This window comes from Musa acuminata, chromosome BXJ2-9 (assembly GCF_036884655.1).
Source record: "Musa acuminata AAA Group cultivar baxijiao chromosome BXJ2-9, Cavendish_Baxijiao_AAA, whole genome shotgun sequence".
Taxonomy (NCBI): domain Eukaryota; kingdom Viridiplantae; phylum Streptophyta; class Magnoliopsida; order Zingiberales; family Musaceae; genus Musa; species Musa acuminata.
This window is the reverse complement of record NC_088346.1, coordinates 5,665,083-5,774,845: the sequence shown is the minus strand read 5'-3', so window position 1 is coordinate 5,774,845 and position 109,763 is coordinate 5,665,083. Positions and strand designations below refer to the sequence as shown.

At 40.5% G+C, this 109,763-nt stretch overlaps 16 protein-coding genes across 23 annotated transcripts in view; 4 read left to right on the top strand and 12 right to left on the bottom strand.

Annotated features, from left to right (window-relative positions):
* The window catches only part of LOC135622797 (ubiquitin carboxyl-terminal hydrolase 27-like), a 10,523-nt gene extending 9,250 nt beyond the window's left edge, over positions 1-1,273 (bottom strand). For 2 of the 4 annotated variants that reach the window (XM_065124981.1, XM_065124983.1), the window contains exon 1: positions 1,091-1,268. The gene's annotated coding sequence lies outside the window, so the exon portion shown is untranslated. Of the gene's footprint in view, positions 1-1,090 lie in introns of all 4 variants that reach the window. The other 2 variants (XM_065124984.1, XM_065124982.1) reach the window with 2 other exon arrangements.
* Positions 1,274-3,183: 1,910 nt separating this feature from the next.
* LOC135624002 (ethylene-responsive transcription factor ERF110-like) lies at positions 3,184-3,936 on the top strand. Its single transcript, XM_065127470.1, has one exon. The coding sequence runs from the start codon at positions 3,184-3,186 to the stop codon at positions 3,934-3,936; it is 753 nt and encodes a 250-aa protein (XP_064983542.1).
* A 1,454-nt stretch (positions 3,937-5,390) lies between these two features.
* Positions 5,391-6,893, top strand: LOC135624001 (transcription factor bHLH95-like). The gene is made up of 3 exons (XM_065127469.1): positions 5,391-5,756; positions 6,130-6,573; positions 6,795-6,893. The coding sequence occupies exons 1-3, from the start codon at positions 5,391-5,393 to the stop codon at positions 6,891-6,893; spliced, it is 909 nt and encodes a 302-aa protein (XP_064983541.1).
* Positions 6,894-7,367: 474 nt separating this feature from the next.
* Positions 7,368-11,914, bottom strand: LOC135623923 (cellulose synthase-like protein H1). Its single transcript, XM_065127387.1, has 9 exons — positions 11,609-11,914; positions 11,212-11,536; positions 11,020-11,145; positions 10,824-10,940; positions 10,526-10,738; positions 10,301-10,418; positions 8,586-8,767; positions 8,126-8,476; positions 7,368-8,050 (listed from the first exon to the last, which is right to left on the bottom strand). Exons 1-9 carry the CDS (start codon positions 11,848-11,850, stop codon positions 7,502-7,504), a joined length of 2,223 nt encoding a protein of 740 aa, XP_064983459.1. The 5' UTR covers positions 11,851-11,914; the 3' UTR covers positions 7,368-7,501.
* Positions 11,915-28,273: 16,359 nt separating this feature from the next.
* Positions 28,274-29,988, bottom strand: LOC135622796 (U-box domain-containing protein 26-like). Its single transcript, XM_065124980.1, has one exon. It carries the CDS (start codon positions 29,865-29,867, stop codon positions 28,605-28,607), a length of 1,263 nt encoding a protein of 420 aa, XP_064981052.1. The 5' UTR covers positions 29,868-29,988; the 3' UTR covers positions 28,274-28,604.
* A 1,091-nt stretch (positions 29,989-31,079) lies between these two features.
* LOC135624000 (PI-PLC X domain-containing protein At5g67130-like) lies at positions 31,080-32,819 on the bottom strand. Its single transcript, XM_065127468.1, has 7 exons — positions 32,726-32,819; positions 32,510-32,632; positions 32,288-32,425; positions 31,954-32,052; positions 31,549-31,852; positions 31,230-31,453; positions 31,080-31,145 (listed from the first exon to the last, which is right to left on the bottom strand). Exons 4-7 carry the CDS (start codon positions 32,032-32,034, stop codon positions 31,080-31,082), a joined length of 675 nt encoding a protein of 224 aa, XP_064983540.1. The 5' UTR covers positions 32,035-32,052; positions 32,288-32,425; positions 32,510-32,632; positions 32,726-32,819.
* Positions 32,820-34,651: 1,832 nt separating this feature from the next.
* LOC103997424 (uncharacterized) lies at positions 34,652-40,073 on the bottom strand. The gene is made up of 4 exons (XM_009418632.3): positions 39,775-40,073; positions 39,612-39,672; positions 39,380-39,524; positions 34,652-35,126 (listed from the first exon to the last, which is right to left on the bottom strand). The coding sequence occupies exons 1-4, from the start codon at positions 39,986-39,988 to the stop codon at positions 34,869-34,871; spliced, it is 678 nt and encodes a 225-aa protein (XP_009416907.2). The 5' UTR covers positions 39,989-40,073; the 3' UTR covers positions 34,652-34,868.
* A 797-nt stretch (positions 40,074-40,870) lies between these two features.
* On the bottom strand, positions 40,871-47,553 carry LOC135622794 (filament-like plant protein 3). 3 transcript variants are annotated; one of them, XM_065124976.1, is made up of 5 exons: positions 46,916-47,553; positions 46,148-46,429; positions 43,912-44,110; positions 41,726-43,479; positions 40,871-41,421 (listed from the first exon to the last, which is right to left on the bottom strand). In XM_065124976.1, exons 2-5 carry the CDS (start codon positions 46,256-46,258, stop codon positions 41,104-41,106), a joined length of 2,382 nt encoding a protein of 793 aa, XP_064981048.1. In that variant the 5' UTR covers positions 46,259-46,429; positions 46,916-47,553; the 3' UTR covers positions 40,871-41,103. The 3 variants fall into 3 exon arrangements, with proteins under 3 accessions (XP_064981048.1, XP_064981047.1, XP_064981049.1); XM_065124975.1 differs by having other exon boundaries at positions 46,148-46,360; XM_065124977.1 differs by lacking the exons at positions 46,148-46,429; positions 46,916-47,553 and having other exon boundaries at positions 41,726-43,468; positions 43,912-44,043.
* A 2,235-nt stretch (positions 47,554-49,788) lies between these two features.
* LOC135622795 (CBS domain-containing protein CBSCBSPB3-like) lies at positions 49,789-58,153 on the bottom strand. The gene is made up of 14 exons (XM_065124979.1): positions 57,840-58,153; positions 57,592-57,751; positions 57,355-57,487; positions 56,613-56,783; positions 56,189-56,267; positions 55,969-56,082; positions 55,771-55,837; positions 53,981-54,086; positions 53,852-53,910; positions 53,037-53,146; positions 52,829-52,956; positions 52,641-52,723; positions 52,353-52,442; positions 49,789-50,297 (listed from the first exon to the last, which is right to left on the bottom strand). The coding sequence occupies exons 1-14, from the start codon at positions 58,013-58,015 to the stop codon at positions 50,124-50,126; spliced, it is 1,650 nt and encodes a 549-aa protein (XP_064981051.1). The 5' UTR covers positions 58,016-58,153; the 3' UTR covers positions 49,789-50,123.
* An 857-nt stretch (positions 58,154-59,010) lies between these two features.
* Positions 59,011-61,105, top strand: LOC135622793 (uncharacterized). Its single transcript, XM_065124974.1, has one exon. It carries the CDS (start codon positions 59,578-59,580, stop codon positions 61,036-61,038), a length of 1,461 nt encoding a protein of 486 aa, XP_064981046.1. The 5' UTR covers positions 59,011-59,577; the 3' UTR covers positions 61,039-61,105.
* Positions 61,106-61,959: 854 nt separating this feature from the next.
* Positions 61,960-68,139, bottom strand: LOC135622792 (calcium-dependent protein kinase 24-like). The gene is made up of 7 exons (XM_065124973.1): positions 67,211-68,139; positions 64,847-64,990; positions 64,580-64,732; positions 64,372-64,487; positions 62,830-62,997; positions 62,506-62,730; positions 61,960-62,306 (listed from the first exon to the last, which is right to left on the bottom strand). The coding sequence occupies exons 1-7, from the start codon at positions 67,761-67,763 to the stop codon at positions 62,178-62,180; spliced, it is 1,488 nt and encodes a 495-aa protein (XP_064981045.1). The 5' UTR covers positions 67,764-68,139; the 3' UTR covers positions 61,960-62,177.
* A 1,402-nt stretch (positions 68,140-69,541) lies between these two features.
* LOC135622790 (uncharacterized) lies at positions 69,542-74,742 on the bottom strand. The gene is made up of 2 exons (XM_065124972.1): positions 73,619-74,742; positions 69,542-69,991 (listed from the first exon to the last, which is right to left on the bottom strand). Exon 1 carries the CDS (start codon positions 74,703-74,705, stop codon positions 73,626-73,628), a length of 1,080 nt encoding a protein of 359 aa, XP_064981044.1. The 5' UTR covers positions 74,706-74,742; the 3' UTR covers positions 69,542-69,991; positions 73,619-73,625.
* A 259-nt stretch (positions 74,743-75,001) lies between these two features.
* Positions 75,002-79,429, bottom strand: LOC135622789 (probable alkaline/neutral invertase D). Of its 3 annotated transcripts, none has more exons than XM_065124970.1 (5): positions 79,027-79,429; positions 78,432-78,858; positions 77,659-78,090; positions 76,225-76,783; positions 75,002-75,570 (listed from the first exon to the last, which is right to left on the bottom strand). In XM_065124970.1, exons 2-5 carry the CDS (start codon positions 78,834-78,836, stop codon positions 75,275-75,277), a joined length of 1,692 nt encoding a protein of 563 aa, XP_064981042.1. In that variant the 5' UTR covers positions 78,837-78,858; positions 79,027-79,429; the 3' UTR covers positions 75,002-75,274. The 3 variants fall into 3 exon arrangements, with proteins under 3 accessions (XP_064981042.1, XP_064981041.1, XP_064981040.1); XM_065124969.1 differs by having other exon boundaries at positions 78,432-78,982; positions 79,137-79,429; XM_065124968.1 differs by having other exon boundaries at positions 79,137-79,428.
* Positions 79,430-82,284: 2,855 nt separating this feature from the next.
* LOC135622788 (uncharacterized) lies at positions 82,285-85,570 on the bottom strand. Its single transcript, XM_065124967.1, has 2 exons — positions 85,363-85,570; positions 82,285-82,712 (listed from the first exon to the last, which is right to left on the bottom strand). The coding sequence occupies exons 1-2, from the start codon at positions 85,433-85,435 to the stop codon at positions 82,498-82,500; spliced, it is 288 nt and encodes a 95-aa protein (XP_064981039.1). The 5' UTR covers positions 85,436-85,570; the 3' UTR covers positions 82,285-82,497.
* A 358-nt stretch (positions 85,571-85,928) lies between these two features.
* LOC135622787 (protein EI24 homolog) lies at positions 85,929-94,490 on the top strand. Its single transcript, XM_065124966.1, has 11 exons — positions 85,929-86,088; positions 86,211-86,276; positions 86,714-86,864; positions 87,759-87,811; positions 90,113-90,247; positions 90,359-90,422; positions 90,595-90,680; positions 90,879-90,961; positions 91,652-91,728; positions 93,006-93,121; positions 94,254-94,490. Exons 1-11 carry the CDS (start codon positions 85,985-85,987, stop codon positions 94,297-94,299), a joined length of 981 nt encoding a protein of 326 aa, XP_064981038.1. The 5' UTR covers positions 85,929-85,984; the 3' UTR covers positions 94,300-94,490.
* A 5,096-nt stretch (positions 94,491-99,586) lies between these two features.
* LOC135623051 (ABC transporter G family member 25-like) lies at positions 99,587-103,011 on the bottom strand. The gene is made up of 3 exons (XM_065125550.1): positions 102,547-103,011; positions 101,606-102,434; positions 99,587-100,882 (listed from the first exon to the last, which is right to left on the bottom strand). Exons 1-3 carry the CDS (start codon positions 102,664-102,666, stop codon positions 99,903-99,905), a joined length of 1,929 nt encoding a protein of 642 aa, XP_064981622.1. The 5' UTR covers positions 102,667-103,011; the 3' UTR covers positions 99,587-99,902.
* Positions 103,012-109,763: the final 6,752 nt, after the last annotated feature.

The window sequence follows — 109,763 nt, the reverse complement described above, 5'->3', positions numbered from 1 at the left end:
TTCTCAAAAAATTAACAAATAAAAGTAGACTGTTAACATTTGCAAGGGATACTTATTAGCCATTTAAAAGAAAATCTCATGGCATATGATGTTTGCTAATGATGACATTCGATTGATGAAACAACAGCAAAGGCACATTCAAAATGAAAGTTACAATCAAACATTTTAAGATCTAAAATTTCAAATTACACCCAAAAAAAAAAAAAGTAGGAAGCTATTAGGAAACGAGATGAAGAGATTGCACACAGTAAAATGAAATAGTTGTAACTGAAAGGAACATCTTAAATTTTGTATGAGCCATTGACTCCTTAGGATAAATAAATTTGTAACAATGAAGTAAAAATGATTATGTTACTAAGATGGACAACTCAGAAGGGAAAATGATCATATCCATAAGCAACTAGAAACAACTAGAAACTCAACGGAGAGAGCACAATGAGAAAGGTGCATATATGGTGATTATGACATGTTGAAAAAACAATCCACAAATGCACCGAAACAGTGAAATGGATAGTTCAGAAGGGAAGGTTCTTATCTCTGGTCACAGGGCTATGGGCATAATAGTCTTCAGATTGCTGCTCCTGATATGAGTACTGCCACTAAATGATAAACCATTTTATATTGTCTTACTAATCAGGATAATTTTAATGCAAAGTAGTTGAACCGGAAGACAGATGCAGCCCTAAGAGGTGCTACTTAGAAACAGCAGCAAGACCTTATTAGACTTTGTGTGCAACATATTTGACATCTCGTGTTGTTCATAACCTGTTCTTACCAGTTAAAAGTGCAACCTAGTTCTGTTCCTACCAAGTTCCCGTCGATTACACTTTCTAACTCCTTCAGTTAGTTCACAACATATGAAGACTAAGGCCTAAAAGACCTCCATACCCTAAAATAGGAAGCCTTCGATGGACAACATCACGAATGATCTTGCCGCTATCGTATCAATAAAATCAATATTCCTACTCTGTGCGTTTTTAGGTACTGATGCTCAAGTTAGCCACAAATCTTTCAAGAACCAGCATAGCCCACGTTCAGGAAGAAACACAATGAAATGCGCCAAGAAAAACAGCTGAAAGAGATCGATTACCTCAAACAAGAACACTCCCGTAATGGAGCGGCAAGACCAACTTGTATCGATACTTATTCCACAGGGGAGTAGGAGGAGGAGGAGGAGAAGGGCTCTTGAGCTCCCGCCCCTTTTTCCGGCGTCCGGCCTCGGCTCTTCTTTCGCTTCTCCTCCAGTTAAATAGGCCGTGATTGTACCTGATCGACCCGTCACAGCCCAAGCCGAGCCGAACCCTGATTTCATCAGGCCATCAACCATCTGCACGACAATTAAAACACAAAAATGCGGATCTAAAGGAACTTGGGCGCTGATTTGGTGAGCCGACCGCGGGTTCAATCACCGTCGGAAGCCTTTTTTCCGGTCCGCAACGGTTTATTGGCCGGTCCTTTGAGTCGACTCGAAGCAAGAAGGAGCCGAAACAGAAAGGTCGAGAGAGAGTGGAGGAAGAGTGGTGCAAGTTTGTCTTTTGCGTGTGTGTGTGTATTGGCCCCTAAATCAAGTAAATGTTTTTTTAGTTCTCGAATATATCCATGATAATAAAATCTTAATATTCCAATTATTTAAGTAAGCTATGTTAATTTTGTAGCTATTGAACTCTGATAAGAGCAATATCCTTAGTTAATACAACATTTAAATCTTTATTTAAGGATTATAGTAAAATATTCTTAACCCTCCCACATTCTTTCATCACATTACTATTGGTTGTTTTTATTCTTCCAGCAACAATATTTATATATTTTCTTTAATTATTCTCATACAATTTTAGATAATTCTGTTCATGAGTAATTACATACTGATAAGAATATTTTTTTAGTATTTTTTTCTAATAACTCCATATATTCATCGTAGTATTCTTATCGATACAAAATTTTATTTTACGAGTTATCCATAAAGTTAGCATAATAACTATCTTATAAAATTTATATATCCAATAAATATATAAGACTTCTACACTTTTTGTAATCATAATCATCTATTTTTTTTATATTTTATGAATAATATCTTGATCAAGCTTTCTGATATTTTATACTTAAAATAATATTTTTATCAAGTTGTTCATCATTTTCAATAATAAAATTCAAGTAAATATTTTATTAGTGTTTTGTATACATGATTGCACTTGAGAGATAAATGATACAAACTTAATAAAATCTTGTTATAATTGTTACCCAACTAAATATCTTATTGCCCATCCAATTATTGTCGTAACACCCCTGATTAGTCCCACATCGAAAGTGGACAGGATTAAGGGTCTGATGAGTGTATTACTATTAACTTCAGCTTAAGCATTTTGGTCCGTGGTTTAGATCAAACGAAGTTGATAGGCCAGTTAACCCATCAGGCTCGGGTCATTATATTTGGTATCAGAGCCGACCTAGCATTTGGGCATAGTGAGAGGACTCGAGTAGGAAATGGCTACCTGTAGACGGAGTCAGAGGACTCGTCATGACGTGGAGCTACCACTGGGCTACGCCTCACATGCACTATGCTAGGGTTTGATCTGGGTTATGCTCCTTTTGGAGCCATTGTTGTATCCATCTTGTCCACCTCAAATTTGCCTTGCAATCACAAAGTGTTATGCTAATCAATTTCTATGATTTCAAGGTTTGGTCACTGATGTAATCCTTGCACTCTTTTAAGGTGTAAACATCTCCTAAAGAATGTTGGGTCAATTCATGTAGCTGTTAAAAATGCAGTGGCTTTGTCCCACATGTCACCATGGTTAAAGAATTGTGTGATCAGCAGTTGATGCATGGAATAGCTCCATTTATTTGACCACCTCTTATATTGTTTAATGGCGGTCAAAGAATTATGTTTGTGTTCAGCATGTAGAAGATAATACATGATTTGACCTTGTCACTGAATTGGCCAAGTGCATTGAGGCCATACTTCTTAATCATGGTTATATTGAAGGCCAAGCCTGTTCAAGGATTAGATCGGACCGAGTCAAATCCATACCACGAACTTTTGCAGCCCAATGCATGGCGACGACTACGACGACAACTTTGAATCGCTAGTGTCTGATGTCCTTTGTGTGAATTTATAGCTGTTCGTGTCGCTTGCCTTCGTCTACGTCGACTTCAGATGGTTGAACTAAACTTCTTGGGATCTGCATGAACCGGTTCAAGCTGGCGAACGTTCCACGGGACTCGGACGATGAACTCGGCGAGTTCGTTACGCCGCCAGCCGCGGTGACGAGGAGGGTGGTGATGGGCTCGGAGGTAGCACCGGTGAGGTTGTGCTCCGAGGACGGACGAGCGTGGGAGACGTCGGTGACGGTGGCGGCTCTGATGCGAGTTGTTGCAGGAGAGAGTGCCGATGCAACAGAAGTGATGGAGAGGTCATTAAGCGCTACTCCGTCCTTCTCGGTCTCGTGGGGTGGTCAGGGTGGCATCGGTGGGCAGAAGAGGGTGGCGGATGAGTCGATGAGAGGCCCGGTGTTGAAGCAGTACCGAACAGAAGAAACTAGTGCGATTCCAGCTCCGGCGACAGACGAGGCCAACCCTTCCGCCACAGGACTGAGAGAGCAAGTAGCGGGAAGAAAGTACAGAGGAGTTCGACAGCGGCCGTGGGGCAAGTGGGTGGCGGAGATAAGAGACCCACACAGAGCGGCCCGCGTCTGGCTCGGCACCTTCGAGACTCCCGAGGCCGCCGCCCGGGCGTTCGACGAAGCCGCCCTCCGGTTCAGGGGCAGCAAAGCCAAGCTTAACTTTCCCGAGGACGCTCGTCTCGGTCCGCTGCCACCTGTCATGGCGGCGGAATCGCATTCCACATCTTCCATGACCTCAAACAGTGCAAGTTCTTACTATGTTTCTTCCTCTTTAGCTTCGTCGCTTCCATCGCCTTTTTCTCCGCTTTCTCCATAGCAACAGTCGCATCATCTTCTACAGTCAACTTCGACAGAGTCCAAGCAATATACACCATCTTCGTCCTCAGCATAGTGTTGCCTTTTCCAACCTCAGAGCTACCTCTCCCCTTTCTTCTCTCTAATTCTTAGGATTCATCCTGTTCTCTTCAGATCTTGCACCATGCTAATGGTTTCATAACGAAGAAACTTTGGCTTGTCATTGCAGCTCCAGTCACTTTGTCTCAGTTGGAGATCGAATTGGCTTGTTCTCTGATGTGGACTACACATGCTTTGCTCGGTTCTGGGAAGTCATTCAACATCAGGACAACTTGGACCTGAGATGCCTAAAGGAAGCGGTGGAGACGGGCCGACCGCATTGGGCTCGATGACGCTAATCTAAAAGCCATTGATCAGGCTCTAATCTGACCTGATCTGATATTGACCCACCCAGCAAGTGGACCGTGCCCTGTGTTGACCAGTCAACCCGACCATTGATCAGGCTCTATTCCAATTCAGTACATTAATCCTTCACAAACGTCTATGGTACACCGGATTCGTCACTTACGTTATGTCACCAAAACAGTAGGCAACAAGGTTTTCTTAATGAGGCGGAAACAGTGATTCGCTCGACCTACGTGCAACGTTGATTTGAGATGTGACAACATCCATGTGGCACCCATAAGTGGGGCCAACGATAGGCAGGTACCCGAGCGTGTACGCCCGAGACGCGTATATTCAAGTGGTACAAGTACGAGAAAACCAGCGGCGGTTGCAGTGCCAGATTTGTTTGATGGGGCACAGAGAAATAACGGCTAAATCATTGCTTGTGTGGTTGCATTTTGCGCGGGAGCGTGACGCGTTATACTCCCTTTCTTCCCTCACTAAACCCTTCTTAGCCCTCCATAATTACTTCTTAGCCACCCTCCTATCATTGTATTCCTCCATTTTGCCCCCCAAATTAACCCTTCTTAGCCCTCCATAATTACTTCTTAGCCACCCTCCTATCATTGTATTCCTCCATTTTGCCCCCCAAATTAACCAATGAAACGCTAATTACATATAAAATTATTTATCATTCCTCGTAGACTTAAATATCAAAGGGAGAACATTATGGAAGGATATATGCGTAATTTTGTATGGTAGCAGCCACGTAAAAGAAAAGGGGATTGAAGTGTCCGTTCGGTAAATACGTGGGAGAAGGTGATGGCAAATGAGGGAGGAGAGTTGAGCGGGCCCACTGGGTTTGGGCAAATCTTTCAAGTGCGCGTTTGTTTCCGTTTTTTGTCGGACGCCAAATAACGGCACCGTCTTATGATTGTATTTTGGGCGCTTCCGACCACCCAACAACGCAGGTTCTGCTTTATCTTTCTTCTCACCCACTGCAACCTTCCAATCCCGCCACCTTTTTAAGCACCCTTCTCCTCTCCCTCCTCTTCTTCTGTCCCACTCTCTCACTTTCTTGCATTCCACTCCATGTCTAGAAGAGCAGCGGCAGGAGGAGAAGGTGACGGTGGGGGAGGGGCAGATAGAGTGGGGTTCGGGCGCGATGACCAACACTGGATATTCTCCAACACGGAGAATTCCGACAGCGGGTGCAATGTAAAGGTGGCTGCAACTCGAGCACCGGATCGTTCGTGCTCGAACAGTCCCCCCGGTCCTGTGCCATTGATGGGTGAGAAGCGGGCTCACAATGGGGCATCGAAGGGCTCCTCCGAGGGGAAAGGCGGTGTCGGGGAATCGGACCACGAGATGCATATCTGGACTGAGAGAGAAAGGAGGAAGAAGATGAGGAACATGTTCTCTAGTCTTCATGCCCTTCTTCCGCAGTTACCACCAAAGGTACCTACTAAGCTTTTGTTATGCTTCTTTTGGATCTGATTGTATGAGTTGTTTGTTTCCAGTGATTCCAAGAAGTGATGGTTTTGCATTTTTGTCTGGTTAGCATCTCTGTTCTTGTTAGTAGTCATAGCAAGAAGAGAAGTGGAGATCGGTTGGTATACGTTTCATAGCGAGCCGCAGTCTCTGACAGAGAAGTGTAGGCTGCATCGGTGTACTGATGCGAACAATGAGTGAGCGAGCGAATGAGAAAGATAGAGAATTGACGCGTTTGCTTGAGGTTCTGCAATAAATGCAGAGCAGTGCCAATAACCTTACATGCACGTCAAACGTATAGCTTCTCCAAGTTGATCCCCTTTGATTTGTTTGTGGGTAGGCCGACAAATCAACGATCGTCGACGAAGCAGTGAACTACATCAAGACCCTCCAGCAAAACCTTCAGAAGCTCCAGAAGAAGAAACAAGAACGAACGGGAGGCGTCGTCTACGACGAGCCTTCTTCGGCAGCGGCGCTGCAATCGCAAGGGTCAGACACCAACAGGGAAGCGTTCTTGGCTGATCATGGCAAGTTCTGGCCGGCGGCGATGAACTCTCCGACGGCTGTGTCGGTCACCCGGTTCCCTCAATCCTTCCAGACCTGGTCTTCGCCCAATGTGGTGCTGAGCGTGACCGGAGAGGACGCACACATCAGCATCTGCACTTCCAGGAAACCGGGGCTCTTCTCCACCATCCTCTGTGTGATGGAGAAGCACAAGCTGGAGGTGGTTTCTGCCACTATATCCTCCGACTGCTTCAGAAGCATGTTCATGATCCATGCCCGTGTAAGTATGACAAGCAGTATACAGTGTCTTCTCTCTCCTCTTTTGCCCAAAAAAAATGATAAATATGGTGCATTTTCAATCCAAACATAGAATATCTATGAGTCGACAATGTCTTTTTCAACTAATATAACCATTATAAATAATTAACAATTAACTAGATTCAGGGATATTCTAAATATATTTGAACTTGAAGTGGCATTCTATTTCTACTGTTTTAACAGGCTACTGGTGCTTCTGATCAGTTCCCTGAGACATTGATGATTGAAGAGATCTACAAGTTGGCTGTTGGTGAGATGATACTTTGGCTTTCTTCATGCTAGGACCAAAGCATCTTCACCAAGTTTATTCCCTAGAACATGGTCTTCACTTCAATGCAAGGGAAGCATTTGCAGTATAGCTTTTGTTTGAGTGGTCACAGTGCTCGTGTGATGTTGTTGTTGCAGGAAATGGATCTTGTGAAGAACAAATTACTATCTGGTCATATGTTCTTAATAATATAAATAATTCTTTTTTGATATCTGATTGGTCCTTCAAAGATAGAGATTTTTTGTACAGTTGCATCCGATAGCTGTTTTATTTTATACGTAATTCATTTTGTGATTCTGTCCAATTCTTCATTGGTTTGATTCATTAGCTTCCGTATAGAACATTCTCTCCAATAGTTACTTTGGAGATGCACAAGAGGCAAGAAAAAGAGCATTAAACCTTGGACAAACATGAATATGGAGAGAAACTGCTAATCTAAATGATTTGTAGCTTCTCAAACGGAACTAAAGCTATTAGGACAAGGGTGGTGACATCAAACATCACTGTATATCCATGATACAAAAATCAAGTCTATACATAAATAAAGACAGCAATATTTCATGCATGAGATGTTATTTTGGCGAGCAATTCAAACCACCATTGACTTGGAAGTAGCAATGCATCATGCATTTCTACACATCTGCCAGAAGAAGCAAACCGGCACCGCAGCCTTGCAGATGACAGACCAAGGAATGCCGTAGCTCCCCCTCCCCACAAGCCCCCTCACGAAGGGCCAGAAGCTGAGCAGAACCCACGCGCTGCAAACGAACTCCCCGATCCCCGGCCCGAGTTCTCCGGTCTCGGCCTGCCAGAGAACTCGCATCGAGCCGACGACGAGCGCGGTCAGGTTGATGAGCATGACGGCCGTACCGGACACGAACACCGGCGAGGAGTCGAAGGTGAACCGTCCGGGGTCGTCGGCGCCGGTGACGTCGGTGGGCTTTGGCTGGTCCTTTCGGGTGACCTCGAAGATGGTCTCTGAGAAGCCCATGATTTTGAGGAGCGCGCTGAAGAAGCCGAGCAACCATGAAGTCTGGGCGTAGATCCTCTGCATCCGCTGGTTGTTCCACCATGCTCGGATCGACAGGCCATATTGGAAGTATTCTGTCAGCGTGTACACGTTGTAGATGAGGAAGAGGGCCATGGGTACGAGAAAACCGAGCTCTGATGCCTGCAAGAACGTCACCGCAATTCATGCCATACGTGCTTGAAGCTACGTCGAGCCTACAGAAGCTGACCTGATTACCTTGGGCAAGAAAGCAGAGTCAGCAAGGTGGCAGTAAGCAGGGAGCAGAGCGTAACAGAGTTCGAAGACGGAACGCAGAGGCAAGACAAGGATGAGCAGATAGGCCAAGCACTGCCGCAACATGAGCTTTTCTTCCATGACCGCGAGGATTGGGCTTCTCCTGCTGAGTAGGATCTCGAGGAGGCCGGTCGCCCACCTCTTGAACTGTGTCAAGCACGCCGGGCCTCCCGTCGGGGCACAGCCGAGGAATGCAGGTGGCTCCGGCGTCATAGATATCGACCTCCAGCCCATGGAATGGATCCTCAGCCCAGTGAGGATATCCGCTGTGATCGAACCATAGACCCAACCAATCTGCGAGACATCAGACCAAAAGTCTTAGCCATACGAAACTGCTCATCTCTGTCTCCATATTCAATGATTTCTCGAGTCATCTGCGGGAAGAATGCATCAAGTTAATTACCTCTCTGCCCCAGGACGTGTTGAACTCGTAAGCACAATCTGCAACCTTCTTCGCCGCTTCGACGCGACTCGAAAGTTTGCCGGGCAATCCCTTACCGCAACCCGAGGTAATCTGGAAAGCCGACTCCACAAATTCCAAGGAGTCGCCGTAGATCATTTCAAGCTCTTCACAAGATAAATTACCTGCCCAATCATAGGTTTTTATTGCTGGAACAAAAAGCTAACGAAATCAGAAGGACAAAAGGAACAATAAGTGTTGATCGATTGATGAGCCGTGGCTGATGAGTCAGCACGGCCCGGTCCACGAGCAATGAGAGTTTTTTTGTCTATTGAGCTGGCTTTCGAGATCGATCGACCACCGCTTCGTGCGTCGGTAGCGGGAGTTTGATCAGCTCCTTCTAGCCGGTGGACTACAGCTTTCCCGCCAAAAAAAAAAAAAAAAGATCTTCATCGAGAGTCTTCCGACTTTGGTCCCTCTGATGATTAAGTCAGTAGCGAGTTGGATTTCCTTTTTTTCTCTCTCTCTCCGCCGGGGTCGGATATCGGCCCGGGACTTTTATACCATTGTATGAGGGTTGGTCGTACGCGGGCGTAGTGGCCGATCCTCGGGAGGTGAGGCGGTACTTTTGTGGGGCCGTTGTCCCGAGACGCATGGAACGACGCCATGCGGCGTTGTCCCGAGCTTTTCGGGATGGGACATACCAGGCGACGCCTTGGTACGGTCTCGGGCCTATCGTGTGGGATTGTTCCTTTTGCTTGTTTGGCTACAGCACCATGTGCCATTGATTGCGACGTGGCTTAGGCCCAAAATATCCCTTATCACTTCTCCGCCCTCCGCGCAGTTGTATAATATGGGGGATGAGTGGGACGAGAGTTTGCATCATCCCCGCCATTGCTTGTACTTGCTTGGTCAGGTTGAGGAACGCCTCAGGTGACACTGTCAAGGGTCCTGTGGTAAGCCCGGGGGGCAACAACCCCAGGTCGTTGAACAAGCGCTAGTATTGATCTAGCGTTGAAGTTGGGATTCCCCCATCTCCGAGAGATGGGAGGGATCGATCTCCGGGGTGACCGATTGATGGTTCTCCTTTGGGGAGGACTCTTGTGAGATGCTCCCACGACATGGCCCTCCTAGCACCAAAAATGTTGATGGATTGATGAGCCGTGGCTGATGAGTCAGCATGGCCTGGTCCACGGGCAATGTCGGGAGTCTCTAGTTTGTTGAGCTGGCTTTCGAGATCGATCGACCACTGCTTCGTGTGTCGGTAGTGGGAGTTTGAATAGCGCCTTCTAGCCGGTGGACGACAGCTTTCTTGCAAAAAAAAGACCTTCGTCGGGTGTCTTCCGACTTTGGTCCCTCTGATGATTAAGTCAGTAGCGGGTTGGATCTCATTTTTCTCTCTCTCTCTCTTTGCTGGGGCCGGATACCGGCCCGGGGCTTTTATACCATTGTATGAGGGTGAGTCGTACGTGGGTGTAGCGACCGATCCATGGGAGGTGAGGCGGTACCTTTGTGGGGCAGCCTCCTCGGGATGCACAGAACGGGACATACCGGGCGATGCCTTGGTACGGTTGGTACGATCTCGGGGCCGTCGCGTGGGAGCGTTCTTTTTGCTTGTTTGGCTACAGTGTCACGTGCCATCGATTGCGACGTGGCTTGGGCCCAAAATATCCCTTATCAATAAGAAGAACTGATCTTGAGATCAATGGTTAGGATACCTCGGTTTTTAATGCTTGGATGACGAGGTGGCGAATCATATATGACTTTTCTTCGATGAAAGCATCCTGTACCGGCATTGAACGGACCTTGAAGTCCTTGCAACTCAGGCAGAATTTTCTGAAACAGACGAAGACACTGTCACCTTCGACATCGACAACGAAACGGGGAAGACGATTCTTATAACCATTTGATGGTCAGAGAAAGAGAGAACTTGGGTTGCAGACCTTCGACAACACCACCAACTGGTTTCCGAAGGGATCATCCTTGAGAGCTCCATAGAACTGCTGCGGCGCCTGGACGAACCCACTGAACACCTCGTCATCGACTCCGAGGAGGAGGCACATCCCGTGGAGTACGACCTCCGGGTTGTTGGCGAACATGTCGCAGTCCACGTTGAGCATGAACGGCGCATTTGTCATCACGCCTGACACCCTAGTCTGTCAAAGCATGGCAGGCACGTAACATTAGTATCATTTAGGGCAAAGCAAAGTAAATAGAGTTCCTTGAATGGATATAGATTACCAGAACATTCATGGCGCCAGCTTTGTACTGATGTGAATGCTTTGGCCTCTTCTCTCTAGCCACATAAACTAGGTGTGGAAAGCCATCTTCGGATCCTTCTTTGTTCTCCCATATAACCTTGCCAAATAGGAAACTCTCGCAGTAGCTCTTAAGACAACACTGGTTGGCATGATTCTTAAGGCAACACACTAATTACCTCGACCATGCTTGGGTGGTCTCTGCGCTCAGTCTTCAGGAAGTCTTTGGACCCATCAGCCACGCGAGGTAGGATTTGGCCTTCGTTTGCGGTCTCAATTCTTCGAATCAGTTCCTCGTACTCATCCTACAAATCAGGACGTTAACTCGAATATTTTGTAGCATTTCATCGAACTTAAAGTAATCGACCGACCTTGATACGTCTCCATTCTCTCATGTAGTCCGAGGAGGGACTGTGTGAGGGTTGTGGTTCAGTGGAGAAGTACACAAAAGGTGCTCTCACTCTCACGTTATGTTTCTTGCAGAAGGGAACCCAAAGCTTCGCGAACTTGGCGGACTCGACGAGAGAGTAGAAGGTGATGGGCGACGCTGCGTCGTCGGAGACGTAGCATGACAGCTTGTGAAAGGGGTACTCCACGGCCAGCAAGGAGAGCACGGTGTTGGCGGTGATGATAGGAGGCTCGAGCGTCGGGTCTGCGGTGGTGACGAACACGTCCACGGCTGGGAGATCGTGGTAACTGTGCAAACAACAGGAAACGAAAGGTAAACAACAGCTACGATCGAAAGCGTCGTCAAACGTTGAATCGTACATCTCTGACAAGTGTTGGGGAAAGGTTTTGTAGGTCACACGGATCCATGTAGCGTTCATGTAGAGGAGCCAGACGAAGGTGAACCACGACTCGCAGGTGAAGGCTATGAGCCAAATATGGGCATGGCGATGGAGTGAGATGAGACGGTAAGCGAGGAGGGCGAGGAGGAGAGAGAGAACAAGCACATCCGAGAGTTTTTGTAGAGAGTTCTTGAGGGGAACTCTTTCTTGGAGAGGGAGCATTGTAGCGGAGAGGCTTGCAGAGAAGCTACAAACTCCAGAGGTGTCTCTCTTATTCTCCTTGTATAGATAAAAGATAAAATAGGAGGAACACAAAATTTGTTCTTGTATGGTGGAAAAGGAGACAAGCAAAAGAAAAGAGGAATTTGGAGCACCGGTGACAATAATTAAGAGGATGATTTCAATAACCACCTCAATCATGATCTAGTAGTTATAAGGTGGTTTCAATAATTACCTCAATAGTTATAGGGGGTTTCAATAACTACCTCAATCTAATAGTTATAGGGTGATTGTCACTAGATCCTATAAATAGGATCATAGTTCATGAAGTAAGGATATAGAGAGTGTGCATTTAAAAAAATCTTGTAAATGTTCCTATAAATCCTTACATTTTTAAATACTATATCAATTTGATAATAAAAGAATAATTAAAGCTCAAGAAAATGAAGCCTCTCACCTTACCAGGCCTTCAGATGTGGACGATAAAATTGATATAAAGTTCTTGTTGGTCTTAGTTGCTAAATCTTCCCAACTTTCTCAACAAAATTGATCTATCTGAAAGGCTGGATTAACATGGATGTGCAATAATTTAGATCACAGTTTATTGTCATTCTGCATGAAGTGACGTGACAAAGGCCATACTTATGACTGATTAGGAGATTTGTTGCTTTCTGCACGTAGTTACCATAGCTCGTAGAATGAATTATTGGGGTTGGGCAAGGGGGGGGACGTCATTGCCTCCGTCGCCTTTAATGATTGAGCTAAAATGAGATTAGACGCACATTCCCAGTCCTCTTCTTCCGCCATGAACCAACGTGTGATGGCGAGTCATCTTCTTCGATCAGACGTCTTCCCGAATGGGGTGGAGAGAGATTTAGCGTGATGTTCGGGAAGAAAACTTTGATGGCAGGGATTGAATCTGTCAACATATGAACAATTTTTATATGCGTAATAGTTTGGGTCCGTCAGGGCCGCAGTTAAATCTTCATTGGAAAAGATTTCTTATTTCAAGATTATTGAGTCTCGAAACTTTGTCTTCCACATTCTGGCAAAGTTCCGAACTAGCTTGAGTGCCGATTACGCTTCTAATACTAGCCTTTACATGTGTCTTTTGTTACAAAATAAATCTATAAAGAGAAAATATTAATGTCTAATATATTTTAGATTTAAAAAATATGTACATTTATTCAATATACTAGAATCGTATACCGCAATGCTGCTAGTCTCGTATCCCTACAATGAGGGAGCCCTCACAATAGATCATGCCTATATATATATAGATGAGAGGAGGGAGGGTCTAGAAAAGAAATTTTAGATATTATCTTTGATCAAGATCAATATTTAAGATTTGGATGTATATAAATATCGATATTCATGTTTTTATTAAAATCTAATCATAATCTTTAATATACCTTATTAATTAGATTACGAATTGTATATAATTAATATTCTTCCACTTAACTCATAAACCAAAAGAGATACAAGACAAACATTCAAAATTATAATAATAAAACAAAATTTTATTTTTAAAATAATTTTCTTGATTAGATTCTAAACTTTCAGAAAAAGTTTCATAGCCTCACTTCATATAGAGTAGGTATAAATAAAAAACTTATCATACTTCTAATTATATTCATAAGGGTATGATGTGCCTTTTAATAACACTATTATATTGTGACACTTCCAATGATAAATATTGTGTACAAATACCTCATTCTTCTAAGAATTTAGCAAATGGGCCAAGATTCTCACTTAATTCATTATATTTACTATAGAATTCTCCACTTTATATGATCCCATGATTTTAATATTTTTTTTATCTAATTATCTCTCGACTTAATATGTATACCTCAACTATGTTAGCAGGTTCAGACTTTTTATTTATATCTAAAAAAACTCATCAAAGAAGATGATGAAATATCTTTCTTTACTAAAACATGAAATATGGAGTGGTATGCAAATATCAATATATATATATATATATATATATATATATATATATATATATATATATATATATATATATATATATATAAAGGAATTCTTTACTTCTTATAGTGTTTTTCTTGATATGTTTGGTTTGTTTTTCTTTAATATAATTTATGCACATCAAAATTAACAAAGTCTAGATTTTTTAAATTTCTATCCTTTATTAATCTCTTAATTCATTTTTTTTAGATATACCCCATATTGTTGAATCTCGGATTTTGATGATGAAGTCAATTGTCATTTGTTGTCTAATCTATGTGTTGAGATAAGTGTGCAGGATTAACTACGATAAAAGTTAGACAAGCAGCAGGAGTTGCGCCGGAGTCAAGATCATGATCACGATGGGAGTTCAAGAGTTCGACGGAAGTTCGGACGGTCGTCGGAGGTTCTGCAAGAACAGATCCGAGAAGTCCGGAAGCTTGCCAAGCGAAGCTCGTCGGAACTCGCCAAGTGGATCGTCGCAAAATCCAGGAGTTTGCCGGAAGTCCGCAGAAGCATCACCGAGGGTTCATCGGATGATCGACGGAAGTTCGTCGGAAACTCGCCGGAAGAAGCGATTGACGTTCCGAAGCAAAGCTGTAGAAATTGTCTTAGATTTAATCGTAGTTAGCACGTTGATTAAGTTAGAAATGGGAGGTGATCCCATTAGCTTAATCCTGGGGCAATTGGGCCCCTGAAGAACTCAAATTGGGTCAAATGGTTCAACCCATTCGGACCCAAGTTGCTGTGGGAGGTGCAACCGCCCAGGCAGGGAGGTAGCACCGCCTAGGCTAAGTCTCCCAGCGAGACTGGGCGGTGCAACCGCCCCAGCCAAGAGGTGCAACCGCCCAGGGCTCAGTCTCCAAGCGAGACTGGGCGGTGCAACCTCCTCTATCAAGAGGTAGCACCGCCAGAGCTCAAGTTTCGAGCTCTGCCAGGCGGAGTAACCACCGAGCTCAGACTTCGAGCTCTGCCAGGCGGTGCAACCACCGAGCTCAGTCTTCGAGCTCTGCCAGGCGGTGCAACCACCGAGCTCAGTCTTCGAGCTCTAGCAGAGAGGTGCATCAGCCTGAGCTCAGTTTCGAGCTCTGCCAGGTGATGCAACCACCGAGCTCAAACTTCGAGCTCTGCCAGGCGATGCAACCACCGAGCTCAGTCTTCGAGCTCTGCCAGGCGGTGCAACCATCGAGCTCAGTCTTCGAGCTCTGGCAGAGAGGTGCAATCGCCTGAGCTCAGTCTTCGAGCTCTGCCAGGCGGTGCCACCTCTCCAGTCAAGAGGTGCAACCGCCTGATCCCGGAATTCCGGGATTTGATCGTTTTGAGCTCCAAAATTGAACTGGGTTGGGGCCTATAAATACCCCACCCATTCAGCACAAAAAGAAAAAGATCCACAACGAATTCTTGATCTTTTCTGTGATTCTAAGAGCTCAAATTTGTGTAAAGTCCAAAAGTTCTCCTCTTTCTGTTCTTCAAGTCTTGAGTTGTAAAGAGAGGAGAGAAAGGATCTGTAAGGGTTGTCTCCTGAGCCCGTCAAAAGGAGTGAAACTGTAAAAGGGCAGTTGGCCTTCGCCCATTGAAGGAAGGCAGCTAGTTGACGTCGGTGACCTCGTCGGAGGAGGAAGCCAAGTGGAGTAGGTCAAGACTGACCGAACCACTCTAAATCTCTGGTTTGCGTTTATTTCGAGTACCTTATCATTACTGCAAACCTCCTACATAACTACTGCTCTCTGCGCCTTTACGAACAAGTTCTAAGTGCTGACCTTTTCGAATTTGCATTCAGACGTAAATCTGTGTTTTTCGTACGATCAGCTTACGTTTGCGTTTTGATTCTGCAAAACTGTTTTCTGCGCTTTTACGAACTAGTCTCTGAGTTTAGATCCCTTTAAAACTGTTTTAGACGCAAACTACGTTTAGACAAAAAACTGCGTTTAGACGTAAAACTGCATTTAAACGTAAACTGCGCAAACTGTGTTTAAACATAAAACTGTGTTTTAGACGTAAACTTCTTTTAAACGTAAAACTACGTTTAGACGTAAAACTGCGTTTAGACGCAAACTGCGTTTAGACGTAAAACTGCGTTTAGACGTAAACTGAGTTTAGACGCAAAACTGCGTTTAGACGCAAAACTGCGTTTAGACGCAAACTGTATTTAGACGCAAATTGTGTTTAGACGTAAACTGTGCTTGGACGTTAACTGCGCTTAATCTTAAGTAATCTTAGAATCGGCCTTTACATCGAAATCGTTTTTATCGGACGAACGCAGCTTTCGTTTTTTTTTTTAAATCGCTGAAAGATTTCCGCTGCACTAATTCACCCCCCCCTCTTAGTGCTCTCGATCCTAACAATTGGTATCAAAGCAAGGTTGACTCTCTAACGGATTAAAACCCAAGAGAGATGGCATACGTCGGAAACCAAGAGGGGCATTCTATTACACGTCCACCCATGTTCAGTGGGACGGACTACACCTACTGGAAGACCCGTATGAGGATCTTTCTTATTTCTATGGATTTTGAACTGTGGAACCTTGTTGAAAACGGATTTTCAAAATCTTCTCTTCCAATGATCGATTGGAATGAATTGGAGAAGAAGGCTTTCGCTCTTAATGCAAAGGCTATGAATGCCTTATTTTGCGCACTTGATAAAAACGAGTTTAATCGTGTTTCAACTTGCGAAACTGCATTTGATATTTGGCACACACTCGAAGTGACCCACGAGGGCACAAGTAGAGTGAAAGAGTCAAAAATCAATCTGTTGTTGCATTCTTTTGAACTTTTCCGAATGAAACCGAGTGAAACCATTGACGACATGTTTACCCGTTTCACGGATGTCGTCAACGGTCTAAAAGGACTCGGAAGAAGTTTTTCGGATTTTGAACTCGTAAATAAGATACTAAGATCCCTTCCTAAGAGTTGGGATCCTAAAGTCACTGCTATTCAAGAGGCAAAAGATCCGCGCAACTTCTCTCTTGAAGAACTAATCGGGTCATTAATGACCTACGAAATGACTTGTAAAGCTCATGAAGAGCAAGAAGACATCCTTCCAAAGAATAGGAAGGATATGGCACTCAAAACTTCTGAATGCCACTTGAGAGAAAACTCAAGTGATGAGGACTGTGATGATGACTTGGCACTTCTAACAAGAAAGTTTAAAAAGTTCTTTAAAAGAAACAAGTTTAAGAATAAACTTGAACCCAAGAAGGACCAAGTAATCTGCTATGAATGCAAAAAACCGGGACATTACAAGAGTGATTGTCCCCAAGTCAAAAGGAGAACGTCAAAGAAAAAGGCGCTTCAAGCAACTTGGGATGACTCAAGCGCATCCGAAGAAGAGGAGTCCAACACCGAGCAAGTTGCTCATTACGCCTTAATGGCCATCGAAGATGAGGTAACAAATTCAATAGATGCAGATTTATCATTCGATGAATTATTAAATGCTTTCCATGAATTGTTTGATGAGTGTAAGATTATCAGTAGTAAATACAAACTGCTAAAAAAGGAGCATGATAGTCTTATTTGTAATTTCGATAAGTTAAATGCTGAACATCATGATAGTTTAAGCCCATGCATAAAATGCCATGATCTAGAAACTCTCAAAAAAGAAAACTTGCTACTTAAGGACACCTTGAAGAAATTCGAGGTTGGTAGCAAGTCATTGAACATGATCCTTACAAACAAGGGTCACGTTCCCAAAAGAAGTGGTATTGGATTCGTGAGAAGTCCTCACCAAAATCCAACCACCTTCATAAAAGGCCCCATCTTACATATTCGACATCAAGACAAATGTAACTTCTGTTGTAAATTCGGACACAAGACACATTGTTGTCCATTCAAGAAAATAAGTCTAAACAAATTGATTTGGGTTCCTAAAGGAACCATAATAAACTCCATGCAACATGATAAACAATGTAGATCTATTTGTGAGGCACCCAAAAGCAAATGGGTACCTAAAAATCATCCTTTCTTGTAGAAACCCACACCATCGCAAGCTAGGAGCAAGAGATGGTATCTTGATAGTGGATGCTCAAGGCATATGACCGGAGATCCATCTCATTTCTCTAAGCTCACTAGCATAGACGAAGGCTATGTCACCTTCGGAGACAACAACAAGGGTAAAATCATTGGCAAAGGAACCATAGGTAACAAATCCAACCTTTTTGTTGAAGATGTTCTGTTAGTTGATGGTTTAAAACATAACCTCTTGAGTATTAGTCAATTATGTGATAAAGGATATACTGTCAAATTCGAATCTAATGCTTGCATCATTGAAAAACCACATAAAAATATGTCTATGATTGCATTAAAACAAAACAACGTATACACTATTGACATCAATGACTTATGTGATGAAATATGTTTTGCGGTTATGAATGAGGATGCTTGGCTATGGCATAGAAGATTAGGTCATGCTAGCATGAAACTAATCACTCAAGTATCATCTAGAGAACTTGTAAGAGGAATTCCTCATATCAAGTTCATCAAAGACAATGTATGTGATGCTTGCCAATTAGGTAAACAAATTAAGGGTAGTTTCAAAGTTAAGAATCAAATAAGCACCTCTAGGCCCTTACAATTGATCCATATGGACTTGTTCGGACCAATCTCTACATCGAGTCTAGGAGGTAGCAAATACGCCTTTGTCATTGTTGATGACTACAACAGATATACATGGACCTACTTCTTAAAACAGAAAAATGAATGCTTTAGATATTTTACCAAGTTTTGTAAACTTGTTCAAAATGAGAAGGAATCTATGATTTCGTCAATTAGAAGTGATCATGGTGGAGAATTTCAAAACCATGATTTCAAAGAATTCTGTGAACTCAATGGATACAACCATAATTTCTCTACTCCAAGAAATCCTCAACAAAATGGGGTAGTAGAAAGAAAAAATCGAAATTTACAAGAAATGGCAAGAACCATGTTGAATGAACATGGCCTACCCAAATATTTTTGGGCCGAAGCTGTAAACACTGCTTGCTATATTTTGAATAGAGTTCTAGTAAGACCCTTACTCTCCAAAACTCCTTATGAGTTATGGAATAACAAAAAACCCAATGTCTCATATTTTAAAGTCTTTGGGTGTAAGTGTTTTATCTTGAATGAAAAGGATAACTTAGGAAAATTCGATGCTAAATCTGATGAAGGAATCTTTCTTGGTTATTCTTCGGTTTCTAAAGCTTTTCGTATTTTCAATAAAAGAACATTAATTATTGAAGAATCCATCCATGTTGTTTTCAATGAGATTTCCGAAATTAAGAAGAATGATCATGATGATGATGTTAACTTTGATTCTTTGAATTTAAACGAAACCCCGTCTCCAACTAGCAACTTGGATGCATCCACTTCCTTACCCAAGGATTGGAAGTATGTAGATGCTCATCCTAAGGAGCTAATCTTAGGAGACACATCAAAGGGGGTTCAAACACGATCCTCTTTTAAGAATTTTTGTGGCAACGCCACCTTTCTCTTGCAAATTGAACCCAAATGTGTTGACGAAGCCATGAAAGATGATTCATGGATTATCGCAATGCAAGATGAATTGAATCAATTTGAGAGAAATGAGGTGTGGACGCTTGTTCCTAGGCCGAATGACCATTTAGTTATTGGTACTAAATGGGTCTTTAGAAACAAGCAAGATGAAAATGGTATTGTGGTTAGAAACAAGGCTAGACTAGTGGCCAAAAGTTTCAACCAAGAAGAAGGTATCGATTACGAAGAAACCTTCGCACCTGTGGCTCGATTGGAAGCCATAAGGATGCTCATTGCCTACGCTAGTTACAATAATTTTAAGTTATTTCAAATGGATGTTAAAAGCGCTTTTCTAAATGGCTTTATTTCCGAAGAAGTTTACGTTGAACAACCACCTGGATTTGAAAATAATAGCCTCCCTAATCATGTGTTTAGATTAACTAAAGCTCTCTATGGCTTAAAACAAGCCCCAAGGGCGTGGTATGAGAGACTTAGTTCCTTTCTTATTGAAAATAATTTCATAAAAGGCAAGGTTGATACTACATTATTCATCAAAGACTTTGAAAATAATTTTCTCATTGTTCAAATTTATGTTGATGATATTATCTTTGGTTCTACGAATGAATCTCTTTGTGAATCCTTTGCTAAAACTATGAGTCGTGAATTCGAAATGAGTCTAATGGGAGAATTAACATTCTTCTTAGGTCTACAAATCAAACAACTAAGCAATGACATCTTTATTAGCCAAAGTAAATATGCTATGAGTTTACTAAAAAGTTTAATATGAATAACTCAAAAGCTATTTACACTCCTATGAGCACCTCCACTAAGTTAGAAATTGATGAAAGTGGAGAAAGCTTCGATCAAAAAACCTATAGGGGTATGATAGGAAGTTTACTTTACCTCACTGCAACTAGACCAGACATAATGTTTAGTATAGGACTTTGTGCTAGATTTCAATCAAACCCTAAGATATCTCATCTCAAAGCAGTTAAAAGAATACTCAGGTATCTTAATGGTACCACAAATCTAGGATTATGGTACCCAAAATCAGAGAAGTTTGAGTTAACTGCTTATGCTGATGCAGACTTCGCTGGTTGTAGATTAGATAGAAAAAGCACATCAGGAACATGTCAATTCTTAGGACATGCCCTTGTTTCCTGGACATCTAAGAAACAAAACTTGGTTGCACTATCAACAACCGAAGCTGAATATATTGCAGCAAGTGCATGCCGTGCACAAGTTGTTTGGATGAAAAATACCTTAGAAGATTATAAAGTTCATCTCAAAAACATTCCCATTAAATGTGATAACACAAGTGCAATATGCCTAACAAAAAACCATATACAACACTCGAGAACAAAACATATTGATATCAGACATCACTTTATACGAGATCATGTTACGAATCATGATGTAATCATAGAATTCATTGATACGAAACATCAACTAGCTGACATCTTTACAAAACCACTAAGTGAAGAACAATTTGATTTCATTAAAAGAGAATTAGGAATGTTGATGTGTCCGAATAGATGAATTTGTTAAAATTATTTTTCGGACTATATTGAATGATCAGATCACTTGATTGCCATATTTATATCTGTAACAAAATCTTGTTCAAATGAATCTTATTTATTCGAATGATATAAAACAGATTTATTCGTACACTTTCATGAAAAATAAGTTTCTGAAATAAATCTGATAAAGTGATTCCTGTGTATGTATTTCATCCTGTAATATCTTTGCGGGTAAAATGGATTATAACAAAAAAGGGGGAAGAAGTTTTCAAAGTAATCTATGTAAAATTCCTCTATAAGCTTGCTAATATTGTTTTCCTCATATCACAATTACCATGTTTTTTGTTGATGACAAAGGGGGAGAAACATATGAATTGATAAACACTGCCATGATCATGTCTATGTCATAGTTACAAATACTTGAGTGATGCTATAAACAATGTTATGGTTATACCATCCTTGCATCATCAAGAGATATATGAAGGTTATACCATCCTTGCATCATCAAGAGATATATGAACGTGTGCTATAGTTTGCATTATGTCTTAAGTTGATATCCTATCTTGTGAAGTAAATGCAAACTTGCTAGAATGATAATATGTGTGCATCATGTAATAGTCCTTCGCAGCTTTAAATGATAATGTTCAATTACATGATGAATAGTTACAAACACAATCATACAAACTTGATGATGCATGTCAAGCTTTGACATCATTCCTGAAGAGATACATCATGATGGGAGTATTGATAAGTTTAACTGATCTAACTTATCAATACGTCACTTGAATTCTTAGGTCTTGAATTCAAGGTTGACTTATCTCAACTAAAGCATATAGATAGGGGGAGTTAAGGATAACTCCATTATCAATTGATTGTCATCATCAAAAAGGGGGAGATTGTTGAATCTCGGATTTTGATGATTAAGTCAATTGTCATTTGTTGTCTAATCTATGTGTTGAGATAAATGCGCAGGATTAACTACGATAAAAGTTAGACAAGCAGCAGGAGTTGCGCCGGAGTCAAGATCATGATCACGATGGGAGTTCAAGAGTTCGACGAAAGTTCGGACGGTCGTCGGAGGTTCTGCAAGAACAGATCCGAGAAGTCCGGAAGCTTGCCAAGCGAAGCTCGTCGGAACTCGCCAAGTGGATCGTCGCAAAATCCAGGAGTTTGCCGGAAGTCTGCAGAAGCATCACCGAGGGTTCATCGGATGATCGACGGAAGTTCGCCGGAAACTCGCCGGAAGAAGCGATTGACGTTCCGAAGCAAAGCTGCAGAAATTGTCTTAGATTTAATCGTAGTTAGCACGTTGATTAAGTTAGAAATGGGAGGTGATCCCATTAGCTTAATCCTGGGGCAATTGGGCCCCTGAAGAACTCAAATTGGGTCGAATGGTTCAACCCATTCGGACCCAAGTTGCTGTGGGAGGTGCAACCGCCCAGGCAGGGAGGTAGCACCGCCCAGGCTAAGTCTCCCAGCGAGACTGGGCAGTGCAACCGCCCCAGCCAAGAGGTGCAACCGTCCAGAGCTCAGTCTCCAAGCGAGACTGGGCGGTGCAACCTCCTCTGTCAAGAGGTAGCACCGCCAGAGCTCAAGTTTCGAGCTCTGCTAGGCGGAGCAACCACCGAGCTCAGACTTCGAGCTCTGCCAGGCGGTGCAACCACTGAGCTCAGTCTTCGAGCTCTGCCAGGCGGTGCAACCACCGAGCTCAGTCTTCGAGCTCTGGCAGAGAGGTGCATCAGCCTGAGCTCAGTTTCGAGCTCTGCCAGGTGATGCAACCACCGAGCTCAGACTTCGAGCTCTGCCAGGCGGTGCAACCACCGAGCTCAGTCTTCGAGCTCTGCCAGGCGGTGCAACCATCGAGCTCAGTCTTCGAGCTCTGGCAGAGAGGTGCAATCGCCTGAGCTCAGTCTTCGAACTCTGCCAGGCGGTGCCACCTCTCCAGTCAAGAGGTGCAACCGCCTGATCCCGGAATTCCGGGATTTGATCGTTTTGAGCTCCAAAATTGAACTGGATTGGGGCCTATAAATACCCCACCCATTCAGCACAGAAAGAAAAAGATCCACAATGAATTCTTGATCTTTTCTGTGATTCTAAGAGCTCAAATTTGTGTAAAGTCCAAAAGTTCTCCTCTTTCTGTTCTTCAAGTCTTGAGTTGTAAAGAGAGGAGAGAAAGGATCTGTAAGGGTTGTCTCCTGAGCCCGTCAAAAGGAGTGAAACTGTAAAAGGGCAGTTGGCCTTCGCCCATTGAAGGAAGGCAGCTAGTTGATGTCGGTGACCTTGTCGGAGGAGGAAGCCAAGTGGAGTAGGTCAAGACTGACCGAACCACTCTAAATCTCTGGTTTGCGTTTATTTCGAGTACCTTATCATTACTGCAAACCTCCTACATAACTACTGCTCTCTGCGCCTTTACGAACAAGTTCTAAGTGCTGACCTTTTCGAATTTGCATTCAGACGTAAATCTGTGTTTTTCGTACGATCAGCTTACGTTTGCGTTTTGATTCTGCAAAACTGTTTTCTGCGCTTTTACGAACTAGTCTCTGAGTTTAGATCCCTTTAAAACTGTTTTAGACGCAAACTACGTTTAGACGAAAAACTGCGTTTAGACGTAAAACTACGTTTAGACGCAAACTGCGTTTAGACGTAAAACTGCGTTTAAACGTAAACTGCGCAAACTGTGTTTAAACATAAAACTGCGTTTTAGACGTAAACTTCTTTTAAACGTAAAACTACGTTTAGACGTAAAATTGCGTTTAGACGCAAAACTGCGTTTAGACGCAAACTGTATTTAGACGCAAATTGCGTTTAGACGTAAACTGTGCTTGGACGTAAACTGCGCTTAATCTTAAGTAATCTTAGAATCGGCCTTTACATCGAAATCGTTTTTATCGGACGAACGCAGCTTTCGTTTTTTTTTTAAAATCGCTGAAAGATTTCCGCTGCACTAATTCACCCCCCCCCTCTTAGTGCTCTCGATCCTAACACAAATATCTAAACCACAAAGAAATTTTTATTAATAAAACTATGCTTTATTTCAACATTCAATTGTAAGGTTGTTAAAGTTTTCTTAAATTTAGGATTCAAATTAATTCTATATAAACCATCACTTAAAATTTTAGAACTAACTTTTATTGAATCATAAAATATATTAAGTTTTTCAAAATCAAAAGAAAAAATATATCTTAATTCATCTAATTTAAAAATAAAATCTAAAATTTTAGAAATTAAAGAAACATAAAAAAATATCTTCAAGATCCATCAAGCAAGTTGTCATTGCTATCACCTTCATTTTGAGATGATTCCCTATAACATTGAAATTTTTATTTTTTATTGACTTCCGAGTTAAAAGGAATCATTGCATGTTATTAGTAATATGTGTTGAAGCACCCAAATCTATCTACTAAGTATTAGAAAGAAATTCAATAATGTTTGATTCAAAACATACAAATTAAACGTTCTACCTTATATTTTGAACAAAGCTTTGCATCTTGGGCAATCCTTCTTCATGACCTAAATTATAAAGAAAGTGAATTAAAAATTAATTGCATGAGGAATAATTCATTAACATTGATGCCCAAGGTGTTGAGCATTGCAACTTTATGGACCATATAGAATATGATCTCTAATTCATCTAGTGTCATCATATTGAGTTAAAATTATCTCTTTCATCAATGTGTTAGCTAATAACTTATTAATAGTCTTGAAACGCTATTCAATAACCTTTAACTATCCTACTTTTACTCTCATGACACTCAAGCCATTGCTAATAGCAGCACCCCCCATAATAGGGTCGTTGCACATTAACAAGACCAACAACCATAGTAGGTTGTCACTCATCGTAGTATCATCGCATGCAACAACGCTATGGCCTAAAGCAGTCGTTCCCCATGGTCGAGTTGGCGACCATATTAGGTTTTCAATTGACTTTGTTGCATCCGACAACAACGATGACCCCACCACACACAACAAGTTATCACACCCCAACAAGTTTAATGACTGGTGACCAATCATTGCACCTTCGATGACAACATGTTACTAACGATAGTTCACGATTTAAACAAGTATGTTTTCTAATGTCATTTCACTCATGTTACATAGTTCGTAAGTATGCAAGGAGCACGAAGGGATAGACTTATACATCAAATATTGGATTAATTTAAAAATAATGTTAATACAAGATTAAAACAATGATTCAAAATATTAACAGATCTAATTACACATGTTGATTTAATATTCTTTTATGATTTAAGATAATTAGATATCATTAACCTATTGCTTTGATACCAATTATAAATAAATCAATAATGCATAAATATTAATGCTAAAGATTATAATTTAATCTATTTTAGATATAACAAAAAAAGGCACATACCTTTATTCAATTTGCTTATGCCGAATCATATACCTCGATACTGCTGTATCTCCGATCCCCGCAAAGAGTTATCCCTCTTCGCTTCTCTCTCATACTTCTCATGAGGCCATCGAAACTGATGGAGTTATCTTCTCATAACATATGTAAAATACTACAGCTTTGCGATGAGAGGAGGGAGGATTAAAAATAAAATCTTAAATATTTATTTTTATCAAAATCAATATCCAAAGATTTGAATATGTATAAATATCAATATTTAAATATTTAATTAGTACCCAATCATTATCTTTAATACATCTTATCTTATCTTATCAAGTTATAAGTCCAGCATCCAAATCCAGCATATGAATTGAAGTCGCGCATGTATCATTCAAACTTTTATTTCAATCTTTATGCTAGACTTTGAATTGACACGAGTATGGAAGTGGTCTTGTCGAGTTCCTACGGAGAAAGATTTGATTGCCCACCATTTCTTTATCAAAGCAAACAAGCTAGATATATTGTAGTATTTGATATCATCATCTCAGCTTAGGACCACAAACAAGGAAAATGATCCATGGACCCAAGTGACTCAACTTTGTGAGTCATTGGGATCATCCTTGGAGTGCTTCTGTTGATCTATTATTCAAGTCAAACTATGAACACATAAAATTTGTAATGATTTTGACAGACTTCTGTGGCATATAGATTTTGTTTGCTAAATCATTTATGCCCATCTGAAGAAAACAATAATCTACCTTGTAATTTAGTTACAAGATGCAGATATTGTTTTACAAGGAAAATGTTGTGGATTATATGTATGACAAACAAAGTGAAATAAATGTGGAGTAGAGAAAAACAATAAATATTATTAATATAAAGAAAATCATATCAAACAATAATTCTCCTGTGTATGAATGCATGGATGGATTTGTCATTTTAAGCAATTATTTAGATACAGAGGGCAAGTCAATTAAATTGCTCCAAACTTTTTTTTGCATGCAAGAACAATAATGAATAGTAACATATCAACAACATTTGTTTTTCGGTTCATAAGATTTTTAATAGCGAATTTTGAATATAAACATCACTGTGATTTCTATGTAGCTATTTTGACTCTATTTACAAAAAAAAAAGAATATAGCATGTGTGAATACAATACAAAAAAAAAAAGAAGGTGATGAATATGTGATCATATTTGCTTCACACACACACACACACACAGATGCTTAATGTCCATGAAGAGAACTACAAATGTCTAAAGCTATTACTTGCTAAATGGAAAATTGTGAATATAAGAAAACTTAGTCCTCAGTTTTGTATAACCTTAAGAATTGATCACAGAAGGTATGATTACGGATCGATAATTATGTCAATAGCAAAATTGTTAATCAGGCTACTAAAACAAACTGTGTCCCCCTCATTCAAATAAACTAAAACATGAGTGCATCTTCTGCTATTGTTGAGAGCTCCTGGGCAAAACTAATCTCACAGACAAAATAACCTGCAATCCCAAAGTTGCAAGACACAAAACAAGAGTGTAAGAACAAGAAATGGAGAAACACAGAACTTCACATTGGGTATTATATATATATTGCATTTTATTGCACTGCAATAGGGTTAACAACACACAATGAATCCATGATCAAACTTTAAGAACTTTCTCTACCATGACATGCATCCTATAAGCTAAAGGAATCCTACTTGAAGTTGTAACCAAGCTAAATTACCACACTTTGTATGGCTCAAGGACAAGTACCAAAAGAAACCTGATACCAACATGTGAATAGTGCCATGCAATTAAACAAAATGACCACCTTGTTTCACAAGCAAGAAGTCTCTTCTCCAATTTCACCTAAAAGCTCTCTCTCAGTAACACAAGCACCTTTCTGCTCTTCATTACACATTTTGAGGACAAGAGAGATAGGAAGCGATACTTGAACATAATTATTATAAAGCCACTTAGGGAAAACATATCTCTAAGAGGTCAAGTTTTGTTCCAATAACTTCTATGTGTCAGAGAAAGAACAAATTAGATACAGTAATATTTCCCAACTTTCATCCTAGAACAATGTAGATTTTGATATGTCCATCCTTGACTTTGCTTCAATGGTTCCATCATACCTTTAGGACCACAGACAAAAGGATCCAGGGACCCAAATGGCTTCCCTTTGTGAATCACTGGGACCATCTCTGAAATGCATATTTTGACCTGCACAAGCTTCATGTCCTAGAAAAAGGATAGGAAGGGACAAAGGCTCCTCCATTTCATGTGACAGCCACTTGGGTTGGACTCATTAGAGGATTCCAACCATGTGACCCCAGTGGAGCAACCTATCCTTTTTCATGTGATGACCACCACAACAAAGCTGTGGATCAGACGATTACAGCATGCCACTCCTTCTCTTTGGTCTCTTGAGCCCCTTCCCTTCCTTTTCCTCCTTTTGCCATCTTCAGTGGTCTTTGGCTTCATGCCTCAGACAATTTTGCATTCAAGGATGGTGGAAGAAGACAATGGAAGGAAGCATCAAGCACCAACATAATTCTATTCCATGATCCCATTCCTTTCAAAACTTTTGCTCTAATCAAGTTCTCTAATTAATATCTTAAAGTACTCTGGTGTTTTTGAAGTTGAACCTACTCACTCTGGGTCCAAAACCCCCAAGAATCTGTTGTAGCCTACTCTACTTTTTCTGCTCTTTTCTGATACTGATTGTAATTCCTACAACCACCATGAAAAAGCAGAATGATCATGCAAATATTTTATACAAGAGCTACCCAAAATCCAGCATAGTGCATCATCTTTATCCAAGCGTAAAGGGCATACCTTCAAGGGTTAACCCGATATCACCAAGACCCAACTTGCTCTGCAGTCAGTAAAAAAGATGAGACACTCAATGATAAGCACACTTGTCACTCTTCATATCTTGGGCTTCATATGACATTCCATTCTGTATCAGCCAGGCAAAGTAGAGCAGCTTTTGTTCTTCCTCCACTGTCTTCATTGTCTCTGATTGCACTTAAAACTTCCAAAAGCAATAATAAGAAATAAGTGAGAAATTAGAGACCATGAAGAACATCAGCAGAGAAATTATTTTGCGATAGCAAAAGAAATGCAATTATAGTCAAGTCATATGTCCATCCATTTCAACCCAAAATCCATATTTACATAGGAAAAACCACCCTCCCCAATCCAAAGGACAAACCACAAACCAAGCACACACCAAAATTTATCTCCACAGTGGACATCCCAGCGCGCCATCTCACACCATTCACCCTCTGATTAAGAGAGAATCCAACATAAAGATGGATATTGTCTTTTGACAGAAGAAAAGAAAAGAAAAAGGAGGAAATCAATTAGATTTTTCTTTTTGGTAATTGCTAATGAAAGAGAAGAAGTTTGCAGGTCAGAATAGAGAAGAGGAGCTGCTTTCCTAAAGATGGGAGCTTTTAGAATGCCTGGATGAAGTCGTCGGAGTTGGCAATGAAGTCGCGATAGGGCCAGGCTGGGCGGAGGAGCTTAAGGAGGAGCTGCGCCTTCCTCTTGGCCCGGTCGGAGCACCCGCCTTGCACCATCAGCAGCAGATGAGCCACCACACCGGCAGCCACCGCCTCCCTCTGCAGTGCCTCCGAACCCCCCAGAACCGCCACCAGCGCCCCCGCTGCGTGCTCCGCAGCCCTTCCCGATGCCTTCCACGCCATCAACCTCACTAGCGCCGCCACCGCGGCCGCCCCGCCCCCCCACCCCGCTACCACCGCCTCCCTTCCCCCTTCCCCACGGCACAGCAGTTCCACCGTTGCCAGCGCTCGCTCCAAATCGCTCGACGACAGCTCGCCCATCCTCCTCACCACCGCCGTGGCCGCACCGGCCGCTACAGCCCGGGCTCGGTTCTCCTTCGCTAGGCACATCGCAAGGAGCCCTCGAATCCCCACCCGTACCGCCCGCGGGTTACCCGGTTGTTCCACCAATGCCACCAGCCCCCCCATCAGCCCGTCCATACCCCCGATCGTGGCCCTGGTCTCCGCTGACCGCGTCCCCGTCGCGACCGACTCGATCACCGCCGCGGCGTTGATCCGCGCCTCCGACGACGGGTGTCCCTTCACAATCTCCCCCAGTCGGTGAAGCCTCTCCGGCCGAGTCGCCACCACCGCGCTCTCAGCCTCCGACAAAGGCAGCATGGACAGCACCGCCATGGCCTCCAGGGCTGGCTGGTCCGCGTCCGAGCACCCTGGTTGTTCCCCTCCCTCGAACGCAATCTCGAGGAGGGCCGAGCGGGTCTCGTGGGTGGATATCACAGCGCGATTCTTTTCGGACTCCCGCGCGAGGGCGCAGAGCCGGCGGAGCGCGGCGAGCCGCGAAGCGACGCTACCGACAGCGGCGGAGGCAAGGAGCGAGCGGACGAGGGGAGCGTCCGCCGGCTGCTTGGGGGTGGGGATGCGCTCGACGCCGAGGGAGCGGTGGGAGACGCACCAGTCCTGGATGAGGCGGCGGAGGGTGTGGTTGGGGATGAGGGTGAAGTCGGTGAGCCGGGTGCGCGTGACGGGGCAGGTGGTGTTCCCCGTCGCCACCCACGACTCGATGCTCGCCCGGTCGTACGTCTGCCCGGTGCACACCGTCACCGGATCCCGCATCAGCTCCAGCGAGATGGGGCACCGGAAGTGGTGCGGTATCGTCACTCCCGCTAGATCCAACGGCGCCACGCTCCCCGGCATCGCCAATCTCAATCCCCTCCTTCCTTCCAAGCTTTCCTGTCACGTCCCCTCGACGAATCGAGCGGAGCTCGCAAACTTTTGCTCGCTTTACGCAGGCGTCCTTCACGGTGAGAGGAGGCGTGCGGGTCGAACTGCTCTTATGCTTCGCCTCCGCACGTGCGTCTCCTAATTACGTGTCGCATCAAACGGTGGGATGGGGTCACACTGACGTGAAATGTCGGCAGTTTCCGTTCATCACAATCGTTCATCAACGAAGGACGGGAATCGCACTCGTAGTGATGGACGGCTCTGATGGGGGAGTCAAAGGAACTGGGGGTGGGGAAACGAGGGGCGGTCAAACATCTGGGCAGCCGACAGGTGAGCAGAGCCTGTGGCCAGTGTGAACCGTGAGGACGACGCCGTAGAGGAATTGACTCGGCCGATTAAACGGGGGACGGACTCGTCCCCCGACGCCTTATCCGACCCCGTTACAGGACACAGCCGCTTCAGCCAATCGTAACATCGTTGCGCGGCTTGCGCGAGCGTGTCAGGAGGGGAGGCGCGCACGCACGAATAAACACGGGTGACGTGTCGCGTAATCGTCGGGCGGCAGCAGGCGTGCGCGTGCGAAGGCGAAGGGAGGACCACCAGAATGCGTTGGGCCCGGGGCATGTCCGCGGTCAAACCGGCAGGAATGCATCGGTAACCGTGTTCGCGCTCCCTCCGCACGTGTTGACAGCTGGTGGGCCGACTGCGGTCAATTTGACCGGCCAAGGTTCGGAAGGCCACTGCATTGGATCTGATCAAATGTCGGCCGATCCAACGGCAGGGGGTGCGCTTGACGAAACACGAGTCAAGCGGACGGTGATGATCCCTTCATCGGCATTTGCGTGCGCTGTAGATAATAAAACGCCCATATATTTCTCTACATTAAGTTTTGCCAAATTTAGAAATCTTCAAGAGCATGAGGTTTTTTTTCTTTATTAGATAGAAGTAATTATATTAGGTGAAAGTGGTCTTAAAAGCATCATGTACCTTCTAATGACATTTCAATCCTCCTTTAGGAGACTCTATATTTCCATAAAATAATATCATTTATTTAGAAATCTATTACACATTGATAGGAACATCAAATGGATCATCACCCTTCCTTCCAAGGACACCATTAAAGCTGTGGGAACCTAATGCATCACCTTCAACATAGCTTCTCCTCTCATATAACTCACTCATACTTCAACTGGAGAGCATGCGATCATTCGCCAGGTCTGTAACTTGGGCGGCTCCACCTCCATCGCTTCTCTGGAAAGAGGAACAGAATCATCGCCTCGAGATAGCTACTACTAAAAGATGATCCCAGAGTCATATATGGCAGGCTGCACTTACCCTGTAGTAGTCCACAGCAATGAAGTTAGCCCAGCGATTGGCGGACGCACTGTAGCAAGTATTCAGCATGCTCTCAAGCGGCCCAGAATTGTGCTTGCATGCAGTGAAAAAGTACGGAATGGAGGGGAAGTAGTTCATCAGAACGAGCGATCTTGACGTCGTGTCCATTGGCAGGGACTCGGCTCGGTTCGGGCATGAGCCGTCCTCCATTCCTCCATCTCCATCTGCAACATCATAAGCACAACTCTTCAGGGATGCAGTCGAGAGAAGAAGGTCTGAGAAGTTGAAGCTTGAGCATGCAGTGCTTCCGCTTTCTCACATTGGTTCTCTACCACGTATCTCCACTGGTATGCGATGCCCTCGGAGGCTTCCTTGGTTTTTTCGGAGGTGAATACCACCAGGCGCTGGTTTGGGGTGATCATCTCGCTGACCAGAGGCCAGTCCTCTCCGTTCTTGGGCATGCTTGAGACCGGGAACCAGTACTTGAGCAGCCCAGAAGCATTGAAAACCTTTGTAAGACCCATGGGGGACGAGACATAATCTTCGATGAAGATCGTTATGATCTCCGAAGGGTTCGCTTCAAGAAAGTCTCGGATTTCGCCGAGCACATTGACGGCAGGTTGCTGCGCATGCACATGCAAGCGGTGTGTCTCAAGATGAGCGAAAAGGAGGCGAAGGAAATGAAGGAAGACATATATAGAGTACTGTGGCATTAGGAACTCACGAAGGCCAAGGCGTCGAAGCACTTGCCCTCATAGGAATGGCACAACCAGATGTCGGAGTCATAGTCATACATATCCAGCATCAATCCCCGAACACCGTGCTGAAATCACGTCACAGCCAAACAGGGTGAGATCAGCATAGAGCACTGAGACTCCTTCACCAGTTCATAGCTTTCTTGAGCTCATAATAGTTTGTCTTGGAATATATATACATATAATGTCGTCTCATTGAGCAGAAGCATATAAAGTTTGGGCACCTCAAAGAAGTGTCTACATTTCGATGTTTGAAGCGAATTCAAGGAGCAGTAGAAAAGGGAAAGTGGCAACGGCGTTTACCTCGAGCTGCTCGGTGACGGAGTCCTGCTGGTTCTTCTCGGCGACATTTTGCTTTCCGGTTAACGGTGGCGCGCCGAGTAGGGCGAACGAGTTGTGAGTCGTCAGCCAAGCGTACTTATTAAACGGCAGCCCGACGCCCTGTCACATCACAAGGTGAAGAACTCACATCTCCGTGGGCGAAGGAGGAGCATACATGGAAGAGATGAGGAGGGAGTTAAGGACCTCCGCTATGGGACTCTTGGGCTTGACCCGCGTACACCTGAGCCGGAAGTTGCCGTTGGCCAAGCATGTCTCGCAATGTAGACCGGGGTCGCAGTCCGAGTTGAACAAGCAGGTCTCACCAAGCTTCGTGTTGCGGAGACACCGAAAAGAAATACGTATAAGGTCAGGAGGAGAGACTGGGAGAAGGAGAAGAAGAGCAGAGGGATCGCTACGAACCTCAGCGGCCGAGGAAAACGAAGAGAGGAGACATAGTAGCAGCAGCAGCAGCAGCAGCGGAAGCGACGTTACCAGATGCCGCAGAGCTCTCAAGCTTCCCTGTAGACACCAAGACTTGAGTAAGGGACAAAGACAGAGGGGAGGCGTAGGCTAAATTACAGGAACACATACCATCATCATCAGCAGCATCTATCTCTCTCTCTCTCTCGTTCGGAGATGGAAGAATGGGATACTTCGATAGTTGAGAACTTTGGGTTATATAGATGTTGTTCTTTAGCAAAATTATATATATATATATATATATATATATATATATATATATATATATGTATATATATATATATGTATATATATATATATGTATATATATATATATGTATATATATATATATGTATATATATATATATATATATATATGTATATATATATATATATACATATATATATATATACATATATATATATATATACACATATATATATATATATATATATATATATACACATATATATATATATATATATATATATATACACATATATATATATATATATATATATATATATATATATATACACATATATATATATATATATATATATATATATATATATATATATATACACATATATATATATATATATATATATATATATATATATATATACACATATATATATATATATATATATATATACACATATATATATATATATATATATATATATATATATATATATATATATATATATATATATATATATATATATATATATATATAACCCAAAACTATATATACCTGATAAAACTTTAGTTTTTTTTAAATAATACTTTTATTTTAAATTTTACATTCTAAGGGATAAAAATAAATAAATATATATTTTGTATATTATGAAGGTAGTACACATTGCATCTATTATAGTATGGCAACCATCCTATGAAATATCAAACGTTTAAAATAGAAATGCCAACATAATTACTATAATAAAACCTGATCATACGAACAATTATTTCCATATAATGTGACAGCTTAATATTTATTTCATTGCCTTTTCATGCCCTTGTCAATTGATGGGTGGAAGGACCATTATTTTGGGAAAAAAAAATTGATGCCGAAATTAAGTTGATTTTTAACTCGAATAAAGGGAGCACTTTATTATGTATTATTTATATTATATCAATTTGGAATTTCACCAATCAAGGCAGGTGCGGAGACACTTCGATGAGGAGACCGGTGAGTTCATCTTCCGATCAAAAAGGGAAATTAAATGGATAACTCATTCCTAATCATGGAAATAATTAATTAGCTATATAGAAAATGATAGCCTGTTATTTGATGGTCTGTGCTAGTTTTATAGTTATGATCCTATTTATTGTGTTTAACTTTCCTATTATATAGACATCATGGGAAAAGATATTGATAAGTTATTGCTTGGATTGGACAATGCAAAGAGAAATGACTATGACAGAAACATATAAAACATTTATAGCAGGAAACAATTATCCCTATAGAATATTTGATATTATATATTCTGGGGATTAATGAAAATTTACATATACATTAAGAATGAACCCATTATGATCATTGTTGCGGACAAACGACAAAATATTTACTCTTAAGATGCACTTGCAACCTCGAAAAGATAATTGTTGGTGGTGCGGTTGTTCTACTTCATAGTAGATCATAGCATGGTCTGGGCTGCATGCAAGAGATGAAGACGGAGAAGGGAAGAGAGAGCAAAAGGAGAGACATCAACAACGGAGGAGCAAGCAAGGGTTGATGCAAATACAATGACCTAGAAAATATGAAGTTATTAGCCTCAAAATTTCTAGTTGGCATGACTTGCATCTTCTTGTTATTGTCATGGAATTTGTGATCTGAGATCCAACACTCATATATTGGAAGTGTAATTTCATACTGTGATTGAGACAAATACAATAATAATTAACAAGCTTAAGATTCTGCCAAAATGTTCACATATGGTAAACATCAAGTTTAAGATCATGCCGTAATGTACTCTTCCCTCGCAAACCAAATTATTCAGAACACTAGCATGAGTTCCCAGTAACATTTGATTTTGACACCCCAGTGAAACAATCTATAGCTCCTTGGGAAGAGATGTGCTGGCCTTGGGAGACCATCACTCGCTTGCAGATCCTGTAGCCATCAAAAACTCACCTTCACATACCAGGTTCCCGCCCACATATGCTTTTCCTTCCATCTTTGCTATTCCAAAACGTTTTTGCAATTTAGTCAGTGTCATTCTCATGATTAAGGTGTCCCCTGCAATCACGGGCTTCCGGAATCTCACTTTGTCGATTCCTGCAAAGAAGAAGTTTTCCCGAGAGCCACCAACTTCCGGTTGCAGCATAACTAGGCCTCCGACCTGGGCCATTGCCTACATGATAGCATCACTGCTTATCGTTAATCACCAACATGGACATAGATATTGCAGATATTGTCTAGGAAAAAAAACACAATTATTGCTATGTTCTCATTGAACATTTTTGAGTCTCTTTAATCCACCGAGATTAGGTGACGGTTTATCAAAAAACTCAAAGGTGCATGTGTTTCCCTTTTTTTTTTGCTGTGCTAAAAACTAAGCAAGCTGAGTTGCAGTATGAAGACTCTCCCCGGACTCTACACAAGAAAAAGCTAGAGCAATGGGTCTTTTTTTTTTTCTATTACAAACTTTGAAGTTAAAAAAGAAGTATGACAGCAAAAAATTGAGAAATTGAATTACATATCATAAGATTTTAGACTAATGTTATTAAAAGCAAGTAAAATAGGTTATGCAACCGACAACTCAAACTGAAATCATTAAGCACACAGCAACAAGAAACTAGAAAGATAATTTAGTTCATGGAAAACAAAATTTGAACAATCCGGTTTATAGCATATTTACAAATAACCACATTATGCTGACATTATTATTAAAAAAGTTACCGCTACATGAAAGCTATTATGCAATAAAGAGATCTCATGTCTGGATATCTTGTGGTATTATGATTTGGGTGTGTTTCCCTAACTAGTCAGGGTTTGGGCCATGCTGATAAAAAAACCCAAACTTTGTTTTGACTAGGGTAAGAATTGGTTGAAATAGATGTGACCCTATTTAAATCCACCTCGGTCCCATCCCACTTAAAAATCCAGATTGATCTTCACTAATACCCTCTCTTAAAAAACCTGCTATTTCTCCCTATCTCAAATCTTGATCTAATATATCTCCTCCATGCTCTCTCTCTTTCCCCTTTCTCCTAGTCTCCCTCCCTCCCTTACAACATGGTGGATTTGTCCCATAGAGAAAAAGGAAGGCTGTGAAGGGTGATAAACTTATATTTTCGTGGACATATCCAACAGACCTTCATCAACCAGGAATGGATTAGAAATCTAACCCTCTTATTGCTCCTTTCACTTCAATGTTTGTGGCTCATCCAAGAGTGACTGCAACGCAAGGTTGGCACTCCTGTGAATATCTGTATGATGGTCTACTATACATCACCACAAGGGCATAAAGAGCATTGCCAAGCTCCTCCATCTCTATTCCTCTCCCTCTCTGAACAGCTATGATAATCTACAAGTGCACCGCCAAGATCATCCCCCTTTGTCCCTCTAACCTTGTCTGGCGGAGAATAGCAGGGATTTCCTGTCACGACCCGGGTCTGATGAGCTAACTGGCCGATATCTCCATTTTGGTTCTCAACAGCGGACCAAAATGCTTAAGCGGGAGGTAACGTAGTACACTCATCAGGCCCCTATAAGCTAATCGCACATATTCCCCACTTCCGATGTGGGACTAATGGGATATTACATTATCCCCAACCCAATTAGCTTGACGTCCTCGTCAAGGTCAGACATATCCCAGATCGAACCCTAGCATAGTGCATGTGAGGTTTAACTCAGTGGTGGCTCCACGCCGTGATGAGTTCTCTGACTCCATCCACGGGTAGCCCTTTCCTACTGCAGCCCTCTCACCCTGCCCTAATGCTAGGTCGACTTTGATACCAAATGTCACGACCCGGGTCTGATGAGCTAACTGGCCGATATCTCCATTTTGGTCCTCAACGGCGGACCAAAATGCTTAAGCGGGAGGTAACGTAGTACACTCATCAGGCCCCTATAAGCTAATCGCACATATTCCCCACTTCCGATGTGGGACTAATGGGATATTACATTATCCCCAACCCAATTAGCTTGACGTCCTCGTCAAGGTCAGACATATCCCAGATCGAACCCTAGCATAGTGCATGTGAGGTTTAACTCAGTGGTGGCTCCACGCCGTGATGAGTTCTCTGACTCCATCCACGGGTAGCCCTTTCCTACTGTAGCCCTCTCACCCTGCCCTAATGCTAGGTCGGCTCTGATACCAAATGTCACGACCCGGGTCTGATGAGCCAACTGGCCGATAGTGCATGTGAGGTTTAACTCAGTGGTGGCTCCACGCCGTGATGAGTTCTCTGACTCCATCCACGGGTAGCCCTTTCCTACTGCAGCCCTCTCACCCTGCCCTAATGCTAGGTCGACTTTGATACCAAATGTCACGACCCGGGTCTGATGAGCTAACTGGCCGATATCTCCATTTTGGTCCTCAACGGCGGACCAAAATGCTTAAGCGGGAGGTAACGTAGTACACTCATCAGGCCCCTATAAGCTAATCGCACATATTCCCCACTTCCGATGTGGGACTAATGGGATATTACATTATCCCCAACCCAATTAGCTTGACGTCCTCGTCAAGGTCAGACATATCCCAGATCGAACCCTAGCATAGTGCATGTGAGGTTTAACTCAGTGGTGGCTCCACGCCGTGATGAGTTCTCTGACTCCATCCACGGGTAGCCCTTTCCTACTGTAGCCCTCTCACCCTGCCCTAATGCTAGGTCGGCTCTGATACCAAATGTCACGACCCGGGTCTGATGAGCCAACTGGCCGATATCTCCATTTTGGTCCTCAACGACGGACCAAAATGCTTAAGCGGGAGGTAACGTAGTACACTCATCAGGCCCCTATAAGCTAATCGCACATATTCCCCACTTCCGATGTGGGACTAATGGGATATTACATTTCCCATACCCAATTAGCTCAAGGATGGAAAAATTGAGTTTGGGGGTTGATCTGAGGACTAGGAGAGAAGGTGAAACCCAACCCTAAATATAACATTGCCCTATGGGGAATTTGATTGTTTGTTACTCCAACTTGAGCTACTTACAACTATTGATTGTAAACTTAAAACAACTAAAAAACTCTACAAATGGTCCAAATATTAATCTAAACAGCTGATAACATTATGATGAAGATCTTCATAAAGGTACCAAGAAGTTTTAAGAAAATATATACCAAACAGGAGACTTTAGTATTACCTAGGTTTAAGCTGAAAACATATAAGCTAGCATAGGCCCTAGATTCATGGCCCCTAGTGCAATTTGTTTGGTGCTTTCCATGTATTAGGTCTCCTATGAATATTAGGCTATTGCTAGAGTTGCTGCAACAAACAAGAGTAATGTTACTGCAAACTATTCTCAAACTATCAAAGATAATACAGGAATAGAAAAGAAGAGATCTGGTAAAAAGGTACGTATGACTTGAGAAAAATTCACTCTTTTCAGACTTAAATGGACGTGGCTATTCCAATTCCAATTTTAGAACACATGCCCAAACATGTAAGAGATACGGCCATTCCAATTCTTATTCTAACAGATTTCTAATTTTGAAACCATTTCTGATGCTAATGGCAAACAAAATGGCACCTATGCACAATTCATTGAGTATTATATATTATGGCTTACTCTGCTTCATTTGCCTCAACAAGTGGATGACAAGCACATATCCATTCCTTGTGTCATCTACCCATAAAATTTGGGCCCAGATTTTTTTGACACTGATGTCGAGAGTATGGATTCAAAAAAAATCTGAGATCATCCTATATACTTTGCAAAGTTGCAAGTGTGACGACTTGTTTGGCTTCTACTGTAAGATTCATCTGCAAGAATCTCCAAAATCAAGAATGCTCACAAAATCTTTTGAACATGTAGCTGAGATTTCAAATTTTATAGGAACAACCATAATCTGTTTGAGTAGATTGAAATTAGAAATAAAATTTTCATCTTAATCATGAACAGATGTAGCTTTCAGTTACTTTAGCATGGCGCTACTATTATAGTTAAAATGCACTAGAGTCTCAAGAAAATGCTCTCTTTTTCCTGTAATATATGGATGAAAGAATGTTATACAGAAAGCTCCAAAAACGATTATCATGACCTGACATGATAGACACACTCAGTTCTTGGATAAAGAGAGAAATAATGCTTAATTGAGTAGTAGTCTCATATTGTCTTATCAAATTGCAATATGGAAGCAACAAAATATCAACTCATCAATGAAAAACACACAATATGCATCATCAGAGAGAAATGATTTCCTCCAATGGAGGATCATGCTTTCACGGCTTCACCATCTTTACCATCGAAAAATCTCCAGTTAAGTGCTATTCAGCTGATCTTTTCAGTCCCCTAGGTTTTACTGTAAGAAAATGTGACATGAGAATATCTATCAAATCCTTCGATAAAAAAAAAATTCCCTGCATCTTGTTCGCAGTAATTATAAACTAGAAGGGGAAAATGGGAAAATGCATTGTTGAGATTAAGTAGATACCTCAACCATGAGAACCCCTGGCATTATCGGACGCTCAGGGAAATGTCCAGGGAAGAAGTTATCATTAATGGTAACGTTCTTGATACCAACAGCTGTAACTCCAGGCGTGTATTCGATCACTCTATCGACCAATAAGAACGGAAACCTAAAATCCCCACAGTTAGTTCAATCCCCAGAAAACCTACGTAGATCAATAATACAAACCAGAACCCGAGAGGCAGAATATTCTCACCGATGTGGCAGAATGTTGCGGATCTGGTTGATGTCCATGACAGTCGGAAACGGCGGAAAGCCTTCAAAATAACCAATAAAAATCAGATCTTTAAGCAACGAAAAAAGGAAAAAAGAACCGTAAATCACTGATCTCGAAGCAAAATAACAAGAAAGGAACCAACTTTTCTCGACGGGAACCTCCGCTTCCACCTTGACCGCGCCGTCCACGGAGCAGCGTGTCACGAAGCGGTTCTTTATATCCAATCCCAGTGCCAAGGTGGAAGGTCTGGGGTTTGAGATTGATAAAGGGGGAGCGCTCCTCGCGCTAAGCGCCGGGGAGGACGAGAATAGGGGCTGCGAGTGCAAGGGGAATCTCGCCATAACCGAAGCTTCCATCGGAGAGCAAGTGAGCGAGCCAGTGGAGTCGAGCTGAAAAGAGAAGCGGGGAGGGACGGAGGAAACAAGGTGAGAAGGGTCCCGCGGTTGGAATTGGCGGATTAAATGGGCGATGCGAAGGGCATGCCACCCTGTCGGGGACGACTCCCTTGAAGTTTGAACGGTTCAGATCACTCATTTCAGGTGGGCCCAGAAATGTACGTGATCCTGACGGTTCAAAAGTACTGGAGGCAAGTAAGGGTCAGAGGCGGAGGTGACGAGGTTCTCTGTGATTGATCTGCTGTAATGGCGTGAAGAAGGAGGCCATATCGATGTTGGATGCGACAGTGAATTGGGCTCAGGCCAGATTGGAGACTCTCAAATTGGGCCATAGATTCAGTTCAAGTTCTTACACAACATGATTACTTAATCATGTTGGTAGGGTTACTTAGCATATTCTCCTACACGAGGATTATGGTTGAAAAGATTTCCCAACTCGATCCTTTCAACGCTCAAATTAATTACTCGAGTTAAGTGAGCATAATTATGAATAATAAAAAGTGATCCTGGTACTTAATTTTTAAGATTCACTTAACCATTTGTAGACGTAGGTGACAATATTGGAGATAATCTCTAACAACTTATTTTGAACCATATCCACGTGGGCACAGACTGATGAGAGAGTAGTATTTGTCTTTTTCTTTTAAGCTTGGATAGTATGTGAAGAACACAAATTGGATAATGAATGGTTGTCGATATTCTCCGTATCAATAATCAAATAACAAATGAGCAACAAGGATTTGTATTTGTGCGAAGGATTAAACTGATCATAAATTAGCTCCAAAACAATGTTTTGATGAACCACTGGAAAAGAGAGATCACTCATCAATTCTCCAAATACAATGACAGTAACAAATCTGAAGTAATACACAAATATAATGTCTTAACATAAATTCTCCAAATACAATGTCTGCTGGTAAACCTGTGTTCAAGTAAAAGAAAGAACCCATTAATTGCTGATTGAATCAGAAGAAAAAAAAAAATCCAGTAACCACGAGCCCCAAAAAACAATCATTCATTTGATGTATCAAACAACAAAATTATCTAAAGTTCCAAGATACTATTTTCTAGGAGTTCTAGCGAGTGATGCTCCTACTACGAGATAATGTTCTCATGAACCCAGAGAAATTTGAGGACGAAGAAGAGAAAAAAGAGAGTGCCGAAGACTGACGGGAACTCCTTTCTCTGCCATTGGAGACAGTACAGCTGCCTATGATCTCTAAATCTTTGGCTTCGTCACCACTAGGATGTTGCAAGAATATGTTATGTTCTGGCCTCTCGTCTCCAATCATGAAGTCATCCAAAGTTGTCAATGATTTCAACTGTCGGCTCAGGGAAGCGATCGTCTTCTGGCATTCTTCCAATTTCCCAGCAGCCATGGCAAGTTCTTTCTCCTGCTTCACATACAACATATTAAAGTCAACTAGGTATGAGGTCAAACTTTAACTATCGACAACAAGTGACATTTGCTTTAAAACAATAAGTGGAACAGTGATATGAAGCAGTATTTAACTACTAAATTATCATAGCAGATGTTAGTTGGCTCAAGAAATCGATGATCTCTGCTATGCTATTAAAAGTGGATCGTAGATTCAGGTTGAGCCACCATAGTATCAAGAGAGTCGAAGCACCAAATGAATCGTCAGGTTGATAAGGAGTACCGGGAAAAGGAAAACCAAAAAATATGATAAGGTTCACCTGCTTTATTTTAATTTCCCGGTTGGACTTTGCAACTCTCCATAAATCAGCTTCTCGTTTCATCCTCAACAAATCACCCTCCAATTTATGACACCTGGCTGCAAATTCTGCAGATGATGCTCTTTCCTCTTCAATTTTTCCTTTCAACGAGACCACATTGCCACTCAGCTTCACGACGTCCATATGTGCTGATGCAAGTTGGATTTCCAGTGTTTTTTTTGCTGCGTCTGCAGCATCCACTTTGGTGGCAAACTCATGTGCTGACTTGAGATCAACCTCCAGTTTCTTTCTTGCTGCCTCGGCAGCTTCTACTTGAATGGCAAATTCAGCAGCTAATTTTGTCTTCTCCTCAGCTTTCAGTTCCCAGAAGTCAACCTTCTCCTGTAGTCTCCAAACTTCTGAATTTGCATGCTCAAGCTGAGATGCCATTGCCTTTCCTTTTGCCTCCAAAGCCTCTTTTTTGGCTGTCAATGCTGAAGCCAATGCTCTACCCTCCATGACCTGGCATTCTATTAGTCCAACTGTCTCTTTTAGATTACTGATTTCTAGCTGAGCTGACTTGAGCTGAGAGTCCAGTGCCTGTCTAGCAGCCTCAGCAATCTCTATCCTAGCTTTAAATTCAGCAGACGATACTCTCTCAGCCTCAAAACTTTCTTGAAAGAAGGATACCTTCTCGCAGAGCTTTCCATTTTCTGAGTGTGCTGACTCTAACTCAGTCTCCAGTTCCTTCCGCTTTCCCTCCAAATCCATGACTTCACTTGTTGACAAATCTATCTTTGTTTGCAGTTCAACTATTTTATTTTCAGCTGCTGCCAGCAGATTGCAAGATCTCTCAGTATGTGATTGGGACAAAGCTATCTCCAATTCTCCTTTCTCATGTTCCAGCCACTCAACTTTTTCTTCTAATTCAACTATTTTTTTATTCATAATTTCATTTTTGATTTTTAGGGGGCTGACTCTTCTAACAACTTGGTCATACTGAGTTTCTGGCTTAAAGGCAACATTTTCATGATCGATCTCGGGCAAAGCAACGAGTCTCTCCATCTCAAGGAAATCATCCATAAGCTCAATCTCTACAGATGTGTTGAGGTTTCTTGATCTTGCTTTCTCACTCTTGAACTGATCAAGTTCTGCAATTAAAGAAGATGCCCATGAATCTGCGCAGCTCGTTTCACTATCTATACCAAACAAACGTTCTCCACTATCTGCTTGACTGTCAGGGGAAGATCCCACACAAACTGAGCTCGCAACCGGCTTGTGATCGCTTACTGATGACAACCTACGGTTTATACTCTGCAATCGATGACATTCAGCTTCAAGTTTAGTGACTTTCTTTATGCTCTCTAAGTGTTGCTTGCTAGCTGTTTCTGCTGCTTTGTTGCTTAGCTCCCTCTCTAGCAATAAAACCTGGAGATCTTCAGATTGAGAGCGGAGCTCAATCTTCAGAGCTGTATTTTCTTTCTCAACAGCTTCAACTCTAGTCTGAAGTCCACGATCAAGTATTACATGATCAGTCTTTCCAGCTTGAAGCTGTGCTTTGAGTTCCACGAGTTGTTTTTCAAGCTCACGCTTCTCAGATTCCCACTCACATATCTTCTCCTCTCCATCCTCCTTCAATTGATGGAGCTGTTTGACACATTCCTTGAGGGCCTCGTCAAGTTGGCTATTTTTTTCTTCAAGGGCAGAGTTATTCTGGAGTGCAATTTCAAGATGATGCTTTACGACTGCAACCTCAGATTCTGCCTGTTCCCAGCCTATCAAATTTCAGAGTAAAAACTACAAATGAATGTGAAAAATAAGAAGTAAACAAGCTGTATTTTAATTGGAAAATTGCAAGCTATTAACTTTTATCATCTGTGAGATGGCTAAAAGAATTCCGCTAGCGAACAGGTTAATTAGATGTTCTCCCCATGTTACTCAAATCCCTAAAAGTACTGTCTGTAGTATAACTTGCATAAGATGTGTATATTCAGTAAAATTCTAAAAAAAGAAAAATAATAAAAATTGGTCCATTGTACCATAAGAGGCAGTTTGATCCATCAGTATTAACTGCACCACGTGGTATTCATTTAAGGAAGCATAATACATATATGTTCAAAACGTCATTTCTCTTAACCTTATGGTAGCTGTAACACTAGCTCTTAGAATTACGCTAACAAGGGATTACTACATATGAGACCAATTACCCGAAACAGCATCTTCTGCAACTTTAGCATGCTGATTGACAAGATCCTCTTTAGCACTGATGTTCAGAAGAGCAGCTGATAATTTCTCAGTCAATCTCTTAACAGTTTGATTAACTTCACCATCATAAGTACTGGATGAAACTTCTGACGATTGAGCATGGTCAACTGAAGCATCATTCGGAGAAGACCTCAGTGCTTCCTGATTTAAAAACCAATAGGGCTAATTATTGCTTTGAAGCTTATACATCTTATAACAGAGTACAGTAAATCATAATTATACATCAGTCATCAGTTTCTTTGAGAAGCACTTGTGCACATGTTAATAAATCTGGTCAGTGGAAAATGTACATATATTTACATAGGTAATGAAGAAAAAACTCACCTTTTCGACCTAATTTGACCAACATACGCAGCTCTATGATGGTGTGCCATTGGAAACCTAGGACTATCACAATAGGCAGTGGCCTAGGAACCTCCAACATGCCCTATTATGGTCTACATCTTTGAGGGAAAACAGATAAAGGCAAGCAGCACTGAACACCAGAAAATAAAACAACCTCATGCATGATGAATATTATCACAAGATGCTAAACACAATGCCACCCCTCAGTTCCCATATGTAAATGGACAGATTATGGAGAGATCAAGAATAGGAAAAGAAGTGCTCTAGTTATCTCAAATCAATCACCTAACCCTCTATATAGAAGGCGGATAAGTTCCAAGATAATAGGTGTTCTTGTCTGATAAGGCAAGATTTCCTATTAAGATAAAATTTCATCCCATATTAGAGTGTATCCAACATCACCCACCTACCCCAATAGGAATAAATCACATTTCTTTCATAACAATATAACTTGCATGCTGTGAGGTAAGACATCGATATCTACATATTCTTCTTACTAAAGGTAAAATCCATGTCAAATCTCCATTTGATCAGCGTGGCACTTTCCTCTCCACTAGTTAGCAGTAGAACCGAACATACAATTGCTAATGCACATGCACATGTCTTCTTGTCACTTGAAAATGTTCTTTTACAAAATATTCACTTTATTTTATTCTTTATTTAAATGTTTTGAAACATTTGGCAACATAACATTAAGCAATGAAATATCTCAAAAAAAAAAGAAGAAAAAGGACAAGACAAATTGGTGGCTCAAGTACATATGGAAAGTAATTAGTGGTTCAACACTTCATTTACTAATGTCCTGCAAGTATCAATTTTGTTCCAGCTGAATCCCAACATGACAATGGGTATAGCAAAATTGACTCTCTGCCCAAAAACAATGGTGGCGAATGACTGCTCAAGGGTCTCCTAGGCTCCTATGGACCAACCACATCTCATATTTGTAATTTAAGGTATGCCCAAGTCTGTTCTTCAGGATGCTACATGTCCACTCAAGTTGAATCATGTTGATTTTCAAAAATCTCATCCTCCATCTCCTCTGATGCATATAGGAACATCATCCCACACCAAGGAGACTAGGACTCCCAGGGTCATGCCTCCTAGAGAGAACAAGGAGGTCACATAAGTGTACATAGATGATAGAATCATCTTCTTCCCAATTGGCATTTGAGGGTAGTATGTCATATAATAGGAATTTCTTGGCTTGTCTGGATAGCTCACATATCTAAGATACCCCATGACAACATAACAGTCCGCAATAAGACAAATGCCAAGAATGCAATACATCACCAAGTATGTGCATATAAAACATGCAACCTTGTTATGAAAAGATCATGATAATGCAAAATAAAATTCAAGACAATGTAGTCTCGCACCCTGACATAGTTCAAATCTATAATTTGATTAATCAGGGGATCAGCTATCTATTCACTGGTCAAGAAACATAATCTAACCTTTGTTTTGTGGATCAAGTCATGAAGGAAGAAGCATTAAATATTTTCATGAATTGTTTTTGGTGTGGTACATTTACAAGAAATTTATGCTCAAACACTTAGCAATCATCAATATTTCAATAATCTCCTTCTCAAGCTCCGACTGAACTGTAAAAGAAGTATTTGTTTTTTAAATATCAAAAGCTAAATAATTTTGTTAGCAGTAAACATTTTCAATGACAAGCAGTCTTCTTCTTCTTCTTCTTCTTCTTCTTCATAAAATGCTCTATTTCTTCCTGTTGGAAAAGCAGATTTGAAACCACGAGCACCTTTGATCATCTACAGAGTTCAAAACTGAAGAATTATCTTGGAATAAATGGAAAGAGGGCAACATGCTAACCTGGTCATCAGAGTAATTTTCAGAATGAGAGGAAGCTGATCCTGGACTCTCAGTCTCGTCCGGGCTCTTCTCTGATGATTTGCGTCTCAAAAGCCAACCCCGATGGTCCATTCCACAATGTCAACCGTCAAATGAATCACAACACTTTGCTATCGCATCTGATCACTACTTCCCCCGTTCAGCAGTAGCTCAAAACCCCGAAAATTTACTTCACTGATTAGAATCATAGAATCGCTTATCAAAATAAAAAAGCCTTTATTCCTCCACTGATTAGAATCAAACCTAAATCAGATGGAAAACGCAATAAATAGCAAATGCAGCCAAGAAGAACCAAATGTTAACCCATCCTTCAACCAAAACACCGACAAAACTGCAAGTTTCTTCGTAACGATGACAAAAAGGCTCGACAAGAAACGTCAAAACTATTCAAGATTGCATCTTCCCTAGAAGGAACAGAATCACAATAAAAGCAAAAGCAACTAAAGACCAAATCGACAAAGAACAAGAGAGGTAGTAATCAAGCCTGAAGAACCTGTCTAGCATCACAAAATTTCATCTTCTCAACCAATATACTCTCATCAATCATAATCGAGAGGGAACATATCCAAGTACTCCTCGGAGACATAAAGACGCTCGCGAAGTCGTCATTCGTACCGGACGAAAGGAATGTCAGAGGACACGAAACCGGCGCTCCGATTATTCCTTAAATTTCCGATCATTTACACATGCAAACTCTTCGCCGCTATTAGATTAAGCTCCTAAACTCACCCTTCTCTGAGGCAAGGCATGTGAGAGGGAGCACAAAAGTCGCCTCCTGGGGGACACTATGCAGCTTTATTTTTTCTTGTTCCACTGGGACTCTCGGCCTCATCCGGAACTCAGCCGCAGGAGTTGCACACTGCCTCTTGTTCCTCTCCGAGCGCTTTCTCCTTCTGCCGTTCTAAGTATCGGCTTCACATGAGAGAGAGGTTTTCCATCTAAAACACTTGCTTTTCATGGTTTCCTTCTCTCTTGATCTCTTCATCTGTCTTTATATTGGTTGATTTAGTGCTGAAGGAGAGGCCGACTCTCCTGCCATGCTCTACTTTTCTTAACAGGGATTGTTTGACTATGCTTGATCATGTAGTATACTTTTGTACTGCTATTAATTGTGGATAGAGTGAAGGGGAGTACATGTCAGATGGTTATTGTGGTTAACAAAGCCTCAGCTTATGGATCACATAATGTTTTGTTTCTTTTGGAGCTAATTTTTCATGTTGAGAATGAAGACAATGACATTTTAGGATCAAACTCATCAACATTTGAGTATCACTTGAGGAACATATTATATATAGCCTTAAGTTCAAACATCTATGTGCTAATCTATTCAAGGACTCTTTTTTAATATGCATTAATAATATATGAATTACTTTGAAAGATTAAGATTTCTTTAAGTCCTAAATCCTAAATCCTAAACACTATCTCATCCTTACCCTCCTCTAATTGTAAGATCACATTTACTAGTGCAAGTTATATAGGCAAGATATTTAAGGGAGGAGGTAGGAAGGACAGTATGAATGAACCCTACCTTGATATCATCATCCCTTGTGTAATTCACCTAAGATAATTTTTTAATATCTATTGGTTAATTTATTTTGTTAATGCATATATCAATAACATTGCATTTAAATTCACTTTGTGTATTGATGGAGGACAGTACTTTATCAATGCTTATCATAGGATTTAATTCCAGAACTTAACAAGACAAAGACAAAGAGAAGAACCATAACATTGATGTTTTATCTTTTGGAATCTGATGTATATGATTAATAATAAATCACTGTGAATTGAGGGGAGGGAATAAGATCTAGGATATCTAAAATAAAAATCATGAAACATGAAAAAATAACTGAAATTATTATCTACATAGATATGTTTTGGATGCAATTTTGATGCCAGCTTGATGACTACTACAATGGCAGACAAAGAGAAGTGTTCTTTGCCAAGATTGCCTGTGCTTGTATGATAAATCTCAAGGGTCTTAAGTCTCTTCAGATCATTCTAAGACAGCAAAGTTGGAAGTCTGTAAGCTGTTTCTTGATTTACCAACTCCACCTTCCAAGTTCCTCAACTCACCTCTTTCACTGGGTGAGATATGTTATTCCACCCAACTCATCTTGTTGGCAGCACAAAGCTTCAAGACCAATGGATGTGTTCTTTGCTTGGAATGCATCTAATCTAGTTGGTGGTTCAGGCATCCCTTTCCCTTTTGCACCCACCACTCACTTCACAAGGGTAAGCCTTAAGCTTAGAATGCACATCTTCCTCGTGGAATCATCAATCTCCCTGCAGCTTTGTGAGCATGATTGCAATGTAGGTGTGTGCTAAAAGGCCCTGAGAGAACTTAAACATATGCATGACATATTTCAAAGTGCAGCTATAAATGAGGTGGAGAGGAGCAAAGTTTGGTTAAGGAAACAAAGATGTTACAAGACTCTGGAAATTTAACTATTCCAAGCTTAGATAAAATTGCTGAACAATGATCTATAGACATCTATCAAACATTTAACTACTTTGCTGCCTATATATACTGTATGTCCAAGCAAAAGTGAAGGAAGATGAGAATTGCAAGACAATTTAACTCATGGTTGAGAGAGATCAATGTAAGGACGGCAAATTTTATACACAACAAAGTAGGTGCCAGAGGACCACCAGGCCAATAGATAGCCCCCAGCAGAGGACTTGGACACTGATCTTTCACCAGTTCAGACTTCCCTGTCTCTGTAGTTTCCATGGCATTAGGGGTCACCCACAAGGGAAGGACACATAGCTTTATGTCCTTGCACTAGACATGTTAGCCACTGAGCTTACAATGAGGACCTTGATTGATGTGGAGAAAAAGTATGACACCTTTTACAGTTCATAGATTCATGTGATGCAATTATTGGCTTCAAATCAACATAATGAGAGAGAGACAGACACACAAACATTATTGCATGGCCTAAGGTTGGAGTTCTTTAACTACTGCACAACTAATTGAAATCAAAAGTCAAAATGCATAGTTCTTGAAAGCAAAACAACTTTGTTTCGTAACTAGCTTACGTTATAACAAGTTCCTAAACTCAAGCAATCAAGTTTCATACCTCCATTTATTCATTGAATTCAGTTTCATATACCTTTTCCCACTTCATGAGCATCTCCGTGAGCATCTATCAATACTCCTGCTAGAAAGATGCATAAAATGAAATTCATAATTTCGATGCTGCTTAAATTCCTGCAAATCCAACAGAGTGCCAATGAAGTATGAAAATATAAGTCCACTTTGTTTGGTCATGAATACTTGAAGTAGTTATCAATAAACAGGCAGGAAGTCACCAATATAGGCCATGAATTGGGGGCAGGAACTGTTCTGCAACATTAGCAAAGAACTGTCAAATGCTAAAAAAAATACTGACAAAGAACTGCATCAGATGCGGCAAGACAAAGGAAACAAAACAAGCCATTGAACAGTGAGATAATAGCACTTACAATTTCCACATTGTCCATACACAACTGGTGTCGATTGTAAAGTGGCATATGATTTTAATGCTTCTGGAGTTGTCTATTATACATAGAGACACTATTCGGAGTACTAAAAAATATTAAAGCGGAGACCGAAACTCTGATGTAGAAGATAAAATAGATACATGAAGCATTTACAACATGCTTGATTTTGGCATCCAAAAAAGAAATAAATAATAAAGTTGCAGGAAACTGCAAATATTTCTAGTAGGAAGCATGTTCTTATTTCATGCATTTGATCCATAGCATCCCCATGGATTCTAGTATTGGCCCATGGCAGATGACTGAGTGTATACAATGTGGCATCAAACTATGATGGAACCATCTTTTTAGGTTGATGCATCATGCATCTCTATGATCTATGGCCTTACAAGTGTCCTGTCATGTTCTGTCATTGCTAGACTTAAGAAGGAGCTTCTTTTAAACTTCAGTTGAGTCACATCCTGGATCTTTTCAAGTAAACCATAATTCCAATGCCTGCCAGTGCCACTGTTGCTCCCAAAATTCCCACCTGAAGAGATGTCACTCTGCTCCTAGAGACTTCTGTGAGATCTGATGATCTTGGATCTTCCTTTTTGGTTTCTGAGTCATCAATATGCAGCCTTAGAACCTGAAAGAAGAAAACAATAAGTTGAGGGCTAACGAGAGATTCAACAAAAATATCCTGTCCAAGTGAAGGAAACCATACTGCCAAGTCTCACACTACTTGTGTACAAAAACAAAAATGTACAATCTGGACCAATCTCAAAAGTTTCACACCTTTTGGCAGGGATAAAATGATGAATATTTCCTGCTTGTATTTAAATAATTTATTGCACAATTTTATGGTATCATGGCCTCATGTACAAAGGGTCATCCGTCCCTACTACTAAAGCAAAGTAATATTTTAACAGTGCAACCAAGGTTTTAAGATAAATGCAAGTATGTCCATATAATAAATATACTATATCCACAAAATATTTGAGCAAAACAGCATCACTGCAAATCCAGAAGTCTGTGAATTCATATGGAGATCATGAATGAAACTAGATCACTCTTCAACGCCCAGTTCATTCTTATTTGATGTATTCTAGAGCATGATGCATTAAAGATCTGGAAACTACACTAATAATGGAAAAATCTGGAAACTGCACTAGTCCATTCTAGACTTAGCTTTTGTTCTAATGATAAAATGTTCTAGAACCTTATGAATCAATAGCCAAATGTCCAACTACAATATACTGACAATTAAGAAGGCCACATTTCAATAACCTCGATCATGAAATTCATCAATACAAAAAAAATAACGAAGATGCTCTTGGGAGGTTACAGGTATGATTCAACTCTAAAAATGTACTTTCTTGTAAATGACTTTCTAGTGACAACCACCTTCCTCTAAAGTCATCATAGTTCGATGGTGGTTAATTGAACCATAATCTGATTGTTTAATTTTTTAAGGTAGGAAATTAATATACATTATTGTAATACAAAACACAAAAGTTGCATTCACATATAAGCATACATAAAAAAACTGTCGTCACATGGCAGATAAGTAAAGTCCACAATTGATGCATCAAATTAGAAACACATCCAAGTAAAAGAAAAGTAAGCTCAGCACAAGAGTATAATAGCTGTAGTAGATGGTTTTAGTTGTAATTCACAACAATTGTATTGCTGACATAAAAAGGAACTCTTCATATGAAAAGAAATGAAACTCCAAATCCAGAAAAGAAGCTACAGATGCAAAAAATTGAAATCTCTTCAACAAAAGTACAAACGTGTGATTGAACTAATGAAAAATCCTAATAACAAGAGACATTAGCGACAACGACAACAAAAGTCACAAGGTCCCAACTATTTAGGGTTGGAAACACAAATATTATGGATTTTTTCCTGGCATTTGGCTCTGTCAGTGCAATATCACTAGTCAAACTTAAAGCTAACATATCTCTTTGTCTCAGACCAATATTGTCAATAACAGATCACAAGCAAAGTACAAATACATAGTAGTATTAGCTAACTCTAGTCTTCAAATAATACTTGCAAATTTCCTTGTTGCTTCACACAGAAACCGCAATAAGATATCAACCAACAACCCATATGCATAGCAATATCAAACAATGTCATTCCTGATTGCAACACAAGGAACCAACATAATAGCTAACAATACAAACTAAATGCATTTGATACTCAGGCCCTTCTAAAAGATGTCCGCTCAGAGGACTTGCCCACACTATTTATAAATGACACTATGCCAATATTAATTTGTGGCTTGTGACTCTTAACAGATGCATGTTCAGTTTTGTCGTAATATTGCAGCATGATAGCTGTTTCAATCAACAGATAAATAGGTCTACTCAGAAATATCAGACAAAAGAATATCCCTATAGCCTATGTCAAAATCTCAAAAATATTTTGCTTGTCAATGAATGAGAACGATCTGCATTGCAAGGTGCCAACTCCGTCCATTTCCATGTGGAACAACTTTAATTGTCAAATAGAAGAATTAAGCTGGATCACCTAGGAACTCTATAACCAAGTCCAAATAGACATTTCTGTATGTGGTGGATATTGCAGCTGAAACCTCAATGGGCATAATTGACTCAAAAAAATCAAAACCTTCTCTGATTTATATAAAATGTAGACAACCAAATACTTGAACTAAAGCAGTTAAAAGAAAATTCACCTTCCATCCCGCAAATCTGGCATGATATACAGCTCCAACAAGATCACTATCTGTAGTTAATAGAACCTTGTCATCTTCGTCATCTTCATACTGCACAAAGCATGACAGACTCATTTTGAAATTAGGAATCACACAACATTACAAATGTCACACACAAACACATATGCACGTACCCAGTGGTACATGCATACATATATTACATACGTAGAATACATATATACATGTGATGTATACATGCATGCATCGTCCATGGATCTGTACTCACATATACAAAAAACATGAACTCACCAAAAGCCTTAGTTTGTTAGTGTCAGCATCAAGCCCTATCCTTTGCATTACAGCAGATAGAAGCTCATCTAAATTCTCAGTACCTGCAACAAGAAGGCCACATAAAAGCTTCCGACTTTTACACACTAGACCATATATCAAATCAACATAAGTGCTGACATAAAGAATGATTCTTATGTTATACTAACCACAATTAAATCTATGTATATGTCCTTTTCCATCCTCAATTTTGAAAGCAAATGAGTTTCCACTATGAGGGGGATACATATACTTGACAGTTTCAGCATATTCGGATGTCATCAGTGCTGACAATTCACTGCAAATAACATACTTAAAGCTAAGAGAGATGAAGTTTGGCAGTTAACAAACATAACTAGAAAAGAAACAGTAAAACACCTGTGTGTATCATATTCCTCATCTGCCGGCTCGAAAGAACAGGCAGAATACCACAACTTCTGCATCATTGTGTTTGCCATGTCATTTACAGCTCCAGAATCTCCTTCAACCTTCAAGAAACAATAGTTCATTAAGGGAAGATGAAGTCAAATCCAGCACATAAATTCTGCATATTTTAGGAACATGTCTTATATCATATTCTGTTAATATATATAACCAGTAAAAAAATTAATGGGAAATAGACTGAAAGAAGTATCTGGATCATGTTCAAATATTACGATAATGTGAGAACATACCAATAGAGGTTCAAGTTAAAGGTAACAAATATTATACTGATAATCACTTTTTCCTGCCAGTGAGCTGATGAGAACGTAATTAAAGATGTAGGATGCTTCCAAAAAGCTATATGGTTAAATTTTGCAAATCTCAAATAGACAGTCAACATGAATAATATAATCAGCAACACACAGTAATGACATAAACAGAAATGAATTGAGACAACACACTGAAGTTCTTAATCAACACCATCAAAACTCATTCATTGAACTAGTGCGTGTGCATAATGCAAAGAAACTCTCATGAGTTTGATAGAATAGAAAAAACTACATCAGTAATCACAAGATACACTTTGATAAAAAATACCCAAACAAATATCCAGTGACATTTCTAAATGAAGGTTGTGTGTGATTGCTTGCGCAATAAAATACAAAGATCAATCAAAAGCCGTTTTATATTGCTGAACACGTATTGAAATATTTCAACAGAATCATACGGAAACAAACAAATTGCTAAAAGAAAAAACATATTATTCTCACCATGGAAATTGCAGCATGTGCTAGTTGCAGAACATCCAAACAGGCAACAATGTGTTCATCTGTTTCTGACATGTTTCAGATAACAGAAACAAAAAGGTTTAACATCCAAGACAACAAATGGCTTATTACCTCTGCCGAGCACTGGAAGATGCAAGAATTTCCCATCGTGCATGATGTGCAACGCTTCAAGAATTGCTGTGTCTAGAGTAACACATTTAGGATTTGCAGTCATTACCTTCAAAATGAACATCCAGATCACAACTCATTACAAAAACTTATGAAAAAGGCATGTCTAAAACCATGCAAAGTTCAGCAGCATCTGAAGTCAGTAAGAACTTGAAATATCATACAAGAACAAATAAAATATAGAAATGTGTCAGTCCTCATGAGAAGAAATTGCTTCAGTAGCATTGATGATTACTATCATAAGATTGAAACACATAGGATTTTTGGCCTGTAGTATATGGGGGCTTGGCTACACTGATGCTTTGTTCACATTACCTCTGCCAAAAGTTTGCAGATTCTGACCAAAACTTCTGTTATCTTCAGCTATATAAAAATTTTGATCTGAGTTATTTCAAATTTCTTTGCGATGCATTTAATGATATTCTATGGATATATAAAAACAACTTTAGATAATTATTCATCTTAGCCACAATAATACTACTTCAAACATATCATGAATATAATCATTTCTTATATAACTTCTTATATAAGATTAGTCATCCACCTTTGCATACTTCGCTACCCTAGACTTCTTTTTTTACTAAGTTATGTGGTATGATCCATAATAAATTGACTGGCCTTAACAATCTTGAATAACGTTCCTTCAATCTAAGAATTCCACATGGCTACAGAATACTCTGCATATATCTCTCCTTAAGCACTGATGCACTTACTCTGAGCTATACACTCTCATTTTCCCAATATTGCCAAATGATGGAATCAACATAAGAACCTCATCATGCTTTTTTAAGCCAATAAAGACTGTGCAACTATCTCTTTTCTCCAACTTTACCATGTCAGATCTTTCTAGTTTTTAAGTCAAGATATCTCAAAACCTCACAATAGTCTTATCCTTAGCATCTCTTGGTAACTGCTGCTTTTTGTTGTTGATGGTGGTGGTAGTGTGTGCCGGAAACCCTAGTACTTCATTCCAAGAATTACAATTCAATTACACCATACATCATAAGCAAAACTAGCTGACCAATACTTAGAAAAACCCCTTGAACAAATTGCTGCATGGACTCCAACTGTAAGATGAACATTACCCTATCAATATCACCTGCCAAACCAGTACAACTTTATAAGGTGAAGCAATAAACAAACTATGTAAGTTCCAATAGAAGGAAACGAGGCTATATGGCAACTTGCAAAGGGCAGGATCATTGAAGAGATTTCTATGATGCATGGGGCTGAAGTGAAAGCAACCACCTTAAACTATCATGATAACACATCATTAACAGGGAAGAAAGATCAACAAGGCCAATGAAAACATCCTTGTTGTAAATGAAGTCATAGAGTTTGTTAATCAAGGCTGTCTGGCAACCTGCAAAAGGCTTATCAGGTTTGTTTCACATGCACAGAGTATTGAATGCAAAAGATAGTGCAACTCCATGTTTCTCCATGCAGTAAATCTATTTCATAACTTTGTCTCTAGAGAAGAAAATACATGAACCAGCTGTACAATGCGTAAAGCCATGATAAAGATATGACCATGATGAACCATGGTTAGATCCTGCATGTGAAGAATAAAACAATATACAACAGCTCAGAAGAAAAAGAGACAAGATAGCTTATGAATGCCTGATATAACCAGTCATTTAAAAGAAAATGTTATCTATATACTTTTATGATCCTGATAATAAGCATACTTTACAAGCATAGAAGTTTTTCAGAATGAGTTAGAGGATAGACACCTTCTCCACAGGAGTCAATTCTGGTAAAAGATTTTGGGCAACTACTCGCAAGAGCACATCCTTTGATCTGCAACATATTGCATTTAGCAGATGTTATAACTACTATCAAGTAATAACAATTCAAAGAAAAGGAATTAAAAATAGAAATCATTTAAATAAGCATTAAAAATCGTAAACAAACCCAAATGGAAATTATACGTTAAAATGCCATGTATCTTGCTTCCTGTCGCAATGATGACCGAGTTAACCTGAAACTCACGCATCTTTTTCGTAGCAACATAGACAGGATCTGAAGGAGATACCACCACAACTCTGCAGGTTGAGATAGTTAGAAAGTTTGTATAATAACTGCATCCTTGGGGGAAAAAAATAGAAGATACTTGAGGCAAGCTAAATTTCCATAACAAATCCAGCATACTTAGCATTCTCCATCACTATAGTTGACAAAGTTGGCTTAAACATCCGTTCTCGAAGTGTTTCAACAAAAGCATTAGGGGCTGCACACAAGAACAGGCATATCACATATATAATGTAGAAAGAAAATAGGACCATTTAAATAAGCAAAAATTATGTAAATCAAACAGTGTTTTTTTCCTTTCCTTTGCCTTTTGCTGTTTAACAGTGGAATGCAATATGAATCCAAATTGATGTCTTGAGGACACTATTAAGTCTTTGCTTTTTCATCCATTATTTTTTTTGTCCAATAATCTTGCCCATGTATTAAATGCCATGCATTGTGGGGTTGTTAAACCTATGCACATGCACGATGCACAGAACAACATTTTACAAGGGGTCTAATCGATAGAGAAATAATACATTACAAATCCAACAAGTAATGCAACCTGACAAGTTGCTTCCCCATTGGCGTTCGACCCCCTCAACTGCAGCTGCAATTGCACTGCCTTGCTCTGCAGCCTTTTCCATTCTTGATATGGCATCATACAGGCACTTTGTGATATCCAACATCGCAATAACTTCACCATTCTCTACAACAGGAAGGTGCCTAAATTTTCCTGTAAAAATTAAATAAAAAAACCCAAAATGGGTAAGTAATTTGTAATAAAAAGACAAATGTGATATTTAAGAAAAAGAATTGGAGAATCACCAAGTATGTCTTCAAAAAAGGATATAGATTCAGAGGAACTAGACATATTGATGGTCACACGAAGAAAACGTACCTTCCTGTGGCTCAAACATATCTTACCTAACAAGACTCAAAAGGACAGTGGACACCTAAGCATTTTACTGTTAACTGTGGAAAAAGACCTGTGACTTATGTTAATGAGGAAGAAATTTAGTAGCATATTTGTTGGCAATATGTTGCTCAATTCACCCCGCCTACTTCATATTGTTTATGCTCAGTTGTTCCTTCTATTCATATTTCCTAAATAATGCTCAAAGTGCATCAGATTCCGAGCAAATAAGACAACGGTTAAGAAATTTTGCATTTTCACTTGCTCAGAAGCCAATAGAAAAAGAAGAAGAAAATTATCAGTAAAACAACTCACGAAACCAGCACTATGAGCAACCAGAACAAGGGACTAAGTAGGTGCAAATAGATATAAAACTCGAGAACAAGCTAACCTTGGACCATCTTCTGCAGCGCCTCCATCACAGGAGTATCTGCCATGATAAACACCGGGTTCCTAGTCATGATCTTCGACACAATCGTCTGCTCCAGCTTTAACCCCTCCGAGATAACCCTCGTCGCTATATCCTAGCAATCCAAACACAATGAAAGCCAAACACTAACATTTTACCATCGCACTCAGAAAACAAAAGCCAATGAAAATAATAAAAAATCCGCCTTTAGATAATAACCTTATTTGTAACAATCCCAGAAAGAAGCCCATTCGCATCCGTTAACAGAACAGCGTCCACCTTGCGCGCGGCCATCCTCCTGCACGCATCGGAAACAGTCGTGCCCTCCGGGATAATCAAAGCTTTCGATGGCCTCAGCTTCTTCACCGTCCTCTCCCCACTATTCCAATTCCAAATATCGCAATCACAACATGGAGCCTAAAAAGTTTCGAAACTTTGAAGCGAGGAAAGGAATCGGAAATTCTCACGAAGCTTGCTTAGGGGAAGTCGGCTTGGTCGGCCGCCCGTTGGGAGCGGCGACCGATAAGGAGGAATCAGTGGCAACGCCGCCGTTCTCCGACGGGACCGACTTCTTGACCGCCGGCTGGCCGCGGCGAGAAGGCAGATTGTTCCTTTTGGGGGGATGGACGGCATGGGTGCTCATCGTTTCTGTCGATCAACCGGACTAGGGTTTGAACCACCGGATGGGAACGGGCCAGAAAAGCTAGATGTTGGTCGTTGCTTGTGAGGTGAGTGATCGAAGAGAGGAGGCGGAGAAAGGCGACGTTTTGACTCACCCGTTCGACCCCCTCATCTCTAGATTTAAACTGTTTGCGACTTTTGCAGAATAATCCCTTGATTCTTCATATTTACTATACAAGTTTTCTTTGTTTCAAAGTCTCTTTAAATCAAGTAAAATTTAAGGACTAATTTGCAGATATAGTTAGTTTATGGACTTGTCCTTAATGTCCCCAAAAAAATGTTAATGATCACGTTCATATTATTATTATTTTTTGGTGACGACGATGTGGAGGAGTTCAAAATAAAGTTGGGTCGCGTAAATTAAACGGGAAGAACGTCGGGAGGAAATGATAAAAATTACCAGCGGAGCCATCGGTGCAGTGGGTCCACCTTTAAATATTGGCGGGGCCCGGCCATCGCTGACCGTTGTAGTATGGGGACGAGAGAGACAACGGACATTTGCAGGCTCGCGAAACTTCTGAATGGTAATACATATCCGGCCCCGTCTGCGCGCCCGTCCTCGGAGCTACCTGTCCTGCCATTCGAGGGGAGTTCGTGGGACCCTCCGGGACCCACCTGCCGCGGTAAAGACAAAAATCTGATTTAATTATGTCTGCTAATAAATAATAAACGAAAACTTATAATGGGATAAGTCAATATATCATGACATTTGGCGCAGTCCAAATCGATTTAATCATAGATTTTGAGTCCGATGTGGTAAACATAATAATTTTAATTATTTAAGCATGAAGCTACTTTGAGTATTAAGAAAACAATAATATATAAGTGAATTAATTCCATCCAAATCCGAAAAAGAAGGAATAGAAAAATTCATTCGCCGTGACTAAAGTTGGACTACGAGGCACAATTGCACAGCATATAAGACGCGACAAAAGCAACGACGGACGCTGTGGACGAATGTGTTCGCAGCAGCTGACTGAGACACGATTTAAGTAACGTCCGCCGGTTCCGGAGATGGGCCGCGTTATCTTGTCGTAACTTACATCGTTACGATATGGAGCGCCCTGGTACGTGCCCTAAGCGTCCCTGCCTCCCTCCCTCCCTCCCTCCTGCGATTCGCTCTCTCACGACTCGCTCTGCCCTTGCGCACGGTCGACGCGACGACGGCGCGCGCGCCAACGGCGTGAATTCGATGTTGGCGAGGCGAGTGGCGGCAGAACCCACCGGTGGGACCGTCGCTGCGTCGTGGCCGGCGCCGTCGAGGTTCTGAGGCGTCGTATTTCTCCGCCAGGCGCAAGCCGAGGAGGAAATCCTTCGCCTTCTCTGTTTTCTGCAACCGTGGCTATACGAACTCTAACGACAACCTTAAACCCTCCTTCTCGATCCCCTAAAACCCTATTTGAAATCCCTAATCTTTCTCCACGCCGTTCCTCCTTCTCTAATTCGATCAAAAGATCGTATTTTGAACGTAAAATCGCGTCTTCATCAGCTCTTTTTTCCCGCATTTTAGGCTATGAATTCCACATGAACTCCGGAAAGTTGCTTCGAATCGCCGCCCACGAAGCGAACAACTCGACGGAAGCCTCTCTCGGAGAAGCATTTCTCCTCATCCAGAACCAACTGAAACCCCCATTTCCCCTGACGATCCCTTCTCCCTCGGAATACTCCCAATTGAATCGCGCAATCGCTTTCGGCGTGCTGACTGAACCCCACCTCACTAAAACCCACCTCACCCACCTCCACGCTATCGTCGTCGACGGCTATGAGCTCTTCACCTCCATCCTCGTCAAGCTCTGCAATGAATCCTTCCCCAAGCTTCTCGATTCCCCAAAATCTCAGCTTCTCCACGTCTGCTCCGCGCTTGTCAATGTGTCGGCCCTAAAGATCGAATCTTTGCTGATATCTCTCTTGAGGCAGATCAATGGCGGCGATTTCACCGAGTCGAATTTGTGGCTGAGCTCGGAGCTTCTCAAGATGCTGTCCGACAATTGGAATTGGTTGTTGGAGGAGTCGTTGGTTCTTACGAGCGCCTTGTTCGTCTACCTCCGGTTGCTGTCAGATCATTACAGATTAGCGGGCAGCGTGAAGTTGGAGGAGCTGAAGAGGATGGAGATCGACTTTTGTGTCAAGGTACTGAGACAGTGTTTCCATTTGTGTCTGCAGATCGGAAGAGACCTCGTTCGCCTTCTCCAGGACTTGGTCTACATCTCTGAGTTCAAGGATCTGTGGAAGGATCTGTTGTCTGATCCTAAAAAACTGGGAGTTGCAGAATTTTCTGATCTTTCCGACATCTATCGGATAAGAACACCAACACACTATTTCCTGCTGAGGATTCCTCCTGAAATGGAGAGCCAATTGAGGTTTCTGCTCACCTATGTGAGGTGGGGGAACCAGAGAAGGTACCAAGCATGGTTCGCCAAGAAGCATCTATGTTGGCCTGGCAGCGAGACCGTGATAAGCGACATAGTTCGATTCATCTGCTGTGCCCACCACCCTTCCAACGAGATCATCCAGTCCAATGTCATCTCGCGGTGGGCAGTGATCGGTTGGCTTCTGAAGTGTTGCAGGAGGAACCACTTCGAGGCGAACGTGAAGCTCGCATTGTTCTACGACTGGCTGTTCTTCGACGACAGGGTTGACAGCATCATGAACATCGAACCTGCGATGCTTCTGATGGTGAATTCGGTGCCCAAGTATGTTGATATTGCTCATATGCTGCTGGAGTTCTTGTTCTTGTTGGTGGACAACTATGATGTTGACCGAAGAGTGCTGCTTGCTCGGGGTGTGACGGCGTCGTGTCGTCTGCTGCTGAGGAAAGGAGTGGTTCATTCGATGGAGCCACTGACTTCTTGTGATCTGCTATCTCCATTGCTGAGGGAAAAGCTCAGATCCTTCCTTCCGGGATCAGAGCTGAGTGACAAGAACAAGATTCAAGAAGGAGAAGTATCTGTTGCCTCGGAAGGGAAAAGGTTGGTACAATGCTGAAACATATGTATGATGTTGTGATCTTAAACATTGCAAGAAAGATGAAGTTGATTCTTTGTTGGTTTTATCCATAAGTTTCTGAAGCTATTGTTGTATCTTTAATTTTGAGGGGTAATGTTTTCAGGATTTGCCAATTTAAATTTGTTTGGAAGCATATAGTTGAAACATATATACAAAGGATTTGAGGGGCAATGGCTTGATGTGTTTCAAAATCTTAGAAGCATAATTATCATAAAAGGACTGATCATATTATACTAAATTATAAGATGTATTAGATAATATTATAATTTTTTTTATGTAGTGAAAGATATGATCGGATTGCTAAAACCTATAAAAATATTGGATTCTTTTCCAACAATTTAAATTTTTGGGATCATTGATGGTATATGGTCGATCATGAATTTAAATTTTGTATTTGTTCATCTTTCTTAGGTTTTGTGTCGTATGGTTGGACGGCCAAAACCGACTTGCTAAAACCTATAAATATATTAGATTGTTTTCTAACAATTTAAATGTTTGCGATTATTGATGGTATAAGGTGGATCATGAATTTAAATTTTATATTTGTCCATCTTTCCTAGCTTTTGCGTCGTATAGTTGGACTTCTAAAATCGAGAGAGGATGTTAACACCTATAAACATGTTGGTTCGTTTCACTTAAAGCTTTTGAGATTTATGATCACTGATTCAAAATATTTAGAAGAACTATTTCAATATATTGTCAAATTACTACAACAATTTGGAAAATTACTGTCTAATGATCAACAATGTATACTAATAATGATTATGCAGAGGATGTACAAATATATCCATCATAACATATTATTTTAGGAAAAAAAACATCAAGAATGTCTCTAGACTCAGATGCATTCAAAATAAGTTTGTGATCACCTGAGGTTCTTGTTTGACAAAAGACGATCCATGAAGCAAAAACAACAATCCTTCCCTCAAAGATTTTACCAGCAGAATGTTCATAATTGATCCTCCAAAGGAGTTACGAAATCAACGATAACATGGATATAATTCTCTTCCAAAAGTTACACGAGGAAGATCATCAGTAAATGACGGCATCACTGCTCCAGACTCGTTCACCAGTTGCTCTCAGGATATACCACCTAGTTAGCGTTTCGCATGCATGTGTTAGCGTTCCTCTGTCTTGCGGGCGTCAGCTGGATTAAAAATGAAGCTGTTTCGCATCGTCCTTCTTCCAATTCCTCCATTGCCTTTTCTCATCATTGCCGCAAATTCACTGTAATCTATCTGCCCGTCCTGCAAGTATTGGACAACCCCAAATTGGTCAGCTTATACCAACAAAAGGAAGAATCAATGGAAAACCTAAGCAAGAAACCAAGAAACATCTCGTCCTGGTACATTGGAAAAGCCATCACAGGAACTGAATATACCAAAAATCTAATTCTAACGAAAGATGAAATAAATTCAGAAATAATAGAGAGGGAAAAAGACTCACATTGTCTTGATCAATTTCTTTTATCATCTCATCAAGGTGAACATCATCAAGGCCAAATTCTCTACAAGCTTGTGATAGTTCATCAATAGTTATGTAACCACTTCCATCTTTATCAAAATACGAGAACGCTGATATCAGATTCTCTTCTCTCTCCAACTTATTGATGTGTACTGTCGCTGCAAGAAATTCACCATAGTCTATCGTGCCACTTTTATCGATATCAGCCTGGAGCAGTTAAAGTAACCTAAGTTAAAAATCCACATTTAACAATGAAGAAAAACCAGTAGATGGCATCAAAATTAGTCAATCATGATTTTTGCATACAGCATCCATAAGTGCCTGAATTTCAGATTCCATCATTTCAGACCCCACTCTTTTCAAGCCATCTTTCAGTTCATCAAATGTGATGGTTCCACTTTTGTCTGTATCGATCATGTTGAACAACTCCTTCAGACCACCAATTTCTTCTTCAGAGAGGCTTTCAGCAATGACCTGAAAAATAAAGTGTGTTGTTGAGAAACATATAATTTCCAAGGGAACACATGAGGTAAGTGGCATTTACAAATATGACAATGAAGAGAGCAACACAAAAACTAAAATTGCTTCCACCTATACAAGGTGAGTACATAGTTTGAAAAGAAATGAAGGTGAAATGATAATTTATACCTCTTCACTGTGTATGTTCCCATGAGTTGAACTGGTTTAGCAAACGAGAATTTATTTCGCACAAAATAAGAGATAAGGAAAGAGATATCTACAATTTCCTATTTATATTAGAGAAAAAGCACTTTTACTATTTATCTATTTGCTAGAAGCATTTGCCTCGGTTTCTGTGCGTCGACCAAGAAAATTAATGTTTACTTGGCATATAGAGAACCTTTGTCTAAAGGTGGTTAGACATAATTAGTATTTATTTATATTTTATATAATAAAATCAATATAAGAATCAGTGAGAAATTAGTATCAATTGCCACTCAAAGATTTTCTACTTTCTCAAAACTTATTCCATGTCCTTAGAAGAATTGATTTGCACACAGTAGACCTCAATTATCTTTTTTCCATGTTCCTGCCAATCAGTGGACTCTGTAAAGGACAAACCTGACATCTTCAACCTCAAGGCAGTGTCAATCTTGCTTGAGGCACTTCTAAGACACTATCCATTATGGCTAGAAACTTCAACTATCTCCTACTCAAAGTAATTAGGAACCCTCTACTCCTGTGAAGCCTTAATTCAAGAATCTCATCCCAGCTCATGATTCTTTTACATCCGAAAACATTGTGTTGCATACCATAGTTGGAATCCAATTTTGAACATCATATATGTCAATCAATTTAATAGATATAAACCAACTACAGACAAATAAAGACATTCCCACTCTAAATCCTTCAAAAAGCTGAAAACAATAAAAGTACTCAATCAATAGTAAAAGAAAAAGTCGATGAATCATAGCTTTAGGTCCTCTACTACCACCTAATCAACCCAATTGTGTGTACAATAAATTACATACTGCAACTGACCTAAGCAAATGATTCAACAAAAGATGAACTAATTCTATCCCCAAAGATACACAAACCAAGTTAATTGGCAACCCATCCTTGCACCTGTAGCAAGACCTAGAATCCTTCCATTCTAAGCAACATAACATATAGCTTATATTTCCGGAAAAACCTTCTACTTAGTTGAGGAATTTAATACATTGAAAAAATTGCAACTCTATGACATTGATTAAAATAATTGGATTGGTCATTTAGATAACAAGTATGGTGAAGGTATGAAAATGTGACTTAGACTTAGATATTGAGTACATTTAAATGTCAAGACCAAAAATGTCCTATCTCCTACAGAATATTACAAAATAAGATTACCCGTAGAGCCATCTTCTTAAGCTTGTTCATCGCAGAGAACTGCTTAAGCCGTGATAGCACTGCAGAATCCAGGGGCCTATCAGGTGCAACTTTATCATCAACGATCCATGGATGACCTGGCAGAAAAAACTTCATGTCACTAAAAATCTGATATTTTCTTTTTGGAGAATTGATTCCTAAAAGACAATGCCTTGACCAAAATACTTACAAAGAACCTGATGTGCTGTAAATCTCTTCCTCGGATCTCTATTAAGCATATTTCGTATCAGATCCTTAGCGCTATCAGAAATGCCAGGCCATGGTTCAGATTCAAAATCTAGATGACCCTTTAGAATCTGTCTGAATATCCCTGCTTCAGTTTCTGAGCGCGACAAAGAAGTATATCAGTAAATGAGGTACAACAAATTATAAAAAGAGCAGAATCAATGAACCAGTATTAGCATGTAGAAACCAAAATTGAACATCAGTAACATACCTGCCCAGAAAGGTGGCACTCCACTTAACAAAATATATAAAATGACTCCGGCACTCCATACATCTGCTTCTGGTCCATAAAGTTTATGCAGTACCTCAGGAGCAACATAATATGGGCTTCCAACCACGTCGGAAAATATATCACCTATGAAATTCATACAGAATCAGCTTAAGAATATCTCTTATTTGACTTATTTGTCTGAGTGCTGTTTAGATTTATAGAAAAAATGATCTAGAGATGTCAACTCCCATAGTACGATAATGTTGCTTGAGAAAATTGTGAATTTACTCTCAAGATTGTCCAAAAAGTTTTGTTCTGACAGAAGATCAATGAATATGCAACACCATGAAAGTTTGATTATGTATAGACAGATGTTCCAAATAAAGCACAACAAGTACTTTGTATATCTAACCATTTAAGAACAATGCAAACTGATATGATTTGGTATAAGTACACTTTCATAATCCCTATATCTTAACTGATCCTCGATACATTGGTATGAAACCTCAAATTTTTCAATCAAACACTTTTTCTATATATCATACATAGATTGATATTAAGTACTAATCAAGAGCGGACATACAAGAAGTATTTGCCAAGTGTCATATTAGTACTTTATATTTGGATATCAGATATTGGTATCAGACATGAACCTCGAGGACATAATATTTGGTTTTTGATATTCAGCTATGAGGCTGATCACTTATGGTTGTTTTTGAATTTACAAAAGTGATACCAAAGTTTTCTTTATACTCTAAGTTGGACTACTTCTGTGGCTCATCAAGTTTAACGCCTCCACAAAATATCACCTGTACAAACTGCCAAACCAAAACAAAGACATGAATGTTAAAGAAATCATATCCACAAGACTAGTCTCATTGAATTTTCATATGCATTCTATTGAGCAGAAAATTCATTCCAACCATGGACAACGAAATAAGTGGCATTATAAAGATTCTTCATAACTGCAAAATTTTCCTTAGTGTAAGTAAAAAATGAGTGTTAAAGCAGTACGACATATATCTTATCTTGTTTCTCACTTTTGATGAGACCAATGGGTTATCAAGCTTTCTGATATATGAATGAAATTAGTACAAACCAACAAAGAGATATCTTGTCAAGCTAAACAAGATAAGGACAACTCTCAAGAAGCATTAACAAAACAGTGATAGTTTATCAATATCATAAAAGGTCAGTAAAGATTGTGAGTTTCCTCAAACATTCATGGTAGTTAGGAAATCATACAATTCAAAAATAAATAAATAAACTCCTCCAATGAAGTTTTACCACTCGAAAGATTTTACTTAAGCATCTAGCGGGCTTTGATCATCAATTCAGTAGTAGCAACTTAATTCTTTGTGGAACTAGTGGTAGGAAGACAGCAGTTGGCTTGGAATCTCTTTAAAACATAGGACAACAAAATATTCCTTTGATCAAATCTTTTCAAAGCAAATTTTTTTCAAACAGTAATTATTACAGAATAGACAGATATCTCTCTTGCGAGATATGAAGAGAAGTCCGGTCAAACTATGTGAATCTCGCAAATGATAATTCTTGAATTACTGACCGGCAAAGCATGAAAACGATTGAAGCCTATGATATCAATAACCAGAACATGGATGTTAAATGACAATGAACATACAAGTCCTACGAATTATTTTTCAAACAATAATTATAATAGAATAGACAGATATATCTCTTGCTAGATATGAAGAAAAGTCCGGTCAAACTATGTGAATCTCGCAAATGATAAATCTTGAATTACTGACCGGCAAAGCACGAAAACAATTGAAGCCTATGATATCAATAACCAGAACATGGATGTTAAATGACAATGAACATACAAGTCCTACGAATTATTTTTCAAACAATAATTATAATAGAATAGACAGATATATCTATCTCTTGCGAGATATGAAGAGAAGTCCAGTCAAACTATGTGAATCTTGCAAATGATAATTCTCGAATTACCTGCCAGCAAAGCATGAAAGAACTGAAGCCTATGATAACAATAACCAGAACATGGATGTTAAATGACAATGAAGATACAAGTCCTACCATTTGGAACTTACAAAGAACTTTGAATAGAAAATTTGAAGAAAAAAATAAGGTAAGTAGCAGAAGCTTTTTGGAATTGGTCGCCGAATGTCAATGACCCTGTCCTGTTCAAGAAAGAGGCAAACCCCGTCTAATCAACAAGGTTCTACCTACTGAATGAACAAGATGATCACCACATGATGTCAACATAATAAAAGAACAAAGATACACAAGATGTCATAAACAAGAATAAGCCCGGAAGAACTTCAGATGAATAAAGTCAAAGCCTTCCTCTTTCAAGAACAAGGCGGAGTACCAAGAACTAACCTGGCTTATAGAACATGGAGAGTCCAAAATCCGTAGCTTTGAGCGCCGCATCCTCACCGGCGCTGGCGAACAAGAAATTCTCCGGCTTGAGATCACGATGCATCACCCCGAGCGAGTGACACGCTTCCACGACTCCGACGATAGTCTTGATCAGCTGCGCCGCCTTCCTCTCGCTGTAGTGCCCCTTCTGGATGATCCTGTCGAAGAGCTCGCCGCCCGCGCACAGCTCCATGACCAGGTGCACGAAGAGCGCGTCCTCGTAGGTGCCCTTGATCCTGACCACATTGGGGTGCTCCGAGAGGTGGTGCATGATCTGGATCTCGCGCCACACGTCCTCATAGTCCTCGCGGCAGAGGAGTTTGCGCTTGGGGATGGACTTGCAGGCGTAGTCCTTGCCGTCGCTCTTGTCGACGCAGAGGTACGTCGTGCCGAACTGCCCCTGCCCGAGCTTCTTGCCGATGCGGTAATGGTCCCGTAACGCTGGGGTCTTGTAAGGGAGGACCGAGGAGGGCTTGGAGGGCCGATTGGGAGGGGGATTGGACGCCTGGCTCATGGGTGGTAATGGGTGCAAAGACGAGACTTTTGGCCCCAAACCGATATGAATTCCTGAGAGAGAAAGAAAGGACTTTTTTCCGGGCGGCGGATCAAAAAGATTGTACCTTTCTCTTCTTCTCGATGGGTTCTTGCGATTGTGCGCTACTCCAGCAGGAATCTGTGCAGGGATTTGTGGAAGAAAGATTTGGGTGTTTAAAACAGAGGAAGGCTTGTTGGCAGAAGAGAGACGGATGGGTAAAGATGGAGTTTGGGCTTGGGGTCTTAAAAGGACGAAGGGGGAAGGAAGGAGACAGGAAGGGGAATCAAGGAAAGAACAGAGATGAGGTCATCTCAGCTCCCCGTTGGTGACACGGAAATTTCTTCTGCACAACCTTTAATGGCGCCTCGTTTCCACTTCAGTTTCATCATTCACCATGTCATCAAAACACTCAAGGAAAAGGAGGAAAGAAGGGAAATTTTTACTGCTCAAAGTCTTGAGGCGCTGACTTGGTCCTTAGATTGACGTTTGTGATGTGGGCTTGGGTAAACATGATAGATTTGGAGGGTGGGGATGATGGTTGCCATCACCATGACAAGTTGTCTCTTCTGGGGTCAAACCATCACAAAGAGGTTGATGCCGGGAACTAAAGAAAACGAATCCAATCAAGAAGTTGCTCTCTTCCAAGATATTTAGTAACTGCTATCGATTCAATTGGAGAACTGCAGCACTGGAAAGATTGATGCTAGACTTGAATCATGGGAGTTACCAGAGTTATCCTATGAATTAAATAGGCATCTAAATCTTCTTTGAAAGCCTCAGTTGACTTTCAAGTTCTTGGAGAACTAATTCCGAAGGAATCATGTGAGATGAGAATGGAAGAGCTGCAGATAAAAATCTACATTAAAGGAAAATACTGCACAATAAGAATCATATTTCAGATCCTATCGAACGCCAAACATACACAAAGGATAGACAGAACCCAAGGCATGGATTGCGGGGATGCAGTCTTTGCTGCATCAGACAATGCCACGTATGCAGCCCAAACTGCTTCGACATGCATGCATGAATGTGAGGATGGTTTTAGCAATTCTCTGACACCTTCAAAGGACCCACCACTGCTACGTGGAACCAAATACCAAGAAGATTTCTTGGTTAACGTGGGGACGGAGTTGGGAATATCTTGGAATAAGGAAGACCAAGAAAAGTCAACGACAAGGCAGGCTTAGCCATCCTGTCGCAACTTAACAGCTCATTTGAACCTTGGTTGCCAAAGTTGACTTCCATGGCACAACGTGAGGAGAAATCTTAAATAGTTTAATCATTTTCCTTCTTTTTCTCGACATATAACCTTTTTTTTTTTAAGAGTAAGTGGTGAAAACGATTTTTTTATCAAAAGATGAGTAAAATCTTAACCAAATAAGCTAATTAACATATTTCTAATCATCGAATGAGATTTGAAAATTCAACCTCTAAGTACTAAGTAAGATAGGATTATAGAGCTTAATTAACATATTTAAGCATGGCAACTGTTATCTTGAATCATAGAATTTGAGTTATGAGCTCAACTTGGATTTCAATATAATCTTTCTGCAACAAATCCAAAGCTTCTATTCAGGCTTCACCAACTCGGAAGACTGGACATTTTTCATAGCATCACAAATTATATTTGGTCTGATCTTTAAGTGCCTTCTTGCAAACAACTAAATCCAAATATATTATTTTGCATATCGAATACAGACATTGCTCTCCTTATCAAAGCGTAAAACAAGGCCTCACAAAGTAGAACACAAGGCAAGTAAACGTAAAAATCAAGGTCACAGCATTGAGTTCACACAAATACATGAGACCTGTATTCCTGTTCTTGTTTCAAAGCATGAAACTAATAGTAATGAGAAAGAGCATAAATTGCTTGAACCTTTTTAAGTATGACAAGAACAATGAAACAATAAGTAGAAGAGAAATCGAACTTTGGGTTTTTTGTCACCATCAAAATGTTGGGACATCTTATGCACCGTCTTGAGGTGTTCTGGTACATACGGGATCCTGTTGCTTGTAGTCATTTTGAACTTGTCCATAACTGTTAAACACACAAGTATGAGTGGAAATCCAACCAGCTAATGATACAACTGGCATTATAATCTTCAATGGCGACTAGAAACCAGAGGAACATCAACGAAAACACATCTCCAGTCAACTGCATGCTAGTTGAACTTGATTTCAACCAATCTAACTGATGTATCAGCAACCTGTGAAAAGAAAAGTTGCAGTTCACAGAAATGAAGAGTTTTAGTTGGTCAGAAAGAAAGAGCAGGAGAAAACCAAATAAAGAGAACGAAAATGCAAACAGGCACTGAATTCATTAACTGCAGACTGCCGAGATCTCAGCACCAGCCCCTTCCATGTTAAAACAATGATATTGTAGACTAGTACAAATATAAAACTGTGTCAGGTGCAAATTTTCCAAAGTTTTGTATCAAATTGACTCGAGCTACAGGTCCAGCCATCTAATCATAGAATACAGAGAAGTCCATTACAAAAGTGAAAAAATTGCTACAAGCACAACTATTTTTCCTGTGAATGCTAAAAGCAACTTCTCAAGTAGTTTAGAATTCACACCAATTTCTAGAAATAATTAAAATATTCATAAAGCTAGATCCATAAGATAGTGCCATCCATCTGTGTTTTTTTATCAATTATATGGATGGTAATAATATGATGCATCTAAATGTTTTATTTTGTCAAACCTTAGCATATCCATTAATGAATCATGAGAGGGCAGACCGAGTATAATAGTAAGGTTGCTCCTAAACAACCCAAGTGACCAGGATTCGATTCACAAAAGCCGCCTCTGTATTTACAAAGGTAAAGCTGCATATACTAGCCATCGCTAGACCCCGTATTGATGGGAACATCCTGCAATGTGAATCATGGAGAGTCACACTTTGGTGTCCAACTCAACACAAAAAAGGAGCTGCTCCAAATTGCACCAATAGGGAACCAACATTAGGCATTAGGTGATGGAACGTGCAAGAGCCATGCATACATACATACATATGGGGTCTTCCTCCTATTTTGATCTATCTAGAGAAAAATGTCAGAGCAATCAAATCAATAAAGGTTTCTTTATTCTTTCTTTATCTCTCCTCACACCATTAATCACAATTGATTCACGACATCTAACTGGTGAACTTGAGTATCTTTAGACATGTCTATACCCAATGGAAGATGCTCTCCATAATAGATAAGATTTCATGAAATGATCACAAGATTCTAAGGCATCAAATAAGGATAAAAGTACTACTAACTGGAACTAATCCCTAGGCAACATAAGAATCAACAATAACATAAAAGTGACCACCTTGGCTATGTTCTTGGTGGTAGGCTGTAGCAGGCTTGTATGATTAACATATGTGGCTTTCCAGCATGTAGGATGAGCTCAACTAATGTGGCTGGTCTAGGCATGTGAAGATAAAGACAATGAAACTTCAAAGTTATGTTGTATATGGATCTTGGGTGTAAAATAATCATCTGGCATAAATCCTGCTGAAAGAACTTTTTATCAAATTGGCAATAACTCAGGGCAGAATTGGGGCTTAGGAGAATAATGCAAGAGGCAGCAAATGAGGTTCTATTCTCTATTCCTCTCTGATTCCCTCTATTTCATCTCAATTCCTATGGCTCCCTCTTCTACATGGTTCCACTGACTTGCAACTCGATCCACCTCCCTTGTTCTCGTGACTCCACTTTTCTCTTACACAAATAACTGTTGGCCTACTTCTTCTATTTCTTCTCCTTCACATCTGTGCTCGTTTTTATATCATAGAAGCAACGTGTCTGCATTACTCTTCAACATATGACTACTGGTATAATTTTTCACCAGCATAAATTGCTTTGACATTGTACTGCCCCTTGGTATTGTTTTCACAGCTTTCAAGCTCATAATAGTTCTTAGCATAGGTGATTGCAGGCTATTGGCATTTACAACACTAAACTGATGTGACCGAAAGATTTACAATTTGAAATGGTGATAGCATATATTACTGTTATCAAGGTGTTCTCCAATTTGAGAAGAAAATGCCTCTTAAGATCAAGAAAGTAGAAAGAGAATAAAGACTTAAATTAATCTAATTTTATACATAAAGAAATTAATCAAGTTTTCATGCATGCCCCTATGTCTTTATATATGTATGTATTAATATGAATATATATATATATATATATGTAATGTGTATGTATATATATATATATATGTGTGTGCATAAGAAACTGATGTCATGGAAGCCACAGTCTTACTGCATTATACTAATTTCGGTCTTGAACTTCCTCGAAAGCATGGTCAGTGATCTCTGCAATAAATTCTATTAGACTAGCCACTAACATAGCAAGCTTGTTACCAAGCCTCTTGATAAAAAATGTGGTTGATGCATGGTTCACCATGACAATTGTAACTGATTGTCTTGCTGAGATACCATTGATAGTCTATGACCCTCCTATGAGGGTTTCAAGAAGATAACACCTCATGGTACATATCAAGAGCAAAGATACTAGTACACAAGGCTTCTGCCAACTAAAGATCAAATATACTAGTACACAATACTAATCATCTAGATTATAAAAGAGCAATCTTACTATGACACCAAAGCCCACACTCTATCAATAGAGAAGAAACTAATTTCATAAAACTTTTTTCTTGCATAAAGAAAATTATCAAGCAACAAACAATCATCAAGGGCTTACAATCATCTCTAAATGTAGCCTACTAAGAAATTCAGTGAAAGAGAACTTTTTTTCTTTGGTAATAAAAAGAGACCTCCACAACTTCACAAATAGAGCTCCTATTAGCTGAACAATTTGTCTAACCTATCATTTGAAAAGAAAATTTTCTACATTTGTATTACATTAAGAATATGAGCACTAGATGTTAATAACAAAAGATTTATTTATTGCTCACACATCATTTTAACCACTAGGGTGCCTCCTCAAAGACTACCTAGCCTATACTTACAATGGAATTAGGACTCCTAGGTACCAAAGAAGCACAAAATTGGAATCCAAGGACTCCATAACATGAACTAAGAATGATGTAAAAAATACACCCAAAAATAACAAAAAATTGAAAAAGTATGAATGTATTACCATTACAGCTCAGTTAGAAAGCTTAAACTAGACTTAAACTTTACTTCATTACAAGTGGATTAAAAAGGCTTCAGTCACTCCATCACCCATGGGTCTGAAAAGGCTCTAAGGACCTTGGCCTAGGTTGCTTCACCAAGCCTTCATTATTCTAGCCACTATGAAGTGGACTACAGCCAAAGATCATCACATCATCATAGCCAACCAGGTTTAGCATGCTGGGCACTTGTGAAGGACACCACAAGCCCATTGTGCAGCCACATTATTATAAGAGAAGGCTTACATAAGTTCAAAAGTTTTGGTAAAATGCTTGCTTATTAAGGAGAGATGACAAACACCAAAGAGATCATGCAACTAAAGCTTCTGCAGTTCTCCTCAATGTTTATTTGGAACGACTTGCTTATGGAGGCATCCAGCAAGACAAATAACTATCCAAGATTTCAACTTTAGACCAATAAGTAACCAGGATTTCAACTTAAGACAACTAAGTATGAAGGACTCAACATAATTTATATTGAAGAATCAGCAACATAATGTATGTTCAACAACTCTTTGAAGAAGAATTTGCAAGTCCTCACAGTGTAATATCACCATTGTAATTAGGTGAAAGTAATGAATTCCATGCAATATCAAATGTTGCATCACTTGACAATTGCCTAATAGCATCTCAAAACACTAAGAGAAATGAAGGAACCACAGCAAATGAAACAAGCAATGTCATATTGACAAGATCAGAATACCTTAATGTCAGATGCGGGTACAAGAAGGGTCAAAGTCATCAGGCGCGACCTGAGCAATCCAATTGCTGAGACTCTTCTTGACGTCCCCATGGTTGACATATGCTAGCTCATACATGCTGCAGAGATTCATGACCAGAGTCTCATTCAAGGCCCCGGTAGGCACCCTCTCCAGTGCCCCCTCAAGCACCTTGATCGAATCGGAGAGGTCCCTCGAGTACAATAAGCACAGGGCTTTATTGTTCAGTGCTACAACGTCAGCAGGATCCCTCTCAATGCACTCCTCGTACTCCCTCACCGCGGCAGTGTAATCCTTGGCCACAATGAACTCCAGCGCCCTATTTCTCCCCACAAGATTCTCCAACTCCACCGTCCGCTCCCCTTCCGGGTGAAGGCTCTCCACCCTCGCAAAGGATGCCTTAGCGCCGGTCAGATCACCGATCTGGAGCTGCACGTACCCTAACCGGGAGAGGAGCAGCGGATCGGACGGATCCCGCTCGAGGAGCTGCCGGATCAGCGCGAGGACCACCTCGAACTCGCGGTGGGCAAAGTGATTGCAGCAGAGGGTGGCCATCACGAAGGCCTCCCTGCGGCGCCACCGATCGGCGGCGGGGGCGGCAACGGTCTCCTCCTGGATCTTGTATTGGACGAGGTCGAGGAGGGCGTAGAGGCGATCAAGGGTGACGGATCGACTGCCGAGGCGCTGGGGAAGGTCGGCGTGGAGGAAGCGGAGGGCGAAAGGGATCATGGAGCCGGAGCGGCCAGGGTAGGCGGCGGGGTAGGTCTCGAAGCGGAAGCGAGGGGAATCGAACGAGGCATCGAGAGCATCGATCTCGGCCGCGGCATCGGAGAAGCGGCGGAGCTTGGAGAGGGCAAGGGACGAGAGGGCAAGGCAGGCGAGGTGATGGTGCGGGAGAAGGTGGGAGTCGCGGCGGGCGTCGGCGACAGCGTCGAGGAGGGCGCGCCACTGGCCCCGGCGAGACAGAGAAAGGAGAGAGGACACGTCGAAGGGGAAGCCTAAAGAAGAGGTCGGAGGGGAGAGGAGGGGGTCGGAGACCGCGGCAGTTTGGGTCTCGCCTTCGCCAGCCATCTCCGCGAGAAAGAAAGCAGTCGGAAACCGATACGACGTTTGGCCGAGCTTTGTAACTTCAATATTTCGAAATAACGAACGCTATAATCACCGTAACACCATTCTAACACATTTCGGATGTCACCGGCATTTGACACGATACGAAACCTGTTACAGTGCCTGTTTACAAAGCCAATCAAAGTTCTGCTTTAAGAATGCAGAATCCCAATCATGTTGTGCAACAACTTCACCATGGATCTAATGACAGATAAGAATCGATCTTAGTGTCTCACAGAGAGTTGGATTTGAGACTCAAGTTAGGCTGAATCCAGCAAAAACCAACTTGATTAGACTTCGATAACTTGAATCACAGTCCATTACATTGGAGACAAGGTTAATAGGGAAGGCGAAAGATATGCTATATGATGTTTTTATACATATAGGACTTCCAGACAATAAAGAAAGCTGGCTGATTAGCAAACCTTTTTGAGTTGGGACAAAAAAATGGACATAAGAAGGGTCAATTTCCAACAAAGAATGGTGTGAGACCAAGCCTTTTTTTTTTGCATCTGGTGCCTCCTGGTTGTCTTTCAGGCAGTCCATGAAGCCGATCGCCTTATCGGAGGTTTTTTCACCTTGTCCTCTTCGAGAGAGATCATTCCGAGATGCGAAGGGTCCTCGAGCATCATCTTGGACACCAGATAGCCGGCGATGGACCATGTCTGAAACTTCCTTGCTTGCTTGCCAATGTACCTTCCGAGTTTTCCATCATAATACTCGGGCCAGCCGTCCTTCCACAGCCTGCTCTCAGCAAGCTCGATTGCTCTTCTCGCAATCTGCGGCCTGCCTGTCTTGATGCAGGCTGCAGTGAGCAGCCATAGAAGTACTGCAATAAACAGTGAAGTTTAAAGAGAAACGCAAAAATTATACAATGTTGAACAATCAAATTAAGAGAAGCTGCAGAGTGTTTCTGGTTATAATGCATATAGAGAAAAAGACTCAAAACTAAAGTCGATGCAGTGGTTATGCTCATTCTTTAACAATTCGTGTTGTTTCATTCCAAGTTTCGTCCTACTCTCATAAACACATATTAGTATTAGCATATGAAATTGATAAACTTTATACATTCAAAGATTTGACAAATAATGAGCAAACAGAAGAAAAATTAAAGACAAAGTTCCAGTTAAAGATAAACTTTATACATTCTATTAAGCACATATCTTAATAGAATAAATTTTAAGACAAAGTTGCATTTAGTATATGATTTCCTGTATCATCAATTTAGTGCAGACAGACGAAAAATTAAAGCTCCTAATTCATAGCAACACCTGACCATATTATGGACTTGCTGCTTTGTAATGAAAAACATATTCATTTAGACTTTTCCAAGAAATAGATAATCTATTTAATCAACAAGGTATCTCTTCAGTAGCTTTCTTGAATAAAATAATTACAGTTGCAGCAAAATATGAGTTTCTCCATAATAATTCTCTAAGGAATCATATCATGCAACGAAACGATGAAAAGAACCTCAACTAACCTGGCCAAGATCCTCCATTGTGGTAACTCCATCTGGTGTTCTTGGGATCACAGCCTGTCACGATGCTCCATTCATGGCCTTCTAAAGCAGGATATGATATCTTTAGGGGCATTACACCAACCAGCTCCTCCCACCTCTCTTCGATTAGATCCATTATCGCAACTGATTGCTCTGGGGTAGCAAGTGAAGATAGTATCGCAATGCAATTTCCGAGGGCAAACCATCGGAAGTCCATCTTTGCAGGACTGACATTTCCAACAAAGTAACCACCACGGGAAGGCATGAAATCAAAAATCCAATCCGGGATTGAATCAGGAATGACATTGAACTTATTAACTGCTGTATGAGAGTATTCTTCGGTCTTGTAGCGATATATGTCATTTAACTGCTGGAAGTCAAGCCAAAAGTAACTTCGCATGTGATAACCTAAGGCGTTCAGTCGTGTCAATATTCTCTCCATGAACTCCTTGCCTTCTACATCAGGTTTAAGCATTGCTAATGCACATCTCAAAGCCATAAAGAATAGGGCTTGGATTTCAATTGGATATCCATAAACACCCTACAAATTTTGTTTGCACCGGAGAAAGCATATTACTATGATTAAAAAAAGGTCGATAGACATGCTTAGCCAATAAGGTGATCATTTGCAAATATATGCATCAAAGATCTGAATAGACTAGAGTGCAATAAGTACAACTGAGGATGAGCTTTATACATATCTAATAGTTTGTCTTGCAAAGATTGACCTTAAAAATAAAGCATATTTATCTACTCTAGTAGAACTACATGACAGTTACTTAAACCTGTGGTCTGTATGATATCCTTACAAAACACACTTTTAAGTTGATTATCTAGTTATTGCCTTCAACATACTTGGTCATCAAACTACTAGTTCAGCAAATGTAGCTCACTATCAAGGCACGAATACAGCACAGTAAACGCTTTGACTATGTGCTTCATTTAACTCAAAAAGAACATGATTTTGTTAGATCTTATGTTGCATCGACAAGGCTCCAAAACTGCCGAAAAATGCATAATCTACTGTGCCTGTCAATCCATCTAGAATACCCATCCAATGGATAAAGCAACAGGCTAAAAACTACTTAAATGTTAAGGAAATCGGAACTCGGGAGTACCATGCTTCTCTTCTGAAAGTAATATGCCATCAAATTTTTGGCTATATAGTTTTATTCAATCAAGATAATCTGGTTCACTCAGCATCATCTTGAGAAGAAAACCATCCATCAAGCCATTGCACTTTATATGATTTTCTTCTCAACATCATTTAAATTCACTTCACTCAAGTGAAACAAAGACTGAAATACAAACTTATTCGAGGAAACAAAACTGTAAATTAGATAATTCAAAAGGCAAACATAACCATAGAGAAAAACACAAGCAGCTGTCACTGAAGCAAGAAATTAATGAACTTACCATTCGACGATCAATCATTGAGCATCCATCTGCACATAGCAAGGTTGGAAATGTGTCAAAACCCTCTGAAAGACATAAAGATAAAATAAGCCTTATCCCCTTCTGGCATTCAGGTGTTTCTGCTAGAGATAAATCTCCAGTAGATTTTGTATAGGCCCGAAGAAGAATAATCCACCAAAAACCGGAATCAACAGGCGCAACCCTCCCAATCGCGCTCTCACCAAAATCTGCCATTAGAGTATCAGTTTTCCTAACAGGATCATGGTTCACCTTGAAGCTGGCTGGCATCACCCCTTCCCCGAGTTTGAAGCGATCTATCCTCTTCTCCCAACTCTGAAGGTGGAGTGTTTTCAACAGGAAGTTTTTCACTATATCAGGTTCACCATTCATGAGAAAAGCCATAGCACTTGGAACAAAATCACGGACAAACACCTACATGCGAGACAGAAAGAACATCTATCACCACTATAGTGAAGGATTACGGGTAAAGTTTCTAAGATGAACTGCAAAATTCTTCATTGAACATATAACAAGTGAATCAGTAGATAGAACCTTCTGACTGAACAACAATAGAAACCTAACAACTTTTCAAGAAGGCAAGATGAAGTCTATTAATTATCTTGTCGACAAAAGGCTTGTCTTGTAGACAATAAATTAATTATCTTGAACCTGCTGGTAAGGAAGACTTGGATCAAATAAGCAAGATACAGGTGTATCCAAAAGAACAAGTCCAAGATGTCACCTTTACGGGATCTAATGGGTATCTGTTCTACCTGGTCATAGTTAAGAACCTCCTCTGATGCATGATCAATGGCGGCAATCGTCCCCACCGGTTGACCCCTGAAGAACACGATGGACCTACGGAGGGCATCCCACGCCTCCCCGACCATCGGATGTGGCTCGAACGAGTTCCGAGCCAACGAGACCGGCGTGTCCAAGACCGACCTCCCCGCACCGGGGGAGCACAAGCTGTCGTAGCTGTCGACCGGCCTGAGATTCCCTGTGACGGAGAGTTCGCTAAGCGACCGCTCGTCGAACGACAGCTTCCGCTCGATCTTAACCCTTGGCCGATCGAGTAGCCGCGACAGGCGCTCGAAGTCGTCGGCCTCCGCAATCGAGCACTGCGGCTCCACCTTCCAGAGAACCATCTCGTGCGCCACATCCATTCCGTCAACCATTCTCGAGGCAAACCCTTATCAACTGCATCAAAGATTCATATTTAAACTCCAAAAGCATCGCCAAATCCCCATTAAGCAGAGTACAAGTAGGATATCCAGAAAAGGAGCTGCATTTAATGGACGGAACACAATATGACCGCTACAACCTATCAAAAAACAACAAAATGACCGATGTTAAGCACTAGAGTACCTTTACAATGAAGCGAAGAACGACAGAAACCGAATGAACCAAAAAAATAAAAATGGGGGGAAATAAGGGACAAGTGAAGAATTCGATCGAGAATGAGATGAGGCACGAACCGTCGAGGGCCGAAGGAGATGGAAGAGAGAGGAGGGCCCGGGCGGCGGACGTAAGGGGACGAAGGAGAAGCAGAGGAGAAGGGAAAAAGAGAGCATAGGAGGCAGAAGGTGTTATTTGTAGGCCGCGGGCGAAGAAAAGAAGTGCGAAATGGCCGGCATGTATTTGGGCTCCCTCTGCCCCGTGCTGGAGAGGCGACCGGCTGCGGCCGGTGTCCGGTGACTGCACGTGGTCTGCGGCTGGTCTTTTCCGCGGGCTCACGGTGGTGGGTTGTTGGCTGTTCCCGGTCGCCTCGTATACCGCGCTGCACGGTGATAAGACTAGTGGATAATTGACTGTCCGACCAGCCTACTCGGCGCCCGGACGGGTCCCACACGAGACCCGTGCTTTACTCTTCGACCACCAGAAAGGTAAGCGGATGGGTTCAACGAAGACGGGCGCGGAGGGATAAGATGAGGGGTAGGTGTGGTGCTCTTCATTCGTGATTCGATCTCGGTCTTTTAACCGGTGCCTGTCTTGTTTACTTCGAAGTCATACCCACCTTCTCACACGTTTCCACCCACCACATTTAGAATTAAAAGAAACCAAAATTATGAATTCTGGTTGAATTTACTACTCAATGGGCTGCATAACATCTAATATTATTGTCGAATCGAGATGGACCGACATGCAGATTCCAAAAGGTTGGGAAAGAATTAGCCACCTAATTTCAGGGACCCACTTCTTAGCGTGGAAGGAACCAATGACAGCCAGCGGAGGCATCGGGCCCACGCGGCACCTTCCTCCGCCAGATCTGTTAGACTCCGGCTCGTCCCACGAAGTGGCACGATCACCACAATGACGCATCGATCTGATCGGACGGCCAGCATCAGCTCCCGTCGGCGCTGCACGAAACACGAGGCGGTCCACGTCAGGGCCACCGAACCCGTCCAGATGCACGTGGCTGGTGCTGCCGTCCAGTAAATGTGCACGTGGGAATACATCCGCCGGGAGGGTGGACTCTCGGTGCCCAGTGAACCGATGTCCAGGATTGGCCGGGCCGGGTGGGTTTATATGGGCCGGAGTCCCGGTCGGGTTCGTCGCTGTTAACGGAGTGTGACGGGTGCATCGCCCCGTGACACCGATGCGCTTTTACACGTCAGACTAATTAAGACTAACGGTGGAAGCACGTAACGAAAGCTTGCCATCATTATGATCGACGTCAATGGTTCATGATGAAATTAAATCTGATGGGAATGAACGGACGATCGAGATCGAAAGTGGTGAATGGATGGACGGTCGGAGGGGACCCGCGCAGGATTTGCATGGCTGCCCTATCTGGAAGGGCAGAACACTACGGCATCCACGATGCCGCATCCAAGTCACCTACCACCGAGCCATGGCAGGGCAAGCTATTGCTGCTCTGCCCTTCCCGGAAGGGTGCTGCCGCCGGCCATTTAAAATTCTATTGAGAATGACCTGATGATGATGATCTCTTTGAGGTTGAGGGTGGAAGCAATCTATTCCTTTTGATCAAGGTTAAAGCAAACTTTCTCCAAAGGTAATTATAAATATATATATATATATATAACATAAATACTACATATCATGTTGCGTGCATGACAATTTATTCGATGATGGGGAGAACCCATGCAATGAATGAGGAACACATGGGTATATGATCAGAATCAAAGCCATTGACTTGAGGTGGGAATGAAATGAAAACAACGTGATGAGTTTAGTGGATGGAAGTAGGTGGAGAACTACTTTCCTTCCATCTTCTCCCACCTAAACTCATTCAATGTTTTAATGGGGGAAAACTCCAAACTTCGCTTCTCCATCATCCTAGATATCAAGGCATTGAATAGTAATGGAGGTGTTGCAAGTACATTATTTGACATTGTTATACCAAGAAAATTAAGATAGATTGCTTCTTCTTGGCACTAGATTTGAAGGTATGTAGTTTGGTGGCATATGATTAGAAGACTTTTTGCTTCTCCTCTTTAAAGTTTAGGATTAGTGCTATTGATGGTTGAATGTATTGTAACAAAAATGATGCCCATGCTAAGACTAGTCCTAATGTATTGTTAAACACAATGCTTGGCTTGACTTTTTCGAGTTCATGCTATCCAAGATTGAAATCTCTATTACGCTCGATCTAATATCAATATTGATTGACGACGACTTAATCGATTAAAAAGAAATGATTAAATCAAGATTGTTCTTAATATTTATAAGGCTCTCTATTTCTTTTTGATCAAATTTGTGTTCTATTAAAGATATTAAATCCAAGTCAGGTGTTTATTTAGTATAGTCGGAACTAAAAAAAAAAGAAAAAAAAAAGAAGAGAGAAGATGTAACTAATTGTTTTAAGTGAAAGTTTCCTTATTCATAGAAGCACAATACTTTTTGAATGTTTGATGAAGCTATAAACTACCTAAATTTTTATTTATTTATTTATTTTTCATAATATAAATAGTAACTAAAAATAATAAAAAAAAAGTGTATATGCAAGGTTCGATGTAATGGTGGATATTATTTTCTCTCTGAACCCAATTAATAGGTCTCCACCCTCTAAGATTAAGTGTTTATAAACTTGAACTTATAGTTATGGTATGTAGTACCGAATGGTATCATCCGGTACGAGCGATACGTACCGATCCGACGACATATCGATACACGGACCGTCCGGTACCGCTATAGTGCTACAGTATTACACTGTAACAGTGCTACAGTAATGAAGAAAATATATAAAATTATTCAGTACACCAGGATGTACCACTCGGTACGCCCTGATATACGCTCGATACGCTGATACCGTACCGTACCGACTCAATCTCAAAACACCGATACGATACGATATTGCATACCTTGCTTATAGTATTCCTATAAACCATCACAACTAACTTCTGATGTAAGACTAATTAAGTTATAATATGCTATGTGCCAAAGTGATCCATCATCTAACAAGTCCACAGATCAGAATGACCAGTGAGCTTCATAAATCGGAGAAGTTGTGGCTCATGCACCAGGATTTAAGAAATTTATCATCAACAACAAAACAGGTGAAAAATAAGCACAAGTGTCTCATCCGATGAATTAAATGCATCAGTGGGAAAGACAATTGTAACATAGTACCAACTAGCAAGGATATAACCCTTCTGCAGCACATAAAACCATAAGCATCAAACCTCTGTATAAACAACCAAGTCTGGCTTAGGTTTGAAGATTTAAACCAAGAAACAAGTTAACAAGAAACCACCAGGTAGAAACAAGCCACCGGTTTTCGGTTTCGGTAGGCCGACTGCAAGGCTCAAAGACCAACAACAGGTGACAAGATGATCAAACAAAGATCTTATTTCTAAGTGCACATTATCTGATATCTCAAGCAGAAGCAGCCTTTTTCTGCTGGAACATGACAGCATAAACTGGAACAGCCATGCCAATACCAAAGGCGGACCAAACTGAAAGAGCCACCTTTAGTTTCTGATGCTTCATTTGGTCCAGGTTGTACATGTGCTTGGCATGGAGATAATAGGGCTCATCATGGCCATGTCCTCCCATTCTCTTCATCCCAGTGGCATGGAACTCACGGGTCACTAGAACATGTATTTTAAATCAACTAACTAAGCAGCACAAAACTTTTAATCCTCTAACAAGCTAATTCAACTTAAATGCAAGATCAATGCTATCAGCTTTGAATAACTCAACATTGAAGTATTTGACAAAACCACATCTTTCAATGTCCAGGAACAGACAGATCAATCTCTGATGTGAATCCTTCAAGTCACTTACTGGATAAGCAAAGTAAAATAATCAGGGATGCACTTATGTTGGCTAAGATGATTACTACGAAACTCATTTACAGCCAAGAATGGTTAATGCGTTACTTTATATTTTTTCCAGACTGTGTGATAGGTTAACAAGAAAAATATGTAAATAAAAATACTCAAACAAGTTATCAACAAGTTAAAATTGCCAAAAGCCATGGTAACACAAAACATATGCATTGACTTGCCAACATTCCAATTCAAAAAAATCTTTGATTTCTGTGGCAAAATTATATTGGCTAGTTAATTACTTCTGCTGCATGAAAGCCCTCATTAGTCCAACATGCAAATGAATCAAAATTTGTTATTAATTCTTAAGCTATAATAAGATTCACAGTTTAAAACTATAGTTAGGTATGATGTTATAGAGCTTGATCATTTATATCATTAATTCTTAGAAGACAAAAGAAATACCATAAGATTTATGGGGTAGGTTCATAAGTTCACATTTGTAGCATCCAAACAGAAAATTCAGAAACTTTGATCTAATCATTTCACCCTCCTTTGTAGGTGATTCCATTCCCCAAATCGTTACAAAACTAAAAAAATGTAGAACAACATAAGTACTTGATAAACCCCACACCCTGCATATATGATTGATAAGGCAATGTATTGTTTGATGGAGTTCTTGCAACATGTTTAATTGACAGAGTTAAATAAAAATTCTCAAAAATATAGAATACAGAATGGTGCATACATTTCAACTGTTATGGGTAATGTAGTTTTCAGTTCACAGATTACTGAAAAATGACTCAAACAATGGATTGCAGGTTTAGGTAGACCTTCCTGTAGTATTCCCACTTGCCTGTAGTTTTCTGCTTGCGCAACTAAAACACTTTTTTCTATCATGCACTAGGTTTCTTAATGAGAACCAGTCCATAAAATAGGACATCAAAGTAGTTAAGGCATTTGAAATCATGGCGTACATATATTGATCAAATATGTGGCACATATATAGTTGAATGTACTTTATAAATTGCATAAAATACAGCATATTTTTTTTTTTTTCCAAACACTTCTTTTGAAACACATTAACACATAAAAATGAGGGCACAACATGTGTACATGCATGTTTGTCATATAAATGCATAAAAGTACGAATAGTATGTTGGTGCATATAGAACTGTTAGTTCTTTAAAATTTACCTTCATATATAGATGTGTGCAACCAGTTTATATATATACAGAAAAATTCTGTTGCAAACTAGAAATTCATGCATATATGCTTATAACGATATATACATGTTGAATTTCCTAATCTGAATTTTTTATAGAAAGTTGCATGATATCCAAAGTTAGGGCTTAGGGTTTATGATTGGATATAAATTAACGTCCACATTTTCACAGCCAATTCTTTATCCATAATTTTAACACATAACCTGAATCACACACAAAAACATGGAAGATCAAAATTTTATCATATGATGAAAATATATGAGAAATGTACTTCATCACCTCCCTTATCATATATATCAGCATAGCCTCCTACTAAATGCTAGACTAACCCATAGATACGTATTTCATTGCCCTTATTGCACCACGAAGTCAGACAAAACAAGTTGAGGAAATGTGATAAACTTGACAGCAAGAAGATACAAGCTTCAAAACTGAAAATATCTCTAGCCAAAGGAAACAGAATCATTAGCATCAATACAATGCAGAAACAACACTGCCCAATATTATCAATATCCAAAGGACTTGCAAGAAAGAGTTCCATTAAGAGTCTTACTATAATAGTTTCAAGCTTGATCTCTAAGTTGTACATGTTTATGCCCATCCCTATTCCATTAAAAGAAGATGCATGCATTTGCCACAACAACCACTTGGCTGTTAAAACTTGACTAGACTGTTAGAAAAGGAACTTTTGTTTTTCTGTTTATCCACCCAAGCATATGGATTTCAGCACTCAGATACTCCCACAGTCCAATTTTTTTGAAATGACATGAATATAATTCTGATCCTGGTCAAGAAAATGGACATAAAAGAAGTTTACTTATGACTCAACAACCAACATTGAAGACTAAAAGCAACCATATATCACAGGTTTCAAAAAAAATTATTCATAAGATTATGACACAAAAGCTCTATCTCTTGTAAAATTAGAACTTTTTTCTCCCTATACTCCATTATAATGAAACCAAAGAGGATTCGTACTAATTCTGCATCCATACACGGTGTTCTCCTACACAGAGCACCTATTTCTCTTCTAGACCATCCATGGACAAGCATCACATATAGTATTCTCTCTTTCGTCACACTACCACCCATTCTACTGGTGACCCAACAAATGGACAACCAAACTATCCTAAACTTCACAACCAGATGCCCAAGCCAATAAAAAAACCGAATCTTCAAGCGGAATACCCAAAAGCAGCACAGCGAAAACGATTGGAATTGGCGAAGGAAAGAAACAGACTCGCCTGATCTGAAAAGGGCAGCCTCCGAAGAGGTCAGGAGCTTGATGCCGGATCCGATTCCACGAATCATCGCCATTGATACCGCTCGGCGACCGCCTTCTTCCTCGATCGATAGTCTCGTTCTAGTTCTTTCCCTTTCCCCTTCTTATGAAACCTCAGCTCGGCAATCGAGACGATGGGCGTGATGACGTGCGGCTGGCGACAGCTGCTTCTCGCAACGACCTGAGGAACGACTTAACTCCAGGTAGTCTGACGTGGCCCACATAAAGGGGGCTGGGTCGGGACACCGGTACTCACCAAAATCGTGTAAACAGTTAACTACCCTAATCATCCTTGCGTCCGAGACGTCCCCAACAACAGCCCGGGTGAATCACCCGTGGAAAATTTCCATGGTGAGTCCACCTCTGAAAGACCGTATGGTCAGTCTCGTGGGTCCCACGCATCATCAGTGACACTCGCCCCCCCGAAAATATTTCCTGGGTGATTCAGTCGGAATTGCGATCTTTACACGAGAAGAAAGATTAGGACTCGGACCGGACTCGAATAACCGGTGGACGGCTTACCGCCTACTGTACGTATTTCCCCCATCTTTCTCCGCTCTCTGATTGCTTGCGGGTTCTTCTCGATGGCGTCGTCCTTGGCGATGCACGCGAAGGAAGCCGGGATCCTTTGGCTCGCGGGATTCAAGGAAGCCTGCTCCCTCCACAGAGTCGTAATCCTCTGCATTAGGTTTTTCTTCGATTCCTCCTCCTCCTCCTCAATCGTTTTGATTTCACTCGCTCGATTACGATTCGTGATCCTCAAGTTGCCGGAGGGTACTTTCCCGATCGTAACTTGTGCTCTTGGTTCAGATCGAGGCCGCTGTTGATCAGAACCGGTCAGTGCTTCCTCCTGAACGGGCTCATCTTCTTGGGAAGGTATCGTTGTCACCCTAAACTTTTCGACGTTGTAATTTGTTGAGTTGGCTTGTTTTTTATGTGGGTTATGGTGATTCTTTTTCTCCTGTTGGAAGTTAACCTATTTCTGCAATCCCTCTCATTTCCTTATTGTCATCTTTGTAAGTACGACAAATTCGTTTATTCAGAGGGATAATTAGTCCCTGCTTGCAACTTTTCCCTGTTCAGTTATGAAGAATTTGCAACTTGCTGCCCTAATAAGTTTCGGCTAGATGCTACTATTTAAAATTGTTGTATATAAATTGTTGATTTAAAGCTAACGAAAAAATATTCTATCTTGTTCTTAATGTAAAAGACTTGATGGCACCTGTTGTCGGTGTTGGAGTAATTTCTGTTATACTTACCTTGTCAAACTTCTTTATGTTGACTATCTTATATCATGTGTTTCTCGGTTGCAGTTTATTTATTCTGAAGTCTGTGGTCATCCCAATTCTGCTGTGGATTCTACCTGATCAAACTGAACAGTTTGCTGCAGAACATCTTTCTTGCCACAAAGCTGCTTTAGCACTATATTCCTTCTTACGCTTCATTCTCATTGAGCTTTTTTACGTAAGTCTTGCCATGATGCACTTTATAAAATTTATTATTAGCTATCTTATTAGTTCTTTGTTTAGTTCTGTTATAATTCATGTTTTATACTTGTTGATGTTAAATTAACTTTATGTCATTCATTTGAGTTGGTAAAATTTTAACAGGTATCAACCAACATTTTCACCACAGCACAATGTTTTAGTTACATGTGTTGAGAAGTTTCGGGTAAATTTATACTGCCTGAATGACCTTGGAGGCATCCATGATGAAACAACTATATTATTCAAGGTTTATATATGCATTTACGCACACATTTACGCACACAACATGAGCATGTGGAATGTCTCGAAACTTCGAAGTTTATTACACCTTGGTTGAAGATCTTAGCTCTAAAGGGAGCTTGGAAGAAATTCTGAAAATGTTGTTTTATTATGTGAAGATAAGAGGGAGGAGAGCATATTTTCTTGTTCAACATCCATTAGAGTTGTCATAAACTTGAGGTCACTAGCGTAATTGTTATCTTACTGTAGAACTTCTAGAATCAGTTAGGCCTTCTGGTTTTATTTTTTATTTATTCAGAGATGTTCTAGTTTTACATTTTTAGAACAGTTTCTGCTCGCTCATGTGCAATAAGATTATAAACGTTATATTTTTTCTACCAGTATTTGGAAAAAAGTTGAAGAAACATTCTTTATGATACAAATTGTAGGTTCATTCATTTGTACAGTTAAAAGTGATGAATCATTAACTTGATTAAACTGTTAAAGCAAACTATAACAATGCAATATATAAATGCATTTGTCTGCATTTTCTTTCTTTTTTACATGTTTGTATTACAATAACAAACATAGACATCAATTTTTTGTCTGCTCATGTTTAGTTGATATTTTTCTTGGTTGCATTTTTCTTCAGATTTTCTGGTTCTACCCTCTTTACATTTTCAGCTTTGTACTGAGTACACTCTGGTAAGTCTTATTCTTATCTTGTGGTTTTCAGATTTCATGTAAATCATAAAGTTCTTGAACCTGCTACTCTTGTATTTGCTATATCAATTTTAATTATCACTGTTGTAGTAGTCTTTTGGGATTCACTGGGTATGATATTTGCTGGTAAATGGTCCAAAATATGAAGTTATGACCATATATCAAATGGTAAAGAACAATACCTTGAATATGTGATCAGAGTGACCATATATCACATTGAGCTTAAAGGTTTTCTGGAAGAAACATAGCGAAGTGTTATAATGGTAAATTTTTTTTAGGATGTGTATTAGGAGCTTTTCATTTAGTCCATTTTTTGCAAACTCTGTTTATTGGTAAGAATAAATCTTGAAGTGACAGTAAAAGGATGACATCTTTATCATAATCATGTGGTACCGATCATTTGGATTAATCATTTCTGTTAGCAGCAAAATTATATGGTTGTATAACTATTTGGTGTCGGTATTAAGAAGTGGCACCTGTATTTAAACTGTTAAACTAGTAGGACAAATATCAACTTTTGAAATTCACTCTAATTATGTCTTGATTCTGTATATAATAAAAGTTATTCTTACCTTGGTGTGGTTTTCATTATAATTAAACCCATGGATTGTGCCAGTTGGATTGTATGGTGTTGACATGGTATCAACACAGGACCTTTGTAGCATGCCAATAGAGACAATGGGGAAGTGACAATGGCATGATGGAACAATTCCTGTGCCATGGCACATTCATGATGCGTACATCCCTACTATCAAACAGTCATGTGTTTCTGCTGCAACAAGGCAATCCTTGGTTTATTGAAGCAACTGAGATTGCCTGGAAAGTCCTTCCTGTGTATCATGGTTTACATGAACATGAGAATCAAGATTCCTTAAAAAAAATAGTTAGGGGCTTGAGTTTTCCTTGATACAACACCCAGTCCTCATCTACAAGACTTAAGAGTTTGATAGTTTGGCATTGTTCCCTAATTCTATTACAGTTGAGGTATTACTTAATATTCCAACTCAAGATTTTAACAAATTAGGTCAGACAATAGGCCCTTGATGTGGAATCTGAATTCCACTTAATAACACTTAAATAATTGTTAATGACATTGGACTTGGGATAAATCTAAATGAGTCAATTTTTTGCAATAAAGGTTTGAGAATCAATGCAGCAATGACAAAAAATTGCAGTGTGGCTTTAGTTATATGATCAAGAACTGAAGGAATGTTTGAAGTAGATGATCAAGAATTACCAAAATTGAAATCTCTCAATCCTTTGGACATATTTTTTAACCAAAAGGTAAATAAAGAATTTATTAAAAAACAGGTGAGATCATAGAAGATATAGCTGTTACAGTGGAGACCTATAAGACACAGCTAAGGAAGCGGACTGCTTGACCCTCCTGCTTTGGTTCAGATGAGTCAACAACTCTCATGTTGGAGTATCCTCCATTCAGAAACAGAGATTAAGAATCCCCCTGATTTGGTGATATCACTCGACTAAGTTTCAATGAAACTAATGATGACCATGTAATTGAGTAGCCCTGTCCCAGTCCTGCATGATTCCTCATATCTGTCACCAGTTTTACCCTGAGAGTCTACAAGCACAAAAAGTCTAATCTTTCTCAATGGAAAAGGAGAAACATACTAATGTTTTGGTGCACAATATTATCTTAATTAGCTATTGGTTGTTGCTATTAGGATTTAGGCAATAGTGGCTTAATAAATAACACTTGTAAGCCTCTTTAAACTGCCTTTTGTCTTCTTTGCTATTTTTTCTAGAAATTTTTTTTTTTATTTCCCTTTAGCTTAGATCTATGGGAGGACTTTATCCTTCTCAAATTTGAGAAACTCTAGTTAGGGGGTTAATTCTAACAATTGCTTATACAACAAAACAATATTGTCAAAATAGAGACCTGGCGTATCATTATATATGGCTATCAAATACCTCTAATGGAGAGAATCTTAAAAATTGAATATAAGATCAAATTTGCTCTTTTGATGCAAATCTTAGGCAGTTCGAAAGAAACATATTGAAAATATTAATGTAACTGAAATTAAGATGTTGAGTTGGATAATATCAGTCAAGGATAAATACAAGTGCTATGGTGGTCAATTATATTTAAAGGTAGTCTTTAAGTTCTTTATAAAGATATGCATTGCATTGAAGTTATTCCAGGAGATTGTCCTTGATTTTGCATTGGGTCATATAATCTTAGAATTGATCCACCACTGTTGCACTCTTACATAAGTTTGTAGGTCCTGATTATAGGCTTCTATATGGCTGCTGATAAACCAGGTACAATGATATTGCCAAGCATGCTTATGAAGTACTGACAGGTAAAAGACCTTCCACAGCACAATCATCTAGAGAAAATGATTTGACAGGCTTGCAGACCACTAGTAATTCATTCACGCCAGGTGGCTTTGATAGGTATTTCTCTATAACACTCTAGATTCTGAGCTTCCATGTGAATTTGAATAACTCATCACCAGAGTGCACATGACATTTGTGGTGTGCTAATAGTTCGTGATCATTGAACAGTGTCTGTATTGGAATTGGTGAACAGGTTTATTCCATCCTTCTGCTGACCATCTTCTTCATAGAGGTGCAGTGGTGCGCTTTTTTCTACTTAGTGTTTATTCAGTCTTTTGATAATGCCTTTGTATTTACTAATCTATATATTGTTTCATGTCACTGTAATTTAGTTTGCCTTATGTATTGTGTTCTGTGTTCTTATTGTCATGTTTACAGCGACATGTTTGTATTATGTATTGCAGGTTTTTGCAACTGGTTTCATTCCTTATTTTGGAAAGGCAATAAATTTTCTGCTTCTTTCCTGGATGTATGCTTACTACTGTTTCGAGTACGTGTCAGATGTTTGAATAACTTAGTTATCATTATTGCTTTTGTGAATATACATTTCATTTCTAGTCTTATTTCAGTATCACCGAGCCTTTTCTAATCATTTTTGGGCTAAGGGTGCATGGAAATATAAATTAAAAAGGATTTGTATGAAAATATTTAGAGACTGGTAATTTTTTGGTCTTCCTTCATATGCAAGGTACAAGTGGAACCATTCTAAAGTGAGCTTGAACAGAAGGCTTGACTTTTTTGAATCCAACTGGCCATTTTTTGCAGGATTTGGTACGTTTCTCCCCCTATTATTCGACTTGGTTAGTTCTTAAATATTAATTCTTATTCATGCCACTTCACAATATATGTATGTCTTAAAATTATTTTAGTGCTGATGCTACACATCATTTTTGGCTTTGAACTTAGTTCAATTTGAAAAATTGAACTAAAAAGGTCATTAAATTTGTTTAAAGCTGCATGTGCTGAATGAAATTAGCTTATAACCAATATCCATAGCATATATGTAAAAATATAAACACTAAACCCAACAGTTTCATATAGTTCAACATCAGCATTGTATACTAGGAATTTTGTTGCATGTAGGTTTGTGTAATCATAATTGTTAATACTAGAACTCTTAGTTTCATCATTTACATTTCTAGAATCCTATGATCGTAACACTTTAATTCATACAAATTTTGAAGTTCTTGGGACAGTCTAACTCTAGCCTATTCAATTTTTAACAATTTACAGGTACTTTTTTTTCATAAAACCTATAGTTACAGTGACTTATTGTTTAACTTTGTTATATATTTAAAAAATGTATCTAATCAACAGAACCTAGAGATAAAATTAATTCAATAGTGATTTTGTGTATTGTTTTGATAATTTCAGCTCTTGATCGATTTCTTACTTGAACTCATCACTTCTGATATTCCACATTTTGTGGATTCTAACATGTTGATGTGATAATTATTCCAGGTAGTCCATGTGTCCTTGCAATTTTCTTTTTCTCTCCCCTTGTCAGCTATGGTGTTATGGCTATACTTTATCCCCTGGTATGACCAGAAGTATTTATTTCAACACTAATATTCTTTTCTGTCTATATGTTGCTACTTTCTTCTTCGTGACCCCTTCCATGTTATCTACTTGACATTTCTTGTATGACAATTTGCATGTCAGTAGAGTATAAACTGACGAACAATTCTCTTATCAAGTTTAAATCGCAAGTTTGGACATCAAGTAAATTGACCAGTTAGTATTTAGTTTATTGATTAGTGGTAGTATTTCACAAAAATGCAAGACAAGTGAGATATCTTACAATTCACTGCTTCTATATCAGGTGTTTATCCTTATTTGACGTTTTTATGATCTTTTCACAAGATAGCCATGTGTTTGGTTATCATTGAGCTAAATTACTATAACATAGGTTCCATTCGCCCATTTAAAGTTTTAAAGTTCTTGCAATCAAGGTTTAAAAACTCGGTTTGGTGCCAATAACAAACAGTGGTTGGATCAGTATGGTCACAGTATAGACAGACAACAACCATACAGGTTAGTGCTGCCTGGACTGGACTACAGAGGAAGCGGGAGAGAAGAGGGGATGTGGAGAAGGAAAAGGAGGAGGAGACAAAGGCGGCGGCGGAGGAGAGGAGCAGCAGGAGGAAAAATGAAGAGAGGAGGAGGTAGTAATGACGAATTAAAGAGGAGGAAACAGCTTTGATGGAGGCAGTGATGACAGGAGGAGGTGGATGTCGAGGGTGGAGGAGGTGGATGCCAAGTTGGCGGAGGTGGAGACATGGCAGAGAGAGGGAGAGGAATTAAACAGATAGTTTGACAACTGTTTACAACTGTCAACTGCTGTTTACAGCCAAAAAGTTGTTTATGACAGCAAATGGTTGTTGACTGATTGACCCTTTAAAAAAATTTTAAAAATTAGAAAACCAAGAGTATGTAATTGCCTCCTATATTTCGATCTTTACACATGAAGCAAGTGCACCATCCAGTACACACCATTTCGAAACGGACTGAACAAAATCGTCTGATTGCCATGCTAGTCCCCTAATGAACAGATAATACCTGGCCGTACCATGAGGTACATCTAGTATTAAAACTCTGCTTTCAGTTTAAAGATTGTGGATGCATAATTGTGGTTTATTATTAGCAAGATGTTTTGTGTTTGTTTTCTGATCCAAGCAAACAAGTAACTGATTTCCTTAAACTTTGTCAGTATAATTCAAGAGTGATCAAATGATGCAAAATAAATGCAGCATTTTCTCTTTTGTATATTCCTTGTTTATGTCTCAGATGGTCATTCGAGCAAATGGTTTTGCAGTTCGTTTTGACAGCAGCAGGCACCCACTTAGAACAAGTTGTTACTTCGGTAAGAAGATCATTTAGAGGAGGGGGACCAAAAAAGCTTCAAGTATTCTATGCTGCAAACAAAATTGCGTAAGCTACCACTACACTGAGCCCCTTTTATGGTTTCTTTATATATTTTGGAGGATTTGAATTATGTCAATACCTCTAGGCATCATATACATGATGTTTCATAGTCAAGATTTGAGTTGCTTGTCTTTATTCTCTGAGTATCACTTGAAGATCGATTGCAAATATTGTTGATATTTTATTCTCTCTTTTTCTTGCTTATTATCAATTGGTTAATTTCCCAAATTATCAATATGGTACATGTTGATGTATGATAGTCAAGATGTCAATTTGAATCATTATGAAATGGCTTGCTAGTGGCTGCAGGAAATTCCATAGATATAGCAAGTTCAATTTCTTACGTTGTAATTTAATATTTTCATCTGAAAAAGTTCACCATAGGTATCCCATGAACAATTTTGACTAGTAAAAACCTTTACATAATTCTTGCAATCGACTAGTATTGCACTCGATAATCCACCTCAAGTTCTCATAGCAAGCGATTGAAATTGATTGTATTGATCTTTCGTTGTACTCTAAAAAATTTTAAACATTAATTTTCTATGATTATCATCAATCAATCAGCATATGTATGTGTTCAACTTTGCTCTTTACTACTGGTCTCTGCTTTGTCAGGGCAAATTACTCCTGGCAAGTCCATAGAGTACCCCTGGATGTTATCTTTTTAAAGAGGGCCCATTTATTCCATAGAGGCAATTGAAAGTAGAAACAAAGGGCATTTATGTTAGAAATAGCTTTCTCTTCTAATAAAAAGCTCAATGATGGAAAATAACAATATAACACTTTTACCGCCATATTTCTAATAGATGAGGCTACACTAATACTCGTTCCAAATTCATCAACCTCATTTTAAGAAACTCGTCGGGCCATACTGAGTACAGCTCGAGTTTTGACTCCAAGTTGTAGCTAGCTGAGTCGAGCACGACCCTCAAGATGCTGCTGACTTGGGTTAACTTGATGGAGTTTCAGATTAACTCGATTTTTTTTTAAATTATGCACTGAAGTGTTTTAATATCATAGCTTTATCTACTGCGTTGTTACCTAGAGAACCTCTATTCTGAATGAAACTTTCACTCCATGTCATGGATCATTTTAAATGTTTTCAATAATATTTATTCTGGCTACTGTAAAACAGGATGATAATCGTTCAATTACTACCGGAGGCAAGCAAAACAAGTTGACCATTTGATATGGGACAAGTTATGTCTTTGTGCAAGTGCTTCCAAGTCTGCTGTCACTATTGAAGAAAACAAGCTATATTGCAGCTGTATATAGATGAATACTAATTGTTGGATATTGTTTACACTTAGACTCACTTTATGTAGAAATATCATTAGGAGCAGATTCAGTAAATATATTCAACTTATGTACACTCGTTGCTCAGATCAGATCTCTTGTTGCATACCGCATCGCATGACCTTCCTCATTGATCACGAGTCTTCAGAGGTGCTTGTTCGCTTCACCCGAACAGTATGATGGTCAAGATGAACGTGCACTCAGACCATATTCTCACACATTTTTTATGTTGGTTTTCCGGGAACTCGGAACGACACCGTCAAAAATGTTAGGACAGAAGCAATTGTTTGTTGCCTGACTTTTATTCTCATTGTAGTATCAAACTGAAAACTGACTATGCTGCTTCTTGTGATACGATTGCTACTGTCTTCAACTATTGATTACTGTTCGCCGGTAACTCGGAGATTGATGTAAATAGGGACTGAACTCATTCTTAACAATCTTTGCTTCCAGTCATGAACATTAAGCACACGCCTCCAGTTGGGCAATGGTGGTTGGTCAACTGCTCTCAGATTCATAAAGGATTCAAATGCTTGATCATACCGCTGGCAGAACTGGGAGAAGTATTGTATGTTTCATCAGTACTGTTGGAATCACCAGTCTCCAAAGGCACTGCTCGTTGCTTCATGTGTATCACTGCTTGAATTGTTGGAAGAATCTCTATCCACTGACAACAAGAAGCATTTTTACGCTGCATTGAGTTACTCTGATCTCACCATTTTGATCAATCTGTTTTGTTGGAGATTGTTTGGTTGACTACCTCACAAAATTTTAGACAACCAACGTCGAAAGAGTTCTTTTAGTGGCGATTTAGGGATTTTTTTTTTGCATCAAAATTGCTCTAATCATAGAAAAATTAATATGCAAAAGCAAGTATTTTCGAGAACCAATTTGGTTCAATACTCAGAAGATGAATATCCTTTCTAAGATAATTAATAAAGCGTATAGAGAGAGAAAAAAGATTTACATATGATTTTAATAAACTCAAAAAAAAAAACTTTTTTGTCTTTTACCCACCAACGACGTTTTTGTTTCTTTCATTTTCTTGCATGCTCGCACTGTTTTCTACATTTCTCTGTTCCTTTTACTGCAACATAACACAAACAAACAAGCTTCACTCCGTTCCTTTTCGCTCCAATTTTCTCTGTAAAAGAAGTGCTTTTTTGGGAGGGTGGTTATTTAGGCGCCCTTAATCTCCACCGCCGCCGCCGTCGCAGTCCAGGTCCAGGAGCAATCCGGCTCCGACGAGGCCCAACTGGTCCTCTAGGTATCGGTGCAGCAGCCGCCCCTCCGCCGCCTCCTCGTCGTCCTCGCACCGGCCTAAGATCCCAGAACCCTCCCAGCCCCGCGGCTTCCGCCTCCGCCGCCCGACCCGGAGGCAGAGCCCGGCGATGAAGAGCAGAGGGAAGGAAAGGCAGGCGAGGGGGATAAGGACCGGGGAGCAGCAGACCAGGGCCAGTATCAGGCAGGCCCTCCTCCGCGCCGGCGGCCACCATCGCCGCCCCATCTCCGCTCTCTGGTGGCGATGCGTTCCCTCCTCAGACCACCACGACGACAAAAGGTCTCACTTGCCCTCCTCCCCTCCCCATCTCTCATTTTTGTTCTCTCCAAAGTCTTTTGCTTGTTCAGACTTCAGACGTGTCGGCTAATCAACGTTCTAACACCAATATGCTGCATTAACTGTAGTGATGATGTTGGATTAAGAAAAGAAGGTTTCCTGCTTCCATATTTAATTAGACGTGGTTAATTATCTCACAATCGGTCTTAACTGCGACCCCTTCCTTCCTTATGACATGAACGATGCAATGGGCGAGCGGCATGTGTGCCCCACATGCGTGGCGAAGGATCGTGTCCCTGGCGCGTTAATTCAGCGAACACGGAACCCACCTGTCTCCGGCAATGTGAGTCACGTTGTAGAAATAATATTTTCTTTTTTTCAATTACTTTTGGGTGAATATATTTTTTTATTTATTTTTCGTAGATGATAAAGTCATGAGGATGGCACTCATCCTTCAATCTTGCTATCAAATAAATAGTCGAGGGCCCCATCTACGAAATGTGAGTCTCACTGTCAAAATAAGATTATTCTTCAATTGCCGTGGGGTGGATTTTTTTTTTTTTCATAAGTTATAAGGATGAAATTCAATCTTGTTAATCTAGTATTTTATTGTCCGAAATAGAATCAATTTTGTAGCCAATCGATATTGTTAGTAAATAGATGCATTGTGGCTTGTGAGTCAACACGGCTCGGTCCACGGATCGATGTTGGGAGTCTTCCGTTGGGTGAGTTAGATGCCGAGGTAGGTCGGGCTCTCATAACGGGGTGGTGATCAACGTTTCTTGAATCGGGCATCGTCTGCGTTGAGCAGTGTCTCTCCGTTCTCGGGCTGGTTAGGTACTAGCACTCGTTCACTGGATGGTGATTCCCAGGTCGAGACACTCCTAGCTCGGGGGTGGTCGATTGCTTGCAAAAATGACTTTCGTCAGGTGATTCCTGACTTTGGCTCCTCTAACGAGCAAGTCAGTAGTTATTTTTTTCTTTTCTCTTTTGTGGCCTCTCTCTTGGTCGGATGTTGGCCATGGGCTTTTATATTATTGTGCGAGGGTCGATCGCACGTGAGTTCGACGTGACAACTGATCCTCGAGGGATGAGATGGTATTATGTGGCCGCTGGCTTGGGACCCGTGGGACGACGTCAGACGGCACCGCCCCAAGCTTCCGGGATGGGACATGCCAATGTCTCAGTACGGATTCTAACTTAGCGCGTAGGGGTGCTCCCCTTGCTGACTCGGCTGTAGCGCGGTGTGGCATCGATTATGATTGTGGCTTTGACCCAAAATATACCTTATCAGGTATCAGTCTCAAAGTGAACTATGGACCTAAAAGCATTGAACCCGTAAAATCAAGACAGGAGTATTTTCAATAATGATCGATTAATAAAACAATGAATATGTCGATCATGTGTCATAAACATGGAGTCGTATTGTCAATCGTGAGATGTCAACCACCTCAGACGATTGATGTGTGTGACATTGATTTATCGGTTAGATCATTGGTCACCTATCAAATCCTTTAAACTTTACTATCAAAGTCTATTTTTTTTACTTTCAAGAGAAATAAGGATCTATAAAAATCGATAATTATTAATCGATCCAACGTGTACTTCTTCTTAACCTCGATGAGGTTAATTTTGTATGTCTAATCAAGACGAAATATGTCGTGTCGTAGAAGAAATAAACGTCAAAGTGGATCTGATTGGGATGGATTGAATTGAGGCTCTAAGGTCACTATCAAAAAAAATAATACTCAATTGGAGGTAATTTCTCTAGAATAAAACGTGTATAATTTGATAAAATAAGACAAAAAATCATTAGTTCCTAATATGATTAATTTTGATTGCCAATCCGACCTGATAAAATTAATCTAATGTAACATAATTTTGAATTATTATATTTGAAAAAGGTTCTTTTGGATATATTTATATCACGTATTACTTATCTTATCCGTATTTAAATGCATCTAATAAAGTCATTTTTATGATCAAATCAATCAAATATTTTTTTAAAACTTAACTAATTATAGATTTACCTATGTAGTTACACTTCCTTAGTATCTTTATTTTCAAACTTAAAAAAATTTATATTGGAATACTTATAGTTATGAAAGTAAAACATTTATGTCCATTTACTTTAATATCGCTGATTTATCGATGAAAACATGTAATAATAAATAAAAAGATAATTTTAATATTCTAATTGGTGGTGACGGATGACATTAATGGTAGTAGACGAGAGCACCGCTAGATAGATGGCTGCTATGAATGAGGAGAACGACAATGAAAGATGAGGACCGCTCTATATCTACGTCGGTGTTGAAGCACTTGTCGAGTGGTAAAAGGGTTGCTCGATATTTGCATAAGTGCTTATACAGATTTAGAGTGACATTGCCTTGTATATACATCAATATCGATACAAATGCCAAGTAGCCCTTTTGTCATTTTGCACCTTTATCGATGTTGATGCAATTGTCGAGCGATGAAAGGGTCGTCGATGTAGATGTCGAGCAATGCTGCTCTACATCTGTGTTGATATTGACAAAATTATCGAGCGACATCGCTCTATATTTATATCAGCACTGACACAAATGCTAAGCAACCTTTTTATCGCTCGATAATTACATCGACGCTAATGCAAATATAGAGCAACGAAAGACCCACTTGGCAATTGTATCAGCGTCAATATAGATACAGAGTAGCCCTAATAACTTGTCGTCACTCTCCTCATTCACAGCAACCAACGGTGGCCCCAAACGATGCCATCGTTCGCCACCATTGATGTCGTCCGTCATCATCAACTGAAATTATCTTTTTATCTATTGTTTTCATCGATAAAACTGATGACGTTAGGGTAAATGAATCTATATGTTTCATTTTCATAACTATAGATATTTCAATATAATTTTTTTTTATTTAAATATTAAGATGCTAAGGAGATCTAACTATAAAGGTAATCTATAATTAGCCATCTAAATTTCATCGAACGAGTTTAAATAAAGAAATGTCTAAATAAACTATTTCAAAAGAAAAATATTTTCTTTTAAGTGCTATGCTATATAGTAAACCCTTTCTCTTTCCCGAAAATTGATATGACAGTGTCTATTAAATATTAACCGAACTCCATTATTTTATTAATAATATATATTAATTTCTTTTACTCTGTTAGGATACCCTACTCATAATAGAGAAGTCAAAATGACTGTACGTCTAAAGCATCATAGAATTTGTTAGGTGACTTTGACCCGACGTTTCTAGTTCTCTTTGGTCAACCTTTTGGGACATATCTCATCTCTCACGTCAACCATCATATGGTATCCAATGATAAAAATTTGATAATTGAAATAGACTTCCATGTTTGATGGGATCTATGATGATCTAATTTATCCATTAATTTGATGGATCTCAGATCACTTGACCCAAAATTCTAAGAGTTATCGGATTTCTCGAAGTTCATGTTGACATTTATTTGACATGTTCTCATTATTTTTATCATATTATTTATTATATATATGAGGAAAAAATAATAGTCAGAGCTCAGTCGGTAAAGATATTAATATATGTCATGAGACTAAAAAGAAACGCCAACCAAACACTACCAACAATTAGCATGCAGAGTGTTTAGGAATCATCATTACTCTTAATTTGGCACAACCAAACACTATTAACGATTAACCGCTGCTCTGTCACTGAGAGATTAAGAGAGCGATGACTGTGAAGTGACACAACAGAGAAGCACCCTTCTTCTTCCTTGCAATGTACAGCCGCCAAGCACTCTAATCGATTTGTCTCTTGATTCCTAACCATGTTTGGGTTTTCACATCCAATGTACACTTGCTCACTTCACGAGCTTCCTCGTGTCTCCTTCTTCTTCTTCTTCTTCTTTTTTATTGTAGTAGATAAGCCACGGACACCACCATCAGAGTGTCGGGCATGTCAAGCACTGGTGCGCCTGAGAGCAATGTAGGCCAAGACCCTGTACCCTACGAGCATGGCGATCAGAGCTACGATGCACACCGATGGGTCCACCTGCGCCACCAGATCGCCTTCTTCCTCCCTCCCCTTCCTGTGAATATAGTAATCCATCTCGTTGCCCCTGTACTGGATGCTGATGAGAAGCCTGTAGCCGTAGAAGGTGAAGGAGACGTACTTCATCCACGCCAAGCAGCCCGGTATGTTCTGCACGTAGAATCCGCCGGTGAGCAGGAACGCCAGCATCGTCACCGTGGCGATGGTGGACGCCTGCTTTGCGTCCATGATCGCCGCACCGAAAGCGAGCCCGAGGCCCTGCGCCACCAGCACGTATCCGAGCAGCACTGCAACCGTGAGGAGGAAGGCCGCCGGCTCGGCCCTGAGCCCGGCCATCCAGTAGAGTATGAGGGTGAACACGGTGGGGAGGATGAGCTCCATCGGCAGGTCGCCGGCCATTCTCGCCATGAAGTAGGAGGAGAGACTGTACATTCCCGAGGAGCGCTCCTTGATGAAGATCGCTCGCTCCTGCGCGAAGGTGAACACGGCGTTGAAGGAGGGGAAGACGCCCCAGAAGATGGTGATGAAGAAGAGGAGGCCGAGCCGGTCTTGCACGTCGCGGGCGCTGGAGTGCCACCACATCGACCCCGAGAGGACCGCCGCCGCCATGACTTGGAACACTCTGAGCGAGTTGAACGACTCGTGCCGCCGCTCCTTGAGGCTTCTCTGGAGGAGGATGGAGAACTGGCTGATCCAGCTGATGCTGCCACGGCCTTTCCTCCCTCTCTCCCTCGACACATCTTTACCTGACAGGGTTGCATCTCCGGGGACAACAGCGGTCAACGCTGCCTTCACCTTTGGTGCCAACACTCTGTTGTAAGCTGAGATCAGAGACTGCTTCACGGTTGACTTCTCTGCATCACCCTGGTGATCCATCTGAGTAACCCCTGCAACAGAAGACCTTACTTAAGATCTAAGAGCCGTTCATGAACAGGAGCTCAAAGCTTCTCCCGTTGACCGACTCCTCATGAGGTCAAATGTTTTACTAAGAACGGCCATCGAAACTACGAAGTCTAGTCAAACCAAAAGAACAGAAACTAAATGGGAAAAGGATTGAAGCACTGAGCAGCCATGGAAAAATCTGAAAGCACATCTCATCTCCGGTAATGAGATGGCGAAGGATAGGCCAAAGTTGAGTCAATTCCCCGCAAAAGCGCACCGAAAAGTGATAAAACAGACTTCCTCCAACCCTTTACTTCCACCAGACACGTATAGTAGTCGTTGATATCACCATTATTCTCCCACTATCCCCACCACGTGTCCTCTGAGTGCTCATCGAGCAAAGCCATCCCGACTCAGAGCATACAAAGATTACAGCTCTAATAAGGATACTTGGTAGCAGGAAGAAGACCGTGTGGAAGAGGAGGAGGAGGTTCTACAGATCCAATGCTGTTCTGTAGTTTATTGGGTGTTCAAAGTGATGCAGTGAAGGACAACATTCACTTCGTCAAGGGCTGCTTTGATTCCAAACAATCCGATAAGAGATCTGATGAGAGGTGATATTGCGACAGAGTTTAAAGAGACAGAGGAATAAGAACAGCAATATCTTTCACAACAGTAGATGCCAAGCACAGAGCATGAGCAGCGGGAATTGATTTGGATATACTAACCATTAGCCAAGTCGAGCATGAAGTCAGCGGGGTTGACATGAAACTTTGGAGCGAAGCCAAGGGAGCCGAAGTAGTCCATGGCGTCCTTGGCCTTGCCAAAGTACAAGCAGCTACCCTCCGAGAGCAGAAGCACGGAGTCGAACATCTGGTACACCCGGCTCGCCGGCTGGTGCACCGACGTGACCACCGTCCTCCCCTTCCTCGCCAGCCCGCCCAGCGTCGCCACCAGCCGGCTCGCCGCAGTGGAGTCCAGCCCCGACGTCGGCTCGTCGAGCACCAGCAGGCTCGGGTTCACCAGCATCTCGTGCCCGATGCTGACCCGCTTCCGCTCCCCGCCGGAGATCCCCCGGACGAACGGGCCGCCCACTGCGGTGTCAGCGCATTTGGTCAGCGCCAGCTCCGCCATCACCGCCTCCGCCGCCGCCACCTTCTCCGCCTTCGCCACCGTCCCCGGCAGCCGGAGCATGGCGCAGAAGACCAGGGTCTCCCGCACCGTCAAATGCGGGTAGAGCACGTCGTCCTGCGTGACGAAGCCGGTGCGTCGCAGGACCGCCTTCGTGAGCTTGCGGCCGTTGGCGAGCACCGCGCCGGCGTGCTTCCCCTGGAGCCGCCCGGCGAGGACGCTCAGCAGAGTGGACTTCCCACTGCCGGAGGGGCCAAGTACAGCCAGCATCTCACCGGGAGACACCACGCCGCTGATGCCACTGAGGATAACTCTCTCTTCAGTAGCTGCAGTGGACTTTCCCGCGGAGTTAAACATGCACTTAATCCCTCTACCGGTGGAACCCGACATCGGGGCGAGCTTGACAGAGTACGAGACATCGATGAACTACACACACCAGCCACACAGACGATTAGGCACGATCAACTTCTTCGCTTGCAGATCACGTATGTTAGAATCAACAGAGGTAAAGAAAGATGGATGGCGTTCGAGGTAGTACTTGCAGAGTGAGGGGAAAGCAAGAAGCAGTCGAGAAGATGGAGTCCATGCTTCGGGTGGCAACGACTCCTCCATCACTGTCACCATTACTCCGAATATCTTGCTCACAATCGGAAGGCATCTTCTTGTTTCTGATGTTGTCTTGCACTAGTACGAGAGAGAAGAGAGAGAGGCAGAGGAAAGTAGTACCGGAGGAGGAGGAGGAGGAGCAGCAGCTGCGAGCAGAGCGTGATTGTGGGCGGAGTGCGCGGCGATGTGGGTCGGGGAAGACGGGGAGGTATATATGTAGGGAAGTGGGGAGTGGTGGAGGCCACGTCAAAATGGCACGGCCACATGTGAGAGGGTACGTGGCGAGCTCTGAAAGGAACACGAGAGCCAGCTGGCCCCATTGACGGCAGGGAAAGAAAAAGACCGCAATTTTCTAAAGAAGCCCCTATCTTTCATTGTTTTACTGTTCACATAATTCCTGTACGACCGGAAACTCACCGAACCGGTCCTCAAAAGCCTAAACCGGTTCTCTCAATCAGACGGTTCATGCTGGTCCAAATTAAATGCATGATCTTAAAGCCACATGAAATCAATAATATTAATCTGATATAGGTACATAAATTATGCAATTTAGGCATATTTTCGGCTCAAATTTTCCGTCTTTGGATCAGAATTGACTCGAACCGGATTAGTGGATTTTGCAGGTAGTTTTTGCCAATAACAATCGTTGAGGGGCTTAAATGTAATATAAAAAAGGAAAGATCAAGAGTTCCTTTGTGACCTTTCCCAAAAGGAGAAGATGCTCGTCAGGAGAAGGCTGGAAGAAGCAAAACAGTCGTCTCTAAACTTCAAGCATTTTTAGCATTACTCCGCTCTTCTTTTTCTTCTTCCCTCAGCATCGATCTGGTTCATGGATTTGGAAGCAGGTGTCATTGGTTTGGTCATGAGGTTGGTGTTGGCTCAAGTGGTTGTCGCTTGTCTTCTTCTCCTTGATGTTTGCTTGCAGGAGATGAACAGCGCTGATACTGATCTGTGCCCATGTTAAGGAGGCCAGAGAAAAGATAAAAAGTACCTGAGGAAAAGTTAGATTTGCTTAAAAGGCACAGCTAGCTGCTTAAAAGGAGAGGAGGGTTAGGTGGTGAATGAGTTGTAGCTGCACATTTGCCAGTTCCATGGCTGAGAGGTGGATCTATGCCATGGAGGAGGTGGGGAGTATTCCTTCACGGCATCAATACTTGCTCTCTCTCTCTCTCTCTCTCTCTCTCTCTCTCTCTCTCTCTCTCTCTCTCTTAGGGCACAAGGTGTTGTTTCCTTTTGGCTGAACAACTGTGTGAAGAATAATCCTTCAGATATATATCTGCACATCAAAGATGCCATTACCGACGCTATTAAACTGGTGTTTCTTTGGACTCCAAAATATCTTTTCTGAGCATCGACCAGTTCACTGTAGCTGCAAAGTGTTGGACATCATCAACCCTAACCTTGTCCACCCTCAGTACATTCACGAGAAGGACCGCAACACACGCGGGATCTCGAGGAGAGCAGAAAAAGAAGGGAAAGAGACCGGAAGGGGAGGTCCACGGCAGCTTCTCGTTAAGCCACGTACCCACCCACCCACCCACTTAGTTGCATGAGGAAGGACAAGCGTGAGGCCAAAGGATCAACATTGCTGCTACAATAAACTTTGGCCTTTTGCTTCTAAAAGCAGCAAGGAATATACGAGCGGAGATCTCCACGGAATTGGCATGACAGCCTACTGCAGCCCTCTGTTGTCTTCTCCTCCCTTTGCTGGTCTGCACTAACCTCATACAAACATCAATGTGTTTGTGTGTGTGTGTGTGTGTGAGAGAGAGAGAGAGAGAGTTTGAATTTCTCGACTCAGGGATATGACCATAATTCTTGCTATCTTCTTCCTTGTAGGCAATGGCAGTACCACCATGGACATGATGGAAACGTCTTTTGTGCCCGTTTAGCACACGACAAGTTGGAGCAAACTGTGTGCAGATTCTTTCTTTGGAAGAGAGCAATTGGTTCAACGTACTTGTGGTTCTGTGATTCTGTGAAGGTCAAAGATGTGTGGCGCACACTTTGGTCACTCTTTGGCATATTAGAAATCAAATAATGATCAGTCAGATTCAGTCACAGTTAAATATACATCGGATTCGACATCAATTCAATCTAAACACTTAAACTAATCAGTTTCTAAACTAAACTCATTATATATAATTTAATTCTTTTGATTCTTTCCAACCTCAGTCTATTCTTTTAGGTTATCTTACTTCATCTCTTATACGCATGAATGTTTCTATCGATACACTGATGGTATTTACGAAGATCAAAGAAAAGAAGAAATGAACACCCATAACATCCAATTATTTTGGATCTCTCAAAGTTTGTCACTCTATTTTCTATCTCTAGAAATATGTGTTTGTTGACTAAGAGTTAAGATGTTCTTGATGACTTTTCGAATTACGTGACATATTGCTTAGCTCACATGAGGTATATATCGATGATGATGATCCCATTGCGATACAAAATTAGCATTATGCACCGAGTTATGTTTTTGATGGGATCCATGATTCGTTTCCAAGCATCATTATTTTTTGGATTGTGAGGTGACATATGTTTGACTAATCCAAGTCTACATGATGTACGTGAGAAAAGGGAGTAGCTAAAGATATGTAGAGGGATACTTGTCATTTCGAATCCTTCTTCTTTAGATAAAGATGGATCGTCCCATCCGAGCCAATCAATCATACTTGCATTAGCGATGCTCCAACCTAGTGACAAGCATAATGTCAAATCCTCTCGAGAATTCTTGCTGTCGAATTATCTTTCATGAGGAAAATGTCAATGTTGACTTTCGCTTCCTCTTGAATCCAACGTTGCTTTCTCATTCATTTTCATGTTTTCTTCATCATTCGATTTCATGAAAGATGATGGTGTATTATGGCTTAAGCATTTGATCGTGTAGTCATTTCATTATTATTCTCTTTCTTTTTCAACAAGGACATGAACCCTAATATAAACTTGCACGACTCAATTTGACATTTTGTTTATGTATAGTGCATGAGATTTATTTTCATACAAGTCGAATTTACGACACGATGAATTTGTATCCATCAAAGATAATAATAGATTTATGGAGCGATAAGTTCTTCTTGGCTAGCATTAGACTTGGAACAATCTAAATCCAGTTATATATTTGCTTGGACGTATGGAACATTTCAAAGGACTAAATTGTGCTCATGTGGGGAACAAATAATACGAAGATGCTTTGATGGTGACAAGGACGCGATGACATGCAAAGAACATGGTATTCGACTATCATCGTCATGTCGTAGTCATACTGTCGTCATGTCAAGTTTATGCCAATTGTCAGGAATAGTTTATTGATTGTCAATACCAATAATTCGGTAGGATGTCCGATCAATTTTGGTACAGTCATTTGACCCTTTTTTTGAATAATAATTTAAAAAAAATCTCTCTTTTTCTACTTTCCTCGAAAAATATTTTCAGAAAGAAACAAAAATTAATAATAGTAGGATTATAAATAATAAAATAATATTTTATTATTTTTAAGAGATTATCAATAATAGAAAGGGACAGAGAATATTAATTTTTTTTCAAAATTCTCAGAATAAAATTTTTTATCTAATACTTAAAATAGTCTAACTTGACACCCCAATCGTCTCTCGATTTTTCTTTCTTTTCCTATAGAGCGATCTACAAAATGAATTGATCCCGTTATAATGTTTTTACACTATATCGTAGTATTTTTAATGATATTGGAAAAACACTATAACGTACTAAAAAACATTAGAATACGATGTTTTTATACAAACCTTCTAAAAACATGTGTTCGTCGAATTTTACACAACGTCAAGGAAATGACTGTAACGTAGTTAAAAAATAATATTTTTATGTCTATGATTATTTTCTTACTTATGATAAGTATCGAAAACTATCATTTCAAGATATAAGTATGACAATTATTGAGGATCAATCAAGACTTATTACACAAATTCTTTATACGTGTCATATCAAAATAATATCTAAAAATTTATTTTTATTAATATATTTAATATTTTTCAATCGATAATCATTACGAAATGAATACTATAGAGAAAGACTTCTCTAACTACATTCTTATTTTGTATTCTTAGAACTCATGAACTCTAATGTTGATCTAAGTAGTCTTATAATCGAGTTAAGGAAAACATTCAAATAGAGATTGGATAATGAAACTCTTTTCAAATATAAGATAATTTTACCAACATACAAGTTATATCATAGGCTTGGCCAAATCTTCTTATACCTCCAAATCTCACTTTGCTCCAAATCCAATATATCCCTAATTTTGATTATGATAGTATTTAAAGATAATAATATAATATTAACTTATAACCAAAATTGACACTTAACAACAATATCATATTTTAACAACCAATGGATGCTGTAATTTAGCAAAACAAAGCTCATTAATCTACTTTCCTTTTCCTCCTTTCTCTGCTCTCTTACTCCCCCCACACATCTATGGATGGAAACTTCCTCCTACCTATCCTATTCTTTCCCATCAATATTGTTTCTGTCAACCCGTGACCAAATGGATAAGATGGAATTCTCTCTCTCTCTGTCTCTCTCACATCACTACGTTGAGGTTCTGTATTCCTAGGTTTAGGTTTCCTCACTCAAAGTGGATTGAGATGTTGGGATGACGATGGATGAGACATATACTGATTTCACTTGAGCATGAATAGTTATGTTAGAACATAGGATGAATTTGCACCTCGATAAATAAGTAGTCACTCTATTCTTCTCTCTCTTTTCAAGCATATTAGATAAAGTGAAGAGGAGCTCAAGAACTTATATCTATAAAACTTTAGGAATCAATCTTGGAAAGATATGCCTAATTGCTTGTTGGTTGCTTGCAAACTCATGCAAGCATGCATTGGTTTAGTAGATCTTAATTTGTCAATCTAAAAGTTATCTAAGATAATTTGCTCGTCGTAATGCATAAAAAGAAATCGAGATCGAAAATATTAGATTTGTCGTGTTTGACTTCCTAACTAAAATAGAGAAATTAAGTCCTTTATTATTGATTTTTATATTTCTTTTCGTCGAGGTTTTTGGATAGAAGTAGACATTAAATTTTGATTAGTGCACTCATTAAATTTAGGAAATTACCAATGTTTGCAATATAGTCTCACTTTGATTAAATTATTCTCTCTCTCTCTCTCTCTCTCTCTCTCTCTCTCTCTCTCTCTCTCTCTCTCTCTCATTAGAATTACTTTTATCTCACCACTAACCCAAAATACATGTCCATATAATTACATGATTTTCTTCCTATATTTGGATTTTTTTCATATATACACAATCCATGTATATGATAAACTCAAATTAAACGCCCTAAAAGAATTTTGAGAGATTTGAAGAAGCACTATCTTTTTGAAAGGTTCAATACATTTATCATTAGCCAACGTTGCGTTTCTTTAGAGAACATATAGTGTGAATCAAATTCGCATTTGAATCGAAATTGAGATACCGATGAAAATTCTTTCCTTCTAATCAGATAAGAACTCTGAAAGAAATGACACTACTAAACTGTTTCAAAGATAAGAAGGAAAACAATGTCAGCAAAATAAGGGGATGACAATGTTAGATGTCCCACTCTGATATGGCCTCATGACACAGAAAACTGCGAGCGATGGCAGACTAGCCCGTATGTTGAGTTATCCAAACTGACCCTTGGGTCCTTGACAAGGTAGAGAGAGAGAGAGAGAGAGAGAGAGAGAGAGAGAGAGAGAGAGAGAGAGAGAGAGAGAGAGAGAGAGATGATATGTACAAACACTACATATACCCTAACATAAAGTGCTAAAATGCTACATGATTTGATGGTCGTGATGGTCCAATATTGGCCGAAAAATAAGCTCGAGGTGGCTCCTTTTCAACAAAGCCACAGTTGACTAAAGCATGAAAATATATGAGGAGGAGAGGCAGCTGATGAGCTGCAACCAGTCAACCGGCATCAGTATTCTCGCAAAAGGAAAACAGAAGCGTACAGAGCGAAAGAAAGCCATGAAGAGCTGCTGCATTCTAACTTTTTAAGGTTACATGATGGAATGGAACATGCATCACTGTAGGTGATCGGTAGCATCGACACACACTCAACAGATTCTCACTGTGACCCTCCATTAGTGAACATGTATCTTGACAGTGCCACTGCACTTTCCACGGCCAAGACTTCCCCCGGCCATCGTCAAGTCCATGCCTGAAATGATCATTTACTTCCATCAATTCATTAGATAGGAGATGAAACACAAAGTTGACTTGTGTGTGTGTGTGTGTATGAAGAGCTTTTGTTTCTTCTTTTGTAACCCTAGAAAGTGAGTCTGAGAAGATGTCCTCAGCTCATGCCTGCTTTTGTTGGATCCAAATATATATCACGGTCTCCTTTTGCTAGTGCACAAGGGCCGTCGGCCACTACACGATTCGACTCTCCTTTTGAGCCATCATCAAGCCTCCTGGACGTACTGTGTAGCGACAAGGAAAGAACACTGTGTCCTTTTGCTAGTAGTGGATGAAGAGAGGGAGGCCAATTGACCTCCGTGGAAGAGCATGGTGGCTTCACTCCCCATGCAATACATCCCCTCTTGGTGGGCAACGACGACCGACGTGCTTCATCAAAAAAGAAGCCACAGCGGCGGTGTCGAGGAAGACGAAGGAACGTGTCAAAGAATGGTCTCACACTGCCCCCACTCATCGGTGCGGTGGGCAACAAATACTATAAGCTGCTCAAAGAGCTCTCCAAATGACTTCATCAGATTGGACCCGAGGAACCTCAATTGTCATTGAGTTGAGTTGGAACCAACTCACTCATCATCATCATCGATCCCCACTAGCTTACTCATTCTGTCATGCCTCGTGACGATGAGGAGGATTAGTCACATCTCACCCAACACCTTCCTTGTTCTCCACATGCCTTTTGAGAATGCCATACATATATATACATCTTGCCATCGTTTGATCAGGTAGGAGTGGTTGTGACAAAGAACAACACACTTGTCATCCAAGTCCACCGACATGTTTGCTTGGGCAGTACAAAGTAAACTAGCTAGTGGAGTTGCAGCGTATTGGTTGAAGTCACTTGAGCATGGAAGTAGGGCTTAGCATGTCTCGACACCTTTCCCATGTTTGTGTTGCTGTTCATATTAAATTCCCTACGACCAA

Excerpts from the sequence above, each read along its gene's own strand:
- LOC135624002 (XM_065127470.1), top strand. The coding sequence starts at position 3,184 with ATGAACCGGTTCAAGCTGGCGAACGTTCCACGGGACTCGGACGATGAA.
- LOC135624001 (XM_065127469.1), top strand. The coding sequence starts at position 5,391 with ATGTCTAGAAGAGCAGCGGCAGGAGGAGAAGGTGACGGTGGGGGAGGG. Across the intron at positions 5,757-6,129 it reads TTCCGCAGTTACCACCAAAG|GCCGACAAATCAACGATCGT; the intron begins GTACCTACTAAG and ends GTTTGTGGGTAG. Across the intron at positions 6,574-6,794 it reads TGTTCATGATCCATGCCCGT|GCTACTGGTGCTTCTGATCA; the intron begins GTAAGTATGACA and ends CTGTTTTAACAG.
- LOC135623923 (XM_065127387.1), bottom strand. The coding sequence starts at position 11,850 with ATGCTCCCTCTCCAAGAAAGAGTTCCCCTCAAGAACTCTCTACAAAAA. Across the intron at positions 8,768-10,300 it reads TCCAAGCATTAAAAACCGAG|GTAATTTATCTTGTGAAGAG; the intron begins GTATCCTAACCA and ends ATGATTGGGCAG. Across the intron at positions 8,051-8,125 it reads ACTCTGCTTTCTTGCCCAAG|GCATCAGAGCTCGGTTTTCT; the intron begins GTAATCAGGTCA and ends ACGTTCTTGCAG.
- LOC135622796 (XM_065124980.1), bottom strand. The coding sequence starts at position 29,867 with ATGCCGGGGAGCGTGGCGCCGTTGGATCTAGCGGGAGTGACGATACCG.
- LOC135624000 (XM_065127468.1), bottom strand. The coding sequence starts at position 32,034 with ATGCTGGATATGTATGACTATGACTCCGACATCTGGTTGTGCCATTCC. Across the intron at positions 31,454-31,548 it reads ATACGTGGTAGAGAACCAAT|ATGGAGATGGAGGAATGGAG; the intron begins GTGAGAAAGCGG and ends ATGATGTTGCAG. Across the intron at positions 31,146-31,229 it reads TTGCTGTGGACTACTACAGG|AGAAGCGATGGAGGTGGAGC; the intron begins GTAAGTGCAGCC and ends TCCTCTTTCCAG.
- LOC103997424 (XM_009418632.3), bottom strand. The coding sequence starts at position 39,988 with ATGGAAGCTTCGGTTATGGCGAGATTCCCCTTGCACTCGCAGCCCCTA. Across the intron at positions 39,525-39,611 it reads CGCAACATTCTGCCACATCG|GTTTCCGTTCTTATTGGTCG; the intron begins GTGAGAATATTC and ends TGGGGATTTTAG. Across the intron at positions 35,127-39,379 it reads CAGGGGTTCTCATGGTTGAG|GCAATGGCCCAGGTCGGAGG; the intron begins GTATCTACTTAA and ends GCTATCATGTAG.
- LOC135622794 (XM_065124976.1), bottom strand. The coding sequence starts at position 46,258 with ATGGACCATCGGGGTTGGCTTTTGAGACGCAAATCATCAGAGAAGAGC. Across the intron at positions 43,480-43,911 it reads TGCAGAAGATGCTGTTTCGG|GCTGGGAACAGGCAGAATCT; the intron begins GTAATTGGTCTC and ends GAAATTTGATAG. Across the intron at positions 41,422-41,725 it reads GGGAAATTAAAATAAAGCAG|GAGAAAGAACTTGCCATGGC; the intron begins GTGAACCTTATC and ends TATGTGAAGCAG.
- LOC135622795 (XM_065124979.1), bottom strand. The coding sequence starts at position 58,015 with ATGAGCACCCATGCCGTCCATCCCCCCAAAAGGAACAATCTGCCTTCT. Across the intron at positions 57,752-57,839 it reads ACTTCCCCTAAGCAAGCTTC|TGGGGAGAGGACGGTGAAGA; the intron begins GTGAGAATTTCC and ends GAATTGGAATAG. Across the intron at positions 52,724-52,828 it reads TATACATAGATTTAATTGTG|GTACTGAGAATTTAGATGAG; the intron begins GTTAGTATAACA and ends TTCTTGTTGCAG.
- LOC135622793 (XM_065124974.1), top strand. The coding sequence starts at position 59,578 with ATGAACTCCGGAAAGTTGCTTCGAATCGCCGCCCACGAAGCGAACAAC.
- LOC135622792 (XM_065124973.1), bottom strand. The coding sequence starts at position 67,763 with ATGAGCCAGGCGTCCAATCCCCCTCCCAATCGGCCCTCCAAGCCCTCC. Across the intron at positions 64,991-67,210 it reads CTCCATGTTCTATAAGCCAG|GTGATATATTTTCCGACGTG; the intron begins GTTAGTTCTTGG and ends TGAATTTCATAG. Across the intron at positions 62,731-62,829 it reads TTCAGGCACTTATGGATGCT|GCTGATATCGATAAAAGTGG; the intron begins GTATGCAAAAAT and ends TAACTGCTCCAG.
- LOC135622790 (XM_065124972.1), bottom strand. The coding sequence starts at position 74,705 with ATGGCTGGCGAAGGCGAGACCCAAACTGCCGCGGTCTCCGACCCCCTC.
- LOC135622789 (XM_065124970.1), bottom strand. The coding sequence starts at position 78,836 with ATGGTTGACGGAATGGATGTGGCGCACGAGATGGTTCTCTGGAAGGTG. Across the intron at positions 78,091-78,431 it reads AGGTTCTTAACTATGACCAG|GTGTTTGTCCGTGATTTTGT; the intron begins GTAGAACAGATA and ends TCTCGCATGTAG. Across the intron at positions 75,571-76,224 it reads CAATGGAGGATCTTGGCCAG|TACTTCTATGGCTGCTCACT; the intron begins GTTAGTTGAGGT and ends TGTTTATTGCAG.
- LOC135622788 (XM_065124967.1), bottom strand. The coding sequence starts at position 85,435 with ATGGCGATGATTCGTGGAATCGGATCCGGCATCAAGCTCCTGACCTCT. Across the intron at positions 82,713-85,362 it reads GGCTGCCCTTTTCAGATCAG|TGACCCGTGAGTTCCATGCC; the intron begins GCGAGTCTGTTT and ends TACATGTTCTAG.
- LOC135622787 (XM_065124966.1), top strand. The coding sequence starts at position 85,985 with ATGGCGTCGTCCTTGGCGATGCACGCGAAGGAAGCCGGGATCCTTTGG. Across the intron at positions 87,812-90,112 it reads TTTGTACTGAGTACACTCTG|GTACAATGATATTGCCAAGC; the intron begins GTAAGTCTTATT and ends CTGATAAACCAG. Across the intron at positions 90,423-90,594 it reads TGACCATCTTCTTCATAGAG|GTTTTTGCAACTGGTTTCAT; the intron begins GTGCAGTGGTGC and ends TATGTATTGCAG.
- LOC135623051 (XM_065125550.1), bottom strand. The coding sequence starts at position 102,666 with ATGCCTTCCGATTGTGAGCAAGATATTCGGAGTAATGGTGACAGTGAT. Across the intron at positions 102,435-102,546 it reads GCTTTCCCCTCACTCTGCAA|TTCATCGATGTCTCGTACTC; the intron begins GTACTACCTCGA and ends TGGTGTGTGTAG. Across the intron at positions 100,883-101,605 it reads CATGCTCGACTTGGCTAATG|GGGTTACTCAGATGGATCAC; the intron begins GTTAGTATATCC and ends CTTCTGTTGCAG.